Source organism: Ursus maritimus, unplaced genomic scaffold, assembly GCF_017311325.1.
Source record: "Ursus maritimus isolate PB19 unplaced genomic scaffold, ASM1731132v1 scaffold_8, whole genome shotgun sequence".
NCBI lineage: Eukaryota > Metazoa > Chordata > Mammalia > Carnivora > Ursidae > Ursus > Ursus maritimus.
Window position 1 is genome coordinate 29,458,228 of NW_024426996.1, and position 144,179 is coordinate 29,602,406.

The 144,179-nt window shown below is 36.5% G+C and overlaps 3 protein-coding genes and 1 long non-coding RNA gene across 6 annotated transcripts in view; 3 read left to right on the forward strand and 1 right to left on the reverse strand.

Moving 5' to 3' along the window:
- Positions 1–24,607: 24,607 nt before the first annotated feature.
- LOC103679193 (transmembrane serine protease 11D) lies at positions 24,608–55,193 on the forward strand (the record flags this gene model as incomplete). Its single annotated transcript, XM_008708711.2, has 8 exons — positions 24,608–24,731; positions 26,608–26,726; positions 35,116–35,183; positions 40,157–40,328; positions 46,668–46,870; positions 50,261–50,520; positions 51,650–51,792; positions 55,032–55,193. Coding segments are annotated over 8 exons (1,251 nt in total), but the record flags the coding sequence as incomplete, so codon positions are not given.
- A 14,240-nt stretch (positions 55,194–69,433) lies between these two features.
- On the forward strand, positions 69,434–119,802 carry LOC103679176 (transmembrane protease serine 11C-like). The gene is made up of 10 exons (XM_008708693.1): positions 69,434–69,489; positions 77,339–77,457; positions 88,177–88,295; positions 93,119–93,186; positions 97,423–97,586; positions 110,150–110,188; positions 113,473–113,644; positions 114,863–115,122; positions 116,025–116,167; positions 119,641–119,802. The coding sequence occupies exons 1-10, from the start codon at positions 69,434–69,436 to the stop codon at positions 119,800–119,802; spliced, it is 1,302 nt and encodes a 433-aa protein (XP_008706915.1).
- A 10,867-nt stretch (positions 119,803–130,669) lies between these two features.
- Positions 130,670–144,179, forward strand: part of GNRHR (gonadotropin releasing hormone receptor) — a 15,109-nt gene continuing 1,599 nt past the window's right edge. Inside the window, exons 1-2 of one of the 2 annotated variants that reach the window (XM_008708692.2) lie at positions 130,670–131,188; positions 142,341–142,560. In XM_008708692.2, coding sequence (XP_008706914.1) covers positions 130,670–131,188; positions 142,341–142,560 — 739 coding nt within the window. The remainder of the gene's footprint in view (positions 131,189–142,340; positions 142,561–144,179) is intronic. The other variant, XM_040625027.1, reaches the window with a different exon arrangement.
- The window catches only part of LOC103679174, a 17,190-nt gene continuing 15,019 nt past the window's right edge, over positions 142,009–144,179 (reverse strand). For both annotated transcript variants that reach the window (XR_005833412.1, XR_572862.2), the window contains exon 4: positions 142,009–142,504. This is a non-coding gene — a long non-coding RNA (uncharacterized LOC103679174). The remainder of the gene's footprint in view (positions 142,505–144,179) is intronic.

A 144,179-nucleotide genomic window follows, 5' to 3' on the forward strand; every position in this document is an offset into this window, starting at 1 on the left:
TCCAGACCCCTTGATCAAGCACCCTCCAAATCCGGTCAAATAGAAAGTGCTCCCACAGGCCCTACTGGTGCCTGCTGCTAATTTTTGCAGCTCCTTTGTAATATAGATTTTTTCTTCTCTCTTCAGGCCTGACACGTTCCCAGATGGTTATGTTGTGATTTACCCTGACTGGCAGCCAGGAGAAGAAACGGATGCAGCTCCTGAAAAGGACAGCTATCATCTTATAGAGAAGAGGCCTCTGCAGTGTCTCTGCAGAATATTAACTCTCAAAAGATGCAGAAGACCTACTTCTACAGATTCAGAAGCCTCAAAAGAAGTCTGCAGAGTCAAAATCTTCAGGGACATCTAGCCAGATATCTACATTCCATATATCAGGTCCCAGGTCTTCCCAAGTAGGGCTCTGACTTTGGAATAACAGACCTGTCTCTGTTGAGCGTTTGAGAATCATGGGAGTTGAGTCAGTCTATCCAATCCTGTGCTTGGTATTCAGTTTTCCTACTCACCCACTACATGAGATGAAGGCTTCTTAATAATTGACCAAAGAGAACCTCTGGATCTCATACTAGGCTCTCAATTATGTTAATTTCCCTCAACCTTTCATTACCATTATTACTGCATTATGGGGCACACACCTAACCTAGCAGCAACCATGCAATTCCACTGTCCTTAGGTCTACCACCCCCTCCTCCATACCTTTCAAATACACCAATCAGCACACTGGCCTGTGCATTCACCTCTACTATAACGCTGGCCTAGCTCGCTAGTGGTGAGAATTTTAATATCACAGCACCACCTGTGCTAGAGGCTGTTAACATGTCACCTACCGCCAAGTCCTCATTACCAGCTGGGAAGTGAGTGACCCAGTCCCCAAATTTCATCTTAATGCCTGTTTTCTTGGAGCTCTCTCAGTACTACCTAATACAAGTTGGATTTTCTGGATAACAAACACTGAGACAAAGTAAAAATACAAAGATTTATTGAGAAGTAACATGTGTTAAAGGAAATGGGAGGAAGCGGGATTGGGCAGGGAGTTATCAGACAGCAATGCCTGTCTGACAAAATCTCCACCTATCAACTGGGAACTCTGGAGTAAATATTACCTGTTAGAGAAATCCATATTACGTGACAATAGATGTACTCTTATATTACCACTTTACTCAGTCATTGGCTGAGAGCCACTAACAGAAGAAAATGCCCTTGGCTTTAAAACTGAGGAAAACCTTGACAAAGGTAGCAGCTAGAGGCTGTCAGGTTGTAATAAGCATATCTTTTTATTCTGATGCTTTAATATCTGGGACTTTGCTAACCCTAGAGAGACTGCTGCTCCCAGGGCTAGCTAACACCCAGAGACAGCAAATAACTCTATCCGTGAGTGAATCCTTCATAGGCAAACCAGCTAAGCCAGAGTTCATATCCCAAACACCTCCTTTTTTGAGCTCTTACACTCTGAGCCATTACTCCCATGCCATACAAGAATGCACCTGCTATTACAGTGCATGTACCAAGGGCTGTGTACTCGACAACTTAGGGACAGCTCCTATACCACAGAGCCCACTGAAATTATTCAAACTATCCATCCTATACCCGCTTACCCTGCCTCATTTGCTTCTTCCTATAGAAATCACAATAAAGGCTCTCATCCATAGTTCCTCCTTTTTCTCTCTGCCTCCTGACTAACTCTGGTGCTTCCCTATGTGGTCCCGCCTACTGTGCCATGCTCCTTCCTCTTGGGAACAGTAAATAAAAATCTTTTCAGTGGCTATCATCTCCTGATCTGGGGGCCTTACCATACCTAAACAAACATAAAATCTATCTTTTAAAACACTATTACTCATATACTTCATAGCTGAGCACTCTGTCTTGAAAAATGATCTGAAGGATATCTCCATGTGTCCTATAAGAATAATTTTTTTAGAGCTCAAATATAGCTATGGTACCACATGAATGAATATTTAACCACATTCCAGGCAAGGATGACAGGCTCTGAAAACATAGCAGTCCTTTCCCCCCACAGGCCTATAGTCTACTGTGGAATAATTTCAGAAAGTGTGCTGAGTTCTGAAATGAGTATAAAAGAAGAACCAAACTGATACGGATTATATTGAAGAGGAACCAACCTATCCTAGGAATTAAGAAGCTCTGGTAGAGAAAGAAACATATAAGGATACCTTAAAGATTAATCAGATTTGGGAATTTAAAAGAAATTTATTGAAAAAGGTAGAAAAAGATGGTACAAGCTGAGGGAACAGACCTGGAGGAGACAGAGAGGGCAGTATATTCAAGTATCTAAAGGAAACTCAATGGATAGAATATAGAGTGTGGGAAATGAGGTAGGCAAGAGAGGAGGGTAAAAGGGTAGACGAGGTCCAGATGCTGTGGGGCTTTGCCACCCATGTTAAAGAGAATGAACTGCATCTTAAATGCAAAAAAACTACTGAAGAGTTTTTATAGGAATAGTGACGTAACTCAGTTTGCAAATGGTCATTCTCGTAGGTATGAAATATGTACTGGAGTGGGAAAAGACTAGAAGCAGGAAGCTAATCAGAAGAGTGGCAGCTAAGGGATTATAGTGGCCTGGAGTCATGGGGGGGGGGCTGAAGACAGAAAAGAAACAGGTTCAATAAATACTTATGAACATAAGACACTGAGAAAAAAGATGGAGGCAAGAATGATATCCAGATTACTAGTGTGAGAAACTGAGTGAATGGGAGGGGACTTATAGAGATGGGGAATACCGGAGAAGCAGGTTTAGGAAGAGGAAGGATGAAGATGTGAATACAAAGCACAAATGAAAAGATTAGCCTCCCAAAGGAGGACAAAAACCTCTTCCACTATAATAGGAAGGATAAAGACAGATGCATAAGATATATAGATATGATAACAAGTAGTTGAAGGAGTGGCCACCTGAAAGCATCTGTATTTTTCTCCAACAGTAGAACTATAAGTCATCTGTTAAAAGCAAGGGCGGGGAATAAAGAATAGAAAATAAACATTTGGGGAAGAGTAGAGAAGATCTGAAATGGTTTTTATAAAGACTAAACTAGAAAGTGACCAGAGAAACCTAGCTATGTTGCTGGACAATACTGATGAACAAGGTAAGGCCAACAGTCATTAACTGATAATGTGATCAATCTGAAAATAGATACTACTTCTAACAGTTGCATGTATTCATACTGTTACCTTGTTATTAACCAAATAAAAAATCACTTAAGAGCTTTTTGTGGATATACTGGATAATTTTAATTGGGTTTATCAGCCAGAACCTTCAGTTTATAAGATCACATACATTATGTATTAACATGTATTATATTGATTTGCCCTGATTGCTTTTCTGAATGTAAAGAAAAAGTGCAAGGGTCAAATTTGTGTATATGTGCAGGAAATTACTCTCCATAGGAGAAATATGATTCTATGCAGCCCAAGGGAGACCGATGTGGAGACCTTAGGAGAGAGGTAAATGATACCTACTTCTTCCTTTAACAAGATAAAAAGGAACGCATGTCCAAGATGTGTCTTTGATCTCTTACTATTAGAAACTGGTTTAAAGATTTATATGAGGCACGCACAAGAAAATCACTGGCTGCCAACATGAAAGCCATCACAGGTTGTAATAAGCTTTGGATTATTTAAACCATGTTTGAACAAACACTTTAGGAATGAGATTGGTTTGGAGAAGCAAGATTACATGCATGAATCTAGGTAGGTGGGGATTTTAGAAACACCCATGGCCATTTTCAAACTACATGCTCTCCACGTCTCAGGCAATTGTGACCCCTACACACGTACATACACACACACTCCCCTGAGCATCAGAGGTGAAGGAATGACTACAGTACGTGTTGAACAAGTCAGCTGCTTTACATTTGCTCATTCCTTCGATTTGATTTGACTGGATTTAATGTTTACAATTCTACGAGAATGGTATTTTAACTCCATTTGTACATGCAATAAAACTGAGGCTCATAAACAACTTTTCTGAATCCTTCTGCTGGGTAGTAAGCAGAAGAACCTCGATTTGATTCTAGGTGTATTTTAACTCCAAAGAGTATACTCTTTCCACTACAACATGCCTTCTGAATAGACAAAACCCTTGAAACATAGTGGGACATACTTATTCCCTAACTTCCAACTGCCTACAAGTGATAATATGTAAAATTAAACTTGGCCACACAAACAAAATCCGATTATTACCAATTTTACCAATTAATACCAATTTTACCAATTAATATCAATTTTAAAATTGGCGCTTATAATAAACATAAACATGTCTACTTAAATAACATTTTACAACTTTCAAATTATCTTTCTCTGTCTATATAATAATTCGGTGAGGGAGCTCATGACACAGTCATTACCAACCGTAGCCATATGACTGGGCTACCCTGAACCCGATGACTAAACATTTAAGCTCCAAATTCAAAGGAGACACCACTGGCCCACACCTTCTTAGATCATCTGCTTTTTGGTTGTTTTCTCTGCTCATATTATTATGACGGGCTCCACTGAATGATTCATACTTCTGTCAAAGCAAGGCTAATTAATATACGTTTGCCTATTTGGAGGTATTCTCTTTACCACGCTCTCTCCCCCTCAGCCAAGGCAGGCAAAAGAACCAGGCTTGATGGCTCACACACTGCATGATTTATCCTCCACTAAAATAAATGATCTCTCCTATTTCCCTGAAGCTTGTTCATGTCAGTCCTCCTAAGTTGGGTTGTCTTGGTTTTGTGAGTGCACAACTAGGGGAATAAAATCAAGCATATGACAAGGAAAGAGAAGATTCTGATATTTTTGGTATAATGTCATCCTATATTCCTTATTCTTACCATGGCTGCCCCTTAAGAATAGAAAAGGCAGGGGGCGCCTGGGTGGCGCAGTCGTTAAGCGTCTGCCTTCGGCTCAGGGCGTGATCCCAGCGTTCTGGGATCGAGCCCCACATCAGGCTCCTCCATTAGGAGCCTGCTTCTTCCTCTCCCACTCCCCCTGCTTGTGTTCCCTCTCTCACTGGCTGTCCCTCTCTCTCTGTCAAATAAATAAAAAAATCTTAAAAAAAAAAAAAAAGAATAGAAAAGTCAAGACCTATCCCGCCACTCCCTGAGAATCTGAAGATTAAGATTCAACATATTTTGAACTAGTCCTTGTAAGAGCAATTCCTTTGCCTCACAAACCATAATTTCATGCCCCACCTCTCTTTCTGTGTTGAGATCATCACAGGCAAGCAGGAAGTCGCTTTCAGACTGAATGCAGTTTTTTTCCCCAGGCCGCTCCCCTGACTCACTCCCAAGTTCTGTTGTGAATAGTGCTAGGGCACTAGGGTCTGCATTAATACACTCAGTTACTGGACATTTAAATAATATGTGTTGACTAAGCACATAGTCACTAAAAAAGGCCCTTGTTAAGTGCTCCAGGAAATACAAAGATGGAGGAGAAAGAGCATGCATCATTGGGAGAAAGTGTTGTCAACGAAAACCAGAAGATAATACTTCACATCCTTGAAAAACATATTTTTAAAAAAGTAAATTTTTAAAAGTCATTAAAATATTTACATAATTTGGCCCAATAAATTATTTTTCCTTTCCATTCATTTCAAGGGAATATTTACCAGTGGAGTGAAAAACAAAAAGTATATTGGTGAAGATGGTCATTGAAAGAATCACCTACTCTAGGTGCTGGGGTGGCTGAGTTGGTTAAGAGGCTGCCTTCAGCTCAGGTCATGATCCCGGGGTCCTGGGATCCAGCCTTGCATCCAGCTCCCTGCTCAGCGGGGAGTCTGCTTCTGCCTCTCCTCCTCCCTCTCCCCCTGCCACTAGTCCCCTATTCATGCTCGCTCTCTCTCTCACTCTCTCTTTCTCAAATACATAAATAAAATCTTTAAAAAAAAGAAAGAAAGAATTACCTACAGTTAAAAAAAAAATCTAAATACATTAGGAGATGCTTTCAGTATTTTATGATAAATCTATTCAGTATAAGATGATTCACCCTTTAATATGCAGCCATTGAAATTGTTAATAATTGATGAATCTATGTACTATATCTGTAGTTTTCTTTAAGTTTGAAATTACATCAAAATAAAAAGTTACAATGCACATTTTATACCACTATTAGGTACATATACAGCTACTAAAATAATATATATAGTTACTAGAAATAAAAATTTAATAACACAGGGGTATGCTTATAAAAATTACATTAAGTATAAAAAGCATAATACAAAGTTATACACTATGCTATAACTGTATGAAAAAATTTGAATGTGTCAAAAGTACTTAAAAGCTAACATGTAAAATGAAAATGATTTGTTTAGGTAACTTTGTTTAAAAGTTTTTAAAATATTTTTCCATTGTTTTTAATAAAAAAAAATCAGAATATCCGGCATGAGATATAGGATCTAATGAAAAAATATAAGGGAAGGGTGGGGAGGAGCCCACTCCTTCCAGTCCCTCTTGTCTGATGTATTCATTGTGTAAAAAAATATATAAGAAATTGAACACTTGTCTAATTGCAGTCCTTGAGTGAATTCATTAGCCATTAGCTATCAGTGATTTACAAGATAAAGGCATAGAATTTGAGTTGAAAAGAGTCCTCTAAAACCACCTGATTCAGCTTTCTTTCTCAATAGGTTAACCAGATTCATAAAGGAGTAAGTGATTTTTTTCTTAGGCTACACAATTGGTTGGTAAGTAAACTAAGACTAAAATTTAAGTCTAAATCAATTACACATTCCAGTTCTTTAGTATGCGGTATTTCTCACAAAGTAACCTCAGCACAACCTTCCAGATATATTTCCTACTCCTTCCCAGCACATGAGACACAGATGTCTTTTCTCATTTCCACGCTATTCTTGCCTCTGTGTTTTCATGGGCTCTGCCCTGGCCTGTAAACGCTGCTGACATCCCCCTCCTTACCCTCATCCCACACGTACTCTTATTACACTCCACCATCCACTCATCTGCTGGCAGTAGCGAGTTAGAATACTTTTTTCAAAAGACATACTTGGAGAAAGACAAAGTCAATTTTAATTTCACCTGTTCTGCTTGCTTATCCCACAACTTGTACACTTACTCAAATACTTCTCTGAATCCCTGTTTCATATTCTACAAGAAGAATAGTATTTTATCACAGAGAAGGGTGAATTCAGAGGTAGTAGTAGTACCCATGAGTGCTTGGAAAGTATTTTCTGATCACCCTCAGCTTGCTGTGGCAAAGAAGAAGGTGCATAACATTGTAACACAAGCAAGAGTGTCACATCCTCTTGAATTAAAAATAATGACTCTAGAGCACGTTGGAGTAGTTGCAAGCTTTCACGAAATAGCTATCACCTGCTATCATGTTTAGTCACAATTTACCAGAATAAATAAAATTCTTACTGATTTGTGAAATACCCTGTTTCTGATTTCATTCCTCAGGTCATGCTATTGGTTCAAGTTGATTCCTTCAGACTTGTTTAGCAAGTTAGATTTTAATTATGTGGGATTTCCTCCTTTGTCTTCAGTTCCTTCATAGATCACGCATAACACATGAGAGACATTCATCTGTGTAGAAATCTCAGAGGAGTTGGATAGGCAGAAGAAAGGATCTCTTCATTATTCAGAATCAAAATGTATAGGTAAGTCCTGTTTTTGTCTCTGTAGTTTAAGAAATTTTACCAAATCATAGAGCATGTGAAAAATATACACAGAAGCTGAAGAAATTTTGGCTATGTGTAGCAATCTTCTAGTTACTTTTCCAGAATTCACTGAAACTTATAGATATTATTTAGAGAATATGTTTGATTGTTGAGATAATATGTTTGATATTGTTTAAATAAGGTACTTGCTGCATGACTGATTTTTTTGCAAAACGAGTAAACGTAAAGAGAGGGCTTAGGATTATGAAACCATATCTTTAAATAAGGAAGTGCTTTTGTTTTCTCATGCTTTACTTTTTCAAAAAGTGATGCGTGGATTTTAAAAATGTATTCAGTATTAGAATTGTTTTAGAATTGTTTTAGAATTTTTCCAGGATTATATATTTTAACATCTGTATCATTACTGCTATGAAATAAGCAATGAAACCTAAAGTTCTCTTTAAGAAAATAAGATGGTATTTGTCTGCTTTTCATATACTTACCACATCATTACTTTCAATTAAATTCTTGTTGATACTTTAGAAAAAATAGTATTTGCATAGTTTTCTTTTTAGTTAATAAATACTGATTTTCACACACATTCACATTTTAAAAAGCAATAGATTGTGGTATCATCTACAGTCAGATAGTACAATCTCAAAATCACTATATAATTTGATGTGTTTGTATGTGTGTCTATGAGTGAACATATCGTTCATTTTGTTTTTCCATGAACACAGAAAAATGTGATACTAAGTCATTTTAAAAAGGTGGTAAAACCATAAGCAATGTGTTGGCTATGTTAAGTGTAGTTGAGTTTACTTTAAATCTACCAAACTTTAGAAAACTCAATCAAAATGTAAATTATTTTAGTAAAATACATGTACAATTATTTGAATATATATGTAATTGAATGTATATATATATACACAAATGAAAAATGGGTAGCCATCTAAGTTTCTAACAATAAATAATTAAGAATTAACAATAATATGGATAAATTAAAATAATTTCATATTCCAGAATGGATGTGATGAATTCATTAAAAGAGGTAAAAATCTATGAATTTATATACTGTATCTGTCCTCACTTTATGCAAAATGATAAATCACAGAATTGTATTTACTCATTGACTATCACTTCACAAAGTATACATGTGAGAAAGTCTAATGGGGTACATAAAACACTAATCATATTTGTTGTATTAAAGTGGAAAGCTGGGGCGCCCTGATGGCTTAGGCAGTGGAAGGGCCAGGTCTTGATTTCAGCTCAGGTCATGATCTCAGTGTCCTGGGATCAAGGCCCCGTGACAAGCCCCACGTCAAGCCTTATGAGGAGCCCCGTGTTGGGTTCCACACTTAATGGGGAGTCTGCTTCAGGATTCTCTCTCTCCTTCTGCCCCTTTCCTAGTTGTCTCTCTCTCTCTAAAATAAATAAATAAATCTTTAAAAAATTAAGTGGTAAGCTTATGAATTATATTTTTCCATTATTTTTTAAATTTCTATAACAATGTAATATTGTTTTGGTAATCACAATACAATTTGAAATGCATTTTGCTGAAACATTTTTATTTCAATTTTGTAAAGAAATTTCTCTGATTTTTCAAAAATTGACCCTTATAAGCAGCTAAACGTAAAACAAAATATCATTCAAAGGAAAATAAAGAAAGATAAACAGTGCAAATAGTGAAAGAGATGTACAATTTTGGAACGCCTTGAATCAATCTAATTCCTAAATTGATTCATCCTTACATGAAATATGACACTCAATCAGAACCAAATTTTCCAATTACAAAAGACTCTTCTTTAAAACCTTGACTTCTACAGATCAGTCTGAAATATTTTCTCTCTTAATAGTCTGCATCTATTAAAAATCAATTTGTTGTTCCTTTTTTAACCTAAAATTTATATCATTCCCAATTAATTCTGTTCATGGGTTGGTTGGTTTTCATCAGAATGAGATCATCATGGTTACCAGGCCAAATTGATGAAATTTTGGAAAATAGCTTAGGGATCTGCATCCACCAACTTGGGGATCAATGACTACAAAACTATGCCTTCTGTCAACCTGAAAAAGAGCAGACTTTTCAGTGGAAAGGGGAAGGTATATTCAAGTGGACAGGGCGAGGGGGGTTAAAATTAGACAATTTTCATTCTGACAATTTTACTTTGAAGCCAGGACATCTGCCTGGGTCTAATATTACGAGGAATGAATTAAAACACACAGTTTCCTTCTCTGCTGGAATATTCCTATCAGCATAAAAGCATGCCATGCTAACTCCAATTTAAATCTCAGACTTCATGATTTTCCAATTCCTCCATAGGCTCTGAGAAAGCAGGGTATCGAAATTGGGGAAGGGAAAGGAAATAAAAGTGTGTAATATATTTTTTATGTAATTCTAGGTAATTTTTAGTAGCTCTCCAGGTAAATTCTGTGATACTTTTGGTTGAGAATGGGCTCTCCTGGACAGTTTGCTTACTTTTATATATAAATTAAACCCTCAGATCCCTCCAGGTTGTCCTTTCCTAAAGGTTACAAAGATAGTGTATTTCTTTCTTTACTCACCTTGCTCACCCCTCTCCGAAGAAGGAAATCCTACCACAGGGCCCAAGAACCTGGATGGCTACGTTATCATGATATAATCATTGTTTATTTCAAATCCCTGGGTATTCCAAATTTTGTCAAGTCTACATAGGGAATGTCTACATTACATAAAAAGTATGAAATGAGGTTTGAAAAACAAGATAAAGATTTACAAACTAGAATTCTGAATGCAGATTAAGGAAGACTTCAGGTAAGGGAGCATATCTCAGCTCAGGAAGAGACAAGTCTTAGCAGAATGCCTCAGACCATAACAAATCTTATTTCCATTTTCTTCCCTTTTGTCTGTGCTCGTGATATGACTAACTGACTAAACAGACATGCCAAAGCCCATCAGGTGGCCTGCCTCCTTCAGCCCAAAACAACATAGAAACTTAAGTAGAGAGAAAAGCCAAAACTGTCAAAAATACATTTCAAACTCTGCCTGTTGCTTCAGTCCTGCTTTATGAATTGCTATGTTAACTTTCAAAACCTATGCTTAAAATTGTAAATCATTAGGCAAAGACTATATCTTTTTTTTATTATGTTCAGTTAGCCAACATATAGTACATTACTAGTTCTTGATGTAGTGTTCAACAATTCATTAGTTGCGTATAACACCAGTGCTCATCACAACACATGCCCTTCTCAATACCCATCACCCAGTTACCCCATCCCCCCAACCCCCCTGCCTTCTGTAACCCTCGGTTTGTTTCCCAGAGTTCAGAGTTTCTCATGATTTGTCTCCCTCTCTGATTTCTTCCCATTCAAGAAATTAGACAAGAGGGTATCAACTTATCTTTAGTCATAGAGCCCAAAAATTGTGAATTTGAAGTTTGAGTTTTGCCCACAAAAACCTCAGGCAGCATGCTAAAACAATTGCCACCTTTAGCCAGAAGGTTTTTCTAATGCTGGTACAGGCTGGCGGGGGGGTGGCCATGGCATTATAATGCATAGGAGGATTGGCTGCAATTAGTCACCTAGGATCATATGTTTTCCAGCAAATTCTCTCACGTCCATTGCCAATTTGGCCTCTGGAAGACACTCCCAAGTTATTTCCTCAGATATTTGTTACTTACCTGGTTTTCATGCTGCTTCAGCCCCCAACATCGCTATGGTTGATACCCCTAAAATAAGCGATGAGGACAAAGAGCAACATCGACTATTGTAAGAGAACTTAAAGATATTCAATCCAATTCCTTAAAAGGCATTGCTCCAATTTGAGGGATTCCATTCTCTTGAGCAAAGAACACTTGCCATAACTTCACAGTTTTTCAGAGTATGCTTTAAGTCTAAATACAGCATATGCTTATTTATGTAAAATAGAAGCACCATCCTAATAAAACCATTCATTGGGTAACTATCTAAAGTGATCAAAACTAAAGTTGACTTTGGAAAAGTTTACACACTAATGACTAACTCAGCAGAAAGAAAATGGCAGATTCTACTGAATATTTACAGTCTCCCTTTGCCAGAGATATGAACGAGTGCCTCAGCGATTAAAAACAGATATATGAGCTCAAGCTTCAAGGAAGTGTATTCAAAAGAGCCATTGAATATATTTTTTTCTAACCTAGACAAATTTTTGTTCTGACAATCTTACTTCTTAGCCAGGATATCTGTCTGAGTTGAACACTGCAAAGAATGAATGAAAACATACAGTTTGCTTCTCTGCTGGAATATTCCCATCAGCGGAAAGACATGCCACACTGTCTCCAGTTAAACAATAACGCAGAGCAAAAACCTCCTTCCTTGACCTACATCCCCCCTCCAGCTGTTGCCTTATTTCTCATTTCCTCTCCTCAACACCAGAACTCTTCCAAAGATTTGTCTAGATCCATTGCCTCCGTTTCAATTTTCATCTCCTACTCACTCCCTTTACTTTTTAAATTTTTTATTGTGAAATGTATCATACAAAGACTAAGTTTTTAAATGAACCCCAAAGTAGTCATCATTTATTTAAAAAAAAAAAATAGCATCACCAGGTAACATCCTGTCCACTAACTGCCCCCTCCCGACCTTGCCCAGTCTGTTACCTGGCATGTAATCTAAATGTCCTTGATTTTCTTTACAGTTTATGGTTCATAGACAGACCCCCAGATAACATATCATTTAGTTCTACCTATATTTGAAATTAATATAAATGGAATCAAAATTATGTTTTATAAAGTATATAGTAATTATTTATTCACTCCCACAGCTGCATGATGTTCCATTGTAAGAGTATACTCTCACTCACATATCCGCTCTTCTGGTATTTTGCCGTTACAAATTCTGTAGCTCTGAACATTCTGAAACGGATCTTGTGGCACAAAAGTGCCAGAGTTTCTCCTGAAAATGGATTTTCTGGGTCATAGAGTGTGTGCATGTTTATCTTTAACCTTTTCCCTCTTATTCTACTGCAAAAAGATTCTTAGCCCTATAGCTATGAAATAGCTCATAAATAAATCTTAAAAAAAAAAAAAAATGAAGGTTTCTGTGTAGCAAGACCAGACCTACTGAAACAGTCTACCTGGGTGTTGGACCTAGGAATCTTTGTTTTTCCAAGCTTCTCAATTGGTTCATATGTACACAAAAACTTGAGAGCAGTTGGTTGAGATGGTAATTGAAGCTGATTGAAGAAGATCAGCTAGAGAGAAAAGAGAACACCCAGAGAGAACATGGAGAAACATCAGACATTTAAGGTTAAGTAGAGGAGAAGCAACCAGCAAAAGACATTTGAGAGGGGGAACTAGAAGGACAGAAAGTGTGTGAAATCATAGAAATTAAAAAATAAAAAAGACAGTGTTTCAATAAAAAAAAAAGAAGGGATCAACTGTGGGAAATGTTGCTAACAGGTGTCTCATACTCCCTCCGAAAGACAGGAGTGCCTTAAGGCAAGGACAACTTTTTGACTATTTTCAAGATGTCCCCAGGGCTTAGCAGAATGGTATTATAAGAACTCAATTGCTATTGATTTTTTTAACATTTATTTAATAAACACTAATAGAGTGCCCACCATGTCCTGGGTTGCAAATATATATACATATATCAGAGAAGGAGCGCAGACAGAAAGCCAAGAGGCCTCTCCAGGGCACCACTGAATCTCTCCGCAGACCAGTTTATTCTTCTGCGTAATGGGAAGTCCGAGTAGTTATTCCTGCAGCTCTCTTCCATCGCTAACTCTTTGTGATTCTATAGAATGTTATCACCCTTGAGAAATACCATTTACAAACAATTGTATTATTTGCAGCTAAAGCTGGATTCTACCTAAAAGAAGAATGTCGAATTTTCCATTTATTGAACACAGGCCGGAGTTCTAAGTACCTTACAAATACTTTACAAATAGCTTTCCATTTAATCTCACAACCCTCTGAGGCATGTGATTATCCTCTTTGTATAAATTAGGAAACTAAGTCTCAGAGGGGTTTTATCACTTGCCAACGGTCAATTAGGTCTGTCTAATTACAAAAGTCGTGATTATCACTATTGTACTATATTATCTTTCTATATTACTTGCGTAGTAATTAAAAATACAGGCTTCTGGAGAGGGCTGGTGTTTCATAGAATATTTATATAAAAATAGAAGAAACCCAGTAAACGGATGCATTGGTTCAGGAGACTGAAAAGAATCCCTGTGTATGTGGCTCTTCATGCCCATGATAGGAGCCATGTTTACAGAGTAGACAGGGCCTCACTTCCATCACCAAATCCATCCTCTCCCTGTACAGCTCCACTTGAAGAGCAAACCATTAAAAACTTTGGGAGATACAGTGGAGAACTAATTACCAGCAGTGCTTGCCCTCATTTATTTGACTGGCCAAACCCCTCCACAGGGCCAAGTGCCCAACATAATTCTAGTTCTGTTAACAAATGTTTAACTCGTTTGTCCTCACAAAAATCTGGAGGTAGGTACTATTGGTACCTTCATTTTGCAGGTAAGTTATCGAGAAGTTAGGCGACTTACCAGGTTCGCACAGTAAGTAAATGGCGGCCGTGGAATTTGGACCCAGTTAGTAGAGCTTCAGAGTCTATGCTCTCGACCGCTGCCGCTCGCGGAGCTTACGGTCTACCAGAGGATGGGAGACAGATAAGGACCTTGGAAGCAGACAGGCTTTCTTAAGAAATACGGTGTTTGCAAAAACAGAGTGGGCAGTAAAAGTGAGAAAACCTACCAATAGGAGAGTGGTCATGGAAAGGAGAAGAAGCCATCCTTTTAAAGGAGAAAGAATAGTGTGAAGGTGACAAACTCGCTGATTCTTTTTTTAATGACAAAGGAGAAAACTGGAGTCCAGAGAAGTGATTTGCCTCATGTCAAGCAGTTTTTCTCACTTCCACAGTGTTTTACCCCCACTATACATACTGCTTCCCAAGATAAGTGATATGTCTGCATTCCTCTTAAGCTCTGAGTGACATATTTTATTGTGCGGCCTCAAAAATATTAGTACCACTGTTCATTTCATTATGACACAAAACCATCCTGGGAAAATAATACTGAGGATCTCAATTCTTTCCTCTGCTTCTGTGGGCAAGGAGCCACTAGAATTAAATTCAGAAGGGGTTGAGTACTAGATGTTTTTAAAAATATACTAATGTAACTAAATATTACTCAAGAACATTCGAAACAGCTAATCTTGGCTTTTATTCATGATCCATGGATCATGATTCTAATGATCCATGATTCATTAGAAGCCACCTTTTCTTCTACGAGAACAATTACCATGTACTAGATATAGTTAAATATAACGAACTGTGATGAATACATGTGGGGTTCCGATAACATTCTCCACTCATCCCCTCTAAGTTACTGGTAATAACCCTCAACTGAGAGAACCATTCCAAGAAATTTCTAGATTCTATCATGCGCATTAACCTATGCCACCCAGATTGTGCTTAAATGTCTTTCTTGCTTTAGACCCTTCACTAGTAGATTTTACTTTCTTAACTTATGCATTTAAAGATATATTTTTTCTACTTCTCTGTTCCCCTCCCCAAGCAAATAACAAAAAAAAACATGGCATATAATCTTCCATACAAATTAAGCAAGATTGTTTCTTGGCAATTGCTAGGTTGTGTGTGTGTGTGTGTGGGGGTGTGTGTGTGTGTTTAGTTTTTGTTTTTTGTTTTTTTCTATTTGGATCTATATATAATAATCAGATCAAACATTGGAGGATGAACACATCTGGGGCCAAAAATGCTGCCTTGTGCTTCTTTGCAGTGTGGTGTACCAAATTCCTCACCTCAGTGGGACTCACTTTATAGAAACAATGAAATATCTTGACACTTTCAATTTAATATTAAAAATCAAGTCACATTGACCTGGAAGTAAGGGCCTCTAAGTCCTTTACTCATTATTTTCTGTAGAAAAAAATATGTATCTAGTTCCATGTTAGGGTCAATACTGACCTACCATGTAGGCCCAATACTGCTTTTTGACAAAGCAATTAAAGTTTTGAACATTTCATAATGACCTTATGACAGAAGAGACCTGTTTACGTACTTAACTTTAGGAAACACAGAGGAACTAGTATGCCTTCAATAGAGTCACTTCTTTTCTGTAGCTACACTGATCTAATTGTATCCAAAGTCTTTGCTATATAAAGTATAATCCTGGGACCAATAGAATCAACCTCACCTGGGAGCTTGTTGGAAATGCAGAATCTTCGACTCAACCCCAGATTTGCTAGGTTAAAGTGTGCATTTTAACAGGCAATTCACATATACATTAAAATGTAAGAAGCACTAAACAGCTACAATTAAACTTAACACCTACACAGTAGTCTCTCAAGTATCCAAAATGGAGAGAGAGGTAAGCAAGAAACATCCTTGCCTATTTAAATATGAATAAGCATGCCCTCTAAGATGGGTGTGCAATAGTTCCCTTGTCTTCTCCTGCAGAAACAATGCTTTGGGCAAGTTAGAACTCACAGAGCAGCATTTTCTTAACTGAGTTCTGGGAACATTGTGTTCCTCAAAATGTTATGTATTTTAGGAATAAATACTATGCTCAGATAAGCTTTGAAACATTGCTGTCTAGTCAGATCAGGGCGCATATGGGAAGGAAGAAACAGGAGAATAGGAGAATGTGCAAAGAACAAATGGGTTTTGTCTTTTTGCAGTTTGAATTTAAACATAAGCTATTCTCTGGGGCGTTCTTCCCCACCCTGACACATGACAGTAATATGTGTGACACACCCCCCATGGATCTAACCAGGCTTATAAGCAATTCTCCATGCACTACTTGTAACTCCACCCCAAAATATAAGAAAATGCAAGTCAATCAGAGGCATGTTATGCTAGAATTATATGCTCTGAATTGTGTAAGAAGTAAATCATTTCAAAACTCTGACGCTTTAACTATTATTTGTAACAAATTGCTTGCTGTCAACAATAATACACTGTATCCCAATACATCACTGAGAATTGCATGGCACTGGTACTGAAATTTGAACTGAATACTCATTCAGTTGAGTCTTTTTCTGCTTCTGTGAGTTCAGGCCCCTCCTCACCATCAATGATCCTCTGACAGCTTAATAATTTTGTTATTGTAGTAAGTTAACAATTATTTAAAAATGAATTTAATTTTTAATAGTTTTTGACATGTAATTCCATACTATAAAGCTTACCCATTTCAGGGTACAACGTAGTGGTTACCAGCATATTTATGCTAGTTGTGCAACCATCGCCAAAATCATCCCAATAGGTACATTTAAGTTTAAAATTTTCAAGTACTCATTTCCCAAAGAGCATTTTGACAATAAAATATGACATATTTATACTTTCATGAATATTTCCTTAGAGTTTTTAGGAAGTTGGCAAAATCATGTTGATGCTAATAAAGGTTACAGATCATCTTCAGTCAAAAATAAAGAAAAAAGGAAAGGAAAAGAAGGGGAAAGAATAAAGAAAAGAGAAGGACGGGAGAAAAATACCTAGTTTCTTGAAAACTAAATGCAGGTAGGGCAAAAATGTTGTTTGGAGGAAAACACACAGAAGCAAATCTTCAACTAAATAATTGATTGCTTAGAACCTGCTCTAGGTTCGATGGCTCTGTCAATACACAGACAGAAGAAATACTAACATTGAACAGCAGTGCCCTCTAGAGTACATGCTATGCTCCCCCTAACATTAATTAGCAAGGAGATAGGTAACCTGTCTCAGGAATTTCTGTCAGGACGGTTGGTATTGAAACATTAGGCATACATTCTTTGATAATGGTAAAATCAACAAATTATTGCTCCCATAACTTTGTGGATTGATGACTTCTAGAGAAATACAATTAAAGTATCAGCATCATGAAGTTTGAGAAGAAATATTTCCATATGTTCTGTTGTTTTCAAGTCAGCTCGGTAGGCTCACCTTTCTAGACCATGCCACCATCTACCATAATGCCACTGTGTCCATTTGCACACCGAGAAGACTCCACAGTCTCAATTATGGAAGCAAGAACCCACCCTTTGGGCAACTGAGCCAGCAAAGATGACCTTCCTTAAAAAAGCAAGTGTATATTAAGTGTAGCAGAGCAGTAACCAGAATATGCCTCCAAGTCCTTGACTGACTCTATTAGTCTTCAGACACCTTCTATCAATAATTACACAAGACCGATGCTACAATGTAAATCCCTGCCAAGCTGTCTGTCGCAGAGTGTGGCTGTATGCAGCCCAAAGAGCACCCTTTCATAATTCCCTCTGTCTCCCAGAAAAGCTGTCTGTTCCTAATTCTCACCAAAGTATTACGAAGTTAGCTCAGGTCCCTCACCACCTGCCCAGCCTCTGTATCCTCAAAAAGTATAAAGTGATTTATATCCTCCAGGAATACAAACTTTTTAAAATTCTACCCAAGATAAAAATAAATTGGCAAGTAAATCACTGAATTAAAAGAAAGTCACATAGTGTGTTCCAAAAGTACACACACATAAAGTGGTGTGGGTTTGTGATTCAAGGATAAGATTCCTATCGTCCACATGAACCTAGAGTTTTCCGAGTGCACCATGGTTTAATAAATTAAATACGTTCAAGAAATCTTAAAACTGTGGCACCGACTCTGCCACCATCCAGCTGTGCAATCAGAATAATCCTCTTGTGTCTCTCTTTCCTTTTACACTGCACCTGAGTTTATCAAGAACAAAAACAAAACAGAACAAAACAGAACAAAAAAACAAACAAAAAAACAAGAAAGAAAGAAAAATGTTCGACTAGGTCAGTGAAAATTTGCTGGAAATGGGAGGAGGGGATCATTTTCTCCCATCCCAAATTCAAACAGAAAAGCTATTCCATTTAATCTGTTTTCCATCTTTGAGCTTCCAAGCAAGACCTTATTTGAACACAGTGTTTCTCAACTGAAAAAAATAAAACATTGAATTAGATAGTCCCTACTGCCTGCCTCGTGGTAAACATCTAGAGTTAATGAAATGGACAAAAATAAAGTAAGTCTCTTTACTTTGGAACCATTTCTCATAGTCTTCATAACTCCAATGTATAATGTAAACACACACACACATATTCAAATATATATGTTTTGTACATCCTGTAACACAGGTCTATAGCAATATTTTTGAACTTTCCATTTCTTAGCATCAACAATACGGTTGAGTGATAGAAATGAATAACAACAACATGATAATTAACAGAAAAATCCCCTCCCATCTGGTGTGGACATTTGCAGTTTGAGCTTGACAGACCTGGATTCACATTCCAGCTCTGTCGCTTACTAGCTGAGTAAGTAAGCTTCTATTTCATCATCTGTAAACTAGACTTATTTACAAGGATTAAATTAAATGATGTAGAAAAACTCAACACAGTGCCAGGTGCATAGCAAGCACTCATTAGATGGCAGAGATTTTTCTCCAATCTATATTTTATTTGTCAGTATTTAAAACAAAAACATACATCATATAATCCTATATAAAGTCCCTTCAAACCATAGTTCAATTATTTTTAAACTCTTCTTTGCAGTGTCATTCGTCAATTTTTTTCATAAATAACGCCTGATGTGAACTCTGTAATGGGTGTTGTGCTAAGGATGGGATGTGTTCCGACAGACAAGATGCATGTCTACTTTTCAGGAGTTACAGCCTAGATGTGGGTGCAGGCAAAAAAATTGTTGTTTCCCACATGAAGGGATAAGGACTAGAATAGAGAAATTCACTGGGAATTATGAGATCAGATGAGGGGAAGCTAGGGGAGAAGAAGGTATCTACCTGGAGGGAAAAGAAAGATGGTTGAATTACCTTAAAAGCAAAACGGGAATCTACCGGGCAGTTGAGGTATAAGGTTTTCTGTCAAAGGGTCATCACACACAGACGTGGCTGTCACATTTGGGCTGGCTGGGGTTAAGTGGGCAGATGAGGATATGGCAGAAGCCAAAGCTGCAGAGGTCACTGTGAAGGGCTTTCAGTGCCATGTGGAAGGTTTGGATGCCATCCTGAGGATCTTGATAAGCTATAGATAAATTTCAAATGAGGCAGGGGAAGGGGAGAGTATCAGAACCTAAGATTTAAATTTCAAAAACTCCCTGGAAAGATTTGAAAGTGTTGATTGGAATGAAGCAAAAATCTTGAATTCAATCTAGATTCTTCTTTTTCCCATATTTCATAAGTGAATCATCAGCAAATCCTTTAGGGTCTAAATTGAAAATATAACCAAACTAGACACTTCTCACCACCTCCACTACCACTGTGCTTGCTTAATCTACCATCATTCATCACCTCAACTACTGAACAACCTAAGTCATGCCCCCCTCCCTCCCATCACCCAGAGTGATCCTATTAGAGAAATAGATCTGATGTCACTCCTTTGCTCAAAACCCTCAAAGACTTTTTATTTCACTCAGAAGGCAGACGAAAGCCCTTATATTCAAAACCCTAAAAGATCTGCCCCACCTGCTGACCTTGTCTCCCTCTCATGCCTACCACCTCTACCTTGCTCATTCTACACTCACCTAGCTGCACCCCTTGCTGTTTCTCAGATATACCAGGAGAGCTCCTGGCTCAGGGCCTGCTCTAACCCTACCGAAATCACTCTTCTTCTGGTATCTTCATAGCTTGCTCACTCACCTGCTTCTGGTCTTTATTTAAATATCACCTTCTCAGCATGGTCTTTCTTGGCCACTCTACCTAAATTTTCAATACCACATACACACTTTCTTTCCCACCTCTCTGCTTATTTCCTTTATTTTACTTATTCATTCCTGTCCCCCTTCACCATTAGGACTGCTGTTTGTTTCTTTTCATTGTATTCCAGCACCTAGAACATCGAAGTCACACACCAAAGGTGTTTTGCGTTAACTAATTAATGACTGCGTAGTTAATGGAAGGGAGACTAGTTAAGAGGCATTGCAAGTAATACAAGTCAGGTGATAAGAGTCAAAATTAAGAACAAAATAGAGGGTGTAGAAAAAAAGAGATTTAGGTGTAAGATAAGGACTGTGTGGTGACCTCTTGAATGTGAGAAAGACCAAGAGAGAGCAGGTGCAGTTAATTCCTAGGCCTCCAATTTAGGATTCCAAGTAGATAGCAGTGAAATTCACCAATTTTAGAAATAGTAGGGAGTGCAGAACTGGGGGAAAAGTTCAGTTTCATAGAGGGTTTCTTTTTTTTCTTCTTAGATTCTACTTTATTTGGTAAAACTCAGAAACTAACAACCAATTCACAGCCCCCCACCTCCTTCCCTCTGAAGAAAGCAGTTCCCCAGAGACAAAAAGGCTGTGGCTTGGGTATCACCCACCATCTTCAGTTTTCATACTTGGGCAACTCATGGCCTGATAGTCAGGCCTCCAGATCCAATCTCTCGGGCAATAAAGAAAGCAAAATGAAGCTCTCATTTCAGAGACAATGAACCCATCCACCCCTCTTCCCCCTTACTCACAGCCTCCCTGCACCCCCAACCTAAATAAAAAGGTATCAGAGGACAATGCATGAGTGTGACACACACACACACACACACACACACACACACACACACACACACACAGAGCTACCTTTCAGCCCAAGAGCTGCAAAATCCCTCCCTGGAAGGACAACTGGCAACACCAATCAAGGCTTCATGGTGCAAATTGATGGTTGGAATCCTCTGAGACTGGTAAAAATCCAGGGAGAAAATATTTCACCTTCACCCCATTCCCAGACCTCTCACATTTAAGGAGGTTGCAAAGCACCCAGAAGATGTCTGGTGATAACTGGCAATGATGGCGTGAAGCTCAAAGACAGGGGTCTGGGCTGATGATCCATCCTAGGAAATGTTATCCTGTAGAGTGCTTGCTGAAACTATGGCATAAAGTGGGTTTATCGAAGAAGAATGCTTCGCAGGAAAAGACTACTGTGGACCAAATCTTTGTTACCATGATACCTGAAATCTAATTTAAAAGGACACAAAATTGTCTAAAATCCTTTATATGAATATGCATATAAATTTGTAATTACCCTGGCACTGCTTTCCTCCATTCTTGCAGATAATGGAAATTATTGCCAATGGCTCTACTACTCCACAGCCCTATATTGGTTGTAACTATACATCAATGTCAAAGATTGATTAATATTCCTAAATAATTTTGATATATTAATGTAAGATTTACTTTCAAATTAAAATTAAATAAACAATTATTTTATTGAACACTTACTTTGTGTAGGAGGAAGTCCTAGCACTCAATGGCTATTAATCCCCTTTACTTCCCCCAAGTGAATTCAGAAGAGCTAGGAGTCCCAAAGCTTTCCTGTCTCCTATAGTGTGAGAGAGGAAGTGTATGTGAAAGGAAGTGCATGTGCTTTGATTCAAACCAACCTAGTTTCAATTTTCAGCTATCACTCCTGAGTAATTTTGAGTTACTCTCTGAGCCTCAGTTTCCCTATCTTCAAAACAGGGATCATAATACCTGCTTTACAATTGTGAAGACTGGCAATATACATGTGCAATGCCTGACACTTAGACTCTCAAAACCATAAAATAAGTTTTTCAACATTAATGTAACTTTTCCAAGTTAATAAAAGAGAGCAAAGGAAAGGGGAACTTGGTTAAACATGTTACAAGTGAATTCTTTGTTTTGCTTTGTTCAAATGCAAGTACTAAAAATCTCACTGATCAGGAACCAGCTTTAAAAGCAAAGTATTTTCTTGCATTGGGTCAAAATTCAGTGTTTGCAAACATGGTATCTGTAATAGTTTACAAAGTAAATATTGTGCACAATTTAGTTTGCGTTGGCATCAGCTTTGTAATCCACCACATACAGACAGAGGTTCAATGACAAGTTGTGCTACCCACAAGAGAGTAGATATTTCTTCAGCTGTTTCTACAGGGTGGAACAATCCATTCTTATGCAATTAATTATGGCTTGTGAGATTAAGGTGATTTGAGCTCCACACCCTTTGTTTATTGAGTCATATGTCTCATGGTGCTTTTTAGTCATTGAGTTTAAGGTGTTTTCAATGAACTGAAGCAAAGTTGGCGCTAAAGTCATTCCCATGGGAGCCTCATCCAAGCTAAAGCAGCACATGCTGACTCTAGCCTTTGGTTTTTGTTTCTCCAACTTACTCCTTGTTTTTCAGTACATCTCTCTCCACACTCATAAGTCTTGACACATTAGTTCATCTCTGGTTGAGGAGAAGGATCAATCAGTTTGGAAATTATTCAGGCTTTTGGGTTTACCCTGGACTCCAACTCTGCCTCCTTTTGGCTCTGCCATCACTCAGCAGCCACTAACACTTACTGAAATCACAAATGCCAAACATCACACATCTGTGATCGCATGTCATTGGCACAGTGACCACGTAAGGTAACACATGAGTAAACTGAGTCTCAAAAATCAGCAAATGTCAAAGTGCCAATTTCCTCCAATTTGAAGTTTACTGCAATAGTGGTTTCCAAATGTTGGAACCTGGACCAGTGTCAGGGGAAGTCAGTTTTCACCAGGATAGCAAAATGAACAAAGAAGAGCAATGTAGTAAAAAGATATCATAAAGCTAAAGCTACATCATTCATTTTTTATTAGCCTGAGACTACATCCTTCCTAATTCTAGGCACTTAAATGCCCCGTCGTTTAATGATAATGTTTGAACATGGTCCATTTTTGTATTGAATGTTGGCAAGTCTTGGTCCGCCTCCAACAATCTCTTGATATGTTACTGGTCCCAGAACCACAGAACACGATGTGCACTGGTACAAATACCAGCAAGTGCCCTTCGATGAGTCTCTGAGTTGTGGAGAGCCCAAACGACATCAGGAAGCCCTACTATGAAACCTAAATGTCTGTGAATCCCTGACCCTCAGAGCATTCTCTTCACACATACACCAGAAGGTTGGCAAAACAAATAGGAAAAATAGATTATATTCTTGCTAAATGTAACTGTTTTTCAGCTATGTTAAGGCTTTAAATCTGAAACATGCTCAGAAGTTAAAGCATGCAACAAATATTTATAAATATCATAAATATTTCTGAACCACCTATTTATGGCAGGCACCCGGCAAAGTGTCAGAAACATAAGCATGCATACTGGCTTTCCCCTCCAGAGGCACACAGCCTAGTAGATAACCTATTTAACTAGAGATATATTTCCTACCATAACCTCATTGAGATATCTTCAAGACAGCCTGTGAGGCAGATATTATTAATCCCATTTATCAGACTAGGAAAGTCTCAGATGAGTGACACTATGATCTCCAAGCAAACTAGGGAGAAAAAAGAAATTCACACTTAGCTCTTCTGGTTACCTCCCCTGTGTGAGTGTATGTGGTTGTGGGGAGGGAGGCAGTGAAGTAGATAGTACCTGGGCCATGTGCCTAATAACTACCAGATACCGTATTAGTACAAATCTATTGGCTTACACAGCAACCGACAAATTCATGGGGGAAAAACAATAAGTCACACGAATCTTCTGCTGTGGGACACTTCTAATTCGTTTCAGGGGCTTGCTACTTTTCCTGGACCTGAGCACTCAACCTCTTGTCACACCCCATTTTTAATAATATAGAGAATATGACAGTGAGGAATGCTACTGTTCTGACTCACTCCACCTCTCTCCCCACCCGGAATGACTCCTCTCTCTACTGGGTACCCAGTTAAGGGAGCTTTACCATAGTAAGTGTCCAACACAGGGTCTTGGAAAGACAACAAAACCATACAATTAGTTGTTACTCTTGAGAATCTTGTCAACTGGCAGAAGAAGGGAAAGTAACTGCAAAGCATAGGTCCGATTTATTTATTCTTCTATCAAACTACCAAAATGTCAGCATTTTTGTACTGAAAATAATTTGAAAGAAAAGTCACTAAGGAGAATGTTTTTAGTTCAGGTTCATTTCCAGGATTATATTCTGATCAAAAATCACATTATTCCCTCTAAATAGAGCTATGTTCAGGCTAAAAGGCATCAGAAGGCAGAAAACGTTCACAAGCACTGAAATAATGGCTTCTCTGAGTGAAAGGATTAGTCTTTGATCATTTTCTCTTGTTTTAAGGCCAGCGCGGGTGCCATCAACCTCAAGATTCCTGAATCCGTATGTAGTGTGTTTCGTTGTTGTGGCAGGGGTGGTAATCCTGGCGGTAACCATAGCTCTACTCATCCACTTTTTAGCTTTTGGTAAGTACTAGAAGACTAAAAGGACCACTTTGCAAACTAAATAACTAAATATACCTTCAGATGAAAAGTTTGGCATTCTCTCTTTTATTGCCACTTTTTTTAATATAACATAATTGTATGTCTTATATATCCCTAAAAATATGTTTGTGTCTATATTTTCCCTCAATCAGTACTTTTTTCTCTTCTTTTTCTAGCATAATAAACATTATTACCTAGGCAAGAATTATTCTAGCCAAAGGAAAAAAATCTCTTGATTCTTTTCTAACATTAGAATTTGCCTATTTTGTTTTCTCATTTAATATCATGATTTCCTTCTTCATATAATAGCCTGATAAAATTGTAAATGTAAAATATTGCAAAGAACTTTAAGTTTCAACATTAAAAATTTGGAAGTATTTGTTAATTCATGATCTTTCTCCTGATGAAACAGTCTTGGGAGAACAGCTACGAAAGATGAGGAGTAAAAACAAATTTTAAAAAGGATCTGTTCTTTTATTATTTCTCTTAGTATTATTATATCACAAAAATATAGGACACATGGACGAGAAACAATATAAAGAACATATGATACCCTGCTTACTCATAACAATGTTCCTTAATATCTCAGTGAACATTCTTTTAGATGCTTTAATGTAGGTAAATAAAATGTGTCAAATGCACTAGATAATATGTGCTATAATCTGCTTTCTTCACTTAAAGATGCACTTTGGGATTATTTTATTTAGCTATAATCTGTTAAATCATTTAAACCATACGTGTAGGTGTGTGTTTAGGTATATGCGTATGTATGAGTATAGGGAGACAGAGAGAACATGATTTATTATATGTTCTATTGTAAATAGGCAAAAATGTTTATTTATATGAAAGTTGCAAAACTCTCAGTGGCACAATCAAATTACGAATATTAGGAAAACCAGTAATTATGAATACTCTTTTCAGCCAAGCTAATTATAAAATTGTGGCTACCTTTTGCTATCAAATCACCTGGAATCAACTACATCTAAGGTGAATTATAGAGGCAAGAACCCTCCAGTTTTCAATTACATTAATGAATTTTCAGAGTTAATGGCACCGTATTGTCACACAAGTGGAGGAGTCTATGTTCATCCTCTGCAGAATGTGTCCCAGTGACCACTTAGGGCCCTTGAAAGACTTGTTCCTCCACCGCAAAGGACTATTTCCCCTGATTGAGGTACTTCTCTGCATAAATTATGCTTATGAATGATCAAAAGAAAGCAGGGATTTTTCCTAAATTAGGTTATTCTGCCCATGTTCATAATGTTTCTAAGATGTGTACAGTGTGTTTCAGAAATATTTACTTCTTTACCCAGCTGAATATATCCTCTGGCAGACTTTTTTGGTGGAAACAATTCACACTGGACAACCAATTAGTGATCTTGTTCAAAGGCTTATTTTCTAGCTTATACTTAAAAAATAACAAGTCACTAATTCCTCTAAAATGATTATTATTTGAAACAATTCTTAAAACTATTCAGAATTACTTTGGGTTATTCTTTAGTGCTAAATGAATAATAGCATTTATAGACATTCATTAATACTCCTTGAATGAATGCAATCATGAATCTCCCTAAAATAAAGTAAAAATGAAAATTATGACACTTTTGAGCAGTTTAATTTCACAAATAATGTTTCTCTGATTTTCCTACATCCTTAACACTTTCAGATCTGTCATTTTTTTAAAAAAAAACTGAAAGAAAAATAATTTTATTATAGTTACATTTATAGTAAGTTTGGGGTTTTCTTTAATAGAAGCAAAATTTTTTAATTGTGTAATATAGCATCCTATAATCCTGAATAAATTAAAGTTTAAACTACTTAGTAGTGAGACTGGTCCTCCCTTTTCTTTGTTTTACAGATCAAAAGTCTTACTTTTACCATAGCAGCTTTCAAATCCTGAATGTCAAATATAGTAATCAGTTAAACTCACCAGGTACACAGGAATATAGGACTTTGAGTGAAAGAATTGAATCTATGGTAAGTTAATATTTGTCTTTGCTCTTTATTCCATCATAAAACAAATTTGATAATAAATCTAATATTCTGTGATCTATTTGTAACTGCTAAATGTTCTGTATATTTTTCTTCCCTGAATACTGAAAGATGTGTTTCTTTGTGCTTTTTCCAAGTTAATCTGCTAGTATACCAGTTCTCCTTTACATTTTTTTAAGTCATGAGTGAAAAGTATTAGAAGACTCTTGAGTAAATTCATTTTTAAATGATTATGACTTCAAAAGCTGGAAGTCTACTATTCGTGCAAGTTGAGCATTTACTACTGCTCTCCTAGAGATTGCCTTTTTAAATCCTTTCTGTTTTGCCTTCTTTCCTTTTCTCTTAGCCAACTAAACACACAGGTGGCAGGTGGTAAATGATATGCTTTCATGTCAATAATTACATAGTTTAGACAACATCCTACTCTGGTTCAATGACAGACATAGAAAATCTGCAAAGCAAGGTCAGGTTTCACTTGAAGAGGCCCTCCCGGAAACCTCAAGGTGGACCTTTTGCATTCATTTATGACCATGGACCAGAGTCTGGCCTTTAGCCTGCACTGTCAGAGTTGACCAGTCTAAAGTTTGCTTACTTACCTTTTTAAAGAGTCCTAGGAATATAAATTAATCCAATGTCTCCAAAACTTTAGCATGTAACAGAATCACCTGGCAGTCTTGTCAAAACACAGATTTCTGGGCCCTGATGTCAGAGTCTCTGATTCAGTAGGTCTGGGCTGGACCCAAGAATTTGCATTTCTAAGGTGATGCTGGTGATAATGGTCCAATGACCACCTTTGGGAACCACTAAGTTAACCTATAATGAGAACTCTTATGGCTGGGAGACTAAATCATTGGCTCATCTCACACATTTTTCCCCAGAGGCAAACTTCCCGAGAAGGCGTTATGAAACAACTGCTTAGTTAGCATGGGATTAGAGCAAAGGAAGTTAGGTATATCATTTAAATGTTTAAGGAGATCAGAATAAACAGCTGAATCAGTGATTTGGGAAGAGAATCTATGAGAGTTCCTAAGATTTTCCTTGTTTTTGAGAACCTTGACAGTTTTGCAGAGTACTAGCCAGTCATTTTAAAAAATGCCCCACAACTGGACCTTTTTTTGTTTGTTTTTTTCTTAGAGTGGAGTTACAGGTTTTGGGGAGGGAGGAAGACCAAAGAGGAAAAGTATCATTTTCATTCCATCGCATGAAAGGGGTTCATTACACTATCAGTATGACTTATCACTGTCGACCTGATCACCCATCTGAAGCAGTATTTGGCAGGTTTCTACACCGTAAAGTCATTCCCTCCCTTTTCCATACCATACTCTTTGGAAGAAAGACACTGTGTCTAAGCCATGCATAAGGAGTAGACAAGTGGAGAGCTATGCTTTGAATATTTGAAGAATATTTAAAATTCCTCTATTTGTCTATTCTCCCCATGTATTTATTCAACCACTTGCTTGTATTAATATAGTGGTCTCTGCATTTTTAAGATTAATTTTTAGGCTGCACTCTAGAAATGCCCATTTACATTCTCACCAGCAGTATGTAAGTCCACACAGGTATGCTAATTTCCCCACAGCATTAACACGCAGCTTCGTAAATTATTTTAATTGTTGCTAATTCAGTAGATGAGCAGTGATATCTCACTAATTATTTTGGTTTGCATTTCCTTAATTACTAGGATTTAATCTGTCTTCCTATATTAATAGGTCATTCTTATAACTTCATTTGTGAATTGCCTGATCACGACCTTGTCCATCTTCTTACTGGAGCACTGGTCTATTTTATATGGATTTGAAAAACAACAACAACAAAAAAAACCCTCATACTTATTACAATATTAAAGTTTGCCTGTCATTCACATTCCATATATTTCTCTAATAATGTGATGTGACTCTCAATCTTGTTTATAATGTAGGGGATTTTCAATGTTAAACATTTAATTTTTCATAGAGCCAAATTATCAATCCTTTTTATGATTTCTCACTTCTGTGTCAGGTTAAAAATGGCTTTCTCCACTCTAAATACTCTTTAAAATATTCACCTCCATTTCCTTTTTATAATTTTATTATTTCAGTTTTTATAATTTTATCTTTTATTCATCTATAATTTACTTTGCAATAAGGTAGAGATCCAGCTTTATCCCCAAAATAGCCAAGTGGTGGTATCAAAGCAGTGTATTCAATAGTGCAGTGGATTTATTTACCATGCCACCTTTATTATACATTAAATTTCTCCTTTTCTTTTCTCTGTACTCTCCTTGTCTTCACTGATTAATCTTTGCCTGTACCAGTACCAAGCTATTTAGAATACTGTGGTTTTACAAGATATTTAAACATCTGACAGAGAATGATATCCCTTGAAATTCTTCTGATGTATGATTTCCACACTTTCATTTATTTATTCTTCTGTGAAAACACTTTGAACATTTAAAACACTGTGTGAATAATACTCTAATGCAGTGCTAATTTATGGTTTACAAGGCACTTTCTAACTTGAGTTCACAACAGCCACATGAATTAACAAATCATTTTTATAGATGGGTAAAATAAAGGTTGTGAATTAGGAAACATGTCAAACGTCATTCAACTCGAGAGCGGTAGAACCAGCATTCAAACCATGGGCTCCTGACTCCAAATCCAAGGATCATACCATTTTCCAATGGTAACATGAGTACCATCATTATCTTTGTCCCACAGACAACATGCTATACTTAATAAGCAGTGGAATAGTCCCAGAACGTTCTATTATATTAGGCAATTCACGTCTCTTTTCTAGCTCTCAGTTTACGCAACAGAGAAATAAAATCATTGGACCAGATGATTTTTATAGTACATTCTAACTCAAAAAGTCTATGATTTTGTGACTTTCAAGCATGATATTCACTCATCTGTTTTTCCTATCCTGCTTCTCTGCCCACTTCTCTGTGTCCTTAGAGGGGATCACCCTCCTCTACACTAACATTCAATGTTGAAATTCCCCAAGGCTTTGGCCTCTCTCTCCTTGTCAGTGACACTGTTTTGTATCTGTAGACGATCTCATCCATCACTTCAACCAATACTTATCTAATGACTCACTTGGTCTTGAGCCCAGACTTTTCTTCTGTACTTTGTACCTTTTCACCCAACTACCAGCTTAATATCTCTACTTGGCTGGGTTTTTTTCCTAAATTTCAAATTTGTTATGTGCCAAAATCAAACTCATGATCTCCCCACACCATAGTAGCCTTCTTCCAATAAACCTGACAGCGTCACTGATTCAGTTTTCTGAACCAAAAACCTAGAATTCATCTTTGACCTACTGTCCTCTATCATTCCAAATATCCAATCCATTACCAACCCCTGTAGGTTTTAACCCCTCTATTTCCCTCATCTCCATTCAATTCTCTTCATACCTAACACCATGCCCTTCCAAACCACCACCTCTACTCTGAAGTACTAAAATAGCACAAATAATTTGTATTATTTCTTCCCTAAAATTGAATATCCATATGCAGCAAAAGAAATTATTCTGGGGGTGGCCTGGGTGGCACAGTCAGTTAAGCATCTGACTCTTGGTTTTGGCTCAGATCATGATCTCAGGGTCTTGAGATCAGGCCCTAAATCGAACTCAGCAGTGGAGTCAACTTGAGTTTCTCCCTCTCCCTCTGCCCCTCCCCACTGCGCGCGCTCTCTAAAATAAATAAACCTCTTTTAAAAAAGAAATTATTCTCAAATTACAAATCTGACTGTATTATCCTTTTGTTTCAAACACTTCAGTGACTTCCCATTATTTATGATAAACAGCAAATTCCTTACACACTAACAAGACCTGCGTGATCTGGTCTGTCACCCTAGCCTCCTTGCTCTCCACGCTACAGTTGCACTGGCCTCCTTTCGTTCTCGAGACACAACCTGTGTGTTCTCACGATCGGACTTTGTGCCATTCACTTCATCTGTGAGGCTTTTTCCTCCCTGTTCAACTAGCTAACTCTGATTCTTTCTAACAATCTCAACTCCATAAGCATTTCCTCTGAGAAACCTCTCTAATCTCACTGGATGGATCAAATTCTTCTGTATTTCTGTACTTATCAATTATAATATTACTCAAATGTGGATGATAACTTGATAAGTGCTTGTCTGCTCCCCTTACACGTAAGCTCCATAATGGCAAGGACTGTTTATCTTTTCTCACCATTGTACCCCAGTGCTCGATAGAAGGGGCGTTCAGTGCAAAAGGTGCTCAAAAACTGTTGTTGAAAGAGTGAAAAACAGAGCAAGGTCATTTAGAAATAATGAAAGCACCTGTTTGCAAAATACATGTATCAAAACTACGAGTGCATTCTGATTGAATGGGTCTTTCTAAATAAAAGACTTCAGTCAGGATTCATACCAGGGATCAGCTGAAATTCCCCTTTGGTATCGGGGGTGATATTGCAACCAATTCTGCAAACAATTGCCATTTTTTTCAAAATATACCTAATTACAGTCCCATAAACAAACTAGGACATAGGAAGAAAAAGAAAACAGTATCAGTTTGAGATTAATCTTATCACATTACTTATTCAGGCACATCCATTTAATAGGCCATTTAATGCCTAAAAAAGAATTTGGTACACACTTGACATTCAAATATTTTTTGAATGAATAAATAAATGATGCATTCTGTCTGTTGGTTCCTGCGCCAAGTCTTAGGGACACAAAATGAAGAGATCACTGCAATCAGGAGCTCACGGTGGTCTCCAAAATGGGGTTGTGCATTCCAGAAAGGGATTAATTAATTGTGAATACTCAAATACTCAGATATCATTCCACATGTATTTTTCCCTTAAAGGATATTTTTTAGAAGGAAGAAAGCGCTTTGTTACTATTTAATAAAGGAACTGACACTGCCACCCTTGTTTGGTTTTATGTCAGCTGGTCCCACGCAATGTGTGTGAGGAGAGCTTGAAGGAAGAGGGGAAGGGCAGTAACACAGCAGAACTGACTAGGTTTCAGTGTATTTACCTGCTCTGAGTAGATTTCAATGATGTGCAGTTTCAACTTAATTTAAAGATTTTATTATCTAGTTTTAAAAGTAAACTGAATCAATAAGGGAAACAGAAAATCCTGCAAAACACAAATTTTAAAACCCGCAATATGGAGATAACTCTAATATGCAAGGACAGTAATGAGCAAGTAAAAGAACAGTAACATAATGTCAGAACTGACACTTTTCTGCTCCCGACTAGAGCCAAATTACCAGGTGAAGCAATACCTTTCTTAGAAGACACATACACACATGTACACACCCTGTCTCTTCAAGGTGTAAGTGAAAGAAAGTAGCCACATTTTAAATAAAACTCGTACCATGGAAAGGAGACTGAAAACCTATGTTTAGCAATGGGTCCATCATTAGGTGTTTGGATTTTCTTCTGTTTTCCTCAAAATGATGCATGTTATCTATAAAAGCGCTTAGACATGTGTACATAAAAATTGGGGGGAAAGGATTAACTATCATGTTTGGTTGATTTTGAACACGTTTCCTTAAAAACATATAAAATGAAACACATTTCATTTGGTTTGCAAGGATAACCGATTGACATCAGGGAAGATGGAAAGTCACCTGCTGAATTTCAACAAAATCTTTGCACAATGGCTGGGAGGGACTGACAACTTTGTGTCGTGATTTATTAAGTTGTGTCGGTGATGTACTTTATGCATTTGAGCCACATAATTGTGCAGAAACTTCTTCAGCACTTCAAACCACGTATTTAAATTAAAGTTAGAATCATAACTTTGAAGTATTTCAAAAATTATAAATTCTATCCAGTCACATTAATAGTGAAATTATTATTAAACACAAATGGAATAAAATTCCTAAATGTTTGTTCTGTAACTCAGCCTTTTTAATTTCTAATTTTGTCAATGTTTTATAATGTATATTGCTAGCAGTACAGTATTATTACATGTATATAATTTATAAATAAATATACGTGTTTTGGCTACTCATGCACAAAATGCTTTACCCATAGAAGCACATAATCAAAAATATTTGGAGACCACTGTAGTAACAGGTCATATTGCCACATATTTTATCCTTTTCTTGAAAACTGAGCTTTCCAGATCTATTTAAGCAGAAAGTGGTAACTGGAAGGTGGCTGAAATCACAAAACCATTATTTCTATTATTCAGTTCATGAATAATATGAACAGAAATATAGCTATCATGGAAGAAGGCCCTGAAAATAAGGTGCTTTATCTTCCTGGTTAGCTAATAAGATCTTTTCTCTCTAAGGACGAAAATGTATGATAATACATTCTATAGATAGTCTATTAACAAATTCAATGATTCACTTTGTTGGAATTTAAATAATCCACATCTCACTTCAATCCTTATCAACAATGAATATTACCGAGGTAGGAGGATTCTAGTCTACACTACAATACCACGATAGTATTGTCACCCTCAATCAGGAGGGAAATATAAAATAGTTCTCTTTTTTTCATTGTTTATTTGATTTTTGTCCAAGGTAATGAAAGTGTCAATAGTGCAGATGACAAAATCAGAGTGTGAAAGTTAACTTGTTTGACCCTTTGAACAGTAATAATTTTGAAGAAAAGGAAAAGGCCAAAAGGTTGACTGTAAAGCTCACTAAAAGTAGATGTATAATTTGGGGGAGTTGCAGTAGTCAACTATGTACAGATAATTTTTTCAATACACTTTTGACTGTACTTTTGCAGATGGAAAAACTGAGAGGAAGAAAGGTTACAAGGCTCATTCAAGTTCTCATAGCAAGATAACTTATCTCTGTGTTTCTCATTAACTTCCCTTTCCACTATCCTATTGGAATTCTCTAGAATCATCTGCTCACTGATTTTCTACCAAACATTTGATAAGTTCTAATGAAAGGGCCAATAACATTCTACTCTGGGAAATAGGGAATCTTATCCATGGTCCTCTTCCTTTATCCTTGTATCCTGATATCAACCAATTAATCAATTTGCTTTCTTTAGGTTATTATCTTAGTCTTCACTGAGGTTTTCCACATAACAAAATGTCATAATTAAGGTGGATTTTTTACTTTGGTCCAGTCTTGCCTGTGCAGGTGTAATGACAAATAATGAATTAAAATATAATCACAGGAAACATTTATCCAAATTTTAACAATTCCTTCAGCTTTAGGTCAGTTCCTTTTACTTCTGTTAAAATCAAGTAAAATTAAAGTTAAATCATTTTATTAAAATACCTCCTATAACATACGATATTAATATGCATATTAAAATCCATCCTTCTTTATAGTTACCTGGAATACAGTTCACCAAATGACAGCAACCGTTAATTCTAGATCATAGAATTTGGGGAGGTTTTTTTTTTTTTCTTTCTTTCTTTCTTCTTAACACTTACTAATATTTCCTAAATTTTTTAAAAAGGAACATGAACTATTTCCATAAAGCCAATAGTCTCATTATTCTTTAAAATGTTCAAAGCCTCTCTGAAAAGAAAGAAAATTATCATTTTGCCAAACAACTGCTTGGTCTGATACCAGCCTATAGGAATGGATATTTTAAAAGATACAATGTGGTGTAATAGAGATTGCATAAACTTTACAGTCTCAAGAAGGATTGGTTTCAAATCCTGGCTTAATATAATATTCAGCCCACTACTTAATTTCCATGTCCATGTCTCCTTTGGTGCTGCCTCATGGTAGAGGCAACACCAAATGGAATCCACTCCCCCATTAGGAAAACTCAGTATCTCCGACTGACCCTGCACCTGAGAGAACCATTCCAGTCACAGTACCACCCCTAGTTCACTGCGAACCTGAGCTTTATAACTCAAGAGCGCCATCCTTGCTGGGACTGAAAAATGATTCAGGGAGACGGTTAAGGTTAGGTCAGGAAATTACCAACTGATATTAAAAATAACCTCAGATGCTTAGGTATTAGTCATAATTAACAAGGAAAAAACTGCCTTTGCATCTTTCCCTTCTTTTCATCACTCATTTTAATCTGGTTTTACCCATTTAAAAACAGTGGTTGGGGAATCACACAAATGTAGGTTGTATCATGGACCCCCCTAGGGTTGGCTTAGCACCCACCCCAACCCCCTTGGGAAGAGCCGCCAAATCACACTGAGTAAAACATCTAATGGTGAGATGACTTCTCGTGAAGACGCATCCTGCCCATTATCATCTTTGTATCATAGATGAAGAAATAGGCCCTGCATCAGAAGGCTGTATCACCAGCCTAAGTCAATCTCATGTGTTCTGAGATAGAATTGAACTAAACTGAAATGAACTGAAAACTCCAGTCCCTATTCCTCATTAATTTAAATCCCATGTTGCAAGGTTAGGAGGAAGAAGAAAGGGGAAGAACAACTGCAACTACAAAGAGTTTTTTCCTTTCTTTCCACAGATTACTAAAACATTCAAAGAATCGAATTTAAGAAATCAGTTCGTCAGAGCTCATGTTGTCAAACTGAGGTAAGTGGAACTCCATAAAAAATATATAAGCTTAGATGCAGTTTGGCCCATTGGACTTTTGCCCACAGCATGGATAATGAATGAGGCATTCACGCAATTTGTTGCAATATTATGAAAGAAGTATCATGGGCAGCTTAAAAAACAAGGCCAAAACAAAAACAAAACATGCCGCATATGATCTCTTTACTAATGAAAATAAACATATAATTTCAATTCTTGATAGGAAAGGAAGAAAGGTTAAAGAGTCAGGTGAAGGTATGGTAATAAAGCCATCCTACTGTATAAATCCAGTGGATCCCATTCACAATCCAGCATATGTAAACAGTGCCCCTGGAGTTGTGCAATGCTGTGGTCCTGGGCATATTCATCCAATATCAGAACACAATGACTAACATCAAGCTTTTTGGTTTGTATCTGCCTGTAATGCTATAATGTAAAGGATGCTGTGACCAAATCCAAGCATCTCTGGCATGAATGAATAATAAGGGGAGTAGCAGTATGCATTCTAATTATTTGACATCCCTGCCTTAGTTGATGTATACCTATCTGTGTGATGTGATCAGACAGGCCCTCCCAACTAAAATACCACCCCTAGCACAAATGTTTCAATGCCCACATTACCCAGTCCTTCAAATAATAAGCAAAAGTCCTTTGAAGGGGAGATATTTCTCAAATACCACCACCACAAGAAAATTATTATTTCTTATTTTGTGTAGAATCAGTAAATCCCAGGAGCATGAGCATCTGGTCAGATACATTTTATTAAGAAATGAGAGGAGTAAGAAGAATCCATGGGAAGAGTATTTACCAAAATGAATTTCAGTCAGTCCAGTGAACATTCCCCTTAGCACTTTCCTGTGAAAATCTCTGTGTTAGCCACCAGCTCTCAAAATCCGTAGGACTGGATGAACCATTTGCATTTTCTCCCCTTCTGTCCCCTTCCCACCTACTGCTCAAAACCCTACAATCTCACTTCTGACACCACCACAAAATGCTAATTACCCTTGCCAAATTCAACAATGACATCCAAGTCACAAGCTCCAAACAAACTCTATCAGTCTTCTGTTTGGATCTCTCAGTGGTATTTGGCACTGTTGTATTTTCAATCCTCCTTGAAATAGTACCATCCTGTAGTTTCTATGATCTACACACCCTTATTTTCCTCATACCTCTCTATTAACTCCTCAATTTTCTTCACTAGCTCTTATTCCTTCTCTGTACGTCCTTCAAATGTTGTTGGATGTCAGTCCATGCTATAAGCCTCTCTTCTTCTCGGTTTACATTCTCTCCTTTAAGTGGCTTCATTGCCCCCTATGTGCTCACTATTCTCAAAGCTGTATCTCTGGGCCAGTCCTCTCTCCTCATCTCTAGTCATGAATGTACACAGCCATCTACTTGATGTCATCATACAGGTATCTCACAGACAACTCAACTTGATTGTGTCCAGACATGAACCTATCTCTCCCCCACCAAATATTAACTCTTCTACTGTTGCCTACCTCTATCAATGGCATCATTTTCAACCTAGTTGCTCAAGAAAGAAATATGCAAGTCATCTTTAATTTCTCCTCTCCTTCAGCCACACATCCCACCATCTAAAATTTCAATTCTATTTCTTAAATATCTCTAAATTTCAAAGCTTTTCTTCAAATAGTGCCCTCAACCATTTCTTGCCTGGACTATGAACAGTCTCCCAAATGATTCTCCTTTCTTCCAGTCTTGCTCCACTCATTCTACACAACAGCCAGAAAGACCTTTTGAAACAAAATTCTAAACATATTATTCCCTAGTTAAAATCCTTCTATTGGCCATTCATTACCCTTGCAATATGCCAAATATTATATGTAAATATAATATATGCATATGAAAGGTACATATATTCTTATGTATAATGTGTGTATATATGTATATACATACACACATATATGTGTGCGTATATATATAGAGAGAGAGAGAAAGAGAGAGAGATTTTTATACACATATATGTAACAAAGTTTATCCAACCTTTCTTTACCTGACTTCTTCTTACCTTCTCCATCTCTGGGCTTATCTTTCACTACCCTCCACCTAGACTACTCTCAGTCCCACTAGACTTCTCTCAGTTCTTCACTATCCCGAACCTCAAGAAGGGTTTTCAATATTTTATTTTCAATATTGATGTATACTTATAGGTTAGACATTTCTCTTAAAACAGAAAGACAGCTAGTTATATTTTCTAATGCATTCTGATCATCTTTGCTTTATTTAAGTGAATATCCTTCAAATTTAGATAAGAAGAGTTGGCTTAATCCACTACATTTCTTCCAAATAATATAGGGAACTTGGAACTCTTGTTCATGTTATTATGAATGATGTTTTAGTTTCACCCTATTTTTAATGACTCCAAATTAGTCATTGTAATGATAGATTACCAGTTTCCCATTTTCTTTGTTCCTTATTTCCTACTGTACCTTAACCCTCCTGGATTCAATATCTTTCTTACTGAAATATTTCCTTTATAAATTTTCACAAGAGTCCATGAGCCATAAAGTATCCTTTTTGTTTTGCTTTGATCTAAAAAATGTCTTTTTTTCTTCATTCTTGAATAATACTTTAGTGTGGATTTGAAATTCTAAATTAATAGCTATTTTCTCTCAGCAATTTGAAGATACAATTATAGACTGCCTTCTTTGTTGCTATTAAGACATTGTCCTTCAGTCAAATGTTCTTTGGTAGCTAATCTCTTCTCTATTTCTTGAAAATCTTCCATTTGTCTTTGGAGTTCAGAGGTTTTTTTATGATGTATTGCGTGAGGGGGTTCTTTTAGTTAGTATGCCTCAGACTCTTATGATCTAAGGCTTCGTGTCTTCATCAGTTCTGGATAATTCTCATTATTTCTTGTAATATTGCTGCTCCTTTATTTTTTGGTGCTCTTCTTTCATTTTACAATAGGTAAACATTGAACTTTCTCTAGTCTCTTAGCCTCTATTGATCTGCTTCATCTTTTTATCTGTGTTACATTTTGTGTGATTTATTTTTAACTTCAGTTTGTCTGATATTTTGTGTAACGCATCCACTGAGTTTTCAATGTTGATTGATAATGATGACTGTTTTCCTGTCTACGAGCTCTGTTTGTTTTTTTTTTTGTGAACCTATCTGGTCTGTTTTGATAATATCCTATACTTTTCTCATATTTATGATTCCCCTTTTATGTCATTAGTCATTTCAAATATAGTTACTTATCTGTTAATTTTATTATGTGACATTTTTGAGGTTGCTGTCCTTGTCCTGCTGATTCTAGCTCATGATAAATTGTTTGCCATTGGGATTGTATGCTTACCTTTAATCCCACTTCATAAGTGGGATACTATGCAGCCTGGATTTAACATCCCATTTTACAGAGCATTTGCTTCTATCAGATGCTCTAGGAGGATCAGCAACACATGGACTTTTTTGGGGGGGAGGGGGGAATTTCTTAAAGTTTCTGGAACCATGCAGGTGGTGGTAATGCAAATCCAAAACTTTCATGCAGCTAGGCTCATGATCATGAATTTTCAGGACATTCTTCTTTTTGCTGTCTAGACCTAGAACCCTGAGACACATAAACATCTTCATTTTTTTAATAACATTATGAGCACATTTTTTTTTTCTTTCCAATCCATGCTTTCACTGAGGGTTTAGTTCTTTGAGAATCCTGGTCTTATTTAGAAACCTCATGTTCATCTCCCTAATTAGCACTAGCCCAAAGCCTTCTCTCCAGTATCCATGCAAACGGTACAACTCAAGCCTGTTGGGTATTCTAGTGCTTACTACATAATATTCATGTTCTTTATTTTTGGTCTTCCAAGATTTCCCTTACTTTAATGGGAGTGTAGCTTTGCATTTCAAATGAAATGTATTATATTTTATCGAGCATTTCTGGTTATTTTATATGGAGAAGTGGGTTTTTTAATTATTTAGGCTTTCATGTTGCCAGAAATGGAAGCTACAATTATTTCTTCAGTGTCTGCTCCTCTATCTAAACTGCAAAATACATGACAATGGCAAGAGTGAATCTTGGTCACCTTTAATTTCTGAAACTAATAACAGTGCCTAGCACAAGAAGGTGACTATTTAACATTTGCTAAGTAAATATTAAATTAATTATCTGGAATGAATATTATGGCAGCACTGACAATTGAGAGGAGAGGAAGAGGCCTAGAATGAATATGAGAGACAAATTTGTCTATTGCACATTTTCAGAAAAGAAGATGCCAATGTTAGGTGGGGGAAATGATTTACATGGTAATTTACATGTAAAGAAGTGGAAATTATATCGATTTTTGATAATTGTAGCCTTTAGTCAAATTATTAAGGATCATTGTGGAGAATATATGTGGCTAACTGATATAGAGATAAAATTCTAACATAAGACTTTGTAGCCACATTAATGCATTTAGGTACTAGAAAATTAACCAGAGCCTTTAAATCACATAAATTTGGAACCTCTTCTCTTTATAGGTTTGTTTAATGAGGTAAGGTTTTTTTCATTTGTTGTTTTTTTTTTTTTGAAGATTTTTGTGAAGTCTAATAATAACTAATACTTACAGTGCACTTGCTATATGCTATATACTCTTCCAAAAGTTTTGCTTGTATTTATTCACATAATCTTCATAACAACCCATTTTAATGTAAGGAGACTTTGATACAGAAAGATTAAGAAACAAATAACTTACCAAAGTCAAACAGTAAATGGCAGAGCTGATGTTCAAACCCTGGCAGTCTGAACTTCAAAGCCAGCTATACTGAATAGTGGATACAGTGTACCATGCTTTGAGATCAAATATTTGTGAAATAGCATTGTGATATATCATTAAATATGCAAACACTGTTATGTGAATCTGTTCTAACGTTAAATTCCCCCAAGTGAATTTTTTGATGTTTAATCAATGAGTATATAAACAGAATAGCATAAAATTATAATTATTTATTTTTAATATATTTATGGATTTCAGGCAAGAGGATAATGGTGTGATAGCAGATGTTGTCATGAAATTTAAATTCACTAGAAATAACAATGGAGCATCAATGAAAAGCAGAATTGAGTCTGTTTTACACCAAATGCTGAGTAACTCTGGAAACTTGGAAATAAACCCTTCAACTGAGATAACATGCAAGTACCTTTTTTTTTTACCATTTTATCCCAATATATCAACTTAACCAATTATAATTCATGTTTTAATTTAATGAGATTAACTTTCCTTAGAATTAAACTTTATGAAAACAATATACTATAAAGGTAAACATAATGCATAGTTTTCCAATGTAAAACATTCTAACGTTTAAAGAATCATTTAGCATTCATATAGTAAACTTTATTAGCTAAAAATTCTTTTATTAATTCTCCCTCTCAACACTCCTTATGAGAGATATTGTTGTCGGGTGTTCAATCTGTAGGTGTGTTATAGAAATGGTAAATAGCTGTTCAAGGTCAGAGAACAATTTAATTAACACTCCATGTCATCCAGAACACAGCGTGTAATTGGAAGGTATCTGATAAATGCTTGTCGAATAAAGGAGGAAATTAGAAGATTTTCTACATCTACAGTAAGCAACATCCCTAACTCCTCTCCAAAAATATCTGTACCTCTGCCTGTCTTGAATCTATTTCCATTTTTTTCCATCCCCATAGCTACCACTCTGATCCAAGTCAACACCATTTCTGACTCAAACTACTGCACTAGCCTCCATACTATTCTTTGTAATACTTTCTTGGCACCTTCCAAACTACTGTCCACATAGATCAAGGAAGTATTTTAAACACAATTTCAATATTACTTAAAAGCTTCCCATGACTTCCCACAAATAAACAAAACAAGCAAACAAAAAAATAACTGTAATTAGAATACCATATTTCCTGGCTTACCCAGGACAGTCCCAGTTCATGCCAATTGTCCAAGAACCATTATCAATATTGATCCCTAATTGTCCTGGTTTGGACAATAAATGGTATGTCCATCTCATTTAAAGCACTGCATGATCTGGTTCATACTTACCCCTTCAGCTACTTATTATACCACTTTTCCTCATTCACCATAATCCGGTCACACTTTCATTTTCTCCACCTGCCAAACTCCTCTCCTTCCTGTCTCAGGGCCTTTGCATACATTGTTCCAGTTTCTTATGACACTCACTAGATCATCCCCTTGCATCCATCAGGTCTCATCTGATTCACTGCTTTCTAATGTAAGCCTGTTCTAACTTCCATTACTCAATTATTTACCTGTGTCACGGACTTCTTCATTTTCTTTCATAACATTTATCACAATCGGAACTACAAAATAATTTGAGTGTTTTTTGTATTGTTTGTTTTCATCCTGTTCTGTAAGCTTCCTGAAGGCAAGAACCAGTCTGTCTTGCTCATCCCAATGTCTTTCTACTACCAGTATCTAGCATATAACAGACACTCTATTAATATCTCTTGTATGAGGGTTTCCCGGGTGGCTCAGATGTTGGGTGTCTGCCTTCGGCTCAGGTGATGATCCCAGGTCCTAAGATTGAGCCCTGCATTGGGCTCCCTGCTCAGTAGAGAGCCTGCTTCTCCCTCTCCCTCTGCTGCTCCCCCTGCTTTTGCTCTCTCTCTGTCTCTCTCTCTAAGAAATAAAATCTTTAAAAAAAAGATATTCCTTGTATGACTTAAAAAAAAACTTACTTAAAATGTGCATAGAATTTAAGGACCTCCCTCCAACTTTGTCATGCACTGCTACCTTAATAAACCATGATGCTTTCATAACAAGCTCAACATTAGAGGAATTTGGTTACCCCCACACTGGACTGTATCCAATCAGTATATACCTGTTATAGCTATACTAGTTGTTAAGGTACTGAAATGTTTTCCTATGTGTTGGTAAGCCACCACTCCACCACGCCCACAAAGGTGTCTCCCTCACCTCTTCAAATCCTCCCATCCGTATCCTGGACTCCCGGTTCATCCCCTGTAATGGAAGAGTTAACCCTTAGCACAGCAAGGACTTGCAGGCCACTGCTCTAGCCCCATGGTTTGTTGTGCCCTTCCTGACTGATCCCCTCCATTACAGTTTGCTTAATCCTCACAACAACCATATCTTATACTTTTATTGTTCCCACTCAGAAAAGACAGAGAATTACCCAGGGTCCTACAATCAACATGTAGGGGAGTTGGGATTTGAACTCAAGTCTCTCTTGTTCAAAAAATGAAAAGGACTGGCCAGTTCTTATTTCCTGCCTCCAAAAAGATGTTTGGGCTCCTGTGACACTTACAAAGCAGATATGATTCTCAAATCCTGTGAAACTTCTGGCAGCAAGGAAGTTTGGATAAACTGATTTTAGAAAGTATGAAAACCTTTCTGAGATGTATTATAGGAAATAAGCTGATTTCTCATTTAAAGTTTTCAAGCAAGGAAAGATATGATCTGACATACATTTTTAGAAAAAAAATAACGGGCTGGTAAAGTAGAGACAGACATCTTGAAAAGTGCACAGGGGGAGGCAGGGAATCCAGACTGAAGGTTATTATAGTAGTATAGATGTAAGATGATGAAAGCATGAACTAAAGTAGCAGCCAAAGGGATGGGGAGAATGGGCCGACTGCAAAGGATTGTTAGAGGCTAGAAAGTACAAAATCTGAAAACCAATAACATGTGAAAATGACAGAAAGGGAGGAATTAGAGACAGTTTCAGATTCCTAGCCACTGGTAGAAGTGGGGTCATTTCCTAAAGGAGGCAATAGAACATAAGTAGCAAATTTGGAGTAAATTTGGTCACACTGAGTTTGAGATGGTTGTAGGATGTGCAGAAAAAATGGTTCTGTAAGCAGACCTTAAACTACAACAGACATTCACTATCTGCTATCAAGATATTTTCTGTCTGGGACCTCCCACCATCTCCCTTCATGCGCGCTTGCACTGCTAGCTCTACTGACGGGATTACTCCACAAACATCATACATCTCCATGCACTTGTACCCACTACACTTTCACCTGGAATACCTTTGTACTGCTTGTCTGCCTGGAAAGTTCCTTTTAGGTCTTCAAAATACAGCTCAAATGTTTTCCTCAGTATGATAACCCGGTGAATCTCTCAGGTAGCATGATCGCCCTCACCTTTCTCCTCTCCACTTTGCACTTGAATTTATTTGAATGATTCCTTAGTTTCTAGCTGTAAATTATGTGAGGGCAGACCTCCTGTGTTTTGCTCACTGTTATACCTGCTGTACCAAGAATAGTATCAGTAGTGTAGTACAGATATATCTATATATACCTACATATATTATATTCAAGTAAATGAAAATTTAACTTCTCTTATACATTTATTACATCGTATCTCAACAACTTGCTTATGTTTCTGTTTTCCCAACTAAACCGAATGACTTGATAGCAGGAATATCTTTTAAACATCTTTTAAGTATCTTTTAGTGTTTGAGAAGAAATTAAACACAAACTTTAATATAAATAACTGAAGGGGGAATGAACCACGAGAGACTATGGACTCTGGGAAACAAACTGAGGGTTTTAGAGGGGAGGGGGGTGGGGGGATGGGTTAGCCCAGTGATGGGTATTAAGGAGGGCATGTATTGCATGGAGCACTGGATGTTATACGCAAACAATGAATCATGGAACATTGCATCAAAAACTAATGATGTATTGTATGGTGACTAACATAACATAATAAAAAAATTTTTTTTAAAGTAACAATAAATGTGGGGAAGATTGTAAACACAGAGATTTCTGGGGCTTATGATTCAAAGACTTTCAGCAGGTCTAAGATGAAGCCTAGAAATCTGTATCTTATCAGCTCTCTGAGTGATTCTGATGATGGTTGTTTGAGGATGACATTTAAGAAATTAAGGTGAAATAATATACAATCCTTATTGTATTGATCTTACACTCTTTCTTTTTAATACCAGCAATTACTGACCAGGATACAGTACACATTTTCACTGAAGGTAAGTTTCAAAATTATCTTATAAAAACGGTTTACCAAAATATAAATAGTAAACATTCAAGTATTTGTGCTCTTTGCCAAGGTAGTTTCTATTGAGGTGCTATCTTTATTCTTAGTTCACTCTTGTGGGCCGCTGTTGAGAAGACATTGCTGATTCCACTGACCCATAGAGTGATGTTTAGGTTTTTCCCTCCTTTTAGAAGAAGGAGGTGGAAGCAGGGGAATTCTGTGTCAAGTTTGACCTCAGGAAAATTTTCTTGGCAGCTTTGGGAAGCTTTTCCTACCCTGAGTCTGTGGTAGCATTTCTGTAGACTTGTAAATTATGTTTGGTGACACCATTTATATGGCTCCTCCTGACCACCAGAATAGCCTGCTTTGCTGTGGATTTAAGTTAATCAAAAAGTATAATTTAAAAAATTATAAAAGTGTTGTCAGTTTTATGTCTCTAATCTGAAGAAAAAGTCACTACTTTCCAATGTCATTCTGTATACTCTCAGGCTAGGACAGCAGAAATACAATCCCTAGAAAACAGCTGTTTCTTTCTCTGGTGATGAAATGTAGTTAGAAACTAGTTCAGTGTACCTCAATAGCTGGCCAATCTCAAATAAGTAAGTGATGTTACAAGGTAATGCTACGTTTATGGGTGTTTCTCAACTTCATTAGATATTTAATGCATGCTTCTTTTTAAAGAAAATGTGCTTAAGTAATTTACTAAGGAATTTGGTTGAAGGATGCAACAGAGGAACTTCTGTTCTGTGTATACTCTTAATGGAAATCTGGCCCTCCTTTATCTGGAAAGTCTGTTAGGAAAAAATGTCTTTGGATGGATGTCCTATTGAAGCAGTGTCACTACTTTAAAGCAATAGAAACTGTTGTTGGTGATTTACTTCTAATTTCTTAGTAATAGACTGAAAAAAAGGAAATAAATCATGGGAATGGGAATGGGAATTGAGAGGACTGGAATGATCATTTCAGCTTCAGCTATTGGAGTACTCATGGGCTTTCTCTCTTAAGATGTTTAAATCTCATCTAGATACTTAGAAACTCTCAGCCTCAAGAATATTCTGTGGACCTGAAGTAACTCTTTTCCAAGGGCACATTTGGTAATATAGAGTCAGTTATGGAGGTGGACTGGGACTTCCATGATGAGTTGAATCACCACTATGGAGATTTCTTGATAAGGGCAGTTTTCCTCCAACTTCAATGTACACATGAATCACTCATTAGAATATAGCTTCTAATAAGTTCTGAGGACCTAACATACAGCATGATGACTATGATTAATAATACAATATTGTATGCTTGAAAGTTGCTGAGAGGAGATCTTAAGCATTCTCACCACATTCACACAAGAGTTAATTATGTGCGGTGGTGGAGGTGTTGGTTGTCTTGATCTTGGTAATCAACAATGTATGTGTATATCAACTCATCACACTATACATTTTAAATATACAGAATTGTATTTGTCAATTATTCCACAATAAAGTTGGGGAAGAGGGGAATGCAGCTTCTGATTTGTTCCCTGATACAGGTCTTAGAGTCAATTTTTTTTTTTTGAGGTATAACTGACAAAATTGTAAGATATTTAAAGTACACAAATCATGATTTATTATATGTATACATTATGAAAAGATTCCATCTAGTTAACATATTTATCACCTCACATTTTTAGCCCCCCTTTTGTTTAGTAAGAACATTTAAGTTCTATATTCCTAGCAATTTTCAATTATACAATACAGTGTTATCAACTATAGTCACCATGTTACACCCTAGATCCTCAGACCTTATTAACCTTATAGCTAAAAGTTTTTACACTTTTACTGGATTCTCCCCATTTCTCCCACCCTCCAGCCCCTGGCAACTACTTTCTACTCTTTCTTTCTAGGAGTCTGACTTTTTTTTTTTTTTAAGATTCCACAACATATAAGAGGTACCATGCAGTATTTGTCTGGCTTATTTTACTTAGCATTATACCCTCCAGTTCATCCATGTTGTTACAAACAACAGGATTTCCCTCTTTTTTAAGGCTGACTAATATCCGTGTGTGTGTGTGTGTGTGAGTGTGTGTGTGTGTGTAAATATACACATAAACATTCTCTTAACCCATTCATCCATTGACAGAACCTTAGGTTATTTTCACACAGTGGCAACATTTCTAACAAACTTCCAGGGTATGCCCATACTGCAGGTCCACAGACCACACTTTTGAATAGCAAAGCTGGAGAGAAGTTGGAAATTTCCTAGTGAACTTGCAGCCGAAGCTGTAACATCCAGCACTGATCATCTTAACTTCCATTCATGAGAAACTCCAGAGAACTCTGAAGGAGCTCCAGAATTTAAAGTCATGTTAAGTTCAGAAATATTCTCTAAAATGCAGTCTATAGTCAACAATAGTGACATAAGTACTCTAAAAAATAACATACTAATCATGCTTTTGGAAAGGCTAGCATGTTCTGGGGAAGAATACATAAAAGACAGAAAAGTTCTAAAAGGCGTAGAGACTTTGGCAGCATCGCCAAATGTAAATGAATCATGATCTTCCCAGCCCATTAATGCCCTTTTCTCAATAGGATGTGGGGCCCGTCCAGACCTAATAACTTTGTCTGAGGAGAGGATCCTAGGAGGCACGAAGGCTGAAGAAGGAGACTGGCCATGGCAAGTCAGTCTACAGATGAATAATGTTCACCATTGTGGAGGAGTCCTAATCAGTAGCATGTGGGTCCTGACAGCAGCTCACTGCTTCAGAAGGTGAGGCCGCAGCTTACCTACCCATCTGGGAACAACTAGGAGAGACATACACAAAAGAACTCCACCCATACCCCAAGGACTGAACATAATTGGATTATGCTAAAAATAATTGAATGCAAATAATAATAATAATAATGAGTCTTTTCTTCCTATTCATGATAGCAAATACATTTTTTTTCTCCTTCAGCTTGCTAATTTAATCCTATTTTTCTGTTTCAGGTAATAGTATGGCATCAGGGCAAAGAACAATGATTTATATGTCAGCATATTTAATTTAAATCCTTGCTATGAAAGCTTGGGAAATTTATTGAACCTTTATAAGCGTCTTTTTTTTTCCCCCAAATTAGGAACATACTATTATCTACGTCTTAGTGTTTTTGATTGGATCAAATACACTAATGTAAACATATGTTAAGTGTTAGCAAAATGAATTGCTACAGGAAATTTTCACATTATATCATATAAGCTGATCAGCCCACTGATGGCTAATCCGAGACTGTCGTATGCCATTAACTAATTCTTTCAAAACAATTATTGAATATCTACTATGAGCCCAGTGTTATCGCAGAAGCTAATTAAACACTGCCTATACTTTAAAAGAGCTGACATTCTAATGTAGAGATAGACATGAACAAAAATAATGATCAATAACAGTGAGTAGCAGAAATAAAATGAATTTAAACAACTTATAGAAAATTCTTCATTGATGTGACTAAAGGCTATTGCTAACATGAGGGTAATAATCTGCCAGGGGAGAACAGGATGCATAAACTTACTCAGAATAGAAGGACTTTAGACTTAGATGACTAAAATCTGTTAGGTACAGACACACCTTATTATTGAAGCACCCTAGACCTCTACAGTTGCTGGGAACTAAACTCAAAATGTTCACTCAGAAAAGTGAAGTTGATCTCAATCAAATGTGCCTCTGACCATATCTATTCTCTTCTCAGACTCACTGAATATCCACAGCCTAAAATCCAACTTACCACATACCCAAAGCCCTCCTATCCGATCAGTCCAGACTTACTTCTCAAAGCATGAACCTTGAGCTCCAGCCAGATTGAGTTACTCTCTTCCCCTGGATTCCACCTACTTTTTCAGGTTTAAGAGCACTGCACACTCGTCTTCTTAAACTTTACTCCCTCTTAATAGTTTTGTAACAGGCACTGTATTATGCAGCAGTACCTTCAAATCTGCAAAGGACTTCTTAGAAATAGTGAAGATTTTTCAGAATTCCAACAGGAAGAAATGGAGGAAGGGATATTAACATTTTAGGAAGAAGAAGCAGATTGAGCAAATGCACTGAAACCTGAAAAAGTAGGCAGAATCCAGGGAAAGAGAATAATGCAGTCTGGCTGGAGCTCAAGGTTCAATCTTTATCGTCACCTGAAAGGCCAAAGAACAATGGCACTAATTGATTTTAATCACCTCTGAGTGTGGGAACCAGGAATGCAAATACTTGTATTAGGAGGCACTTAGCATAATCAAGGATGTAATATAAACTGTACTGGATTCTAAGCCCTCCACACACACCAAAAGCTAAGTAAAGGATATCACTATAATGAAAGCCAGTTATAAATACCACCAATGATTACCAAAGGAGTTCATGATTTTAAATGGTTGGAACATCTTTCCTGCTTTGTCAAAGATTAATTGACTGTATAATTGTCAGTTCATTTCCGGGTTTCCTGTTCTGTTCTATTGATCTCCATGCCTATTTTTGTGCCAGTACCATGCTGTTTTGATTATTACAGCTTTGTAATATAATTTGAAGTCCAGAATTGTGATGCCTCCCGCTTTTCTTTTTCAAGATTGCTTTGGCTATTGGGAGTCTTTTGTGATTCCATACAAATTTTAGGATTGCTTATTGTAGTTCTGTAAAAAATGCTGTTGATCTTTTGATAGGGATTGTGTTAATGTGTAGATTGCTTTGGGTATATAGACATTTTAATAATATTTGCCATTCCAATCCATAAGCATGGAATGTCTTTTCATTTCTTTGTGTCATCTTCAATTTCTTTCATCAGTGTTTTAATAGTTTTCAGAGTACAGCTCTTTCACCTTTTTGGTTAGGTTTATTTCTAGATATTGTCCTGGTTTTGGTGCAATTGTAGATGGGATTAATTCCCTAATTTCTTTTTCTGCTGCTTCATTACTGTTGTATAGAAATACAGCAGATTTCCGTATGTTGATTTTTGTATCCTGCAACTTTACTGAATTTGTTTATCAGTTCTAGCAGTTTTTTTGGTGGAGTCTTTCAGGTTTTCTAGTTATAGTATCATATCATCTGCAAATAGTGAAAGTTGTACTTCTTCTTTGTTGATTCAGATGCCTTTTGTCTTTTTATAGTTATTTATATTTTTATATTATTTATAATATAAATATTATCATAAACCATTATTATACATTGTATTATATACTATATTATTTATGTTTTATAATAATATATTATATATTATATATAAATTATTATATATGCTATAGCATAGTTATATATAAATATATATTTATATATGCTATATATTTTATATATGTGCTATATATTATATATATATGCTGTAGTATAGTTATTTATAGTTTTATTCCCAGACACTCGCACTGTTTCTTATACAAAGTAGACACTTAGTAATGACTTGTTCAACTCTAATGAAAATAACAGTTACCTGCATTGAGTGCTTACTTTGTGCACCAAACACTGTGCTTGACACACTTGTCTCAATACTTACAAACTGTGTGAGAGCATATCATCAATCACATTTTATGCAAAAATAAACTAAGAATTAGAGATAGGAAATAAGTTGCCCTAAATAACACTTGTAATGCATGGCATGGCCTAGATTTAAATCTAAATGTAACTTTTTCCAAAATCATGCTCTTATTCACTTGCTGGATTTAAAAAAAAAAAAAAAGGAGGGAAGAAAGAGATGGAGAATATCTTTAGAATCTTCTCTGTAAAGACCCTGAGCAAAAGAAGCTCAATATGAAAAATTCATGTAATTTGCTTGTTGTAAACTACTTTTTTCTTTAGTATTTTTAACTAGCATTCACTCTTATATAAGCTACTGTACCTTATAAAATTATTTCTTGGACATATAATTTTTATTTCTGTATCATCTCTATCTAAATTCCACAAAACTCTTACATTATTATGTGATTACATTTCATTTTTATTCAACCTTAGGAGCAACATTGAGTTATTCAACCCCCAATTCACAGCTCCTTTAGATAAATGATCATTCGTTTACTAGCTATGTAATCCAGAAATATACACCAAAGAGATATTGGTCAAATAGCTGCTAGCTGGTGACAAGAATGACAAACACAAAATTCAAATATTTGAAACGCTCACAAATTCCCTTTCAAAGTATGTTTTCATATTTTTTTTAGCCAATCTGATCCTCGTCAATGGACTGCCACCTTTGGTGTTTCAATACCATTTCCTAAACAGAGAAGAAGAATAAGGACTATTTTAATCCATAACAATTATAACCCTGCCACTCATGAAAATGATATTGCAGCTATACAACTCGATGGAGGCATCAACTTTACCAAAAATATCCATAGGGTGTGTCTCCCAGAGGCTACCCAGAATATTCCACCTGGTTCTTCTGCTTATGTAACAGGATGGGGATCTCGAGAACTTGGTGGTAAGTGTCTCAGCAAAAATAAAACAACAACAAAAAAATCTCCTGGTACTTGGTGTTATATAATTTTTTTTAAATTAGGGAACACCTGAAGGACATTTCTATGGAAGGAACCATCTTATATTCTGAAGAGCCCAAGCTCTAGTTACTACTGAGTTTCCTCAGCATAGCAAAGCAATGTCCCTATAAACTATGGGGAATTCTCAAACATAGTAAGAGGGACATGTAAACGAAAGTGATGAAGAAACATGAGTTCTTCAATGATCCAGAGACTCTATAGGTCTCAAATGTCTCCCCTATAAAGAAATTTTTTAAAAGTTGAAAAGAATATTCAGATAGGTATTCTCTAAGAGTCTTAACGCCCTCTAAGGTATTAACAACCATTAAGGTATTCTGAGATGAAATGAATCCTGCCTCTAGAGCAAGAAACTCTACATGTACATAAGCATTGCTCACTCTTGTTTATTGAATGAATAAAATAGGCATAAAAATGAGGGCAATGTGAAAGAACAAATAGGGCCATGGTGAAAATAAGAATATTAGCCAGGGTGTGGAAGGATAGCATTAACAATCTCCACATGCTTCAGCTCATGTTGTAGATTGTATCTCCAAGGAATAATATGAAGGCTTAATTGTCCTAGAAAATATCTCACTGTGTTTTCATGACCCAAAGTAATTTGGTAAAATAGATAAAATTTGTACCAATCACAAAAATGGCAGTGTCACTTTGAAGGAACATCAATATAAAATAAATTAGTTCTTTAGCCTTGAAACCATACTTGTTTCTCTTTCATTGCTAGATTAAAGGTTACTCAATATGTTGTTTTTCCAATTCAAAGTCAGTCCGTGAATAACTTAAATGCTACTAGTCAATAGCAGATTTGTTTTGCTCTCAAGGTCTAAGGAGCACTGCATCACAAAGTTAAAGGAAAAAAATAAAATAAAATTGATCTGTGTAAAGGGGTTATTCTACTCTACTATAGGACTATTTGCTGAAAAGAAACTCCTACTTACATCTTCAATAGACTCCTTCACTAAATAAGAAACAGTGTTTGGGATACATTTATTCCTTCACATATTTGCCATAGAGTTATTAATTTATCCATTTTATTTCTGCTTTTATACTTTACAGGTAACACAGTTTCAGAGCTACAGCAAGCACGGGTCAGAATAATAAGTAATGACGTATGTAATGCACCCACTAGTTATAATGGAGCTGTCTTGCCTGGAATGCTGTGTGCTGGTCTACCTCAAGGTGGAGTGGATGCATGCCGGGTAAGTTCATGACAATGTTATCACATCATTATCCAAGTTTATAAGTACTTACTAGCATGTGATACTGTGATAGGCATAGAGGTAACACAATTATAATACACAGCCCTGATCCTCTAAAAATTTATTATCTAGATTTTGGAGTTAAAACTCTTATGAAGCTGATCCAACACTAATTTTGAGAAACCAAAGTGTCTCCAGAGTGTTTAACCATCCAAGCTCAAGAACAAGACAGAACTGCTTTTGAATTCCTTAACCTTTATAACCAATGCTTTTATCTATAAAATGGGGATAATAGTAGTATGGAACTAAAAGTAACATTAAAGATTAGATCAAGATTAACTATGTCAGGCATGCGCTAAACAACAAAGAAATCTCAGCCATCTCAGCTATTTTTACTGTTGTTAACCTAGACCATGACCACTGATGTTAATAATTTAAATCTCTGAAAAAAATATAGTTTCAATCTCAAACTTTCAATCACTATAAAGGTTTAAATAAATTAATCACTCATCTAAGAGTCATAGAAAATAATTGATTTTAAAATATAAAAAAAACACCTGAATATCAGCACCTTGAAGACAGGAAATGTGCACAGAAAGCTTAGTTACTTGAGTTATAACAGTTTCCATAACTGTAAAACAGCACAAATTGGGGGGGGGGGAGGCTATTTAGATCTAGCTTGTCATTTTCAACCAAACATAAAAATACAAATAACTATGAAAATCTTAGTAATTAGAATACGGTTTTTTTTTTTTAAAGATTTTATTTATTTATTCGACAGAGATAGAGACAGCCAGCGAGAGAGGGAACACAAGCAGGGGGAGTGGGAGAGGAAGAAGCAGGCTCCTGGCGGAGGAGCCTGATGTGGGGCTCGATCCCATAACGCCGGGATCACGCCCTGAGCCGAAGGCAGACACTTAACCACTGTGCCACCCAGGCGCCCCTAGAATAGGGTTTTAATACTAACATTTTAATTAAATTATCTAAACAATTAATGTGGATTATATCCTTTTGTAGATTTTAATCCTATGTCTGAAACCCCATATAGTAATGGCAACAACTACTTACTATCAGAAATTACATTTCTGGAAATTTAAGAAAAATTAGTCTTTTCTTAAGTAATCTGCTGCTGTTCCCTGGGGCAAACTGTATGCAGAAAAATCAGGTTTATTTTTTCCTCAAACATTAGTGATTTTTATATTTAGTGCTCACATTCTTGAAAAAGTAGATAAGAAGTAGCTCTTCCACAGTTTTTTCAAAGATCCCAAGCTATGGGCATTTTCCCAAAATTAAACATTTTTATTAACTGCAAGCTATGTGTAAATGGAGAGGAGCTGCTTATCAGTTTTCAAAATACCATTAACTACCCATTGGCCTTTCCCCTTTAAGTGGAGATGTCCTTGTGGTAGAGAACACTTACTCATGCTTTACTCAAGATGCCCCTTACCTTCTGCATACACAAATTCTGCTCTTCCCCTCAAGCCCAGAACAAGCCTTAACTCATCATGAAATTTCTCCTGTGTGTTCTACTCCAGACCCAGTAATTTTCAACTGAAATAATACAATACATAGAGTTTGTGCCACAAAAAGAAATAGCACTTTACAAAAGAGCTTATGAGATACTTGTTTCAGTTCGTTCATTCATTCATTCATTCATTCAAAGAAAATGTATTAATTATTTTCTGTGTGCCAGATATTGTGCTAGCACAGCAATGTGTTCCTTGCACTCATCAAAGCTATAATCTAGAAGAGAGAACATGAGCTCAAATGTCTGCACAATCAGGCAGTGAAGCTCTCCAGTTAACGGGGAAAATTACTTGTGCCTCTTAGTTTAACACCTGTTTGCCCACTCTTGGTAAGATATTATGCAGAGAAATGCCTTACTAGAAAGAAAAAATTGCAACAAAAACACAATGATGAAAAAGCACTGACAACTGGTTAACTGGAACACAAACACACAACCCAAAGGAGGCCGGTGCCAACCAGCTCCATGCAGTGCTTGCCATGCAAGTTGGTGATTCACAGGCTGACACCTCTCCCCATCTAGACCAGTAATTAAGTAGGTATGAAGAGCTAGCTATGAAGAGTAGTCAAATGAATAGCAAACTATTCTAAAAGCACCCTTGGTAATAGCTGACTTTTATTAGTACAGACTAAATGCCAGGCTGTACTGAAAGTGTTGTATATGTTAAACTCATTTATACATACAGAAACATTATTCGCAGATGAGGAAACTGAGGCAGAGAGAGCTAGCATTAAACAGCTTACTGAAAGTCATATGGTTGATAAGTAGAGGGCTCCAACCCAGGCTATCTAACTCCAGAACCCACGGACTTAACCTATAATACAGCATGTAAAATGGACTAAATTTGTCTCCCCACCTAGATTACTGCATGTATAAATATTTTTGGTTCGTTGATTCTAATTAGTTAGTAAGTATTCCATAAGGAGTGTTTTACTCATTGCCATATAATTTTTTTGATTATTCACCAAATAATTTTGGTGATATATTATGTATATTTGATGATATATTATGTATAAAACTCCATGCAGGACTATGAATAGGAAGACAAATGAGGCTTCTGAAGACTCATTCATCCAACAAATGTTTCCTTAGCATCTCCTGTGCACTAGAAGCTTAGGATACAGCAGTGTCCAGAATAGGTATGCCTTCCCTGGAGGACCTTATAGAATAGCCAGAAAAACAGACACTGAACAAGAATCCTATGTGCCATGAGTTTTGCAGCAATGTGTGACTGCCATGAGGGGAACTGGTGCAAGGGAGTAAGTTCAAACAGACACACGATGTGCTTGTATAAAATAATACAGAAGCGGTGGAAGAGATACACACAGGATGTGGGAACACAGGCAGTGAAAAACTAACCTGGCCCAAAGCCAGAGGGGTGGCGGTGGGGGGTCAGGGAGATACAGGTCATGGACGGCTTCCTGGAGGTGATAAAGTCTGGGATGGGAAGCCATCAGCCAGGCAACTGAGGACAGTCTCAGAAACATGCTTCTCATCTTTTCACACCTGCTGAAGGAATGACGAGTGTTCTTTAAGGATTTCAGTAATTTTCACTTGAAAATTGGTATAGTATTTCAACTTGGTATGATATTTCAACAGGAAATGTCAGACTAAATTTATTTACTGTCGTAATGGATGTGACTTCTACTGACATAGAGATAAACTCCTTAATACTTTAGGGTTGTCTCACATTTAATCATTGTGTTTCCTTCAGGGTGACTCTGGTGGCCCACTAGTTCAAGAGGACTCACGGCAGCTTTGGTTCCTCGTGGGGATAGTGAGCTGGGGGGATCAATGTGGTCTGCCAGATAAGCCAGGAGTGTATACTCGAGTGACAGCCTACCGTGACTGGATAACCGAAAAAACTGGGGTCTAGCGCAATAAAAGTACCTCTGTGGCAAAGTCTGTATGCAGGTGCATGTCTAAAATTCCAAAACTTTCCTGTTCATGTGCAAAAGAGAATGAAAGTGCCCTATTCGAACATCCTGTTACATAAATATGGTTTCACAAACACTATCTGTTCTTTATTACTATGGATTCTATGTTTTCTCAAGAAAGCTTCATGAATGTTGCATAGTATTGTGCTCTGTGCCAGGGGAAACGTGAGCTAGTTACAGAAGTAACAATTTTATTACAGTTGTGATAAGAGCTAGTAATGAGAAAAACAGGTACCCTGAGAGTAGACTTCAGAGGAATATGGACAAGTCTGATGGGTCAGAGGAGTCTTCTCTGAAAAGTCTCACTAAAACTGGGAAAAGTATAGAAACTTGCAAAGGAAAAAGTGGCAGAATAACACTCAAGACAGAAAGAATAGCACGAGGCAATAAAAAATAGTATTTATTTGAAATTTCTCACTACTCAATATTCTATAGGTGGTATTAGTCCTAGAATTAAATATGTGAAGTCGCTGTACAATCCTACAGCAACCATAATTATCCTATAAAAACACACTGCCATAGAACTGATGAATTTCAGGCATTTAAGATCAAAGTTAAATTAGTTACTCCTCAACTGAGATCCCAACAAATTATAATTTTATGATGACTTTTATTAAAAATATCCCTTATCTATATGGAAGAGAGAAATACACCAACACAACCTTCTCAGCTAACTTACAACTACTGAGTGTTTTTGAACAACTAAATAGGAGTAATCTTAAGAACTAAAGATCACCCAGTGGCAGTTATTTTTGAGAATTTAAGGATCCTCAATAGCTAAATCCAAGTAATGAATTTTGTCATATGTGAAGAGTTGTTTTGCAAAGAGAAAGGTTAAATAGTTTAATTTTAATAAAATTATCTTAGAAAAGGAACTTTTCCCTCTTTTCCTCTTTCTTTCTCCCTTTCTCTCCCCTACACACACATTACCAAAGAACATAAATAAAATTCATTCAATGGCACAGCAATTTACGTAGTCTGAATCATGAATGTAACAATTTTTATGGGATCCTGGCATTTACTAAAGCTTGGTTATGCATGACCATCTGTGTGTCAGGGCTTCACCCTTCTAAAAGCTAACACAACACCTGGGTATCAGAACAACAACATGCGTTGTGATGCAAACTTCTTGTATTTCCTCATGTAAATTGCGAACAGACCTACAGTGAAGTCATTTACTTTTAAGGAAAAGAAGTTGAAAATTTAACCAACTTGATGAAATGTACAAATTGTTGGTACACCTTATTTCAAATAAACTCTTTTAAAATTATTTCCCTACCTAAGTATTTAGGGAAGTTATGATTATGAAGGACTATCCAATTTATTTAATTGGTTCTCCAACATGAGAATTGCTAAGCAGACTCTAAAGGCTTGGCACTTTATGCTGCCTTATAATCAAGCTCTGTAACTGAGGCAAGCATCCAGCTTGACACTCCCTGGCTTTACCCTGTGAGGACAACACTAAACTGGTAATTTAGAGTAAGCCTCAAGGGGGGGTGTGTTTTGTGTATGGGTGTGTTGGTGTGTGTGTCTGTGTGTGTCTGTGTGTACGTGCCCTCATATAATCATAGTTTTGGTTATTCCTATATGTTGAAAGCTATATAAGGTACTTATTTAGCAGAAAATAGAACAAATACAATTTATAGAAAATAAAATATTATTTAACAAATATGTTTATTTTTATGAAGAGATATTTGAATCCCAGAACACCTATTTAAGAGCTTCCTTTTATTTATTTATTTTTAATGTATTGGTGGGTTCCATTTCCTGAGAGCTAAGTAACTCCATGAAAGCAACTTTGAATGTGGGAATGTGGGAAGAGTGGTGATTCATAAATCCCTTCAGTTCTTAAAAAAAAAAATCATTCTGGAAACTCTGGCAAAAACTTTTTAGCACCCTAACTCGGTGCCAGAAAAAGTTATTGATACCAGGGAAGAACCTGTTCAGCATATAGAAAACACAGACTAACCAGTAAAAAATAAAATAAAGGCAAACAAAGTAAATATTTGATGTTCAAACGGAATCCTCTTGGGTTTAAAATAGTGAGAACTAACGAAAAGAGAGTTATCCAAGACAGTTTAGAGGAAACAATTGGCTGTTTACTGCACTACTTGGAGGCCTCAATTGCAGGGTGTAGGTCATTCATTTAACAAATTTTGAGCCCTGCTATGTTCTAGGCTCTCTACTAAACACTAATAAAATTAAGATAAATAAGACGTAGTACCTACACTTTAGACACCCAGAGATGGTAGTGTTGATAAACATACAATATAACTTGATGGATGCAATGGTGAAGGATAGGATATTTATTACAGGGTAAAAAAAGCAGGCGGAAGGTCCTAGAAGATTCAGGAGAAATCTTTTCTAATATCAAAAGTGAGTCTTCCAGCGCATGGATTTGCCATGAATAATAATTACTCTGCAGTTTGTATGAGAATGAAACAAAGAACTTCTCAGATTATTTATCTAAATCTGTCACAGGCTCTAATTTACACAATTCAATTCCTATTTTCCAGTTTGCTAAACAATAAACAGTTCAAACAGAACCAAAACAGGTTTTTTTCTTTATATTTTTCATATGTCTATATAATCCAAATCCCAAAACACAGTCCTTCTCATTTCTGATCAATCACTTTGATTAATTTCCTCTGGGGAAAACAGGTCTTTTCCCCACATATTTCTAGTGATTAATTTCTATAAGAATCAGCTGTCTTTTGAAGGAACAGTTCCCTTATCGAGAGAAATACTTAAGCAGAAGCTGGATGATCCCCTGCAGAAATGTTTGGAGGATTTCTGCCATGGGTCAGGCTTAAAAACATCATTTCCATGGTCTCTTCCAGGCTAAGGTTCTACCCATAATAAGGAAATAATTTTGAGGGAGCATAAGATCGTCGAGAGAAAGAGGAATTGCCGAGCATTGGGACATTGGTTGCTTAAGCTGGTGCACAGCCATAGAACAAATCATCTAGAATAGGACAAAAGTAGAAGAAGGGAGACAAGTCAGAAGAATCTTGCAATAATCCAGGGAAATGATGGGATTTACTTGGATTGAGGGGCTAATAGTGAAGATGGTGAAAAATACTTGAAATTCAGGAAATATTTGTAGAAAGAAACAGCAGAAATTACCTTTAGACTAGATTCAGGGGCTGAGGGAAAGGGAGTGATCAAGAATGACTTAAATTTTGGGGCACCTGGGTGGCTCAGTTGTTAAGCGTCTGCCTTCAGCTTGGGTCATGATCCCAGGGTTCCTGGATCAAGCCCCACATCGGCTCCCTGCTCCGCTGGGAGCCTGCTTCTCCCTTTCCCACTCCCCCTGCTTGTGTTCCCTCTCTCACTGGCTCTCTCTCTCTCTCTGTCAAATAAATAAAATTAAAAATCTTTGGGGTGCCTGGGTAGCTCAGTCATTAAGCATCTGCCTTAGGCTCAGGGCGTGATCCTGGAGTTCCTGGATCGAGCCCCACATCAGGCTCCTCCACTAGGAGCCTGCTTCTTCCTCTCCTACTCCCCCTGCTTGTGTTCCTTCTCTTGCTGGCTGTCTCTGTCAAATAAAAAAAGTTAAAAAAAAAAAAAAGTTTCTTTCTGGGGCACCCTGGGATTTGGGCTCAAGTCACGACTTAGGCGCTATGAAATCAAACCCTGAGCACACACACCCCCCAGGTGGAGTCCCCCTGTTGGGCTCAGCACCGAGTGTGGAATCTGTTTATCCCTCTCCCTCCCTCTCTTTTCCTCCCCTCTGTCCCTCCCCACTTCACTTGCACAGACATGTGCGCACTCTCTCTCTCTCAAATAAATAAATAAAATCTTAAAAAAATGAGTTTCTTTCTGAATCTGTTACATTGGAATTGTACAAACAATTAGGTTAGACAAACAACTATAAACACATATCTGTAGCTCAGAGAAGAGATTGAAACCAGAAATATCAATTTGATGGCATTTACACTTTCAGGGAAGTTGGGACAAAAGCCATTTGGATGACTGGAAGAGAGAATGGGAAATGTAGTTTTGAGATAATAAGGAATTATCTTGATGACCTTGAGAAATATCCTGATGTCTTAAGATGAAAAAAATTATTTTAAAGACAAAGAAAATGTGTTAAATTTGATTTCATTAAATTAAGAACATTTTGTTACTCAAAAGACACTATTAAAGGGTAAAAAGGGAAAATGACAGAGGGAAGATATTTGCAATACATGCAACTAAAAAATGGCTCATATCTAAAATGTATAAGGAATGACTACAAATCATTAAGTAAAACAACTCGATAAAAGAAAATGGACAAAAGATTGGAATTAGTTACACCAGAAAAAAACTGAATGGCCAATAAATGCAATAAAAGGGGCTCAATCTTACCAGAAATAAGGAAAATAAAAAATGAAGCCATTATAATATACCACAATAAGACACCAATGGATAAAAATTGAAAGTCTAACAAATTCAAAAACTGGCAAGGATGGCATAATATAAACTGCTTTAAATAACGGGGGAAATTGGCATTATCCGATAAAGTATATCAATGCATATTTTATGATCTAACAATTCTACTCCAACGTGAATATGTTAGAAATGGGCGCACATAAGCAGGAATATTCAAAGCAGCGTTATTCATAATAGCTAAAATAGTGGCAACAACAAATGGCCATCAGCAGAATGAATAAGTAAATTCTGTTATATTCATACGATGGACTATCCTATAGCCATAAAAATGAATAAACTAGAGCCACATTTAACAAGGATGAGCCTTAAAAACACAAAGTTAAACAAAAGAAGACGGTCATTAAAAAAATACATACTATTCCATTTACAAATGTATTGTTTAAGAATTCATTTTTACCAAACTGAGGGCCTCAGAGGGGAGGGGGGTGGGGGAATGGGATAGGCCGGTGATGGGTAGTAAGGAGGGCACGTATTGCATGGTGCACGGGGTGTTATACACAACTAATGAATCATCGAGCCTTACATCGGAAACCGGGGATGTACTGTATGGTGACTAACATAATATAATAAAAAATCATTATAAAAATTAAAAAAAAGACATCAAAAAAAAGAATTCGTTTTTACTCATGAAAAACTATTTCCAAAAAAAGCAAGGAATCTATTACCAAAAAATAAAAAACAATGTTCACCTTTAGGGAAGCACGGTAGAACTGTACCTAAGAAGGGAAAGGCAGAGAGCTACCGGTTTGTTAGCAAACTTCTATGGATATTTGCTTTATAGTAAGTCATTAAGTTGTACATTTATGTTTTATGTACTTGCCTGTATGTGTATTTTTCACATCTCTGATACAGAACAATTAGTATCCTCAGGCATGGTGAGGGAAAGCAATCAATAATTCTCGGGTCATTCAGAAAAGAGCCCTTGTAGGAAATATATGAAACTTTTTAAAAAGTATGTATCATTGAAGATAGCAGAAAAAGCAATTTTTTTCCTGTTCATGATCCACATTAATATTTGCACTGACTTTTTATATATTTAGCAGGATTGCCTGTCAACGTTAACAGTGTTAAGAAACATTCCTAGTGTGCATGGTACTATTAAATTATCTAGTACTATTTCTTCTGCAATTAGTTATTTTCCGAAATATAAGTTTGAGGGTAAAAAAGATGTATATAATCCCATGTTGTAGCAAGAGACAAGCTCAAATGATTCAGAGATTGTAAAATAATTATACTTGCAATAATAAAAAAGTAAACAAATTTTAAGTAGAAAAGACTGAGTTTGTGTGTGTGTGTGTGTGTGTGTGTGTGTGTGTGTGTTTGTAAATAGAATACTTGTGACAGTCTTTGGAAAAGTACTTACAGATTCAGTGACCCTAAGTTTTCTTTGCTGGTAATTTTCTGCCTTCCCATTTTCAGTCCCTCTCTAAAAGGGTTACAAAATCAGGACTAGCATTCTATAGCCTTTATCATTTGCAGTGATCTGATACAAAAAGTCTTGAAATAAGCATCCTTTAATATTCTAAACATTTCCATTTTTATGACTATAGTAATTTATTTTCCTGTTTTGGTTTTACTAGTCAAAAAAAAAACAGGGTTTCCTATTAGCTGTTTCTTGACTTGATTCATAACAGAGGAAGAAAACTATCAAATCTATTGGCCAACTCTATGACTTTAAGACACTAACATATGCTCAGAAGAGATAAATTCAGTAAAGTCTTTGGATATTACTAGATGTTTGGACTCATAGCAGGGAATATGTCAGAATTTTGCCTAAACCTATTTAATGTAGCTTTCTAAACTATCATAGACTTATAATTCTTAAAAGTAGGTTTTACTGCAGGCATCCACACTGAAGAGAAGCTTTAACATGATGTCAGAGCCTTATAGATACATTTTAGATGACAACGATATAAAGGAAAATTTGGTAAACAACAATGATACTATTAGTCTAACTACTATGGTCTAGCATCGGATAGGAGTTTCACATTATCAGACATTTTTTTTTAAAGATTTTTTTTATTTATTTATTCGACAGAGATAGAGACAGCCAGCGAGAGGGGGAACACAAGCAGGGGGAGTGGGAGAGGAAGAAGCAGGCTCATAGCGGAGGAGCCTGATGTGGGGCTCGATCCCATAACGCCGGGATCACGCCCTGAGCTGAAGGCAGATGCTCAACCGCTGTGCCACCCAGGCGCCCCGATCAGACATTTTTATATATTGTTATTTTTAGAAAAGGAAAGATGAGGAAATAAGCTTGACTCATAATATGATCTAATAGTCACATTTAGTTGAAGAAGCAAGTATGTTCCTTTAAAAAGTTGTTTGAACTCCAGGTGAAATGTCAGACGTTAATTGAAGTGACCAAGCCCACACAGTAGGAAATGACAGCAGACAGCTCAGTTGCTGGTTCTCTGACTCAGACCAAAGCTCTCCGTCCTCGTCCACCACCTCTCAGCAGTCATTTATACTATTCCTCCACTCACAATGGTCTATTGAAGGACCATGGTGGACCATAGGCACTGTTTCCATTTCCTTATCTGCGAGGCTTCAAAAATGATTTTCCCTACTTTACAGGGTTTTACTTCGAGTAAACTGAACATGATAATAAATCACATGAAATAGACCATATAAAACTTACTAAGAAAAAAGATTTAAAAATAAACTGAGCCAAAAAGAAATTTTTAAGTGGGAATTTTGCTCCGAAGTCATACAACCAAGTAATTTATTTCACAACCAGCTATACATTTTAAAAACCTATTTTATATTAATCCTTATTTTAAGCAAGATGTCTTTTTCTAAAGATCTAATCACACTCAAAAAGGTTATGACCCCCTTTAGCAGAAAGTGCAAAATCCTCTTACATTTGCAATTTTCAATCCTATTAGGTGAAAGACTTCAGTTCCTCCCGTCTGGCTGGGTAATTAAATAAAGGCCATCTCTTTTTAAAACAGATTGCACTGAACTCCTTTTCAGAATGCCAGACAAAACCTGATCAGGAAAAATTAAAGTGCAAAAGCTTCAAAGTTCACACGCTCTTGTTACCAATCATCTACATGTCCTCATTAAGTGCAATGAACATTAAACCTCTCTTTCTACACACACAGATCAGGCAAAGTGCTTTCCTTAAGTTAGTAGGGAAAAAAGTAAGTTCTCATAAAAATACCTTCAGGATCACTTTCTTTTATGAAAATAAAGCATACCTTCAATATTATGAAGTGAGCTTTAGTTATATGATTATAAAACTCATTTGGGTAGAACCTATGAAGTGGAGACAATTTCTCCGAATTCTAATATAAATGCATTTAAACTGTGGTCATAACATTTTAGGCCTACCCTGCTACTAAAGTCTATGGATTATCCAAAAAGTCCTGTATTCTGTTAAAACTTGCTCCAGATAACAGTTTCATAAGGATATCTATTTTTACCGACAGTTTTGTTAGGATACTCCCACATCTGCAGATTTGTTGAGTTACCCCAGTTAAACAAATGTATTCACAGTCTCTTCACTTGACCAATTTTGAAGTTATGCTTTACTTAAGAAAATTTATTTTAATCTAGAATTTACAAATATTTCCTAACTATTCTACTTCATTGGGGGTATTTGCATGTGATAAATGGAAACCATAGAAGCAAAAATTCATTTTTTTCCCAGGAATTTTTTGGAAAATAATGTGTGACAGTGGACCAAGCAAATACTGATACTCCACTGATACTGATACTCCACTCCCTGAAAGTATGAAATGAAATAATAAGAGTAACAGTAACGATGATAATAATTATAATAGTTAATATCTATGAAGCATTTGCTTATCACCAGATCTTCCATGTAATAAACCCAGGAGAGGTATTGTTACTACGGCTATGTTTAAGAGGAAGAACCTAAGGTTCAGAAACATTTAGTAAAATGTCTGAGATCACAGAGCTGGTAAATTTCAGAGTTAGGATCTCAAGGCAGTTTTTTCAGATTCTAAAGCCTGTATATTTATCCTTTAGAAACTAATCTTTAGCACAATTTGAATTTGGCATGTTATTTTTATTTTCCAAACGCTGAGTTTTCAAGTTAAGAAGCAGACTATCTAAACACGATTTCCTCTACATTATAATGATAGTCATGCTTTCACTTGTGCCCTCTGCATTACGAGAGCCACCATGTTTGATAATCAAGATTTTCAAAAGTTATTATGTATTCACATCTCTTATTATCAACAAATACACACTGGCTCTAATTCAAGTCATGACACTCAGATGGTTTGGCAAATTTCTTTATGTTCTTCCTCACGTCTGTCTAGACACAGTCACACTCTCAGTGTGATGGTACAACACATATGCCTCCTTTTAGAACCATGCTGCTTCCATCTGTAAGCACTGCATAAGAGCTGGTCTGCTTTCCTTTCTTTCCCAGGCTCAAATATGCCCACAGTGCCCACGAAGCCACTCATAAGCCTCACCACGATGACACCTATCTTCACATCCAGGCCACAAATGCTACCATCTCTGGAGATTTCCTAAGCTTCTCCTTGGGAATGATGGAGATGTCTGTGCAGGGGCAGAAAAAGTGGCTTCTCAGTCTTCCCCAAAACCTGTGTCACACGTTTTCCTAACAGACGATTCTGATGGGGTTGTCCAAAGTCTCAAGAAATGGCTCTTGAACATTTTATTCAGTTTTTATTAATCATCTCTTCCTTAACATTTCACCAAACTCCTCATTATAATAAGATGTTCTGCTTTGGGCTTTGTCTCCTCTAACTCTGAGAGATGACAGTCCCAGGGACCTGATGCTTCCCTTGAACTTCCTCTGGGCACTGCCTCCAATAAACTCCCCCCTCTAAGAGAAAGAAAACTAAAGCTTGCACACGTATCAGTGTGATGAAAAGCGATGCTGAGAGGGAACATAGGATGAAGGTAGGAGGGGTATTAGTAAAAGCTTCTGGGCTTCAGGTAAGTCAGCTATAAATAGTGTTCTACTAAAGTTTCAAATGACTGTATCTTTCTCTGCACATGTGGTTGACTGAATCACATACTATCTGCAATTCCTAAACTTCTTTTCTAGTTTTAATGCTGTCCTGACTTAATACCACTCATACTCGTATTTATCTTAGGCCACCTGAAAAATCCTGCTTTTGCTCCTATTCTTATGATTTATGCCCTTTTCATGGGGTGAATTCACTGACATTTTGTTTGTACTGAACAGGCTTAGGATGCAACCCTGTTTCTTTTCAACCTTAAATATATCACTTTCTCTCTACTTTTGAGAGTCAGAGCAATATAATAAGACATAAATTTTAAAGAACTGTTAAAATCATAAGCAATAAAGATTTTTTTAAAAATCAACACTTGTTCCAAAAATATGTTTATACCACCTACTTAAACTAATTGCAAAAAAAAAAAAAAAAAAAAGCTTTAACATTATTATCCAGATGTTAAAGTCTACCTAATTTTATTATTCTGATTAAAAAAAAAAGAAATCCTATTTGGTTTGTAGCACTTATCAAAACAAGAAAACTTTTCTTTTCTAAAACTCTGAAGATTTCACAATCCCTTCTCTAGAACTTTTTTATATAGACTTGTCAAACTTGTTTTATATAAATTCCCTGTAACTTCATTTCTTCCCCCCAAACCTTGCTTAGGAAACATGGGTCACAGCATGAAATGTCCTTAATTTTACAGTAATTCTTACCCGTGGCGGAGATTGAAGTGAAGACTTCCTTTCTTCTCCTCTAATTCTAGAGAACCGGAGATAAGTGTGACTTTTCATTTCTTCAGAGTTTCATATAATCTGGGGGATAAATGCAAGCATAGAGACATATAGTTGTAGGACCCTCCTCAGTGGCAACATTAAGAAAATAAGAATAACGCTCTCATGAAAAAGAGCTCTCTAATTAGAGGGATTCTTTTACCCTGCCTCCAAAAAAAGAGATTTTTATTACGTTGCTCTAAAATATGTTCTTAAATTTTAAGCATAAAATTGAAAATTTCTAAATAATTTAAAAGTGGACCAAATAAAAAGATTCAGTAAATGAGGCAAAGAAATGGAAGGAATAAGAACTAGAGGGCCTACAATCTATGAGAATATTCTTCAGGATAATGTTTGTGTGAAGCGAACTAGAAATTATACATCAACTAAAAGAAAATATTTACCAATATGTGAGTATATATTTTCAATTATGTATGCACATATGGAAAAGTTCAATAGGATCCTACATTTTGACATACTGGATTTTAATTGCTCAGGTAAGTTTTAAACATTTAAAAAAGCAAGCTTTGTGTTATGTGCATTTACACATTAGGTTTCTTATGGAATTCAATAATATTGAATGGTATAATCATTGGGACTGAGAAGACAAAAATATACAGCAATTGACCTCGTTACCAGCTTAGGTCATAGCTTTCTCATGAAATTTACACAATCATGCAACACACATACACAAACTTTCCACAAAGTCCTCATGGGATTTAAATTTTCAATAAATTAAAATGCAGTTGACTTTTATCTCAGAATTCCCAGCATGATGCACAACAGATAACAGACCTTCAATGAATGCTGCCAAAGGATTGAACGGAATGAAAGTTAAAATTCAATTACAGTTAAAGGGAAAATTGCATTTCTTCTCATAGTAGATGGACTGCACGCATGCCTGTGCTCTCTCTCTCTAAAATAAATAAATCTTAAAAAAAATAATGGGAAGGAATTAAATTCTTAAGAAAAGTGACACTGACAATTATATCAATTTTCACTATTCTCTTCTAGTTTTCTTCTAAACATAAAAATAATTTTACTTGGTTTGTTGATTCGCAAACTGGACCCTATACACAGAGGGCACAAAATGACAGAAGGAAGAGGCAAACCACTCTAGAACAGTGGATGGCAGTACTCCAGACTGGTGGATGCCAGTTTTAAGAAGCAAGGGAACTTACATATGAGGTTTGTCTTAGGCACCTGGTCCAGAGTAGATCTCTACACCACAGGCCAGAATCTTAGCAGTTTACATAGAGGCATTAACTGGGTTCAGCCACATATCCTGTCCAGAAAGTTTCAACACATTGTTCTCTCAGGGCTGCAACCTTGAATATGGCTCCCACTGTGGGAACCGTGGACAGAAGTTATGGTGCAAGGATGTGGGAGGGGTAAGGAGCCTCTGATTGCTGACTCTGCGCCAGGCTCAACTCAGTCTCACCCTCTCCGTGATCTCCTCTAACATTAATACAAAACTACTTTGTATTCTGCCTTATTCACTTTATATTTTATCTTTAACATCATTTTATGTTGCTTCATGGTAATTACCAAAAGATTTTGAGTTTTCACTTAGTTTATATGTCATTGTATCAGTTAATACTGTTTTAAAATTAGTTTTTAAACCTTTCTCATTTCAATCCTATGGTTGGTTATTTTTAACAATAGCTTTTAAAGTGGACACTTAGAGTTATAACATGAAAAAAAAACTTTGTTTTTTAAAGTGCTCTAGTACACATTATCATGAATGTTAGATATAGAGGGAAGACAATTTCAGACATATAAAATTATGGAATTTAAAAGGAAACTTAAAGCTGTAACTTCCTTATAACCTCTTTCTATGGCATCTTTGTTCTATATAATTTCTTAGAGCTACTATCCTATGTCTTTCCTTAATACTTCTAAATATCTCACTCTTCAAAAACAAAAACTTTTCTGAAAACCTCTTTTCTGTATAACTTAAAAGCTGCCTCAATTTTAAAGTTTACACCCAAACTTGCTACTCTAGCTGATATATTTCTTTGCAATAAACTGACATATGCCCCCCACCAAAAGTAGTTTTCTTAATTATGTCTCTTTCAAGCCCCCATTCTGCCTAATGGTGGTAACTATTTACTCTATTCTTGGTAGATTTGGTCAGTCCAGGGTTTTTCCAGATAGTCTGGGGTTTTCTCAGGCAAGTTACCATATTCTTTCCCATTATCTAAGTTCCAGGCATTATAGCTTACATAGTGTCAAAGCATTCAGGCTAGGGGGCTGACCTACAGTCATCATTGTCCAGACTATCCTCTCCAGAGAGGCACATTGCCCCATCAGATCTGCAGGCATTATTAGCCCTCCTCACCTGTCCTCTCAGAGGTTTGGGTTCCCATTTTTATCTCTGATTCAGACTTAACAAATCATTCTACTAACTACTGTCACAGTTTCCAACAGGTCAACCAGCTTTCTCACATTTTCTGCACACTTCTTAGAGGCATTGAATAAATGGTCCACTGTCCCCACTACTCTCAGTCACCACCAAACTAAGCAAAATTACTTCAGGTTCTCTCTGCCTCAAAACATTGTGAAGTCTCTCTATTTAAGGGCTTAACTACCATGATGGCACAAGTAACTCAGCAAGGTGCAAGATCCCAGGAGTTTGTGAGCTTCAGATGACAAAGCAGTTTATTTTGAGATGTCCACATGGAAAAAGTAAGGATTGAGCTAACTGTAAAAAATGATTAAGATTGGGGCACCTGAGTGGCTTAGTTGGTTAAGTGTCCAACTCTTGGTTTCATCAGATCATGATCTCAGGGTCATAAGATAGAGCCTCATGTTGGGCTCTGCACTCAGTGGAGACTCTGCTGGAGATTCTTTCCCTCTGTCCCTCCTCCCCACTCTCTCTCTCAAATAATAAATAAATCTTAAAAAAAAAAAAAAAGAATGAGTAGGATTTACAAAGACAAATGAGAGTGAGAACATACTGGATATTTTGAAGACATGGGCAAAAGCATAGAGTCTGGAATGCTCAAATACAATCAAGATGGAAATTTTTAAAGAATGCAAATATATCTTTCTGATCAACGTCCTATTAATAACTGATAGAAGAACTACCATTATGGTTCTTTTTCATTCTAATGCAAATATAATTTCTCTGATTATCTTTCCCTTTACATATTTGGGAAGAAAGGGGGTAGCATAGGTAGAATAATGATTCTACTTGATCATCTAATAAGGTTAACCAAGGAAGACTTCTCTCCCAAAATAACTAGATTCTTCCTTACTGCTGGTCCCTGGCCTCTGGCAAGTTCTTTCTCTTCCAGATGGCTAAACATTAGGATGTGTCCTATCTAACCTCCACACCAATATCTAAATTGGCTGCTAAGAACAAGAATGCTATCCAAAACTTGAAAGATTACTGGTTAAACCCATATATATATTTAATAAAAAGCAACACCCTTTGAATTTCAGGGCACATACAAAAAAAATTTTAATGGGTGCCAGTATTAGGACAGCAGTAAAAATTTCATGGAGACATTCATGAGAGGATGATATATGGGTTGAAGGAAGCTGAAGACAATTATAAATTGGAGAGCATTCAGACCCTAATGGAGGGTTAGAACTTGGAGAGCCATTGGCCTTCCACCAAAAAACAATAAAGAAATTGCCACAATCTTTGGAAGTGGTTTCTAGAAAGTGAGAAGAGCAGCCACTTGTCTCCAAATTCATGAAATGCGAAACTGAGAAAAGACTCACTATCCTTTTCAAGCCAGGTGACCCAATTGCTTCCTCAGTCACAACAAATGAGAGTTTTAAATTTTGCCTCCACTTGGTTCATAGGATTATTTTTTATTTATGGAGCACATGTCTTACTAATATAAAATTAATTAGTAAGTGTTCAGAAAGCGCTTTGAAGAGGAGGAGTTATATGAGTGCTAAGTATTATCATTATCATAAAACACATAAAAGTCACAGAATTTCATAAGCTAAATAGGTGGCAAGTGACGGTGTCACACAGCACTCGAGGAGAAGATGGCAAAGGGACAGTCTCCTCAGAGACAGCACGCATGGTCACCACTGCAGAACAGGTAGGCTGAAGGCAGCTGGGCGGCAGGAGGGCTTCCCATTGCTCCTCAGGGAAAGTCTCTGAAGGGATCAAATTAGTTAATTTCATTTGTATTTTAAAATTCTTAAAAATAACAATTTTCATAAAAATAGGAGCAATATATATCTCAAATAAAAGAAAAACAAGAATGATTAACATTGATAAATGTTAATCATTAGAATCTGGTTTGTTAATTTTTGTGAGAAATCTTTCCAGCAAAATTAAAGCATTCATGAAAAGTATGCTGAAACTGCTGAAGTAATATTGGGGCATTTTACTCTTAAAAAGAATTTCATTTTGAAAATCGAAAGCATACAAGATAGTTTTTTGTGTCTATTTCTAATGATGTATGCTGACAATAGAGACATTAATATTTATGTTCACAATATGGTCTTTACCTTTAGGATGTGGTAGACAAAAGTTTACGTCTTGATTTTTAATTTTTGAAACACCACAATGCTTCACTGCTAGACATTTTTAGTGGTGTGATTTAAAATTTTAGTTGGAAAAAAATATTTGTGAAAAGGAAAAAAATTTAAAAAAAAATAAAATTTCAGTTGGAAACAAGAATAGGGGATTTCATTTCTTCCCATTAGCTGTGCCCTATGCTCAGATAGCAGTTGGCCTGAAAGTCAAACAAACGTGCTGAGTTGTTCCATGGTACACAGATGAACAAATAATTTTTATGTTTTGATTCTTAAGCTAATCAAAATAAGACAAAGATGAAATGCTCACATACACATGACGGTGTTTCCGAGCACTCCAACAAAATGAATGCCTTGATAAACCCACTGAGCCTGGCCCATATTTTTAATAAAATCTTCAGACAAATTTTCTGGTAGCTGTATCTTGTCAACATCTAGATTCTAGCTGAACAGTTTAATATATTGTGCCGAATAACTTCACAATAAACAGATTTAATAATCAGTCACTTTACATATTCACGTTAATATTTAGCTTAATTAGCTATAAGAGAATCCCAGAAATATTTTCCAAATTGTTACTGTTAATCCTTATGAATTAACAAAAAGTCTAGTAAAAATGTTTTATCTTGGCTCTAACATGTTTTTATGTTCATGTTAAGTCACTCGACTCCTTGTGCTCCATAAACAGTATGTGAGAAATAATATGTGGACAGACTCTGGTTTCATCCATTCAAAGAATTAATAAAATGTACAACTCACCAGAAAGCCACTTTTTTCTAAAGTCGCTAAATAATCCTCAATATCATTACCATTTTATTGTTGCACCTGAACGGCTTCAGGATATACTTGGTGAATAAATAAAACAATTTGAAAAAATTAAGGCATGTTGCTGAACGCAAAACAAGTTTTTCTATTGTTCATGTTAACTACACCCACCACCCAGTTTCCATCAAATAAGTAGTCTATTTTCAACCAACATTCCACATAATAATACTTTGGGAAAATGGAATTTAGATGTCTGGCATTGTTTTTAGAGGAATTTTTTAAAGAACTGAATATTGACAAAGTTTAATTTTCCTTTTGAAATCAGGAATACATACACATGCACATGCATGTGCACACATGTGTGCACACATGTATACACACACACACACACACACACACAGGGGAAACTACCTTCCAAATTAATAAAACACTTTGCAAGTAGGAAGGACTTCTGCATCTTGGAAAACTCAGGTAAGAATGACAGAAAGACTTAGTTCATTTGCCTTTAAAATTAATTTTTATGCATTAACCAAAATTTTACATTTGCAAATCAAGAGTTTGGCTGTAAGATAAGTAAGAGTTACATGTTAGAGTGGCCTACTCAATTTAATTTTCCTTCTAGAGATCAGATAAGAATCCTAATCTTATCTCAAACCCTAAATATGCTGATAATAACCAAAGAACAAATCTCTGCCTAGAATGCTTATCTTTCCTAGGTTTGAAAGGTCCTGAAGAGAAAATATTGTCCTTCATGTCCTCTTAAAATTAGGAAAACAGAATGGGTGAGTTGCAAAGTTCCTTCCAGTTCCAAGGGGCTATATGTCTCTCATTTTAGGAACTTTATGCTAGAGGGAAGATTGAAGTTAATCTTCCTATTAAGCAAATTCTTGTTCACAAGAATCACTTTTATATCCACTTATGACAAGAGGAAACAATAAAGTATATCTGTGTTCCTAAAGGGTGGATTATTGTAGAATCACCAATATTCAAGTTTTTTAACCTACAAAAGCAGCATTTTTTTTTAGATAGTTCAATCTATTAGAAGGACACAGTTGAGATGAATAAAAAATATACTCCAAGATTTTGCCACCAATTTCATACTACAATCATCACGTTTTCATTGAGGCTTATTCCATGGCAAGCTGTACTGAGTAAAATATACAGGCATATATATTAGGGTGTGGAAGAGGCTGCTTTAGGATAACAGAAATTTAAGTTACCAGGGTTTTACCATATAATTTAGTCATTTATTTTTCCCCCAAATTTTAAACACTCTTCTAGACTCAGTGAGTTGGTCAGATTGTAAATATTTAGAGGAAAACACTTTTCATAGTGAAGTGTCTTTGGGGGATTTTTATTTTATTATGAACAAAAAATGTTCATGGGCATCATACTTTCATAGAAATATTAAGATATTAATTTTTACGTGCAAGATGAAAACATAATTTGGAATATATTTAAATGGTCAAAGTGGTTTTTAAGTAAAATAAAATTTCTAAAAACATAAGGCTTGAAAATTTCACCTGCATTGGATATCCAGTTAATATTAGCTCTTTAGGGAGTATCATTTATTCAGGGAATGACTATTAAGTAACAAAAAATAAATTTTTAATAGGTATTTGATTCCATTTTCAAACAAAAATCAAACAAATGTAGGTATTTCAAACTAATCAATATTTAGTATGGTCATTTCAATGTATATTGATATGGATATATGAAACATACGTATATACAAACATACAAGCATACATGGAATGTTGTACATATGGGTATATTGTATATAAAATGTAAAATATATAATATCAAGTATATAATATAATCTAAAAAAATGTTACTGACTGAATTGTGTCCCCTCAAAATTCATATGTCAAAATCCTAACCCCTGGTAACCTCAGAATCTGACTGTATTTGGAGATCGGGTCTCTAGAGAGATAATCAAATGATAAGGAAGTCATTAAAGTAGGCCTAATCCAGTATGGCTGGTGTCCTTATAAGAAGAGGAAATTTGGACATAGACATAGACAGAGGGAAGACCATGTGAAAACTGTGGCCATCTACAAATGAAGGAGGGAAAGTTCAGGAGCAACCAACCTTGCCAACACTGATCTCAGCCTTCTGGCCTCTAGAACTGTGAGAAAATAAATTGTGTTGTTTAAGCCAGAAAAAAAAAAAAGAGAGAAAGAAAATAAGGACACAGATATGTACAGAGGGAAGACTATGTGAAGACTTAAGGAGAAAAACAGTCATCTATAAGCCAAGGAGAGAGGCCTCAGAAGAAACCAAACCTGCCAACACCTTTATCTCAGACTTCTAGAATCCAGAACTGTGAGAAAATAAATTTCTATTGTTGAAGCCACCCAGTCTGTGGTACTTCGTTATGGTAGCCCAAACTGTACTACCAGTATACTTGCAAACAAGTATAATAATATAGTATACAAATATATAAAGCAAAACTAATATTTTACAGTTCTTGCAGTCTACATTTATTAGTGATCTTGTCCATCATTGTATACCCCTTGCCTAGCACAATGTCTTGCACATAGAAAATGCTTAATAAACATGAATACAATAAATTACTTAAACTTGTAAAGAGGCATTTCTTCCACCCACATTTTGTGTGCTCCAAAGAAAAACATTTAACAATATTGAAACATAGATATGTTGGAATAAAGTAGACTCCAAACTCATAAGTAATATGATAGTTTATTCTAAACGCTTTTATTGTTATTCTCTTACTCTATCTTTTTTTCCAAACTGTGTATGTCATCACATGCCTCTAACAATCCCATGAGTCTATGAATAATGATGAATAATCTCCCAGAGCTTCTTAAAGATGTTTTGGTTAAGGTATTTGAAAGGCAGACTTGAGCCCTAAAATACTCATAATTACACTAAATGTAAATTGTCTAGACACACCTGTAAAAGACAGATATTAACAAAATGGATTTAAAAATACAACCCAACCATATGTTGTCTACAAGAAACTCACTTCAAAATAACAATATAGGCCATTTATAACTGCACCAAAAATAATAAGATACCTAGGAATAAACTTAACCAAGGAGGTGAAAGACCTGTACTCCGAAAACTATAAAACATCAATCGATGAAAGAAATTGAAGATGACACAAAGAAATGGAAAGATAGTAAGTGTTCACAGATTTGGAGAACAAATATTGTTAAAATGTCCATACTACCCAAAGCAATCTACAAATTTAATGCAATCTCTATCAAAATATTAACAGCATTTTTCACAAACTAGAACAAATAATCCTAAAATTTGTGTGGAAACAAAAAGACCCTGAATAGCCAAAGCAATCTTGAGAAAGAACAAAACTGGAAGTATCATAATCCCAGATTTCAAATGTACTATAAAGCTGTAGTAATCAAAATATTATGGTACTGGTACAAAAATAGACACATAGATCAATAGAACAGAATAGAAAGCCCAGAAATAAAGCTATAATTATATTGTCATTTAATCATTGATAAAGGAAGCAAGAATATCCAATGGGAAAAAAGACAGTCTGTTCCACAAATAGTATTGGGAAAACTGGACAGCTATATCCAAGAGAATGAAACTGGACCACTTTCTTACCCCATACACAAAATAAACTCAAAATGGATTAAGGACCTAAATGTGAGACCTAAAACCATAAAAATCCTAGAAGAGAGAACAAGCAGTAGTGTCTCTGACATTGGCCATAGCAATGTTTTTCTATATAAGTCCCCTGAGGCAAGGGAAACAAAAGCAAAAATAAAATATTGGGACTACATTGAAATAAAAAGCTTCTGTACAGCAAAGGAAACAAACAACAAAACTAAAAGACAGCCTATGGAATGAGAGAAAATATTTGCAAGTGACATGTCTAAGAAAGGGTTAGTACATCTATCAGCAATTTTTGGAAAAAACTTAAAATAATTATGGATATATGCAACAATCTGAATGAATCACCAGAGAATTTTGCCAAGCAAAAAAAAAAAAAAACAAAAAAAAAAACCCAAAATCTAAAAAGTTGCATATTGTAGGATTCCAATTATATAACCTTCTTGAAATGACAAAATTATAGAAAAGAAGAGACTAGTGGTGCCAGGGGGTTAAGGAGGGTAAGGGGACTGAAGGCAAGTAGATGGGGCTATAAACAAACAAACAAACAAACAAACAAAAATAAAACCATGAGGGACTCTTGTGATGTACATGTTAGATGTCTTGGCCATATCACTATAAATATCCCAATTATGATACTGTACTATAGTTTTGCAATTTGTTACCATTGGGGAAAACTGGGTAAAATATACCAGAGATCCCTCTGTATTATTTCTTGCAATATGTGAGTCTAATTGTCACAAAATAAAGCATTTCATTAAAAAATTTTGAAACACAGATACACAAACTTCACCTCTTCCTCTGTCTCCTGTAAGACAACTGACCCAGTGCCTTTAATAAATCAATGTCATGAAAAATTTTTAAACGAGGGCAGAGTATTGAAACTGTTCTAGATTTTATTTTTTTTAAGATTTTATTTTATTTATTTGACAGAGAGAGAGACAGCCAGTGAGAGAGGGAACACAAGCAGGGGGAGTGGGAGAGGAAGAAGCAGGCTCCCAGCGGAGGAGCCTGATGTGGGGCTTGATCCCAGAACACTGGGATCAGGCCCTGTGCCGAAGGCAGCCACTTAACGACTGAGCCACCCAGGTGCCCCTGTTCTAGATTTTAAAAGATAAGAAGTATAACAACCAAATGCAATGTGAAGATTTTTATTTGACTTCTGCTCAACCAGAACAACAAAAAAAATGTAGAAGACAATTGAGGACAACTAGAGATATTTGAATATGAACTTGGTAATAGAGGCTGTTTAGGAATTATCAGTAATTTCATTAGGTATTACAATGCTCATATTTTTTAATATCCTTATTTTTAGAGGGAAAATAAAATATTTAGGGGTGAATTTCATGACCCAATTATTTTTCTGCAACTACTTTAAAATGTTTCAAAAAAATAGATGAAATATTATAAGGTGTTGACTGTTCTTAAATCTGTGTGATGGATATATGGAGGTTTATTAAACTATTCTATTATAAAATTTCTCTTGATCCCATTCCTTCACCATGTATAGTCTCATTTCTTTATTACTTTTGTTCAGCAAAATCTTTGAAACAATGGTCAGTGGTCACTGTTTCCGGTCCCTCTCCTTCCATTCTCTTTGAAACCATCTCTAAACATTCTCTTCCCCTGCCACTAAAACTTCTTGCATCAAGGTCATCAATTACTTCTATAATGCTAATCCAATGGTCAATTTTCAATGCTCATTTGCTTATCTTGAGCTATCAGCAACATTTGACACAGTTGTTTCCCTTTCTTATCCCTGATACACTTCTATTGGTTTCCAGGACACCACTTTCTCTTGCTTTTCCTCCTACCTTTACTAGATGCTCCTTCTCACTCTCCTTTGCTTGGTCTTCCTCTTCTTCCTAATCTCTTAATATGGGAGTGCTCCAGCAACCATATCCTGGTCTTCTCTATCTATACTTACTCCCCTGATAATCTATTCTAGTCTCAGATCCTAATCTATACATTGAAGAATGCCAAATTTATATTACTATCTCAGACTCTACCCTACCAACTCTATAGTTAAAACGTATCCAAATTCAAACCCATTTCATTTCCTCTACCTCTGCCACTCTGGTCTAAATCAACATCATCTTGTGCTTGAATTATTATAATCATTTCCTATCGTGTGGTTCTGCTTCTGCCTTTGCCCTCTATTAATTTTCTTTCCACAAAGCAGTCAGGGAGATCCCATTAAAAAATTAGATCAGGTCATCATAGTGTTCTGCCCAAAGCCCCCTAAAACTCACATTTCACTCAGAGAAAAAGCCAAAATTATTACAATGACCCACAGAGCCCTGTATGACCAAGGCCTTGGTACCTTTCATAATTACTGCCTTATTACTGTTCTCCTCATTCACTGCTTCAGTACGCTGCCTTCCTAACATGCCCTCCTAGGCATACCTCTCCCTCATGGCCTTTGTGGAGTTGTTCCATCTGCCTGGGACATTCCTGATACCTGTATGGCCAACAATATCACCTGTTTCAAGTCTCTCAGATTTTACCTTCTCAGTAGGTCTAACCTAACCACTCTATTTAACATCATATCCTGCTACCATCATCTCACACACACTCCCACATTTCTGATCTTTACCTAGCTCTACTTTTCCTATGCACTTAAGATCTTTTTACCAGATCTTTTTACCAGATCTTTATCTTATTTATTAATTATATACATCAATATATATATTATTTATTAATTATACTTTGCTATCTCCCTTCAGTAAAATGTAATCTCCATAAGGAAAGAGATCTCTGTTCCTACTACTGTGCCTAGACCGTAGTAAAACATCTATAAGTATTTGCTAAATGAATGAATTTTGATTTTAATATTACATTATTCATATGTGCTGAAAAATAAGCAGACCAAATATTACATTTACTAGTTCTACATGTTGTTTTCCAAGCTCATCAGTCCATTGAATCCATAATGTAAAATAATTCATTTTATACTTCACATCATCTATATTTATTTCTGAGAGTGTCCTATATCTTGCTCATATTAACACTTGCTTTCCTGTTCTTTCTGCTCAGAGAGACAGAGTCAAATACAAAAATGAAACTCACAACATGTGGAAAGATTACCCTAGGTATCTTAATGCTGGTTATTGCTGCAGTAGTCATTGGACTCATTGTTTATTTTGTCACTTATGGTAAGTACTCATTGTGTCTGACTTTCTAATCACACAGAATTATTGAGTTTATTATTGGGAAAATGAAGAATTTTGAGAATGGGGAAGGAAAGAAGTCAGACAAGATTATTTAGCAGAGAGAATTTCTTAAGGTTAATAATATTGACTGCAAACTTCTTTAGTGATCTTTGTCTTAGGGCATTCTAAATCCAGTATTTGGTGAACTCTTTTTTCAATTCCTGCTAAAGATTTGGGTTCTGGGAATATGTTGATTAATAAGCCATATTTCCTGCTTTTGCTGAACTTATAACTTTCTGAAGAGATAATCAATAAGTTAACAAAATAAAAGCCCAGAATATGGGATTCTAAGCTAAGATTTTTTTGTTTCAAAGCCTATAATGTTTTTAATAAATTTTTTTAATAATAAATGTTTTCTTCTCATAAAATTCTTCCTAAAAACTAGAATAGTCCCTACTATTGAGGGATGAAATCTACAAATACAAATTTTTTATATATTTTGCATAAAATACAAAAAAAATATGGGTTCCTCAAGATCAATCTTTCTTAAAAATAGCACTTCGTGCCAAATTTGCCATGTGCTATTCTTGTCACTTTCTTTAACCCACTATTTTCTAACCTTTTCAAGAATGAGCGCCTTTTTATAAGAAAAAATATTTCTACATTCCCACAAGAGAATACTTTGTTGAATAAGAAAATAAAGACAATTATAAATTTAGTAAATCTTTAAATTAACTTGTATTTAATTAACTACATCTACCTATGTTTGAAAATCAGTAATACATATGTGTACAAGAATCATCACTTTTTAAGTCTAGAACAATGCCTAGTGTATATATAAATATTTTTTCCTAGAAGCATCTTCTGCTGTCACCATGCCCCTATTCTATAAAATTCATGGCTCATAAATTGGGAAGCAATGCTTTAGAACATAGTAGTATTTTCTGAAAAAATACATTTAGAAAAAAAGCTGTCTAGCTAAGTTAATGACCATTCCAGTTTATAAGAGGAAAATAATTTCCATAAAGACTGAGTTTTACACAGCGGAGTAAAGAGGGCATCTCCCCAGAAGCTATTTATACTGTTATGCTTCGTCTTCCATGCACACCCTTCCTAGGCACACATTGTGTGGACACGATCATTAGGTAGATTGTAATGCCAGCTGCTACCACTGCCAGACCAAAAGTCATAGTCATGGCTTATGCCCATAAATCTTTGAATAAGAGTGATCACTCAAGATATAGACACAGAACCTGCTGCCTTTCATCAAAAGAATAAAAGTGCCAGACACTGGAAAGAAGAAAAGATATTTTAAGAGGTTATCTTTGGACATAGGCGTACCATAAATTTTTTATACTACTACAACCTCCCCAATATGTGAACAATACATGTTTTCCCCCTCATGTCAAGCTGACTGATGGACTTCGAAAGAGAAACCAGTTTCAGGAAAACCTAGAAGGAAATTGGTTTTTAATATGTACTAAGTTCCTAGAGCACTAAAGCTAGATGCCAAATTCTTAACCATTCAAGTAAGGACCTAGAGGAGTCCAAATGCAGTTAATGAAGTAGAAAAGGAAGAATAGCAGGACTGGGTGAGTAAAGGGCTTGGGAAGAGGGAAGGGAAAAAAATCCTAGCTTTAAATCAAGTTCACATTTTGATTAATAAATAGATCTGGGTTTTTTTAATTTCTGAATTGAGAGCATGTTTTGCAGTTTATAATGACCATAATACTATTTGTTACTAAAGGATTTAAAACCAAAATTTTTTATGGTTACATACTATAAAATGGACTTGTTTGAAATATCAGTTTATATGTGTGTGTTTGTGTGTAATCACCACTTGCAGTTTATTCTAAAGCAATATTTTATACAGATATGTTTAGTGGGCCTAGAAGAAACTACCTATATGGAAATTAATATGAGTTCTAATATATTTAAGAACTCACTCTTAGAATTACTCATAGTAATACCTGTTTCCCAGAAATTATAAACTTTAGCAACTTAAAAACTTCTTAAAAAGAAAAAAATCCCAAATTAAATACTTCTGCATCAGGATAAGTAAGTTTTGTTAAGAATGTCAGTTTTCTCAAGTCACAGTAAACCTGTGGGAACAAGACTGGAGCCTCCTGAGAGTATTTGATAGGGCTCATCTTTATAAAAGTCATTGGTTTTTCACCTTAAGGCTACATACCTGATGCCACAATATCTTGTATGAACTAAAGCATTAAATGAATCAGAAAGATCCTTTTAGTAAATCTACATATTTGCCACTAAATAAACCAAATCTCAATCTATTGAACCAAATATTATGCTTTTTATCCAAATGCTTTGACATCATATAGAGAGGCAGCCTTATGATGCTCCTCCTTTGATGAAGCTTTCAGTACCATTTGAAGATTTCCTAGTTGGCAACACCAGACTCCAAACCTGAGAGCAGCGAGCCATGTCCTCACGATAACCTGTCATGTAAGCCAGTGATTAAGATGGCTAGAAAAACCAAAGCACCGTACAAACATTCACTCCAAGATACCTACATTTTTCTGTTTCACATGACTCTATATGATGATTATGTTGTTTTTTCTATTTGGTTAACTTCTTAACAGACAGATAAATAGGTAGAAAATAGATCGAGGGGGGAAGGGGAGGGGAGGGGTGGGAGATTCAATGCAACAAGCGTTCACTGGGTGACTACTATGTATTCAAAGGCAGGTAGTAGGCCAGGTGCCATAATGGAGGAAGAGCAGTGATGGAGGGGAGTTCCCAGAACATCACACTAGTCTTGTGCTAAAAGTGCTCAGCATCTATAGCACAGTCATCACACTTTTCCTCTAAAGGGCCAAAAAGTAAATATTTTCCTCTTGGTGTGCCATTATAGTCCCTATCACAACTACTCGAGTCTATTGTGAAAAAAAAACTACCAAAAAAAAATCTACAAAAAAAGTATTCGAAACAAATTTGTTAGGCAGGAACACCAGAAGTACAGAAGTAAATGTCTGCTCGTTCTATAACCATGGCTTTGCAGGAAGAAAAATGGACACCCCCTGACCCAGGAAACATTTACCTGAGAACCTTCCATTTCTGCTCCTTCCTGTTCCTTCTCTGGGTTTCTTCCTCAGGTGAGATTATGTAGAGAAATCACATCCGCATCTTGAGAATATTCCTTTAAAGGCTTCGGCACAGACCCCCAACCAGCTACCACCACAGCCACAGATAGAAGGGCCTTGAAATGCTAGAAAGTCCACCCTCCTGGGTCCTTTGTCTCAGGAGAGATTCAGAAACAATAAGCTCCTACATGGAGGCCAAATTTTGAGTCTCTCTTTCCCTGTCTTCAGGGAACTTCCCTTCCCACAGATGCCCCCAAATTCTGCTACAGCATGGAAAATAAAGGTTGCACTGACCTGCCCCCACCAAATACATGTAAAACAGACAGTTATCTCCCCTTGAACTAAAGGCTGAACTCAACTCTCAGAAATATACTCCTGGCCCTTCATACTTAACCCTGGCCTCACCTTAGGATCACCAGGAGTACTTAATTAAAACATTGATGTTCCCACCCAGAACAGACTCTGTGGGAAAGGGTACACATGATGAGGGGTTTAAAATTCCACATGTGGAAGTAAGTAGGGGCATTCCAAGATGGCGGAGGAGCAGGAGACCTAAAGTTCGTCTGGTCCCAGGAATTCAGCTAGAGAGCTACCAAACCATTCTGAATACCTATGAGCGCAACTGGAGAACCAAGAAAAAAGTAGCAGAAACTCTATAAACAGAAAAGCGACCACTTTCTGCAAGGAGGAGAAAAGATGGCGGAGGAGTAAGAGACCCTTTCTCAGCTGGTCCCGAGTCGAGCTGGATAACTACCAGACCATCCTGAACACCCACAGAATCAGCCTGAGATGCAGGAAGATACATCTGGATCTCTACAAACGAACATCTCCGGCGCTGAGTATTGAGGTACGAAGCGGGGAGCCGTGAAACCAAGCTCAGATATCAGAAGATAAACGGAAGGGGGAGGGAGCCGCCGCATTCGGGCGCCGGGAAGTGGTAGCCCCTTGCACTGGGGAGCTGGCCGGACTCTCGGAATGGCACCCGCGAGAGAGCAGACTCAGACTGTGAGCCCGGGAACGCATGCGTCCAGACTGAAAATCAGAGCTCCAGAGCGCTCACTGGAACCGGACTAAAACCGGGAGCTCGGGAGCGCACGCATCCAAACTGAAAACCAGAGCTCCAGAGCGCACACTCGAACTAGACTGAAACTGAGAACTCGGGAGTGCGCGTGGGAACCAGGGGTGGCTGGCGGTGTTAGAAGCACAAAGGACAGACACCCACCGGCCCTGGAAATGAGGGCTGGGACACAGGCTGTGGGGCGCATATCCCAGCACGCTGCAGGGTTTTTAGCAGCACTGACAGAAGGGGAGTTAAAGTGGCCAAGAGGGCTCAGTGGAGAGCAGATTGCGATCTCTCTGTTCTGAGACAGAGGCTAGGATACAGCCACTGCTGCTCTGACTCTCAGAAGAGGCACAGAAAACCGCCAGGGAAAGCCACCAGAGAACAAAAGCCAGGAAATAACAGCTCACATTGTGCCCATTCCCATCCCCCCTCGCAGGGAATGCGGCAACTTTACCCAAACAGGGTTGCCTGAATATCAGCGTGGCAGGCCCCTCCCCCAGAAGGAAGTCTGAAAAATCAAGAAGCCGACATCCCTAAGGTCCCTATGAAATACGTGCACACTGCCTGTGTCCTGGTCAATAATTTGGGCTCTGGGCATCCCGGCAACCTCTCCTCATCACAATGACAAGGAGGAGAAATCCCTCCCAGCAAAGAAAAGATAATGAGTCTGTGGCCTCTGCCACAGAACTGATGGATATGGATATAACCAAATTTTCAGAAATGGAGTTCAGAGTAACAATGGTCAAGATGATGTGTAGGCTTGAAAAAACTATTAATGAAAATATTAACGAGAATATAGAATCTCTAAGGGCAGAAATGAGAGCGAGTCTGGCAGAAATTAAAAATGCTATGAATCAAATGCAGTCTAAACTAGAGCTCTGACAGCCAGGGTAAATGAGGCAGAAGAAAGAACTAGTTAATTGGAGGATGGGATGGTAGAAGAGAAAGTTAAAACAGAAAGTTGGCTCAAAAAAAAATCCAATCTCAGGAATGTAGATTACGGGAGATTACTGACTTAATGAAACATTCCAATGTCAGAATCATTGGCATCCCCAAGGGGGGAGGGAGAAAGAGAGAGGTCTAGAAGAGATATTTGAACAAATTGTAGCTGAGAACTTCCCTAATCTGGCAAAGGGAACAAGCATTCATGTCCAAGAAGCAGAGAGGACCCCTCCCAAGGTCAATGAGAACAGACCTATACCACGTCAAGTCATAGTGCAATTCGTAAATATTAGATCCAAGGATACAGTTTTGAAAGTGGCCAGGAGGAAGAAAATCCTTACGTACAGAGGGGAAAATATCAGAATAATGTCAGACCTGTCTACAGAGACCTGGCAGGCTAGGAAGGGTTGGCAAGGTATTTTCAAAGCTCTATCTGAGAAGAACATGCAGCCAAGGATCCTTTATCCAGCAAGGCTGTCATTCAGAATTGATGGAGAGATAAGGACCTTCCAGGATCAGCAGAAACTGAAGGAATTAGTAACTACCAAACCAGTCCTACATGAAACATTAAGGGGGGTTCTAGAAAAGTAAAAAGGCCCCAAGAGTGATACAGAACAGAAATTTACAATCTATAGAAACAAAGACTTCACAGGAAACATGACATCATTAAAATCATATCTCTCAATAATCACTCTCAATGTGAATGGCCTAATGCTCCCATAAATGCCACAGGGTTGCAGATTGGATAAAAAGACATGACCTATCCATTTGCTGTCTACAAGAGACTCATCTTGAACCTAAAGATACATCCAGACTGAAAGTGAAGGGATGGAAAAGCATTTTTCATGCCAATGGACCTCAAAAGAAAGCTAGGGTAGCAATTCTCATATCAGACAGATTAGGTTTTAAACTAAAGACTGTTGGTAGAGATACAGTAGGACACTATATTATTCTTAAAGGATGTATCCAACAAGTGGATATGACAATTATAAATATCTATGCCCCCAACAGGGGAGCAGCTAGATACACAAGCCAACTTTTAACCAGAATAAAGAGACATATTGATAATAATACGTTAATAGTCGGGGACCTCAACACTCCACTATCAGAAATAGAGCACCTAAGCAAACAAACAAGAGCTTTGAATGACATACTGGACGAGATGGACCTCATAGATATATATAGAGCACTACACTCCAGAACAACAGAATACTCATTCTTTTTAAATGCACTTGGAACTTTCTCCAGAATAGACCATATACTGGGTCACAAAACAGGTCTCAACTGATACCAAAAGACTGAGATTATTCCTTGCATTTTCTCAGACCACAATGCTTTGAAACTGGAACTCAATCACAAGGAAAAATTTGGAAGAAACTGAAACACGTGGGAACTAAGAATCGTCCTGCTCAAGAATGCTTGGGTAAACCAGGAAATTAAAAATCAGTTTAAACAATTTCTGGGGACCAATGAGAATGAAAACACATCAGTCCAAAACCTGTAGGACACCACAAAGGCAGTCCTAAGGGGAAAATACATAGCCATCCAAGCCTCACTCAAAAGAATAGAAAAATCTAAAATGCAGTTTTTATATTCTCACCTCAAGAAGCTGGAGCTGGAACAGAAGAACAGTCTTAACCCATGCATGAGAAGGCAGGTGATCAAGATTAGAGCAGAGATCAATGAATTAGAAACCAGGAGCACAGTAGAGCAGATCAACAGAACTAGAAGCTGGTTCTTTGAAAGAAAAATAAGATCGATAAGCCACTGGCCAGACTTATTCAAAAGAATAGAGAAAGGACCCAAATTAATAAAATTATGAGTGAAAGGGGAGCGATCACAGCCAACATCAATGAAATAGGAAGGATCATTAGAAACTTTTAGCAACAGCTTTATGCCAATAAATTAAACAACCTGGAAGAAATGGATGCCTTCCTGGAAACCTATAAACTACCAAGACTGAAACAGGAAGAAATTGATTATTTAAACAGACCGATTAATTATGAAGAGATTGAAGCAGTGATCAAAAACCTCCCCCAAAACAAGAGTCCAGGGCCTGATGGATTCCCTGGGGAATTCTACCAAACATTTAAAGAAGAAATAAGACCTATTCTCCTGAAGCTGTTTCAAAAAAATAGAAACAGAAGGAAAACTACCAAACTCATTCTATGAGGCCAGTATTACCTTGATCCCCAAACCAGGCAAAGACTCCATTAAAAAGGAGAATTACAGACCGATTTCCCTGATGAATATGGACGCCGAAAGTTCTCAACAAAGATCCTAGCTAATAGGATCCAAAAGTACATTAAAAGGATTATCCATCAAGACCAAGTGGGATTCATCCCTGGGATGCAAGTGTGATTCAACATGCGCAAATCTACCAGTGTGATAGATTATATCAACAAGAAAAGAGTCAAGAACCATATGATCCTCTCAATTGATGCAGAAAAAGCATTTAACAAAATACAGTATCCTTTCCTGATTAAAACCCTTCAGAGTGTAGGGATAGAGGGCACTTTCCTCAATTTCATAAAAACCATCTATGAAAAGCCTACAGCGAATATCATTCTCAATGGGGAAGAGCTGGAAGCCTTTCCCTTAAGATCAGGAAGACGACAAGGATGCCCACTCTCGCCATTATTATTCAACATAGTCCTAGAAGTCCTTGCAACAACAGTCAGACAACAAAAAGGGATAAAAGGTATCCAAATTGGCAAAGAAGAATTCAAACTGTCTCTCTTCACAGATGACATGATACTCTATATAGAAAACCCAAAAGACTCCACTCCTAAACTAGTAGAACTTATAGAGCAATTCAGTAATGTGGTGGGATACAAAATCAATGCTCAGAAATCAGTTACATTTCTATACACGAACACTGAGACTGAAGAAAGAGAAATTAGGGAATCCATTCCATTTACAATAGCACCAAAAATCATACGTTATCTCAGAATTAACTTAACCAGAGACATAAAGGATCTATATTCTAGAAACTACAAACCACTCTTGAAAGACATTGAAGAAGACACAAAAGATGGAAAAATATTCCATGCTCATGGATCGGAAGAATAAACATAGTTAAAATGTCTATGCTACCCAGAGCAATCTACAATTTCAGTGCCATCCCTATCAAAATATCAATGACATTTTTCAAAGAACTTGAACAAAAAGCCCTTAAATTTGTGTGTAACCAGAAAAAAACCCCGAATCGCCAAGGAATTGTTGAAAAGGAAAAACAAAGCTGGGGGCATCATGTTGCTGGATTTCAAGCTATACCACAAAGCTGTAATCACAAAGACAGCATGGTACTGGCACAAAAACAGACACATAGACCAATGGAACAGAAGGAGAAGAACGAATTTTTTATTATGATAGTCTGCAAGTTCCTCTGAATGCCATCAAAACCCAATTTACCACTATACCTTCTTTATTTTTAAGTTTTTATTTAAATTCCAGTTAGTTTACATACAGTGTTGTTTACTTTTGTGCTCATGACAAGTGAGTTCCTTAATCCCCATCATCTATTTAACCGATCCCCCCCCCCACCTCCCCTCTAGTAACCATCAGTTCTCTACAGTTAAGAGTCTGTTTCTTGGTTTGCCTCTCTCTCTTTTTTCCTTTGCTCATTTGTTTTCTTTCCTAAATTCTACGAATGAGTGAAATCACACAGCATTTGTTTATCACTGACTGCCTAATTTCACTCAGAATAATACTCTCTAGTTCCATCCATGTCACTGAAAATGGCAAGATTTCGCTTTTTATGGCTGAGTAATATTCCGTTGTGTGTATATACATCTTCTTTATCCATTCATCAGTCAATAGACCGCTCTACGTTCTAATTAAGGGTTTGGTGCTCTCGTAGAATAACAGTTAGACACAGGCTTTCCTCTGTAGTGTTTGAAATTCATTTAGTATTCCAAGAAGTTAATATAACCTAATACTGCCTCAATGTCCTAGATTCTCAACCCTGAATATTCTAATAGAAAAATAAGAAGCCATGGAATATTTATGAATAAAAATATATAACAACAAAAATACTATGTTCCTTTGGAATTTTCTTTTTTCAGGTTTATTAAGACATAATTGGCATGTAACATTGTGTAAACTGAAGATGTACAATGAATTGATTTGATACACTTATATCACAAAATTATTATCACCATACACATATATTATTTCACATGTTTCATTTAGTGTATAGAACAACTGTTTTTTGTGTATTGATTTTGTATTCTCAATTTTACTGAACTTGATTAGTTCTAACAGCTTTTTGCTGGGATCTATAGGATTTTCTCTATATAAGATCACATCATCTGCAAATAATAACAATTTTACTTCTTCCTTTCCAATCTGGATGCCTTTTATTTCTTTCTTTTGCCTGATTGCTCCGGCTGTGACTTCTAGTACTATGTTGAATAGGAGTGATGAGAGCAGGCATCCTTGTCTTATTCCTGACCTTAGAAGAAAAGCTTTTAATCTTTCAACATTAGGTATGATGTTGGCTATGATTTGTCATATATGGCTTTTATTATGTTGAGTTATGTTTCTTCTAGACCCTGTGTGTTGAATATTTTTATGACATGAAAGAATTTTGTATTTTGTCAATTTTTTTTTTGCATCTATCAGAGCATATGATTTTCTTTTTCTATTCATGTGGTGTATCACACTTCCTTATTTGTGTATATTGAACTATCCTAGCATCCCACTTGGTCATGGTGTATTATCTTTTCGATGTGCTGTTAAATTCAGTTTGCTAGTATTTTGTTGAGGATTTTTGCACCTATATTCATCAGTGATATTGGTCTGTAGTCTTCTTTTCATGTAGTGTCCTTACCTGGCTTTGGTATCAGAATAATGTTGGCTTCACAGAATGAATTTGGAAGTATTCCCTCTTCTTCAATTTTTTGGAAGAGTTTGAGTGTGTGCTCTCTCTCTCTTTCTCTTTCTCTCTCTCCCACCTTCCCTCTCTCTCTCCTCTCATTGTGCCCTCCTAGTCTCTGGAATGGAGAAGTACAACAGGATCTGAAAAAATTCATTTAGTATTTCTACTATATTTGATGTATTGAAATAGTACAGTCCAGCTTAACACTCAACTTTTCCCTTTGCTTTACTTTTCTACATCTTTAAGATTTATTTTTTAATTTTATTTACTTAATTTGCAATACTTACAAGTCATGATTCATTTTACTTTCTCTTTTATTCATTTTCACTTTCTAGGTGCCTCATAAATGATAAAACCTAGGATTCCACTGATTTTCCTAAATGTAATCTGTGATGATCACAAAAACTAAGATAATTATCTATGCTTTAATATAATTTCTCATAGTAACATGTCTGTCTTCAGATGGCCCAAATTTGAAAGCTGGCACATTAAAATTTTACTTTAAAAATTCTGATTACACCTTTGGATAAGGTTATAACTTAATAAACATTGCTCTGTCAAAGTTATTTTAACAATCACTAGGAATCAAGATGATTGAAATGTTGAGTTTTTATCAGAATTTATATTTCACTGCAATTTTATCAGAATATATTTCACATGATACTCTTAAGAATGAAAATAATTACAAAATGAATGAAGTGAGAACTATTTTTCTTTTCTCTCCTTTCCAGAGAAGACATTTTTCTACCATCACATCAGCTTTAAAGTCAATAACATTGACTATGACAGCAAGTTTGAAAAACCATATTCACAAGAATATATGGATCTAAACAAAAAGATAGTGTCTTTGGTAAGTTGAAATTTCTTTCTGTGCTTGCCCTTTTAAATGTTATGCTCCTAGCTGTGCCAGAAATCTAGCAATCACCTTTCAAGTTGGAAATGATTGATAATTTCACACTATTTTTTTACCACTATCTTAGTTCTAGATTAAGATAATCAGCCCTTTCAGAAAGTCAGTTAGAAAACGTGTACAGGAAAAAAAATGTAAGAGGGACGTACTTAGAGAACACCAAAGAAATACCTGACACATGAAAGACAGCCCATGAATATTTCTAATGTATTAATAAATTAAATGTATAAAATATATCCTGCTCCAAGATACCTGACCAAAAAGTCATGCTGTTTCTGTTCCTGAACTAATGAGTCCTTTGAGGAAGAAGAATGTCCAATGTAGAAGAGAACATATAGCCCAGAATAAAGATCTTGTATCTCCTCAGTGTGGAGTAAAAGTTTTTAAATGTCTACTTAAGAGTGTGCTTTAATAACCTTTAGCAGACTAAAAACCTAATGAAAAGTCTTGACTGCCCTTTGAACATAAGCTTCCTTTATCACAGATACACTCTAATTAGCCCAAGTAATTCACAGAAAGACTATCATATGATCTCACTGATATGTGGAATTTAAGAAACTAAACAGAGGATCATAGGGGAAGAGAGGAAAAAATAAAACAAGATGAAACCAGAGACAGAGAAAAACCATAAGAGACTCTTAATCATAGGAAACAAACTGAAGGTTGCTGGAGGGGAGGCAGGTGGGGGGATGGGGTAACTGGGTGATGGATATTAAGAAGGGCATGTGATGTAATGAGCACTTGGTATTATGTAAGACTGATGAATCACAAGCCTGTACCTCTGAAACCAATAATACATTATATGTTGATGATCAACTCTAAAAAGAAGAAAGAAAGTGGATAAAAGAGATGCTGCTTTCCTATGAATGGCAGTTTTTTAACTACAGAGCTAGGCCTTCATAGGGAATATTTGTATGTTTTAGATACATGGTTTTCTAGTGGGCATCTTAAGAAGAAATCTCTATGTCATTTCTTATTTTTTGTAGCTCCCCAGCAGGATGCCCAATTACAGTGGTTGGAAATTCTAAAAATTCGAGTGAGGTGGTACCTTAACAATAATAATTAGCTTTATTAATGGCCAGTACTGGCCTAAGTACTTTATGTACTACTTCCTTTAATCCTCACAAAATTCCCATTTTCCATAGGAGGAAACTGAGGCATTAAAGGTTAACTTACTCAGGGTCACACTGAAAGTATCTTCCATTTTCTTTATGATTTTTGGCCTGTAATTAAAGAGCATGCAAATATAAAATCTTGAGCATGTTTCAGATTACATCGATTTCACATGGCGAGTCAAATATTCAAAAATGTTTAAACAAACTCTATGTGGTTTTCACATATAATACACTGGATTATAGATGACCAAAATGATATCTAATACGTGTAGGGTACCAAAATTACCCATACAAAACAGGCTGGTCAAGCCCATACATCAAACCATTTACCGTAGTGGCATCTTTGGTTACTACATAACTAGGGCATCTGTCAAATAAATTTTCCGCCAAGTTAATCTGAACCTGGTAGAGGCATATGCACCTTTATGCATATTCTCTCTTTGGGGCAGTCTTTCAAATGGCAGGTTATCTGTAGAATTCATCAGGATTAGAAATATGTAATTTTTAAAAGGTAATAAAACAAAGGATAACATTCAGGACTCCTGTTCCATCTAATATAGGTTAACAATATTTTAGCTTGAGTAAAAATTGCGTTAGTGTTCATTCAGTCTTATGCCCCTCAAAACGTATCAGAAAACTAAAGCACCAGCAGTGGTCCTAAATTCCATATTACTATACTCTCTAATCTAAGCTATTTTTTTTAAGATTTTATTTTTTTATTTGACAGAGAGAGTACAAGTAGGCAGAGCACCAGGCAGAGGGAGAGGGAGAAGCAGGCTCCCTGCTGAGCAGAGAGCCCAATGTGGGGCTCAATCCCAGGACGCTGGGATCATGACCTGAGCAGAAGGCAGACACTTAACCGACTGAGCCACCCAGGCGCCCCTAATCTAGGCTATTTTTAAAACAAAATAATATCTGATGTATTAAATGGAAATCATTGTACATTAAGTTTTCAGCCATGGAGAATTTAAGATGCAAAGTTTATCAAAAAATGTAACCAACATTACAGAGCTGTTACTCATATTTCAAATGATATAAAGATAACTAACAAATAACTAGTTCTGAAATTCTTGCTCAAGGCCCTGCCCAATAATCCTAAATGTGTTTCTGAAATTTCCCATTTGATTTCTGGTCAAATATCTGACAGCCTTTTTCCTATAGAGACTGAACTTCTTGAAAATAGGAATAACATGAGTGTTACTGAAACAATTTCCACAACTTCACCTTATAGCTTCTTGGAACACCCTAAGGCTAAATTTACTATTCAGTTTAAGGATGGCAGGCTTTGGTATTATCTAAGGTATGTGTTGATCTTTTGAGCTATTGTGAGGTTTGGGAAGATGAAGATAATCACAAAAAGGATGAAGAATTAAGCACATTAGAACAAACTATGAATAGCTAGTCTTTGGATAAAAAAAAAACAAAAATTAAAAGCATTGCAAGTTCAGTTATATTTTGATTGGAGACAGTGCCGTATCAGGTGTCTGAGTTCATACCGAAGCCTATTTTAAAAAGAGTTTAGCAGTCATCATTTGTGGTCCTCAGGCTAGTCTCCTCAGTTTCCGTTCATTATATTCCCATTCTCCACTCACCTAGTCATTATATCTTAAAGTCAATTTCCATAATTTCATTATCTAATCATCATATGGTATTTGTCTTTCTCTGGCTGACTTATTTCACTTAGCATAAAGCACTCTAGCTCCATCTACATTTGTAAATAGCAAGATTTCATTCTTTTCGATGGCTAAGTGATATTGCATTGTGTATATATATATATATATACACACACACACACCACATCTTCTCTATCCATTCATCAGTTGATGTACACTTGCGCTATTTCCACAATTTGGCTATTGTTGATAATACTGCTTTAAACATCAGGGTGCACGTGCCCCTTCGAATCAGTATTTTTGATTTTCTAAATTTTCTGTCTTGATTCAAATGATTTACGCAGTCCAAAAAAGTGTATTCGGTTTCCTAGGAAGTTTTTACTGCCCCTTTTTAAGTCTTTATCCATATGGAAGTAGTTTTAGTTTAAGGTGGGAGTCCAGATTTATTTTCTTTCTGGTATAGATAGCCAGTTTAGCTGATACTACTTATTAAATAATCCAGCCTATCCCAATGATTAAAATGCCATCCTTGTTATCTCCTAAATGTCCATATATTCTAGGATATATTTTTGGATTCCATTATTGGGTTCCACATCAATGGGATAGTATTTCCTTCCCACAGCTTCACCTCCAACAGTCTTTTATCCCTTTATTTACAAGTATGAACCTTTTAAATAATAGATAACAAGGTTTTGATTTTGAAAGCAACCTGATAGATTCTTTAATGACAAAATTTTACCTATTCCCATCAATTGTAACAAGTAGTATACTTGATTTTAATTTTCCAGTTTCCTTTAAGTAAATTCTCTATTGTACTTTTTTACTTTCTTTTCCTCAATTGTGACTGGTTTAAATTGTTTTTCATTGTATTTTTTTTCTTCTTGGAAATTTCGATATACTTAGTTAATAGTTAACTTATTTTTCCTGGAACTCAAATTTGGATGCATATATTTTTCCACTAGTATTACAGAAATTATTAGCCCCATCAAATGTTATTTCTCTTACCTAAGTCCCAACCTTGGAAGAGACTTTCAACTACTTTCACTTTTGTCCTCTCCTCGCTTCCCATTCTTTACTCTTGAAAAGGCTTTTTACACTTCTATTTCCCCTCCCCCTACATCTAGTGATTAGGTTTCATTGAGATAGTATCTGACGCTCTAAACTATTACTGGGATGTTTCTTAAAATACATTTCTTGTTTCTTCCATTGCAAGCATTGAAATTACACAGTGAAATAAGTCAAGCAGAGAAAGACAATTATCATATGGTTTCACTCATATGTGGAACATAAGGAATAGCATGGAGGATATTAGGAGAAGGAAGCGAAAATTGAAGGGGGGTAAATCAGATGGGGAGATGAACCATGAGAGACTTTGGACTCCGGGAAACAAACTGAGGGTTTCGGGGGCGGGGGGTGGATGGGTTAGCCCAGTACGGATATTAAGGAGGACAAGTATTGCAATGAGCACTGGGTGTTATTTGCAAACATTGAATCATGGAAGACTACATCAAAAATGAATGAAGTACTATATGGTGACTAACATAAAATAATAATAATAAAGAGAGAAAGAAATTATACATTAATTGCATTGAACACACACCCTCAGATTTTATTGTTCACCACTATTGCCTCTCTTCATCTTTTCTTCTATTGAGATCTCATTTCTGATTTTTATCTTGCTTTACTAGAGTCCTTAGTCCTATATTTTTCTCAGTTGGGATATGTGAATGAGGATCTTTAATTCAGAGCCATTTTCTCTCAGTTTATTATTTTTTCCCCTCTCTTTCCTTTTCTCTTCTCAAACCTCTATGTATTCAATGATATTAAGGATTTATTTAACTCCTGGAATGCAAGTAGTAGTAAAATAAAACCAGTTTAGCTATTTAATGATAACTGGTGAAGCTGAATGATGGGTACATGGGGTTCATTATACTCTTTCATTTGCTATTGTGTATGTTTGGAGTTCTCCACAATGAAAAATTAAAAGTTTTTTAAAAATAAAACTTAAGTTACTACTCATTTTACTTTTTAACAGATAAATGAAACATTTCATGGATCCAAACTGAGAAGACAGTATGTCAAATCTCATGTTGTCCAAGTAAGGTATGTAAAATAGCCCAAGAAGCACAGAGCAGAAAATTCTGTCCTTCACCTTCATGCCTCATCTTCATTTGGTATAAATTGAAAGGTGGCAATAAATCTTAGCTTGAGGCTTGAAAACCACTAACATTTTCAAATGTGAAAAAACGTATTCAAGATCTTTTGGAAAATTATTTAACCAGAACCAAGAATTCTGACTGATTATGAGTTTCGGGTGAAGGTTGCATGGGTTTGTTTTTCATTTGAAGGCACAAGGTTAAAAAGCAAATCTAAAGTCAGGAGATGATTTCAGTATAAGAAAAGAATGGATAAGATAAGAGAGCACAGAATATCTGACCCAGTGGACAAACTAATAGATAGCCAAATCTAGTTTAGAGTTGTGGATTAAATGTACAATTGGGGGGCGCCTCGGTGGCTCATTCAGTTAAGCATCTGCCTTCAGCTCAGGTCATGATCCCAGAGTCCTGGGATCAAGCACACATCTGGCTCCCTGCTCAGCAGGGAGTCTGTTTCTCCCTCTCCCTCTGCCCCTCCTTCCCCTGCTCATGCTCTCTTTCGCTCTGCTCTCTCTCTCAAATAAATAGATAAAATCTTTTTAAAAATTAGAAAATAAAAAATAAATGTAAAAGGAAATACCATATAAAAGACATAATTCTTAATATGTTGAAAAATAAAAAGATCTGACAATACAGGGCCCACATCCCCAGGTGGTAACAGTGCAGCCAAACTGAGGCTCTGCAGTGGCAGTTCGCAACGCTCACATTATGTGTGCATATACACTTGCACCTTCAGCTTCACTCTTTTCGTTTACCTTCCTGGTCCCTTTAGAAATCCCATTCTATAGCTATTGTCTAGCAGCAAAGATGTTTATACAAACACTGGTGAGGAACAGATAACCTGCAATGGATATGAAAAAATAGTAACCACAAGCACAAATAGAAAAGTTAATATGCTTTGCAATCTATCTCTCCCTAAAACTAGAACTTTTGCAGTTTGATTTTCCTGGTTTATTTTTAAATAATCCATGCTCTTAACCAGTAGCCCCTCAAAACTTCCTCTATCTTAACTCAATCTGATAACCATCCTGTATGGTATGTCCATATTAGTTTCTTATTTTACAGATGAGGATACTGAAACAAAGGTAGCTTAAGTGACTTGCCAAGGTCACACATTTAATAAATAATAAAGCTGTAGTTTTAACCCAACCAGTCATATTTAGATTACTGCATCACCTTCAGCTTTCACTCTTGCTCCATGACTGTTCTCCACACAGCAATCAAAGTGAATCAGAAGAGCACAGTATCCCCCTACTTAATATCCTCTGGCAGTCTCTTAAAAATGCCAAACTCCTTGTAGAGTCCATATGCACTTACCTGATCTGGTCTTGCCTCTCTCCGACTGTAAGGTTTTTATTTTTTATTTTTTTAAGATTTTATTTATTGGGGCAGCTGGGTGGCTCAGTCAGTTAAGCATCTGCCTTTGGCTTAGGTCATGATCCCAGGGTCCTGGGATAGAGCCCCACATCGAGCTCTCTGCTCAGCAGGGAACCTGCTTCTCCCTCTCCCTCTGTGCTCTCAGAGAGAAAAAGCATGAGCAGGGGGAGGAGCCGAGGGAGAACCAAAGGGAGAGGGACAAGCAGACTCTGTGCTGAGTGCAGAGCCCCATGGCGAGGGTCAATCCCAGGACCCTGAGATGGTGACCTGAGCCAGAATCAGGAGTCAGACACTAAACCGATGAGCCACCCAGGCACCCCTGACCATAGAGGTTTTAAAGGCTGGGGTGACAGGGATATCTTAGGTGTTCTGTGTTTGCTAATTGGCTTAGCCCAAGAAAAAGTAAACTTGTCATATCTTCATGACAGGAGGTAGTTTTACAACCTATAGTAAGTAAAGAGCCTACCAAAGTTAGGCCTCCACCAATCTGTAAGATAGAGGCTCTATCTCCTGTGAGGGTTACATTTCAAAGAGATGGCTTTCAGGTCCTTGAGAAAGACATTTCTGGGGTTGTTAAAGTGCAAGAACTTTTAAAAGATTTGCATACAGTTCAAAGAGGCAGCCAGGATGCCTGGGAGTGGCTCAGTCAGTTAAGTGTCTGCCTTCAGCTCAGGTCATGATCTCAGAGTCCTGGGATCAACTCCCACCTCGGGCTCAGCAGGGAACCTGCTTTTCCCTCTGCTGTGCTCTCTATCACTCTCTTTGACAATAAATAAAATCCTTTAAAAATAATAATAATTTAAAAAGAGGCAGAGAAAGAATTTACAACTTTTCTAAAGTAAATGCTCTATAAGGAAAGGGATATGGGATCTAGAGTCAGGAAGAAAACATTTAATAACATTGAGGGGCGTTTTAAGTATGTCTTGGTCAAGGCCTTTGTACTTGATGTTCCTTCTTTCTGGGACATTCCTCCCCCAGTTCTTCTCATGACTCACTCCTTCTTGTCATTAGGACCTCACTTCAAAGAGGCCTTCCCTGCAGCTGTCTATAATGTTCCCACCTCTAACCTTCAAGTCATTGCTGTCTTCACCATAGAACACACCTTGAAGATTATTTTAATTTCTTCATTTTCTTATTTCTCCTGCTAGCATGAAAGCAGGCACCTTGTGGTATTATATGCTGATAGCTAATGTAGCTCTGGTACCTAGAACTTTGTCTCATATATTGCCTGGATTAATACACATTTGTTAAGTGAATGAATGAATGAATGAATGAATAAATAAACTGAAACTTCAGGAATGAAAGGAAAACTGCCTGTGGCAAAGAATTACAGGCATTTATCATATAAAGACTAAAGATAATTTTATGAGTCAAGAGAAGGTAACATTAAAATAACTTTTAGGTCATGTTTTCAGTAAAAAAGAGTATCATGACTCTGATGATGTCACATTAAGAATCCATACATCTGTATTTAGTTTAGTTTTAGATCATTATTCAACCCAGGAGAAAAATTCAGAGTGACATGCATGGTTTAACAAAATCTTTAAAATAAACAGAGCAATATAATATGTCCTTGTCTATTCCATGAGAAGTAAAGGGTTTGTCTTTACAAATCACACAAGAAAAATTAGCATTGCACCTGCACAAAAGCAGAAGAGGTGAGAATACTTAATAAATTGATGTGTAACTACTAAATGCTTACTATCGTACAGAGGAAATAAAAAGAATACATGTATAGTGCTCAAAGGAAGAGCATCTGGTGTACGTATATCCTAAAATAAAGTAATAAAGGGTGATATGGAACTTAGCTAATCCGTTATTTAGAATTATCCTGGAAAAATATTATTGAAATAAAGCTTTGCAATTAGAAAATCTTGGATCTTAGCCATGGTTTCTGTTTTTATTCATGGGTACTATGAAGGTTTGCAAGTGGATGTTTTCAAGATCTCTCTTGAGTCACATTCTCTGAGGTTGTGTGGATTTTCAAATGCATAAATGCAGAGAAATGCCTGGGAAGAGGGGAGGAGGCACAGAAACCTACTATATAGCAGAATAGACATACCCTTGAGTCAATAATAGCTACTCCCTTTTAACATTTCTGGCTTATACACTTGCATATTCAAGTCAGAAGTCTAAGATATTTGCTCTGTCAATGATTGCCAACAGATGAGAGAGAACTGACCCACTCTTGCAAATGGTGCCTGCACCAAAACAAAAACAAAAAACAAAAAACAAAAACCCAAGATAATAAATGATTCTTTCATCTCACCTGTCATGTTTCATTTTGTTATTTGTTATTGGCCCTATGTTCTGAAAGCCTATTGTGGATTTATTATGCATAGATATTTGTATTACTAGTAATAAAAAATTTTATTGTAAATTTATTATATATTTTATTATATTATAAATTTATCATAATAAATTTATTAATGAAATATTAATAATTTTTTGCACAGCACTGAGATTTACAAAATACCTCCAGATACATTAACTTATATGATGTGTACAATAACCCAGTAAATAATATTATCCCCCTTACAGAGATGAGGAAATTTGCTTAAGTACAGAGAATGCCAACGGCTTGCTGTAATCAAGGAGTTGGCAGATGGATACAAACACAGTTCCCCTGAGTCTCAATCACGCTCTCTTTACTGTTCACCGTGTCCATAAAGTACCATTTCCACTCCCTTGAGGGTGGAATGGCTGCCAGGAGCTCTGCTTAATAAAATTGTAAAATGACTCCACCAAGAATGATCAAGGCTCCAGTAATAAAAGCATGATTTATTTGTCTGTTTCTGTTCTGCAGCCGAGCCCAAGGGAAAGTGATAATACATACTGTGTTGAAGTTTAAATCCTGTTTTAAAAATACTGCGGCAAAATTTCGGGATAGGATTGAAACCACTTTATATCAGAAGCTAAAGGGCAAAACTGGGTCTTTATGTATAGATTCTTCTTCATTTAAATTTTCAGGTAAGCCTTTTTATATATGATATAAAGCGATTTTCATCTTTTAATTTTAATGTGTTTTTTGAAAAAATGAAAACACTTCCTTCCCTAAATATAATTTTATATACAATGATTATTGCGTTTAACCACTGTTAAAAGTAATCAGGGTCCATGTTAATCAATTTCTTGATATAATATCATTCTTGTATTCCTGGAATTAAACCTAACTTGATGATAGAGTTTTTTTAAAAAGTAGTCAGGGCCCCAAATAACATTTCTTTGCAAAACAAGGCAGCCATAAACTCTTTTGTTTTTTAAAGATTTTATTTATTTATTTGAGAGAGAAAATGAGGAGAGAGAGAGCACGTGCACAAGTTGGGGGGGGGGTGTTAGAGAGGCAGAGGGAGAAGCAGACTCCCCAGTGAGCCGGGAGCCCAACTTCAGGAGCCCAGGATCATGACCTGAGCCAAAGGCAGATGCATAACTGGCTGAGCCACCCAGGCGCCCTATAAGGCAGCCATAAACTCTTAATGGCTTGTTCTGTGGGTTGTGATTTCTCCCTCAGTTCTTTTGGATATTTCGAGAATATAGACTCCTACATTCCAGAAATGAGTTTAAATCTCTTTAGCATCAAGTAAACTTCCTGATACGCCTTTAATGGACATTGTTTCTCTCAGTCTTATGTACAATCTAATTCTTTTTTTTTAATTTTTTTTTAATTCCACTGTAGTTAACATACAGTGTTACATTAATTTCAGGTGTACAATTATACAATCTAATTCTTATTCTTGGTCTCCTAACAGTATTGTGAAAGACAGCTTCTAAAAGGTAGGGACAAATGTCCCTTCATTCCCAGGATAATGAGTGTCTCTCTGGTCTTGATAAAAGTACAGTCAATGCTTGGCACAGCTAAGCTCAGCTATCAATTCTCTGCTACCACAAATCTGACCAAGGGCAGAAAAGTATCCTTGCCCCTACAGGAAGGACTAAAAGGATGAAATGTGTGTGGAAAAAAATAAATCGAGGCCAAGGGTTCATTTGCATAGAACATCAAAAGGATCAAAAAGCAAAACCCAAACATGCTTCTCCTGGATAAGAAACCATCATGTTGTTGAAATGTGACTCTCCTCAGGTTATTAGATGATTTCTCCTAGAACCTTCCTTCTCATACAGCTTATCCTACGTGTGGTGACCTCGAAAGAACACAGAGAAATAAAGCAGGTCTGCAATTCATAGAGAATTTGCCACCAAAGATATATTTTTGAAAACCCATCTGCTAAAAACATGAACTTAAATGTAAAGAAACAGCATTACATTTCCAGTATTCCTCCGACATTTAAGAACATTATGTAGGATCTCAGGAAAACTGACTTTTTGAGGGTCTTTTCCAGATATACTATTTTTTTCAGTAATTCTATTTAATATGATGCCAGCCTACAACTTTATGAAGAACAGTGATTGTTAAGCCTAATACACTTAAGCACTGATGGTGCTTTGGTATTGTCTTAGCCTCTACTTGTTGCTTAGAAACCCCCTCTCCCTCCTACTTCATCCCTCATCTGAAGTTAGATGCCTTGTGAAACTGGGTGTTTGTAGGTGCGGTACCAAACCCAGCAGCCAACTGGGCCAGTTCTGCAAAACCGCAATGAAATTAACACAAAGCTCACATTCAAGACAGCTCTTACTGAAAGCGATTATGCGTCTTCATTGGTCACCATGTAAATGGGTCTTTGGTTTAGGGATTTATGAAAAGCTTATTTAGATAGTCAAGGCTGCAGTCACAAGGTTGCTGCTATCTTCTTGACAGCCCGACCTTATGCTCCCTGGTTAGTTCAGTTGCTTGGAGCCTGCTCCTAAGTGTGTCAGCATTGTTGGATTTCATTTTTATACAAGCTGCTTAACAAAGAGGACAAAGTTACTACTTCCTACGGCTGTGGCTTAGACATCACTGGCCAGTGCTACTAGTTACAACAACTGGCTGAATACAGAACTAGTGTTCCTATATGATATGCCTAGAAAAAGAAGACATAGAATAGTGGTTAAAATCGTGGGACCAGCTGAGATTTTAATCCTAGGTCCTCTACATATCAGCTGTGTGACTTTGGAAATATTACTTAACATTTCTGCACCTCGGTCTAAACATCTCATTATGGAAATGACGATAATAAAAAATATTGCATATGGCTGTTGTATTTCAAGGACTTCATGCACTTTAAAAAAACAGGACTGTTGTAAAGTCAGTATCATTAATTGGTTTTTATCAGGAGGAAAAAAAACACTCAAAATATATGTCCTATGGATTATATAGTTGCACGTCAACTTTATATATATGTATATGTTATTCTTTTTATTAATAGGCCTGCCCATACCTTCCCCCCAAACTCAGGCTTCACTATGGATGAGGGGTCAGAAACTCGAGGTTCCTAAGGGAGAATGACCACTCCCCTCAAAGCACTAGTGTAGTAGGGGCAACTCGATTGTCCCCACCCCTAAACACCCACCAAAGATAAATCACTTTATTTGACAAAGCCTGAGCTTCTTCATCTTTATAAAGGAGATCATGATTCATATACTTCATAGTAGTTTTTTTCCTGAAAAAAAAAAATGAACACACATCTAAAGCCCTTAGTGCAATGCTTGACTTAGAGCGAGTACTCAAAAAATAGTAACCAAGAGAGATTTTCTTCTATGTATACACTTTGCAAGAGTATTTTCCCAGAGATCATGGTTATTCTTCTGGTAACTGTTTTCTTGGATATTCACTGCACAGCAACTGAATCTTAGGGAACATTCCTATGTGCCTTTGATACATAGATCCAAAGCAGGGCAATAGCCCATGTAAAGAGATTTTACAAGCCCCAAAGATGAAGTAAATCAGTGGCGGTTGAACCAAGGGATAAAAATTATTGCTTTTGTAGAAATAAAAAGTTAATCAACTCAAGCGTCCATTAGTATTTCAGCACTTAATAATTATACCCCCCCCAGGAAAACTGCTTTATATAATTCTTAGTTATAATACTAAATTACTATTGTCTTTATTTATTCATTTACCGAATAAATACTGACTACTGACTTTGGCCCAGGAAATCTGGATAAAATTCTACCTTACCATTTTTTGTTTATGCTAATATTAAATTCATTTTCTTTTCCTATGCACATACCAAATGATATAGGAATGATTATCTAAAAAAGGTATTGGTTGATGATTTTTTTAGTAATTTGCCATGTATCATCATGACTAAAAGGCAAAATCTCACAGGATTTCCACTTAGAATTTTCTCTATATTCTCTATAACTGTCATGCATATTAAGTTGTTTATTCCAGATCGGTGACAAAATCAAGAATGGTAAAAATGGGTTACTGATTCCTTGTCCAAATTAAATTCATGAAAGTACACTATTTATTGCACAGTGGACATTTGGAAGGCCTTCAGGTTGAAAAAGACCTTAGAGATCTCTGGTCTGCTTGCCTCATTCATAGGTAAAGAAGAGTCAGTGAAGGAAAATTCACTCTAAGTCATAAAATAAATAGTGGGCAAACCTGAGACTTTAGCCCATATTTTCTGATTCTAAGTGCACTGTGCATTCTCTACGCTATTTCATGAATCAGTTTAGAACTGAGAGCTGCACTAAAAATCTACTTAAGATGCAGGTTTAAAGATTCCAGTGGGGGGGAATAAAATCTGGCTTCTTTTTCTAAATCTGAAGTCAATCATTACAAATCAAAATCTTTTAAACTCTGTCCTCAGTTTTAACAACAATGAAGAAAGCATGTAAATCCATATCTAACTTAAAGAATTGCTGAAAGGAGTTGAAATCAAATATTATGAAATAATAATTTTAATGACCAATTTTGAAGTACTTGTACAAACACTTTGCCAGGCACTATGGGGAAATCAAAAAGAAAAAGAATATTGTTCCTCTCAGCAAAAAGCCTATAAAATAAATAAATACATATACAAGTATATACATTTAAGCTTACACTGATTTAGTGTGTATGAAAGGCGCAATCAGTATCACTATAACACAAATATATTTTAAGTTTATCCAGTATAAACAGTGTGATGTGGATTGGACCTAACACTGTCATCAGCTGGTAAAATCAAACAGAGACTGCAAGTTGCTAAATGAGAACAGCAGAAAACTGATTTTGTCAACAACGTGCCCAAAACCCCAGGCTTCTCAGTCCACTGGCCTCTAAACCCTTGTCCTCACTTTTGGCCAACAATCCCAAGAGAGGTCAGATTCCTTTGACACAGCTCTCAGAGAAGACAATTCCTTTCCTTCAGAGCACTTTCCAGGTTTTAATTACATATTCACTAAAGTAATTATTTGATTACTGACCATCTCTTCCTTCATATAATCTCCATGAGAGCAGGGGCCATATCCTTGTTTTTTCACTATTAAGTCTTCAAGCCTAGCGCAGGGCCTGGCATACAGCAGTAAAGGACTGTTGGGTGCATTAATGAATTCCATAATATCAAAGCTGCAACTGAAAACCAAAGTAGGAGAGAATATATACAGCCTTTCTCAACTGAGGTTCCACACAAGAATTAAGACCTAACAAAATTATGTGAGTGACTGTTTTCAGTTCTTTTAAGGATGATACATAGTACGATTACAGATACATAAAAGAGAACTTCAGATAAAGAGGATTAAGAGTACACTACTCTTGATGGATACTGAGTAATGTATAGAATTGTTGAGTCATTATATTGTACACCTTAAACAAATATAACAATGCTTGTTAATTGTATTTCAGTAATAAAAGGGGGGAGTTCATTAATTTCATAAAAATGAAAGCCCCCTAGGGCATCAGAGCTTAATTCTCTTGTAAAATCCCAATTAAGGAGGGCTGATAATAAGTGTGGTGCAAGTATACTACTAGTAGACATTGCCACTCCCAGATACAGGATGGAAAGAAGCTTCAATTATTAAGGCTCGTGAACACAATGTTTAATTTAATTTCCCAGTCACTCCTGAATTCCATGAAAAATGACATTCTACTACCTTGCAAGGTACTAACAATCAGTATTTATGGAGTGCATTCTTTAGTTAGAGAGCCACATTGTTTCCCATCAATTCTAAACTCTCTCATAAGATAAATTCCTTAAACTAATACCATTGACTTCAATAGGAAAAATTTTTATGCATTTCCAAATCCCTGAATTTATGTCCTCTTATGATTAAACAATATCACATTCCTTTAAAATAGAAAAGATGGGGTACCTGGGTAGCTCAGCCCATTAAGCATCTGCCTTCAGCTCAGGTCACCATCTCTGGGTCCTGGGATGGAGCCCCGCGTTGGGCTCCCCATTCAGCAGGAGTCTGCTTCTCCCTCTGCCCCTCCCCCACAGCCCCCCACCCCCCGCTTGTGCGCTCTCTCTCTCAAATAAATAAATAAAATCTTTAAAAAAAATAGAAATGATAACCTCAAGAATTAAAATTGGTTAACATAATTTTCCTTTGTTACTTATTTTATAATATGATTACTTACATGATCTTGTTATTTTATAGTGTAACAACCAAAACAGAACATACATATAATACTTGTTTACATAATTTAAATTTTAATGCACAAAAAAAGAACAAGTAAAACAATGCAAATGATAGCTCACCAAACAAGTTGACCTCATAGCATGATGCACTTGACCCTCACTGCCATAAACTATCACACCAAGAGCTAAGACAAAAATGTAACACTACACTAGATGCACCAACTACACAACTACAAGGATGAGCACGTGGTGGCTCTCCTAAAAGTTCTGAAATCAAAAATTCAAGTCATTCCTTGTAAAAATGAAAAAATGCTTCATAAGCTAAGTAAGGGTTTTAAATGAAATGCCTTATGAAGTTGAATGCTCATAACTTTAATGAGCATATTTAAAAATAATAATAATTTCCTACACAAAGATGCCTTGTACACACTGGTACACTTTATCTATTGAATAGCTGTGAGACATACTTTAAATACTTATGCTAAATCATATGTGGTTAAAGTAAAAACTCAAATTATGTGGAAGTAACAGAAAGAATAATAACGTAGAACTTTATATACAAGGATGACAGTCCTGAGCCATTATTAAGGGTTTTACAAGAGCAAGAACGAAGCTCTGGCTTACCACTCATTTGGGAGCAGCTGGCCAAGACTGAGATATGGATGATGATGTTAGTAGAACACATTTCTTTCATGTGGCTTGATCCTGAGATAATGCATGGCTTCATTTCTATCATGCTTTAAGGAACTGAACTAACCAACCATTCTTTAATGATTCTTTAATCCTGGAGAACATTTTTTAAAAGCATTGTATTCCACAGAATGTCCTTTCTTAACTAAGAGCAAATCTTAAGCTCTATCAACCTGTTTGATCAGCAAAAGTTTTCTTAAAATAGTCTTAGTGTAAGACCTTGACCATTCAAAATTCCTTGGAAGTAAGTCCTCTAAATAGGGAAAATTTTCCAAAGAGTTTCTATTTTATTTTTTAAATAAAATACAGAAAGTCTCTTTAAAATTATTTTTTTCAAAAATCTATCTCAAACTTAACACCTACTTCTCTGACATTACCGTGGACACTGATTAATATAGAGTAGGTACTGTAGTTCCTTCAGGGCATTTAGGGAAATGTAGGGTTATTGGTGCCTTCAATAAATGATCCAATATTTAAGGTTTTCAGCTCTCATATTTGTTCTTTACATTTTATCTCTCTCTCATACTTTGATGTCAGGCAGAGTTCTTGCTGTCACTTCTGTTTTCTCTGTGTTCTTTGTTCTATCTTCTCCAAATTTATTTTAAATATTTCACAGTAATTTATACATAAAAATTAGAAAAGCAAATAGGCTTTGAATGAGGGTGTTTGGGGCATCCTTATTTAAATAAATAATCTCTAGTAAGTAATTTTTTTATATAACTTTTGGCTCCTCAGACACCATCATTTCCTGATTCTTGACTTAATTCCAGAGAAAATGTTGTCAAGTCTCCTGAAAGATGTGGAGCATTGTTCCTGTTGGCATTTCAAAATGTCTTCCAATAAAGCTAGATATTTACTTAAAATAATATTTAAGGATTTTTAAAATGCAACCTTGAGCTTAGAGTTTGAAATACACATTATTGAATTATACAACTGTGTATTAGACACACCTGGAACACAGACACTACTGTCCTGAGAGCCAACATCACGCATCTGAGGTTAGGATAGATCTGCGTGATGATTAATTTTATGTAACAACTTTACTGAACCACAGGATGCATAGATACCTGGTGAAACATTATTTCTGGGTATATCTGTGAGGATGTTTCCAGAAGATATTAGCATTGGAATTGGTGGACTGAATAAATCTGATAGCCTTCCCCAGTGTGGGTGGGAATAATCTAACTCGTTAAAGGCCTGGATAGGATAAAAAGATACAGAAAGGGTAAATTCTCTCTGCCTGATTTTGAGCTAGAACATTGGTCTTCTCCTGCCTTTTGCTCGAAGGGAATTTACACCATTGGCAGTCTATTTCTCAGGCCTTTGGATTTGAACTAGGATTACACCACTGGCTTTTCTAGGTCTCCAGCTTGCAGATGGCAGATCATGGGACTTCTCAGCCTCCATAATTGCCTGTGAGCCAATTCCTCATTATATGAATGAATGAATGAATGAATACTTCTGTTTCTCTAGAGAACTCTGACTAATATAACCTGCCAGGGCACACTGCCTTCACCGTCAAGCCAAAATAATCTCAAATTTGTTATGGCTTTCAGAAAACCTACTTGTCCCATACACTCCTAAGAAGCCAACTGTACATATAGCTAGACTAATGCCCCTGTCTCCCTTCAAGTTTGTCCTGGCTTTCTATCACTTCCCAAGAACCTAAGCCTTTGAGGCTGTTGCATTTCTTATGCCCAGGCTGAGTGAGTTATAACATAAGCAAAATTAAGAGTGATGAGTTTTAGGTTAAAGAGTTCACACTTTGGTAAGTTTCATTAAGATCCATTAAATTATGAAAAACACAGGAGCAAAGCTTTGCTTTCTAAAGTTTTATTTTATAATATTGTATAACATGAGCTAGAGAGATTATCTTTAAGCAGAGAGATTGGTTAGAAAAGAATTAAAATGGTACAAGTGTGAAGAATTGAAAACCTGAACTGTCATAGTGAAAATAATATTAGAAATAGTGGACATATATCACAGAGATTATATTTTCAGAATTGACAGAACGGGTGGCTCTGTAGCCTAAGCATCTGCCTTCACTTCAGATCATGAAGCCATGGTCCTGGGATCAAGCCACTCATTGGACTCCCTGCTCTGTGGGGAGCCTGCTTCTCCCTCTCCCCCTGCTTCTGCTCTCTCTCTCATCAAATAAATAAACAAAATCTTAAAAATAAATAAATAAATAATAAACTTACTAACTAACTTTATCAGCACAAAATAAAAATTATTTTAAATTTTTTTTAAAAAAACCATTAAAAAAAAAAGACATGTTTTGTCCTCTCTTCATATAGTTGTCTTCTATACTGCTTCCAAGGCTTAAAATCAATGATGGCTAAGTAAAGAATAATATACAAATAAGTTTGGATTTTTAATATTTCTTGAAATCTGCATAAAGATAAAAAAATTGGAGCACATTCTACCTTAAAAACTACCATCCTCATATACAATTGGTTATTAGGTTTAATTAATTTTAAAGATTTAATTAATTTAAAAATCTATTAATTAGGGGCACCTGGGTAGCTCAGTCGTTAGGCGTCTGCCTTCAGCTCAGGGCATGATCCCAGAGTCCTGGGATCGAGCCCCACATCAGGCTCCTCTGCTGGGAGCCTGCTTCTTCCTTTCCCACTCCCCCTGCTTGTCTCTCTCTCACTGGCTGTCTCCATGTCAAATAAATAAATAAAATCTTTTAAAAAATCTATTAATTAAAGCATTTTATTAAAAGATGTAATTATAATTAAAAGATGTAATTATAATTAATTAATTCTTAATAAAATATTTTTAAATTTCATCTTCAGAGTCAAAATAGCAAACATATTGAAGATATGTGCTCTAAAGAATTAATCTACATCACTCTGAGGAATGATGAATATATAATGTCTAACCACAGAAATAATTTTCAGTCTAATTAGAAGCATAAAGAAAAACATTTACTGAGGCTATGTATGCAGCCAAGTGATTAATCAAAACTTGCACTGTGTGAAGAACCAACTTTTGTTCAGGCACAATCCAACTGCATGCTCTGTTCCTTTGCCTTTTAATTCAGACCATTCATATTAACACTCCTTTTTGAGAGGAAGGGGGAAGGTGAAAATATTATGAATGAACTTCCAAGGTGGAAGATGATCATTCCTGTGTTATAAAACAATTTTATAGTACTTACCCTACTCAGGAAGTCCATGTACATTTATTTATAGTTTTAAATTTTTCACAAACCTAACAGATGAAAAATTTTTAATATCCCATAAAATACTCCAAAAGAGAATTGGTAATCTCTTCTACATTTTTAATGCTTGAACCTTAGGGAAACTACTTGAAAAGTGGATTAATCAATTTATTTGCCATTTGGACTCATGTAAAGTAATAAATTTACCAAAGTAGAGTTAAAGCCCATGATTGATGTTAAATTTATATTATAAATGTATCTACTGCTACTGTAAAAGTCTTCCTTATACTTCAGAATCATACAGCTTAGTTTTCATGATTATTATGTTTCAGATTTTTTCCATTTCTCTCATTTATTTTTTTAATTTTAATTGTATATTTTATTTTTTTATTTAAATTCAATTAGCCAACATATAGTACATCATTAGCTTTTGATATAGTGTCCAGTGGTTCATTAGTTGTGTGTAACACCCAGTGCTCATCACGTCGTAGGGAAAGGGAGGGAAAACTGAATGGGAAGAGATCAGAGAGGGAGAAAAACCATGGGGGACTTTTGACTCCAGGAAACAAACAGGGTTGTAGAAAGGGAGGTGGGTGGGGGGATGGGGTAACTGGGGGACGGGCATTAAGGAGGGCATGTGATGTGTTTCAGATATTTTTTTAAGGAAGAAAATAGTCACTGGATATCAAACTCTTACCAGTACATCCAAATTTGCATTTCTTACTTTCTAACCCCAGAAAGACACCAAATATTAAATAATTACAGATCCAAAAGCCCATTTAGAAAGGATCTAAGCATCTTTTCTAATCTAATGTTCAACAATGAGTGAATCATGCCTATTTCCCCCCAGTAAATTTCATTGGCTCCTTTCCAAAAGAATTTTTGTCATCATCTATTCCTATTTCCCCTGCTGTCCCTCTATGTTCAGTGACTTTTCTTGTTGCATCCAATTTTCTATGCACAAATCTACCATAGCACTAATCATATAAGATTACATTACCTACTTAGTTGTACATTTCTTCCACTACACTCCAAGTTCACTGAGGACAGGGTCCACGTCAATTGTCTTTGATTCCTGGCCCATAGGAGATCAGTGCACAGTTCCTGAGCTGTTTTTTAAAAAACTGCTTTGTCTTATTATCCTTTGATGGAATCTCCTTCTTGGCAGGGACAATGCCATTGTTTTTGTCACTTCCTTTATATGCTACATTGTAGACAAAGTACCTTAGGTTACAGAGTTGACTCCTGATTCAAACGTAAATCCATAGGAGTTCTAGCCTTTGAGTGTGGAGGAACTTAAAAGGAAAGAAACACAAATAACCACAGCAGTGACTCAATCCAAAGGAGTGACAGCTTAAATCACTTCCCCATGTATTGTACGTGTCCTTCCTCCTACCCAAGTGATAGTTACTCTATTAAGCTCTGGGATAATACAATTATTAAAAGCAAATTATAAGTCAAAAACATTTCTTCCCTTTAGCAAGTCATACATCAATAAAGAAACCTCAAAGAAAGAAGAAAGTTCAGTGAACATAGTAGGGTTTTCTAAATAATTAGTTCTCATAAGGTGTAGGATTTGACATTTTTCCAGTCAATTTACAGGAGTTAAATTATTTCCCAAACTCTTAATATGGTTTGATACATTTTACTAACCACATAGAGCTCAAAATCAGGATATCTAAAGATATCCTGTCCAATAAAAATTAACTTCTGGAAGGCAGCTATAAAGGATTAGGTAGAAATGGGCCACCTTTCTGCTTAAGTGGGTGTGGTTCATATCCACTCAGTCTATCTGACGGTTAAATTGCTCCTGCCTTTTTGTTCAAACAAGCTGACTTTCTGGTAAAGGATGCTATGTCTCTCTGATTTGTTGCACAACCTAATGAAAGAGTGTGTAACTATAATTGTCATATATAAATGGATACTCCCTTCTGGATTTATAGAAATGCAAGAGCATAATAAAAATGAACTTACGTTGGCATTTATAGTATTTAACCTATCAAGCAAGCGGTGATTCATTTTTGAAGAGAAACTCTTAAGTGAAATGGTTAATATATTTATATTTCTCTACATCTGAAATTTGGGACATAATTGTGATTCACTTGTTCACCCTCTCATACACTTTCATCGTGGTTTACAGGTTCTGCAGGGATTTGGGGCCAAGAGCAAAATTGTCTATTGTAAATCTCATCCTAAAATACTCCCTAGATGTCTAGGAATGAGCAGATGATATTAAAGTCTGCCTTATTACTTAAGTAAATTTTTTTTTATCCAAAGCAAATGGGAAATGAAATGGCATGCTTAATTGAGTATTCTGAATAATTGAAACCACACCAAGGATATTAATTTTAAAAGGATCAAACTATAGCAAAATGCACTCAACACTAAAAAATGCACTAAATATAATAATGTACATAGTCTCTCCTAGTTATTAGCATTATTTGTTATGGTATATGGTTATTTTAGTGTCTTAGCCTGGTTTCTCAAAAAGCAGAGCTTGAGACAGAGACTTGCATGTAGTAGTTGATTTGAGAAAGAGTAAAGAGCAAAATGAATGAAATGGGGAGGGAGAGTTTTCAGCATCGGGAGCAACTCTAGTTCCATCCCATGGGATCTTCTGAGTTATATATCAGAACTGTGCTCCCCTATGTCTAAAGGGGGAAGCATTTGTCCATTGATTCCCATCTTACATCAGCTCCAACAGAGTTAACTTCCACATTTCCTATTGCCTATCTGGAAATATCCAGTGGGTTCCTTCTGGCAGAAAGTGAGAAACCTAAGGTGCTAATCTGAGAAGGGCATGTGTCAAATTACTTCTGAGTAAAGTGGATCCAAATGTGTGTGGAATTGTCACCACATTGTGTTTGGAATTAGATTTGGGCCAAGAGTATTTAAAGTGGTAGATGAATGAGGTCAGATACATTCAGTCATCTGGTGATTTAGATAGAAAATACAGTGAAAGATCACTATTTTTCATATATTTTAGTATTTTCCAGGACCTGGACCTCTTTTTCAAATTATAATGGGGAACTTGAGAGTCTTTTTAGAAACAGAAGAATGAATACTAAGATTTTATTTCTCTCTGTGCTAATCTCTGAACATAGAAGTTATAGAGTCAAATTGAATATTATATTTACAAAATAATGTGTTCCTCAAAATAATTAGTATTAATTTTTAAAAATATGTTCATAAGTGTAAATATTTCCTTTTTCTTTTTCTTTGACTTTTAGATATTGCAATGCCGACAGCAGAAAATCTTCTCAATGCTTGTAAGTTCATTAACAAAGAGTTGTTTTCTAGTGAAATTTAATTCCCTGAATGGCAAAAAAGACCTCCACTTGACAATCAATACAGTGTCCATAAAGCTATAATGGGAAGCCTGCTTTCAGAAACTTGGGAAAAAATGACTGTGGTTGGTCTTAAATTGACTGATATCATTGATTAAATTGACTGCTATACATTGATTTTAAATGAGAAACACATTATTACATGCCGTAATGGCAGAGGGGATCTAGGGACAAGCACTGATAATTAAGAAGTTAGGATCTAAAACCAGCTACATGTCAGTTTTGAGCCCCAGATTCAACACATACTAACTGGATGGTTGGTTAGTTTCTCAAAACTTCAGTTCCAAGCTGTTGCAATGACAAAAGAAGATAGCACAAATAAGGTACTCACAAAAGTACACACTTTATAAAAAGCACTCAGTAGATGTCGGTTGTATTTTTTATTCTATCTATAAAAACTGTAGGCCTGGGAACTTACTGTGGAATTCTGATCATGCAAGCCAAGTTTCATGTGCTGAGACTTAAATGCAAGCAGCTTCCTTGCTGGCGAAGGCATTCTGCTTCCACTCTCCCACCAACCACTCTGGGAAATATGATCCCCCAGGGTTGCTAGAGCCTGCCGCAGGCTGTCAGAAGAGCACTGCTCTTACCTGGGTGCTGAGACTAATTAGGGCAGCTGGAAATCGCCCTCTAGGGCCCGGTGACACCAACCCCGACAGCTCTTACTACCTTTCAGTCACAGCAGACTTGAGCAACCTGGGCAAAAGTCAAACACAAAGCTGTAGTAGATTATTTTTCTCTCTGATGTATTTTGACAGAACAATCCTCAAGCCACTTAATAAGACATTTTAAAGTTAATCAATCCAATTAGAAATTTTAGTAATGATACAATCAAAATCCACAATTAAAAATGTGTCAGATTGGCAGAAAAGAGGTAATCAAGATAGGAATAAAAATAGCAGTAAGAAAGAGATCAGCCAATTTGTACATCCCCTAGCTAGAACACTAAGCAACCATCCAGATCAGTATACTGAACTTGACTTGGCCTATCTGAGGTTTTAACTGTACTTAAAATAAAAAGCGAGAGAGGAAAGGTAGGCAAGAAAAATCAAACAGGATTGAAGAAAGAATAGAGATTGGTACATGGTAAAGTATATTACAGTAATAAATGATGGGATGGAAGGTACAAAAGTAGGGAAGCTGTAAGAGCCTGGTAGATTCTTTGATGTTTCTGAAAGTATCAGCCATCAAGTCTTCATTATATTCCTTAAATTTTTGAAATATACCATATGATCATTTCTGATATAACAAAAGTTACAAGGTGCCAAGTAAAATTTCAGCAGAGGTAATAACAAGGTAATACTGCAGAGGTGGGAATCGGAAGCTTAACAGACACAGCAACGATGAGTAAATGAGAGCTCTCAATGGAAACTGATGCATGAATATAAATTAGATTACAATTCTCAACAAATGCACAAACAGGAAAGTAGAGTCACCCGGGCAATGTTCTCCTAACCCACAGAGAAGCATCTTTGTTTTTCTATTTCTCTGAAGGAAGTTGAGTAAAAGCCAACTTCCTTTAGGAGTTGTCCAAAGAAGGGAGGATAGGGAGGAACCATTATACCTTTGGGTTCTGAGTTATTTGTTTTATCCTCTGTAAATTCCATGATAAGGGAGTGGAAAGAAAGAGGAAAAGACAAGGGAGTTACATTCAGTGAGTCAAAAGTGAGACTCTCTCATTCAAAAATAACAACCACCTAGGCTCTGCTTTAGCTAAGTGGTTTTTATGAAAAGGATGCCTTAACTATCTGAGGTTTGGATTGCATCAAAAAGAACAATCTAGAATCAGAAGCAATATACAAATTTAAGGACTTCAGAGGGCTAGCAAAGACCTTTTTAAAAGTCTACATGTCCCTCCCCTATGCTTCTGATGCCTTTCTACCTTCGGGAATGACTATCTCAAGACGTTATCTTGTCACATCCCTGTGAAGCAATTGACCATCTAATCTTTCCAATTAATTTAAATGTTCTCATTCTTGATACAAATACCTTGCTCTAACTCAGAGTTTCTTAACCTTAACACTATCAACATTTTAAGCCAGACAATACTTTGGTTCAGGAACAGTCCTATACATTATAGGATTTTTAGCAGCATCCTTGGCCTCTACTTACCAGTAGTGCACCCCCCCACACAGATTATGACAACCAAAAATATTTCCAGATAGTGCCAAATGTCTCCTGGGGTTAGGGGTAGAGTGCAAAATTGTCCCTGATTGAGAACCCCTGCTTTCATCGATGTCCACTGCATTGATTATGGCAAGTTTTTCTCATTCTCTAAATGTTAGGAACACACCCATTCTAGAAAGGGGTCTTAAAGTCAAATATTTTTATTTCAAGATGTCTGTGGGTCATATGACATAGACTTCATTTCTATAAACATTTATTGAGCTCCTTTTAGGTGATAGGTTCTCCATGATAGGTTCTAAAAATACTTTTTTTTAAAAAGATATGGTTCCTGTCCTCGAAAAATTTAATTAATGAGGCTGACAGTCTCTAGTAAAAAATACCATAAACTGTAAAGGAACAAGCTCAGTGCTTTAATTAGAGTTAGATGACATAGTCAAGAGAATCAGAGAGAGATAGAATTATAGTGAAGTTGTGCTATTACTGCAGATTTGCAGTCTAGCAGTTTCTCTGAATCTAAATTGACACGACAGCACAGTCCTGATGCAGGGAAGCATATCACTTTGGGAAAGGGTTGGCTCTCTTCATGTGTTATTCCTTTTAGCCAGATATTGTGGGTTGTAACTCGAATGTGAACACATTTCTGTCTACTCTGTCTCTTGTCAATATCCCATTGACATTCACAGCCATTCACTCTTTCTTATGAATGTTTCAGAGCAATCACTGCTTTAAACAACTGCTCACACAATTAAAAGGGACACATTTCCATAAACAACTTAGCAACTGGTTACCAATTATCATCTTCCAAATTCAAACATTTCATTTCACTTGCTTCTTATAACAGATCAGAGCAAGGCCATAGATACTTAGAGAGTACATATGACTGATGAGGATAGGGGAGGAAGATGTCAATCTATTTTGAATAAATTTTCAGGAAATCTCATGTCCACAGTTAGTCCTAACTTCTCGAAGACTGTGGGCTTTCCCTCAGTTAATCTTATTATGAGAGTTTGTTTACTATAGCAATGTATACATAAGCAATATCAATATCATTATATGCTAATGAACTCTATTTTGAGCAGGTTGTGGACAACGAACAATAACTCCTTCTGGCAACAAGATAGCAGGGGGCACGGATGCCCAGGAAGGGGAATGGCCTTGGCAAGCTAGCCTTCAACAGAACAGCGTCCACCGATGTGGAGCCACTCTGATTAGTAACACCTGGCTTGTCACTGCTGCTCACTGCTTCATAAAGTAAGCTCTGGACCACAAAAAGCCTCAAAGCCACTCATGCACCAAAAGTCTGATACATATCTTTCAAGAATACGGCCATACAACTATGCCTCCAAATGTTCAATATTGTGAAGTATACTCTCAAAATTACTCAATGAATCAGTTTTTAAAAAAAGAAGATATAGTCAGGCTAGAATAGGATCTGTCAACAATGGCACTATTATATTTGGTCCAAATGATTCTTAGTTTTGGGGTGTCTGTCCCGTGCATTATAAGATACTTAGCAGCTTCCCTGGGCCCTACCCACCAAATGCCAGTAGGATCCTCCCGGAACTGACAACCAAAAATGACTCCAGTTAACACCAAATGTCTCCTAGAGGACAAAACAGCCCACAGTTGAGAATCACTAAGCTAGACTGAATTCAATTTTATAAAGAAACTATAAATCCCAAACTGAGAGCTGGTCTTCTCTTCCTTTTTCATCATTATTTCATCTGGTCTTATTTATTTAATCATAAGTATTTGAACTCATCCTGCATCCTCCCATATATATCATACCCCTATGTGAAATTATTATTTCTTCAAAGGATATATCATTGCACCAAGAGTTTGCTTTGTTTTTACCTTTTGTTTGAGGTTTCATTTTACTAATTTCTATTGGGTTTATGTAGCACTTATTTTATTTTTAAATAAAAATCCCTCTTAAACCTGAGACTTTGAAGTGTTCTAAGGGCACTATTTTTCAGTGCTTAGAATGCAAACCCTTGATTAACAAATAATAGTAAAAGTCAGAAATATCTTCCTGTTTATAGTTTTTAATGATTATAAAAGATGATTTAGGCTTTCCTTAATTTCCTTAGGATTTCCTTAATTTCCATAAATTTACTTTGTCCCATAATCTTGCCCACTTTTTATTTAATCTTACTATCTTGTCTTTATCATATTTATCTAAGTACTCTTGAGTCTTTCTGGACAGATAAAATGAGTTCCCACAGCTTATCTTTTAAAATATAGCTTATTGAAAAACTAAAGATAAAAAAATAAAATACAGCATATTGAATTATTCAAAGTCTACTTGTGTTATTGTTTTTATTTTTTCTTGTACCTATAGCTTTACTTTTGTATGTTAAATGCACTCTGGGTATTCAATACATAGCTAGTTGTTTTTAAACATATAAGATATTAATTCCTACAACTCTGAAATACAGGACTTCTAATAAATAAATCTATTTTCTTTAGGGCCAGAGATCCCAAACAATGGAACGTTAGTTTTGGGCTTCTTTTAAGTGACCCACAAATACAGCGAAGTATCAAGGATATTATAATTCATGAAAACTACCATTACCCTGCACACGATAATGACATTGCTGTTGTGCACCTGTCCTCGCCAGTATTATACACAAGTAACATCCGAAGAGCATGTCTTCCAGAAGCTACTTACACATTCCCACCCAATTCAGATGTGGTGGTCACTGGATGGGGAACATTAAAGTCGGATGGTGAGTTCCTAAACTTCCTCCATTACATGGTTTCTAAGTTTCAGTTTTAGGAGTTAAAAAAAAAAAGTACTCCAAATCATAACTAAACCTGAGAAATACTTTCTCTAGATCCTTTTAAAGAGAATAATGTGCAATGGAATGAAAATTATCCTCAACCACATTCATGCAGAAACTACATTTTCATAGAGCTTTTACCATAATTTCCCTTAACAATGGCAGTTTTTATAGAAATGCATTATTTGAAGAAGTAATTTATTTTCCTCCATTTTCTTCATTCATTCATTCATTCATTCATTCATTCATTCATTCAATATTTATCTTGATTACCACTTTTATTCCAAATACAGGTCTGAATGTTTGGATATATTAATGAATAAAATAGTTAAATATTCCTGCCCTCATAAAGCTTACATTTTTAGCAAAAAAAAAGATGATAACCACAAAATATAATAAATATTTGTTTTATGCAGGTAAGTACCAGAGCAAACAAACAATACTGCAGAGGATTGAGCATTTTTGATGGGGAGAAATGAGTAGCCCTATGTGACAAGGCAATTCATCCCTATGACCTTAATAATGTAAAGATTTAGTGGCTATTTATGTTCACAAATGCATCTGAAAGTAGAAAAAAATTAATCTACAATTAATTCTAAGATTCAGAATTACAGTAACAGAAAATCTTAAAATGATTATAAAATGTATGTTTCTGAAATATGAATTTTTCATTTTGTTTTCTAAGGCATACATGTAATCTACTTTGTTACTAAGAAAGGAGACAAAAGCCTAATTAAAATGTATGTTTTACATTGATTTGGAAATTGTACATCGTGTCAGGTACTAATAAACCTAGCCAGAGATATAAATATTAACTTAGCAAAAATTATATAATTTTCTTCCTTTAGGAACAAGTCCCAATATACTCCAAAAAGGGTTAGTGAAGATTATAGACAATAAAACCTGCAACAGTGAAGAGGTATATGGTGGTGTGATCACACCTGGAATGCTGTGTGCCGGGTTCCTGGAGGGAAGTGTGGATGCCTGCCAGGTAAATCTGTCTACTCCATTTTCAAGACTTTTTTCTTGTGGTTTGTAATTCCAATTTACTTGTTCAATTTTTTCAAAAGAAGAAATTTTTAATATTTAACAAGATACTTATTAAATTAAAATACCAAAGTGCTAAACTACTCTTACTGTTATAAGAAGCTGTCAGTAGGAGTGGGGAAGAGACTAAATCTGGAATAACAATAAAGAGATGAATGGAACATTGGCAACTTTAGTCAGATTGGCCCTCTTTCACTGAGAAGCACTCAACCGGATCCAACACCAAACCTAATGACCCTGGAACTTTCTTAATTTAGGGTGGTTCCAATACCCTAAATATTTTGTTTATTTCACAATATTTATATAGCATCTCCATGTGGTAGGCACTGTTTGAAGCTCTTTACAAATATTAATTTATTCAAGTTATTATAATCCTGTGGTGTCCGTTTGTACTATTATAAGCTCTATTTCTCAGAGGAAGAGACTGAGAGAAAGAGATCAAGTAAATTGTTTAAACTCACACAGGTATTAAGTGGTAGAACTTGGACTTGAACAGAGGACATTAGGCTACACAGCCTGTACTCCGAAGGCTCACTAAGCTGCCTTTCCTTATGCTTAATATGCTTCAAACACCTCTGATGCTATTTATAAGCAATAGTCTCCGAGTTAACAAAAGTACTGCTGCAGTTATCTAGGCAGGCAGAATCAGTGGTAAATCCAGAAAGACCCTTCATTTTATTCATTCGTTTTTATGGATTACTATGTGCAAGAGCCTGCGCTAGGTGCAGAGGAGTTAAAAGTGAAGAAAGCATTATTCCTGCACTCTAGGAACAAGAAGATATACAAATAAGTACTTGCAATACGTAATTATCATCTCTAATTGCAGATTCCCATCTTGCCAACTGCCCCACTAACCCTATTCTTCAAAGTTATCACAAGTTTAAATCCCAGTTTCTCTCGATTTTCTCTCAGTCCAATCACCCGTCAGTACTATGACTCTCTTCTAACCTTATGCAGCCTAGAGGTTTTATTATTTCAACCACTCCACCAACAGCACCCTCGGTGACGTCACCATCTACTTCCCCACACCCATGCTAATAATCTCCAACCATAGAGCAATAAGACTATTTTATTGGCTCCTACATGAAGCTCCTGAGTACAACTAGAGTAAATCTTGCAGCCTCGTAAGCTGGTGTCATGTAATCACAGCCGGGTCCTTAACACACTATAGAATTATTTAATGCATCCTTTGTAGTCTATGTCAGCCCTTTATTGCATTGTTTGAATGTGTCCATATATGCCCTTATATTCCTTAACATATGACATTTCCTCATACCAGCTAGAAAAAAGAATGAAAGAAATCATGAGAAGTCCTTCACTTTCTTTTCTACATGATAAATTTATATTTGTACTTACCCTCATCTTCCAGGCTCAGGACAAACAAATTTCTTCTACTCTTCAAATCTAATCTTTTGTTTGTATTCTTCATCCCCTCTCTATCTACACAAGTATTTAACTTTACATTAATTTAAACTTTCTTCCATATTTCCCAAACTGTCCCACCCCCAATGGACTCTTTCACATATTCTGCAAATATTATTAGTTCTCTCCCTTAATACATCCTTCTCTGTCTTTCTTTTTCCCTTCTTGGTCAAATCTCTACAGAATAGTTTACCATCATTGTTCCATATTCTCAACCTATTCACTCTCCAACCCACTGCTTGCAGACTTTTTCCCTACCAGACCAGTGAAGGTATTCTAGCCAAGACTACTAACGATGATCTAATTGTCAAATCCAATACATGCAGAGTAGAAGATGGACTGGAAGCATGTAAGCTAGAGATATTGAGATCTATTAAAATATTTTGCCTGAAAAAAGTAATGAGGGCTTCAACTAAGATACGGTGGGAATGAAGAGACAAGACAATTAGGTAGACAAGACTTTGGGACTGTTTAGAAGTGAGGAAGAGGGAAAAGAAGGAATACATACTAAATTCCATATTTCTTCCTGAGCAATTGGAGAGAAGATGTACAGGAGATAAGGAAGTTTGTGGAGGATGAAGTTTGGAGTGTGCTAAATTTGAAGTGCCTGTGTAATATCCAGGCATATATGTACAGTGTGCATTAGAAATAAAAACCTTGGGCTCAGGAAAGAGTTCTGGCTGTAGACATATATCTGAAAGTTATCATCATCTGGGTGGTAGCTAAATTCATGAGCACTGATACAATTGCTCCGATAAAGTATATAAAATAAGAAGCACCTAAGTAATAGAATTCTGGTATAAATGCTTTTAAGGGGCCAACAGTAAGAGATAATAAAGATCAGAAAAACAAAAAAACAATAAGAAATTGGTGTCATGGGATTGCAGGGATCAGAAAAAGGGAATAGTCAATAGTGACACATGCCAAAGAGTAAGATAGATGCTGGAAAGAGTGTATCAATTTTAACAATCATTTATTGGTAAAATTTAAAAGGTTTGTTGCTGGAAAGAAAAACCATTTAGAAGAAAGTTGAAAATAAGACAAGAAAATGAAAATTTCAATATAAACTACTACTTCAAGCCACTTAGCTATGAAAGGAACATAATTAAGGCAATAGAAGGGGTCTTAAGATCCAGAAAGGCTGTCATTTTTTTGGAAGGGCAAAACTGAAAGAAATATGTATATGCCTGGTGGGGAAAGACAGTGCAGGAAATGAAGACATGTTAGGAAAAACAGACAAGAGAAGATTATTGATAGAGCAGTGTCCTTGATCCAGAGAACAGGTGGAGGGATTAGCCTTGGAGAGAACTAAATACTTCCATTTATCTGACAATGAGTGTAAATACAGATATAGGCTGATCCAGGTGAGCTAGGAATTCAAAAGAGACAAGGCAAGAAATGGAGAGATAGTATCTATTATCCTCCACTTATTCTATGAATTTGAAACTAAGAGATTAGATATTTAAAAATTATAAAATAAGCTTTGTGTACTGTTGGTGGAATTTAATATGGTGCAGCCTCTATGGAAAACAGCATGGTGGCTCCTCAAAAAATTAAAAATAGATTATGATATGATCCAGCAATTCCATTTCTGGGCATATACTCAAAAGAATTGAAAGCAGGGCCACAAATAGATATTTGTACATTTAACCCATAGGAGTATTATTCACGATAGCCAAAAGATGAAAGCAACCCAAGTGTCCATTGATGGATGAGAGGATAAACAAAATGTATATACATAAAATTGAGTATCATTAAGCGTTAAGAAGGAAGGAAATGCTGACACATGCTTCAACATGGACGAAACTTGAAGGACACTCTGTTAAGTGAAATAAGTCAGCCGCAAAAGAACAAATACTGTATGACTCCATTCATTACTGAAATATCTAGGGTTTTTTTCCTTTTCTGCATCTCCTTGTCTTTATTACAGAAGAGAAAAATAAGCAGTATTCATCTTTAAAGTATAGTAATTGTATGTACCCTTTTTCTCTGTAGGGTGACTCCGGCGGACCTCTGGTTGGTGCAGATTATAAAGGCACTTGGTTCCTTGCTGGCATTGTAAGCTGGGGAGATGAATGTGCTCTCCCAAACAAGCCTGGTGTCTACACTCGAGTAACATACTATCGAGACTGGATCTTGTCCAAAACTGGTCTCTAGTGCAGAAGTTCTTCATGGATTAAAGTTTGAAAATTATACCCTTGTTAAATGTGTTTGTAATTCCCAAACCACATTTAACTTAGAATACCTTTCTTTATGTGTATTTAATGTTGCAAATATAAAAATACACAATTTTAGAACTATGAAAAATTGTGTATATTAGATTTGGAACAGGGTTAGTGACAGCAATGAACCAGGATATATAATTTCCCCTTTACTCCTCTCCAGACTGATTATATGAACAAATATGGATTACAGTTTACTAAGGAAGTCTTCTCTACTGATTTGTAGATCCAGGTCCCTTAGGAAATCATAGACTAGGTGTTAACAATAAACTCCCTTTTGAGTGTATAAATAATCTCCTGCTGAATCACACAGCTGCCACAAGCTGCATATATTGGTAGGTTGCAGCCTAGTGAATTACTGTATAGTGCCTATAAAAATTTCCAAAGAAAATTCATCTACCTGTCTTCCTTCCAGTCTTTGTACCAATGCTAATCTCTTCTCTATGTATTGCTTCCTCACTTTGTTGACCCAAAACAGCATGATAATCCCATGAGATATATTGAATAGATCCCAATGCTTGTTGATCTGTTCCTATTTCTCTTTCATATGTGAGTGAGGCCAGAAGATGTTTCTCACGAATACACACGTAATAGTAAAATTATCCTCAGACACACGGACTGTGTTTCACTACGTAGGCTTGAACATGCTATGCAGATAACACTGGATTACATATCTCCAATCTCTTAAAATTCCTCAACAATATCAGTCACCGACCAGAATAAATAATCTGGGAATTTTGCCCTCCCTTCACTTTCCTTTCGTGCATACACAAACATTCTAGCTGAGGGCACGGAGGTCTATCAACGCGCTGTTAGGGCTCATTCCAACTCGCCACATAAACAGATCAGTTGGCTTTTATCATGAATATTATCTCATGGTGGTACTTTCCCAGACTGCGGTCCAGCCCTTCTCCTTTTCATCACTGACATTCGTACAGCTACCACTAATAGCTTTCATTATGATATAAATTTTGCTCATGGACCCCAAAAATAACTACGTTATGAATAGTAGCTAACATTTTATAGACCACTCGCATGTGTTCCAGACACACTGGACATGCATTATTACACTGAACCCTCACAACAACCTTGTGAGGATGGCTCCCTTGGAATCTTCATTTTGTAGCTAAGGGAACTGAGATTGAAAGAAGTGAAGCCCAGAGTTTATAATTGGCTGAGCTGGGATTCAAAATCAAACGACTAGATTCCAGAACCCACACTTTAAACAATTATGCTCTGTTACATGGTAACTAAGTTATACTTATATAACTATAGTTATAACTAAGGATCTACCTAGCATAGAATTCTGAAATGTAATATTTGTCATAGACTATATAGATGAATTAATACAGTAGCTTTGTTTTCTGATGGATTTTTTAAATATTTTGACATATCTCAAGCTATACATTTATAAGAATTAGTATTCCTACTTTTTAATTTTTTAGAAATAAGTATTTACAAAAAACTATATGGATATTGGTCAGGATTCATTGGTCACAAGTGAAAGAAACCCAATTAACAGTAGCTTAAGTGAAAAGAAAATATTTTCGACTCATTTAACTAAAAATCTAGGGATCTACACGTGGCAGAGCTAAAGCTAGCTCTGGGGGCTCAAATAGTATCGTGATCTTTAGCCACATCTTAACTTTTCCCTCCTCTGTCTTCATTCATGGCCAGATGCTACCTGCTGAGGTGGTAAAGACCTGCTCACCGGCTCTAGGATTAGGTCTTTAGTGTGAAACTAACAGTTCCACAAATATACAGCCTTCCTGCCCTCTGGCTCCAGTAAATAACAACAACAAAAAAATCCTGAGAATGCATATGATGGACCCAGCTTGGATCAGGATATCCCTCCTGGTGGAGGTGGGAGGACGACTTGATCCCTTGACCAGTAGCCCCTCAAAGTAGGGAGGGGCATTTCAAGAAAAAAAAATGCGGGAGACAAAAAAATAATGGCCATTAAATATTGCAAAATGTGCTATCTTCTGAATCAATGCAGTATTATTCTAAATTATATTACCTTACAACAGATTCTATATTTTCATGTGTTTATTGTCTTAACTACAGATTGTACATAAAGCAATATCATGCTATGCGTGTTCTGGTGTCTTAGAAAGAAACAAGATGATTTACTTCACCAGTACTCTTCCTTACCTACCTTCTTTGTGTATAGAAAGTGCATAATATTCCTGTTGGGGAAACAAAATACTAATACTTTTTGTTTCAGAAACGAATTTGACATAGAAACAGGTATGCTAAGTAAGCACATTTAAGAAATCTGCTACTTAAGGGTCGGTTTAAGTGACTCGAACTGCATAAACATGCCCTCTATGATGACAGACTTCCTTTTCCTCCTCTCTACAAGCGAAACTGCACAATAGGGAATGCCAGTGAGAATGGTGCCTGCCCACCGGGGCAACAATGTTGTAACTCCCGGGTCTCTCCAGATTCAGGGATTCCTGCTCTAAAAGAGTATCTGTCAAGAGTTAACGATGAGAAGTTCGAAATAATAGTGAAAACTCAATACACTGATATAAATAACTTACTACCAAGTTTTTTAAATAGGTGAGTTAAATATTATACAGATAATACTACAGGTAAGTACTGTATGTTGAAATCCACTTTTTCCGTCAATCCCTCCTCACTACTAAGTAGTAATATTTTAATCAGGTTCACTTCTCAGTTGGTTTCTGCTTTTGCCTGTTGAAACTTCATGCCTTTGTGACTGCTACCACCTGAATTACCTGACATCCCTTTCAGCATAATTGTGACTGTTTACACTCAGCTGTGGTTTGTAGACTCCTTTATCAGGTAATTCAATATCTGGTAAAACCAGTTTTATTAGAATTTGCTACTCTTACTGCAGATGAGTATTTTCACCTTGAACTCTGATTTTTCTCATTTTTAATCAGGCTGCTACTTTTCAGGACTCTTTTCCTAAGCATACTATCCATGTTTATGCCACTGGAAGATGCATGTAGCATTGTTCAGACTCTTCCTGTCATAATTTAACTTCCCTCAGAAGATCTCATAGGTTAAGTGCAAAAAAGCTGGCTTCCTCAATGATTTTCATCAAGACTTTTCACCAAGTAAACAATACAAAACAAAAGCAAAAAAACCAACCAAACAAAAAAAACCTTTGTCAATAGTTTATTCTTTCTTCATTTTCAAGGATCCTCTTGTTAAAAAAGAGAGAGAGCCATATGACATACATTTTCAAGTACTAGAAAAAATAGTCTTGTCACATTTTCTTTTAACCCTTCACTATGTGGGGGTTTTAATATAAATTCACATTAATTCTTTCTCTAAGAGGAAAATTCTTATTCATATAGTTCATATAGTTCACTCTAATTCATATAGTTCAAATGCCATTTCTTAAAATTTTTTCATATTAAAAAAACGTAAAATCCATATTATAGACTTCGTGGCACTTGAAAGTACTTCTGCCATGTTGTTATATCTCACTCTGATATCGAATGGAATTAAATGTTGGAAATCTCCTTAATTCTGCTACAAAAAATATTAAACTTTAGCATACTAGACTGTATGGAACACAGAACAGAGTTTAAAGCAAGCAATAGTGATGATTTTTTATAAATGCCTACTGAAAGGAGCATCAAGGAATTATAAAAGTAAATAAAACACTCTTTAAAACACCAGAGCCTTGGAGCACCTGGGTGGCTCATTTGGTTAAGCATCTGCTTTTGGCTCTGGTCATGGTCCAAGGGTCCTAGGATCGAGCCCTGTGTTGGGCTCTCTGCTCAGCGGAAAGCCTACTTCTTCCTCTCCCTCTGCCTGCCCCTCTGCCTACTGTGTGCCCTCTTTCTCGCTGTCAAATAAATAAATAAAATCTTAAAAAAAAAAGAAACATCAGAGCCTTTATAGAAACATTTTTAAAAGAAGAAAAAAAGGAATTTGAAAGAAATAATAGTGAGTATATTACATAGTAATTAATAGGATGTCAATTAATTTTGTGAGAACCCAGTCTTACTGAAACTTAATTTGAATAAAAATGGATAATACCAATAACCACATATACTTTCTAAATTGTATTTTTAAATTTATGGTATTATACATTTGCATCATAAAGTCTTAAAATAATTATTGGAGATGTAGCTTTCAAATGTCCTAAGCTGAAATAGATGAGATTAAAATGTGTTGTATTTTAGAATTGAATTACTTTATGAAATGGAAATGGTAAGTGTGTCAACAGAAAACTATCAGCAAAAGAATAAAATTAAAATTATACTATTGTCAATATCCAGCAGCCCACATAAAGTTTATATGCATAAAAATATCTCAACATAATATAATTATTAAGTGTCTGGAAATATCAATTATAATGAGCTTTGGCTAGCTTATCTTCAGTAACTGCAAGTACAGTGCCTAAGACATAATGTTCAATAAATGTTCAATTAACTTTATTATTGAAGTAAAAATGATCATTCTTGCTTTATTAGCTCATATTTAGTTACATATTATTAATTATAATTAAAACAAAAAATACTACTTTCAGTATTTACTGAATATATCAATTTTGACAAATAAATGTGATCATTATACTTCTGCTTTTTCATCCACTTCATAATATTGTGATTTATATTATATGTTTTTTGTTAATCTGATCTCTAATATCAAATGTAAACTTTCAACCATAATTTCCTATCATTTACCTCTGACACAGCTATACTGAAATGAGAACTATAATCATGTCTCATAGCATGATTCTCCAAATAAGATACACTCTCAGAAAATGAAAGCAAATCTTCCATTTTAAATGCTATGTATAGGGGAGCCTGGGTGGCTCTGGGGCGCCTGGGTGGCTCAGTCCTTAAGTGGCTGCCTTCGGCTCAGGACGTGATCCCGGCGTTCTGGAATCGAGCCCCACATCAAGCTCCTCCGCTGGAAGCCTGCTTCTTCCTCTCCCACTCCCCCTGCTTGTGATCCGTCTCTCGCTAGCTGTCTCTCTCTCTGTCAAATAAATAAATAAAATCTTTTAAAATAAATAAATAAATAAATACTATGTATAATCTAACATGGCTTAGAAAAAATTGCATAGCTTTTAGAATTTGTTCTTCATTTTCATAGCAATTTCATGGAAATGCTTCCTCATAATTAATAGTCCACATTCCTTCCTCAAATCCTTCCAATTAAACTGGAATGAAAATTCTGCCCCTTTTATTCACATCATAGTTATCACAGATGATATCATTCTCGGTTAAACGAAGTTAAGTCATGTTTTGAAAAACAGGGTAAAAATATATATATTCCTTTTCTCTGATAGTGTGCTGCCTCTAACTTTTCTTCCTACTAGAAGCAAAATGTTCTACTAAATACTCTTCATTTACATACTTCTCCTTTAAAAGGTACCCAAAGAATACAAACATTGTGATCTGAAGGGGCACCTGCACCCCAATGTTTATAGCAGCAGTGTCCACAGTAGCCAAACTATGGAAAGAGCCCAGATGTCCATGGACAGATGAATAGATAAAGAAGATGTGATATAGATAGATAGATAGATAGATAGATAGATGATAGATAGATAGATGATAGATAGATAGATAGATAGATAGATGATGATAGATAGATAGATAGATAGATAGATAGATAGATAGATATACAATGGAATATTACTCAGCCATCCAAAAAATGGAATCTTGCCATTTGCAACAACGTGGATGGAACTGGAGGGTATCATGCTAAGTGAAATAAGTCTATCAGAGAAAGACAATTATCATACGGTTTCACTCATTTGTGGAATTTAAGAAACCAAACAGAGGATCAAAGGGGAAGGGTGGGAAAAATAAGATGAAATCAGAGAGGGAAACAAACCATAAGAGACTCTTAACTATAGGAAACAAAGTGAGGGTTGCTGGAGGGTAGGTGCTTAGAGGGATGGTGTAACTGGGTGATGGGCATTAAAGAGGGCACATGATGTGATGAGCAGTGATTGTTATATGCAACAGATGAATAACTGAACTCTCCACCTCAAACTAATGATACACTACAGGTTAACTAATTGAATTTAAATAAAATAAGCTATGGAGAAAGAAAGAAAGAAAGAAAGAAAGAAAGAAAAAGAAATAACTGACATGCCTTCTTCTATTCTTTTAGTCTTATTGGTAAAGAGGTGTTAAAAATCTATTCCTGGCTCCTCTGGGGCACTTCCAACCACCATCTCTGGTTCTCACCTCAGAATTTAGACTTACAATCCAGAAAGAGCTGAGCTAATTAGGTACAAGAAAAGGGTGGAGAAGATAATATACAGAAAAGCAAAGATCTCATGCTGGAGGACCAACTCAGGTCATGAAACCGAGATTTGCTCCTCCCTGGCACCGCCTGGGTTCCTATTGTCCTTCTAGGCATTGTATATTATGAAAGAGGTCTCTATTATTTAAGAGAGTCTCTTTTTCTTGCAACAAAAAGGACATAATTAACATGGCATCAAACTTCATTCACCCTCTACTTCACCTATCCACTTTCATGGCCACACCCTGTACTTTCTTGTTAATCAGAACAACTTCACGTCTGGATCCTAAATTCAAGTTTCTATCTACATCCTCCTAGGTTTAAGACTGCCTTACCCCATTATAACTTGTTTTCATTCCATCAAGATCCTCTTTTGATGTTCCCCCCTCTTATTTCAGTCTATCCTACCTCTACCCCTTTCATAGATCCAGTTCCTTCCCTGACTCCTAACTTCTCTAACTTGCTTCAACCCTAACTCCTCAGTGCCTTACTGCATCATCAGCTCCCCAAGGGATCTGTTCCCTTGTCTTTCTGCCACACCTGCCCTAGTCTCTTGACTTGTTCTCCCAATCTACTGGTTCCATCTCTAAATCCCTAAACACCCTCAAGACTTACATATCTGTTTTTAAAACCCTTTTTTTCTTTATGTCCACTTCCTCAAATTTCATGTGTTCTCTAATAGCCATTCTCACTGAGAGCACCAACGCTACTCTGGGCAAGTCCTCAGTGACCTCCCAATCGTCTCATCCTACTAACGCTCTTTGGGCTTTATCCTGTCATGGAGATATCTGATGTATGGATCACTCCCTCTCCTGAAATTCTCTCCCCCCTTTACTTCTACGACATTGCTGTCTTCCGTCTTCTTCATTACTTTACAATGTGGGAAATGAATGTGAGGAAGGGAAAGAGGCAGGAAAGGAAAGGTAGAAATTAATAATAGAGCAATCATGCTCCAGTTTTTTTCTTTCCCTAAATAAGAGGCAAAAGGCAAAATATACTTCAGTATAACCGGATTTTACCATGAACATTTTTCCTTTCTTCTTTTGGTTCCTGGGCCCACATATAATAGCTTTTCCAATTTGTAAAATCTATCCAATGGTTACAACGTTTTATTTGGTTTCAGGCATATGGCCCTGCTCAGATTAACCGACATGATGTATATGCAAAGCCTTTTGAGTCCTTCAGAATAATTAACTGTTATTAGGAACCTCGTAGAGCTAATACAGTAGGTACAAATTTTATGGTCACAAATCTCAGATGTAAAAAAAAAATGCCTTTTTAAATATTCTATATAAACTTAATGTCACTATCTCCCTTAAACTCTCGACAGCTGAGAACTCAACAAATAGTATTTCTTTCCATCTATTGTCAACTTCTGGGTGAAAACACTATGCTTTTTAATGTTATAAACATTTTATATTTGTAATACAGTTTAACTTACTTGGAAATTCTAGTGGGAATTTGTTTTTCTTTAACTTTCTGGTTTTACTTACTAATTTTTATGTACAGGCAATCCTTACTACCTGCAAATTCACCTATTTGCTAAAACTCATTTGTAACCCCAAATCAATATCTGCGGTACTTTTATGATTATTCCCAGACACATGTAACCGCAGAGTGGGGAGAAATTTGAGTCGCCCAATGTGCAGTTCTCATTACAGCTCTCATACTATAAGCAAGCTTCTTTTCCACAGTATATTTAGTGCCATGTTTTTCACATTTTTGTGCATTTTGTTAGTGATTGCACTGTATAAAATGGACCCAAACATAGTGCTGAAATGCTGTCTCGTGTTCCTAGGCACAAGAAGACTGCGATGTACCTTACAGAGAAAAAATGTGTATTTTTTTTTTAAGATTTTATTTATTTATGTGACAGAGAGACAGCCAGCGAGAGAGGGAACACAAGCAGGGGGAGTGGGAGAGGAAGAAGCAGGCTCCCAGCGGAGGAGCCAGATGTGGGACTCGATCCCGGCACGCCGGGATCACGCCCTGAGCCGAAGGCAGACGCTTTAACGACTGCGCTACCCAGGCGCCCCAAAATGTGTATTTTTTTAAGATTTATTTATTTATTTGACAGAGAGAGAGAGTGCACAAGCAGGTGGAGCGGCAGCCAGAGGAGAAGCAGGGTCCCCACCCCAGGAAGGAGCCTGATGCGGGGCTCGATCCCAGCACCCTGGGAATCAACAATCTGGTACATCCAGAAAAAGGAAGAGAACATTTACTGATCTGAATATGTGGCTGCTCTAGAGAGTTCTAAAGCATAATCAGTGTGTGATGAAGCCATGGAAAAAGAGGAGAAATGGAAAAACTTGTGGATTCATAACATGAGGATTAATTTTTTTAAAATGTAGTGGACAGCATTGTTCTGACAGTGAAAGCCAAAAAAAAAAAAATTATGGTAACTGACCTGCACAATTCAAAAGGCCATATGGTGTGAAAAATGTTCACCTTGTAGGTGGGGCAATTTCTGCAAATCAGGAATCTTCGGAACAGTATTTTCAATATCTGCTAAGTGTTATGAGAAAAAGCAGGTTTTCAATAATGAGACTCCTTGTTTTACAAGGATGTTGGCAAATGAACTTATATAATGCAAATGGTTGTGGCTCACAGGAACCTAAGCCCATATTTTTGTTAGGGGCAGGTGTTCAGTATTCACCAGTTCAGTGTTCATGGCAACTTTATAGAACTACCACAAATAATGAGAGTCTAGTCTATATTTACGCCAGATTTGTACTTAAAAACACAGGTGATGTTTTTCCAAAAGGTGTATGTCTCATAATTTCTGACTCATGTGTTCCTCCCACTGATTATTCTTAAGTAGTCCATTTCAGAACCAAAATACTCCATTGGAAAATATTTCCAGATCCTTCAGAAATCCACTTAGGAAGCCAGAGTCCACGTCCTGAAGTATATTTCCTTCAAGTCTAGAAGTAGTGAGAGAAAGCCAGGAATTCTGGGCATGAGGTGACAGCCAAGAGGGAGCCCAGGTAAGCAAGAACTCTGTGTTCCTCCAGATGCAGGAGGCAGCCAGCACAGAGGGAGTCTGACAGGCACACAGACATATCCAAAACTCTTATCTAATCTTCAGTAGTACCAAATAAGCTTGTTCAGGGCCCGGATGATGCCATGTGCACAATTTATCACCTGCAAAGGCTAAGAGTATATGTAGCTGGTATTTAGTAACTATTTATTAATTAAATGAATATAAGATGGAAAAAAAAACTAATGAACCAACAAGAATGGACCATCTAAGTCAAAAGAATCACCTATATTCTTTTTTCAAAATGATTTTATTTATTTATTTATTTATTTATTTGGGAAGGAGAGAGAGAGCATGATCAGGGGGAGGGGCAGAAGGAGAGGGAGAACATTGCTCCTCACTGAGCCAGGAGCCCAACATGGGACTCAATCTTAGGATCCTGAGTTCATGATCTGAGCTGAAGGCAGACGCTTAACCGACTGAGCCACCCAGGCTCCCTGAGTCACCTACACTCTTAATGTTATTCCTGCTTTAGCAACCACAAAAGCAAACTAGTTGACAAAAGACAAATCAAGCTAGTGATTTAATAAATTCCAGTGTAAGTCATATCAGTGTTAGTAAATAACATCATCAAACACTCACCATGAGCGCTAAGGGAGTAAGACAGAGAGTTTCTAAGTGGCCCCAATTTGAAATGATCAGATAACGTATAAAGGAATTTAAGCAAATATCTATATTATACATAAACATGTATAAATGTGGGTACAGCATTTATACACTATTCTCTCCAATATCTAGCTACGTTATGCAGTAATGTGTGATTATGGCAAGTATAAAATTTAAACAATTATAAAAGCAAGCCATAATAGAAAAGAGTTAATCATTTTTGCTGCAGCCTAAGCATGAACAGTCAGGCCATTTAGATCAATAGATAAATTTGAATGCAGACCAATTTGTATTAGATCAAATTAATTCTGTAAAGATATTAATTTGATGTTTTGTGGAAGATGGTTTTAAATGAACATATTTGTCTAGTGTTTGAATGTACAGCAGTGTGTGATTGAAAAAGAAAAACAAATGTTTTTGAGAAATGAATTGATTTCTTAAAACAACAGATTTGAACTGGATAGAGTTCTTTTTTAGTATTTTTCTTCATTTTCATTTTGTATCTGTTGGACAGAACAATAACACTTAATAGTTTTTAGAAAATCTCTTTATTAAGTCATGTAAATAGTAGTATGAGTGGATTTTAAATTTAAGTGTCCTTCTCTACTTAGGAAAAATGTTGTGAACACCAGGCCATCTGCTGCAGTGCTACGGTTACCTTTGGCCCTCAGGAAGCGTTGCCCGCGCTCTGTTTGAGCACTCTGTTGGATTATGAGCCCACAAAACAAGTTCACCTTGATCTTTTACGTGAAACATGAAGTAGCTCAGGGACGAAATTTGACATAAATCTAAACCTGTGACGTTTCCATCTAAAGAAGGCAGAAATAAAACAAGCTTTGGGCTAGATTACAACAAAACATCAGAAGTGCTGGAAACACGAGTCTTGAAGCTCCATCCGCCGGGAAATATGGCGAGCGTCTCTCCTGAACAGAATCAAAATCACTGCTCAGTGGTAAACGACAGCAACCCGCTAATGCAGGGCAACCTCCCCACCCTGACCTTATCTGGAAAGATCCGCGTGACCGTTACTTTCTTTCTTTTTCTACTCTCTACAACTTTTAATGCTTCTTTCTTGTTGAAACTGCAGAAGTGGACTCAAAAAACAGAGAAAGGGAAAAAGCGCTCCAGAATGAAGGTGCTTTTAAAACATCTGACCTTAGCCAACCTGTTAGAGACTCTGATAGTCATGCCACTGGATGGAATGTGGAACGTTACAGTCCAATGGTATGCTGGAGAGTTCCTCTGCAAAGTCCTCAGCTACCTGAAGCTTTTCTCCATGTACGCCCCAGCCTTCATGATGGTAGTGATCAGCCTGGACCGCTCCCTGGCCATCACGAGGCCTCTAGCTATGAAAAGCAATGGCAAGCTTGGACAGTCCATGATTGGCTTGGCCTGGCTCCTCAGTGGTATCTTTGCTGGACCACAGGTAAACCATTATCTTGAACTTGTTAGGATACGGCAATCACAGATTCCTATCTAAACTTGACTACTGTATTGGGTGACCACATGTCAGAGGCAGTATTGAATTATCTTTGAGAGCTCGGACTCGGGAAATCAGAGAGTGGAGTTTAATCCTGGCTCTGTTACCTTGGGCACATTTTTTAACTTCTCTGCGTTTCAGTTCCTTCATTATAAAATGGAGGTAATACCTACTTTAGGCAGCTTTTCTGAAGATTAAATGAACAGTGTATTAAAGTGTCTAGCATAATCTCTGGTACGGAGTAAATGCTCCTCAAGAAACGTAGATATTGTCAAATTTTACCTCATCCCCATCTTATTCTTTCATCTAGTTTTCCGCTCACTCTGATTGATATGGTAAATGGAGAAAATCTTGAGGAACTGTGACATCTGCATAGGTAGAAAGTGTTTATAACATGTCTCATCTGGACTTCTTGCCTGGAAACTATTCTGTCACTGTTGCAACTTAGAATCATTCTCAACTAGTATGCTGTTCTGCAGTTTGTAGCTGGGTGAGATTGAACAAAGGAAAAGTGGGAAATCCTGGACATCTGAAATTTGAATATTTCTCTGAGATTGACTTGAGCTTATCTGGAGGGAGGCTAGACTGCGACTGATAGCAAAATTAGGATTGTTGGTGTAGGCACAGGTCTTCTGGTACAGGCAGGTGTCGCTCCAGATTGTCCTCAGCAGAGGCAACCTGATTAATTGACCTGCAGAATCTACCTTTTCAGCAGTCATATCTCTGAAGAAAAGGACACATTCTTACAGACAGCAAAGATCCTTTAATAAGAGATAAAGAAGTTGTCCGTACGTTTGTAAATGTACTGTATGAAGATGAACCCAGGGTATGAGGATGTGTCAAGAAGTGACATCCAAGTTAACCAGGATGTTCCAAAACCCAGCCACTATAAATGGAAGTTATCTAGACATTCTACATGCGGCAGGCAGTTAGAAAAACAAACAAACAAAAACAAACAAACAAAAATCCTGCCATGCAGGATTAATAATAATCCTCATTAATAATCCTCATTAAATACAGCAAAACACTAGAAAGTTGAATAACCAAATTTTCCTGCCAATTCCTCACTTAACTAATAGTTTTTGGACACTAGATCAATTTAATTACAGTGTATTTTATGGCAGGAGAAATGGGAAAAGCTAAAGTGTTTTGATGTCCCTGGAGAAAAGTGTATTATAAGATTCTTACAGTGAATGAATATGCGAGAACAGGTTTAGTAAATGCGTCTGTCGAAATGAGGTTATTTAGCTAAGGCTTATGCCTGAAGTTTTCCATTTTGTTTCTTTAAAGTAAGAATGCTGCTTATTTATTGGTTTTCTTAGGGAAGATAAGCAAGTTAGGCTCTTCACACTGAGTCTGATACTGATGAAACAAAGAAACAGCCCTCAAAGAAAATGTAATTCAGTTGTGGAGACAAAACTTATGTAAAACTAATAATGACTATATCCTAAACACTTTTAAAACCTATTACAAGTGTAAGAAGAAGGAGAGATAAGTAAGAGTTGAAATGGGGAAGGAATGTTTTAAGGTTAAAGGTAGGATACCTTGAGTCTTTTAAGATGGATGGTATTTGGATGGAAAAAATAAGTCAAAGATCACATTTATTTTTCAGCAAGTGTTGCAAAGTGTGATTAACTTTCACAGGACACTTGTCTGGCTGAAGCAAAAGATTGAGAGGTAGGACTGGCAGGAAATCAGATTTGACGGTTGCTCCCTTTTCTTCCACCTTGTAGTGAACTATGCCATAAAACATCGTGATTATGCATTTGCTGGTTTTTGCCATTAAGGCATACGCTATTAGGTGATGGAGACTCTGCTATGTTCAACTTCATTAATACTCATAGTACCTAATAAGATAACTAGCAAAAATACTAATTTAAAATGTTTGGATAATGTGATTTCTCTTCAGATGAAATAAATCCTTCACCTTCTCCTTAAACAAAAAGTGTGGATGAGTGAATCAGTGAATGAGGGGGTATGATGGACCTGTGTTACAAAAGACAGTGATAACCAGGGGAAATTCTGAAATTAAAGTGGGAGCCATAAATCCTCCATAAATCCTTTGTGCATCCTGAACAAGAAACAAAGTGATTTTTTAAGAAAAAAAAAGTTTGAGAAAATTTACATAGACCCAAACAGATGCAAAAGACAGAGAAGGGGCGCCTGGGTGGCACAGAGGTTAAGCGTCTGCCTTCGGCTCAGGGCGTAATCCCGGCGTACCGGGATCAAGTCCCACATCAGGCTCCTCCACTATGAGCCTGCTTCTTCCTCTCCCACTCCCCCTGCTGTGTTCCCTCTCTCGCTGGCTGTCTCTCTGTCACATAAATAAATAAAATCTTTAAAAAAAAAAAAAGACAGAGAAACCTTTTCCAGCTTTTCTGGCTATGAGGTGATTAAGTTGGTGGCTAGGGTAGTCTCAGAGAGAATCGATTGTAAGAGGGACATTTCAAACAAAAAACAAAGCTTAGCAACAAGTTGGATTTAGGGATTTAATAACCAGAGGGTGAAAAACTATAGCTCCAATATTTTTAGCCAAGGAGATTTAACAGTAAAACCATTGAAACAGGAAGGTAGGTTGGGAAAAGGAGTGTTTGTCTGCCTGTTTGTTTCTCTGTTTGCTTGAAGGGGGAGGGAAGGCAGGCTCTGAAAAGTGCTGAAAACATTTGCTTTAGGACATAACGTTACTGATATAAGATCATTGTATAAGTACAGGTATTTGGAAAGTAGTTGGTAAGTTGGGATACTGATGAAAGTCTAAACAGAAGTAGAAATAGGTCAGTTTGAGGGGCACCTGGGTGGCTAAGTTGGTTGAGTGTTTGACTCTTGATTTCAGCTCTGGTGGTGATCTCAGGGTCATGGGATTAAGCCCCCCTTCAGGCTCTGTGAACTGCCTCGTGCGTGCGTGCGTGCGCTCTCTCTCTCGAAGTAAATATTTTTTTAAAAAAGAAAAGAAATAGGTCAATTTGTGATATTAACTGAAATGCAAACCAATAATGTCAGTCTCCTTTAAAGGACTGTCCCAGAGGCTATAAAAAATATATTGCTTCATTAATTCAATTATTTTCATCTAAGTATATCACAGCAATAATAGAAAGATAGTGTCAAATACTCATCTATCCTGATGTAGTAAAAAGATGAAATTAAATTTGAATTGTTTACGATGTTTGTCTACTAGCCTGACCTCAAACACATTAGTCTTCCTGAGAGATCTATGTGAATATGGGCCACAGAAAATGATGGTACTATTTTATGGTGAAACACATGACTCATCCTTACTTTCAGCAGCAGACAAAATTTATAAAGCACTTTACTGAAGTTTCCTGAAAAACCTCATTCTATGCAGTATGTAATAGCCATGTTACTATCCCCATCTGGCATATCAGAGAAAGTACAAAGAGAATGTTTGAGAGCAATGGCATGCAAACCTTTCTGGCAGCAACCCAAAGTAAGAAATACATACCACATAGAGACTTCGTCTGTCTCTCACACCTATAACTGAGAAAATATTTCATAAAATATTCAACTCTGTTTCATTTCATTTTTTAATGTTGATTGCAAGTAACCAATGGGTAGACTCTGCAGTTCAGGGATGCCTGGGTGGCTCAGTTGGTTAAACGTCATTGGTTGAATCAGGTCATGATTCCAGGGTCCTGGGATCTAGGCCCACATCCATCAGACTCCTTGCTCAGCAGGGAGCCTGCCTCTCCCTCTGCCTGCCACTCCCCCTGCTTGTGCGCTCTCTCTCGCTCTCTCTCTCTGACAAATAAATAAAATCTTTTAAAAAAAATCTGCATTTCAAAAACGATTGGTCGGAAGGGGTTCATTGACTTTCCCAATGTCACTTGGGCCGTTGGACTCATGTCTTTTTATTAAGTCCAGGTTTTCTTCTTTTTAGAGCTCTTGCTATCTCTCTGAATAAAAGAGGTTTTAATCCCATGACTAATGTTACACATATTTAATGGGAAAGATGAGAGACCAAAAGGACTTTTTATTTCTAGACTGTGGTAAATCACAAGTCCACCTCATGCTTCACCACACTCTACGGATAAGCCCGCTGACAAAGCTGCATCTTCCCGCAGCAAATTCACACTGAAAGGATGACTTTTTTTTTTTTTTTAAAGATTTTATTTATTTATGTGACAGAGAGACAGCCAGCGAGAGAGGGAACACAGCAGGGGGAGTGGGAGAGGAAGAAGCAGGCTCCCAGTAGAGGAGCCCGATGTGGGACTCGATCCCGGAACGCCGGGATCACGCCCTGAGCCGAAGGCAGACGCTTAACGACTGCGCTACCCAGGCGCCCCTGAAAGGATGACTTTAATCACCATCCTCTGGTGCATATATTGATCGTCAATTACTTGAGTAATTCCATGATGGATTGAGGATATATTTCCAGATATTTCAGCATAGCATAGCTGAACTTTCAAACTTTTTCCTAGTAATGGAATTTTTTTAAAAGCAAAATTCTATCTGGAGCCCCCAAAAATACATGAAACATGTAAGTGGAGCCGTTCTTGCTGAAGAGGGATAAGGGAAGCCAGTCTTCTGCTCAAGCATCACGGTCTCTGAAGACCTTAGACCTCCCTGCAGCAAAGCTTCGAAGGCAATAGAATAGTAGAAATGGCATGAGAATTGGATTTAAACAAAGTTGGCTTTAAGTCCCAATGCTGTCTCTTACCATCTCTGTGGCTCTGAGTAAATTACTTCACTAAATTTAAAACAGTAGTGGTGAAGAATAAATGGTAAAGAATAAGACACATAAGATCACCTAGTACAAGACTTTATACTTAGACACTCCGTTAATGTTCATTCATTCCTCTCCTCCTGTTTTCATTCCTTTGTTCATAATAGAGTTTTTGAAGTCAGGAGGGAAAATAATAGGGAAATATGAGTATGAATATTAAATGATTCCTCAAGAGACAGCAAAGAGAATTGCTTACATGAAGATTATTTCCAATTTCTCAAAATTATAGCATTCATTCTGACTGATAAGTCAGTTTTGTCAAACTACCTCCTAGTTACTAGGCTATCCTCCTCATTCTGAAAGCTATATATGCCAAAGCATAATAATTCCAGTCTTGAAGGTATCATTTGTAAGAGTAAAATAAGGTTGGAAGAAAGGAAAGAAGGAAGGGTGACAGAGAAAGAAGGAAAGAAAGAGGAAGAAAAGAAAAAGGAAGGGAAGGGAAGGAACAAACATGACCTGAAAGAAAATCTGCCTTCAGACTCTGTGTGGTTGGGCCGATAAGTACATGTTGAGGAGAAAACATGTCCTGAATTAGGTGTGCTCATATCTAATCAAAACTCACATGGTTTCCAACGGCAGTCATCTCCCACCACAAGAAGCGTTTGCAGAAGTTCATACCACTAGTTTATCTGTGTTAATATGGAGCATTACATCTTGACAGCATTTAAACTCTATCGCTAACCCAGATTGGAAGGCAAGATATATGAGACATCCTTTAGTCTTTGGTGTAAAGATATGTGGTCTGAAGACATAGAAAGGCTTGCCTGGACACACAGAATGCACTCGATTGGACTAGAATGCACTTCTGAACTTGACAAGCAGCTTAAATCCAATCAATACTCATCACACGTGTACAATATGCCAAGAAGGATACTAGGACATAGGAGTAGCACACTAATAACATAAATAACAACAATCAACATAAGTAAATAACAATGATGATGATAAATATTAGTTTATGGAAGACATAAATATGTGTCAGGAATTGTGCTAAATCCTTTTGCATGCATTATTTCATGTAAGGCTCCCAAAAACCCTATATATTGTATACAGTTATTATCTTTATTTTATTCATACAGAAACCAAGGTTAAGAACGTTCCATAAAATGCCCAAGAGTACAGTCTAGTAAGTGCAGATCCAGTTAACTCCATACCCAGGGCTTTTACCTACTACTCTATATCACACCACGCAGTGTTGTCTATTTCATTTTTTCCTGTAGGAGACTTGAGAAGGAAAAGGCAGGAAAGTCTTAAGTTGAGAATAGATGGTTAAGAGCTATCAGGAAAAGATATATGGTAAACATTTATAAATATATAAATAAATATATATGAACACACATTTATAAGTTGTGTGCCTTGAAATTTTTATAATAATAATGGTTACAATTTATACAGTACTGTGTGCCAGGCATTATTCTAAGTGCTTTGCAAGCATTAACTCATGTAATTGTCTTGAAAGCTCCTAGCAGTAAATATTATTGATATCTCCATTTTATAGACAAGGAAACTGAAGCACATCATCTAAAGATAGTTACCGCTGGAAAAGATGCAGTGATAATGTAATTAGTCTGGGGTAAGGCGAGGGCTAAAAACAACACTCTAAGAAGCATCTGCAAATGACTGTAAAGAAGGAAAACAGATGGCTCTTGTTTATGGTAGAATAAAGCAAACACCGAGAGAACTGGGGCCAAGGATGAGAAAGGAGAAACTAAGAAATTAAAGAATTATAATCCAAGGACAAAAAACAAAACACTGGATGTAAAGTGGATCCCTATATTAATCATTCCAATGAAGATGGCCTTGGAGCACAAAATAAGCTAGGTTCAGCTTATTCATGGGCAGGTAGGATTCTGAGTTACCATAACACTCTACTGTATCACTCTTCTAGAACTTAAAACAGTCTACCTTGTGTGACAGGTGTCACATACATGCTATAGCTTCCCTACCAAATTTTAAATTCTCTGATAGCAGGATATATCTGGTTCATCTTTTATGACAGAGAGCATCTAGTACAGTTTTTGACCAAGAAGTTGCTTTAACAAAAAGCATTCGGAGTGCCTGGGTGGCTCAGTCGGTTATGCATCAGACTTTTGATTTCAGCTCAGGTCATGATCTCAGGGTCGTGAGATCCAGGCCCGTGAAGGCTCTGTGCTCAGTGTGGAGTCTGCTTGAGATTCTCTCTCCCTCTCCCTCTGCCCCTCCCCCACACCCCCGTGCACATTTCTCTCTCACAACAAAAAAATAAATAAAAAATAAGCATTTATTAAACAAAGATAACCATTAGCTCAAATCATAGTACTTTATTTCAAAGTCATTTTATTGAAAGTTTCATCATTATGATTTATTATGAGTATGAAATATGAAATATTAAAGTGAAAATCTGGCAGAGCAGTGCAGAACAGAAAGTTAAACTTGGGTCCTCTGGACCCAAGTATGATTGGGAAGATGGGGAGAGAAGCAGCTAAGGTTTTAAAGAAATACCAGATTCTCAGGTTCTATGTGAAGTAACCCCTCCAAAGACTTCAACTCACAATACCTGTTGGGCCAAATTCAAAACTAAACTTTAAATAAGGTCAGGTTGCAAAGAAGTATAGAAAATTTAAATGGTTACTTTGTGATGTGGAAAAAGTTGGTCTGGATTGTAAAGTAGAAGTAGCTGAATAGGTGTTTGAATCGCTGAACTTTAAATTTGATTATCTGATCATTGGGCGCCCTCTAGTGGATTAATTTAAAAATACTATTTTTGCCCTTGATAAAAGATCTGAAACTGAAAATTAACATTTTAATTACAAATAAAAGATACACCATTGTATTTCATATTATGTTTATTATATTTTATTTTAGTTTATTATATTTATAGTTTATTAAATTTTTCTACTCTACAAGCAAAGAAAGGAAACATAGGGTTTTTTTTTTTTTTTTAGGCACACCACTCCCATTCCAATACCCCAAAAAGGAAAGAAATCCTGGGCCTGTGGAACTAATTAAATTACACTAAAATTTATTAATTCAATCAAAAACTTTAAAAGATGAATACTGTGCCTCATTTGCTTAAGATTTTTTAAATCCTGTAGCATTTTTGTTTGCATTTACTTTCTATTAGTTTTACAGTGCTTGGGTACTCTTATCTTTTCATTTTAATAATGCATCATAGTAAAATGAAGTTTCTCAGTGGAAAAGCTTAAAAATGACTGGATAAGAGTTTGCTTGATAAATGGGGAAACAATGAATAAATGACTATTAAAACTTATTTTTGAAAACTACTTGCAACATTTCCTTAATAGTTGATACAATTTGTGATTCAAAAAAACATAATTTCACTTAAAGAAAGGTTGCAAGAATCATACAAATATTTCTGGAATACCTTTCCCTGGGCTTCCCCAAATATTAACATTTTACTGCATCTGTTTATTTACTTTGTCTCTTATATACACTTTTTTCTGAATTGTTTAAAAGTAAATTCAGATAGGATGTCCCTTTTAATACTTCAGTGTGTTTTTTCTGGCACATACAGTACAAGTATCAAAATCAGGAAATTAGCACTGAAAAAACACTATTATTTAATCTATGTAACTTATTCATATCTCACCAATTATCCCAATAATGTCCCTTTTAACAAAAGAAAATCCAAGATTATGCATTGGATTCAGCTGCCACATTTCATTAGCCTCCTTTAAATTGGAACCATTCCTCAGTCTCTCTGTGTTTCATGACATTGACATTTCTGAAGAGTGCAGGCCACTTATTTTGTAGAATGCCCCTCTATTGGAGTTTGTCTGATGTTTTCTCATGGTTAGATGTAGATTATGCACTTTAGACAGAAATACCAAAGAAGTGATGGTGAGTACTTCTCAATGCATTATATAAGGAAGTAGCTGCTGTCCATGGTCCCGTTATTGGCTATGTTAATTATTTGGTTATTTCTCTATAGTCAAGTTGTTAATTTTACTCTTCATAATGAATAAGTATCTTGCAGGTATAGTTAGAAATTATGTAAATATCCTGCTTTCCTCAAACTTCATCCATGTTTTTACCATTCATTGACAACTCTTGCCTGAACCATTTATTATTACCATTTGGTAATCACTACTTTCATTATTCCTTATACATTTATTAGTTGGCTTTCTACAATAATAGAGTTTTTTCCCCTGCCCCCATTTCTTTGTTGTTACTGTTTTGTAATGTATGTCAGCATAGACAAATGGATTCTTACCCTATTCAACAGTTAATCATTCCTTTTTATCAGGGCTTTGCTTTTTGGTTTTGGGGTTTTGTTTTCAATGCTTACACTGTCCCAGATTTTCTCTCAATCTGGCTGCAGAGCTCTTCTGACATGTTCCACTATTCTTTTAGTACTTCCTGGCTTTTTGGCATAAGCTGTTCCAAGTGCATGTAGTTTGCCTATGCCAACCTCGGGAATCACCCACTTCTCCAATGAGCTCTGGTTCCTTTTGGTAGAGAATGGTATTTAGAAAACAAGATCTGGGTACAAGAGTGGTGGATGTATTGCCACTAGGATGTCATTGTTCCTAGGCTCCCAGCAGACAGAGCTAGAAAATAAACACACACACACACACACACAGAGAGAGAGAGAGACACGCACACATGCACAAAAATCTACATAGAGATTTTCCTTACTCTTTTTCTGCAGGTATATAGCACTCCATTGTGTGGTCCACTGGATTTTATTCAGCTACTGTTGTATGAATTGGTACTTACATTATTTCCAATTCTTTCCAGTTACAAACAATGCATCAATGAATAACCTTGTGCCTATGTATTTTCATATAATGGAAGTAGGAATGTATCTTCAGAGTAAATTCCTGGATGTCAGATTGCTGGGTCAAAGGGGAACGCAGATGTAGTTATGCTACTTATTGCCAAATTCTTCTCCATGATAAGGGAACAGAAGGCAAGCTGAGGACAGAGCAGAGGCTGACACTGCCCCCCCCCCCCAGATGGGATATATGTGACATTCCTCGTGCACTCCTGGCTGCCCTAAAGCTAAGGAAAGGAAAAGCAAATAGTTAACTTATAGAGACCACATGGCTGCCCTAAAGCTAAGGAAAGGAAAAACAAATAGTTAACTTATAGAGACCACATGGCTGCCCCAAAGCTAAGGAAAGGAAAAACAAATAGTTAACTTATAGAGACCACAATCCTGCAACACCGGAGTCTCCCTCAGTTTACAAATGTCTTAGCAATGTACAAGAACAAAGCATTTCTATCAATAACCTAGCTTCCAGAAGGGAATGTAGATACAATTAAATGTCCTTATAATCTGCAGCCCATTGACAGATCTTTGAAGCAGGCAGAGTATAATGTTCCTCCAGAAAGTTCCCAACTATCTTCATGTTAATGCCTTGCTAGAGGGAAAAACAACCTTAACTTGACAATGGCAAGGCCTCCAGTATCCTGTGAGTCTTCTTTAACATGTGAAAATCCCTTTGAAACCTCCCTCTTTCCTTACCTCCCCCAACCCCATAGTACATAATCAACCACCCCTCACATCCAGGGGCAGCAGCTCTTTCTGCCCACGGGTCCTGTCCCCATGCTTTAATAAACCACCATTTTGCACCAAAGGCGTCTCAAGAATTCTTTCTTGGTCCTCGGCTCTGGACTCCACCCCACTGAACCTCACCTATATTCCAAAAACCACATCATCCATAGTGGTTGTGCCAATTTGCATTCCCACTAGAAATGTGGGAGAATATCTCTTTCCCCACAACCTGGCCATGAGAGTGTGTTGCTATTTTTCATTTTTGCCAATCTTGAGAGTGAAAAATGCCATTTTAGTGTAGGCTGAATTGGCTTTTTCTTTATCACAAATGAGGTTGAACATCTTTTCATATGCTGAAGGGCACTGCTATATCTTTTTTTGTGAATGGTCTATTCATGTCTTTTGACCATTTTAATGGGGTTTTCTGTCTCAAAAATAAAATTTAAATATGTATTTTGGGGTCACATTCTAACTGTTAGACACAGTTTGGGGTGCTGCAGATATAATAATAAACAAAGTCACTTGTGAAAACTTTACTCATTATAATTGCATATGAAATTGAAATACAAACAGTGTTTAAATCTTTGGCTGATGATTGTTCTACCAGGTTGAAATAAGTTCCAAAAATCCAAAATCCTATAGACCCATTCACATTACCCAAACATATTTTAAGTCCACTTACAACTTTTCGGTGAAGAGCCAAAAGGATACTGTCAAGGAGCTAAGCCATCGCTTTGGCCAACATGTTCAAAGGCCTATAGCATACAGAAGAAGAAAGCTTTCAAGAAAAAATGCAAATACTGTTTGAAAGAAAGTGATGCCATTTTCCAATTTTTTTTTCTTTTCTCATACAGTTATATATCTTCAGGATGATCCACTTAGCAGATAGCTCTGGACAGACAGAAGGTTTCTCTCAATGTGTAACACACTGCAGTTTTCCGCAATGGTGGCATCAAGCCTTTTATAACTTCTTCACCTTCAGCTGCCTCTTCATCATCCCTCTTCTCATCACATTAATCTGCAATGCAAAAATCATCTTCACCCTGACGCGAGTCCTTCATCAGGACCCCCACAGTACGTATTCCTTAGATTCGGTTTTAATTGTGGGTAAACAGGTTTTAAACAGCAATATTCAAGGCAGAGTGGCACATACTAGGTGCCAGATACTATTCTAAGCAATTTGCATATTTAATATTCACAGTAACTCCGTGAGGTGATACTTTTATTATACTTTTACTATCCCCAATTTACAGATGAGGTAATTTGGTATCTCCCAATGTTCCAAATTTGTACCATGAAATTTAAAACGAAACAACAATTACCTCATTTTACCCAGTATAAGCATTAGCAAATTGCTCCTGCTGGGCCCACCACAACACTATACCAAACACCTGATTTCTAGAATATTGCAAAGCACACCTCCTTAAGTGGTAGTCAAGAGACTCGTTCAAGTTAAGCTGTTCCGTTTCACACTCAAATCCCCTATTCCACACAACATAACAGTGCACGTGTGTACGTGCATGTGCTGGTGTGCAAAATATTGCTGAATATGTCATTGACTCTTTCATCTGAATCCTCACAGCTGTGGTGGTGCCTTTTTGCTTCCATAACCTGGTGCAGTCTTGCAAACTGAAATTTATGAATTTGCAAAGTAAACATGGCTATGTTGGCACGACATCCAAAAGACATGTTACCAATGGCACGGTGCATAAGTTATACATGGTACAACTTAACAGGAAAATCATGTTAATTACTGTAGCGTGATCATTCTCAGCAGATATTTTCTCAAGGAAATAATCACGGTAATGCTCTATAGTAGATATTTGGGCAGTTCCCAGCACAAAATGGTATTTCATACTTCTTAAGAAGTATACTGCAAAAACGTCTGCCCTGCCCTCAAAATCTCATCCCAGGGAAATTCAGTTCTATAAGGGATACCTAAGAAGGGCTCATGGAGAGTCCCAAATAGGGATTAATCTGAAGACATGTGAGCTAGGCAGAAGCAGAGCAACAAAACAGCAGAGGCAAGGAGCAATAGTTGAATGTTACTAACACCGATTTAGTTAATTAATCATTTCTTTATTCAACTAATATGTATTAACTACTCAGTATTGCTGGAACTGGTGATAGATGCGGATACCATGGTGAATAAAACAGCCCGGTAACTATCCCTCTTTCATGGAGTCTACAGTCTAGAAGACAGTAAAACAGTAAACCAATAAAGAAATGGGATGATATCTCAAAAGAGGTAGAAGGACAGTATGTTACAGGACATTCAACATTTTTTCAGAGTCAGCCAAGATGCTTTTTTAAATGTGTTCATTCCTATTGATTGCTTTATTATTTGTGTCATTAAAGTTTACAGATATTGAGGATTAAATGAAATGTGTGAAAAGAACAAGGCCCATGGCAAGGTACAGAGTAAATGATAACTAGGTTTGTATGACAGAAATCTGTAACCAATCTGTACCCAATAAATTACTGATTTTAACATCTCTAGTCAAAAATTAATTTTATAATTAAAACATCACACATGTAAATGTTTTCCTCCATATTTCCACTCTTTTGTCATCAATGAGTAAGAAGTTGCAAAATGGCTACTTCTACAAAGCATGATCTATTTCCCTCAGAAAAAAATACAGCATGTGAAGAGTATTTTTTATTTTAAAATGGCAGTTCTGGATTACGAATTA

Excerpts from the sequence above, each read along its gene's own strand:
- LOC103679176 (XM_008708693.1), top strand. The coding sequence starts at position 69,434 with ATGGCAAAGGGACAGTCTCCTCAGAGACAGCACGCATGGTCACCACTG. Across the intron at positions 69,490-77,338 it reads TGGTCACCACTGCAGAACAG|AGAGACAGAGTCAAATACAA; the intron begins GTAGGCTGAAGG and ends CTTTCTGCTCAG. Across the intron at positions 113,645-114,862 it reads GCTGCTCACTGCTTCATAAA|GGCCAGAGATCCCAAACAAT; the intron begins GTAAGCTCTGGA and ends TATTTTCTTTAG.